General features: G+C 40.2%; 2 protein-coding genes across 3 annotated transcripts; one reads left to right on the top strand and one right to left on the bottom strand.

Annotated features, from left to right (window-relative positions):
• The first annotated feature begins 607 nt into the window (after positions 1-607).
• SMAP1 (small ArfGAP 1) lies at positions 608-86,042 on the top strand. The gene is made up of 11 exons (XM_030490442.1): positions 608-1,207; positions 27,678-27,811; positions 28,480-28,565; positions 32,424-32,499; positions 47,211-47,288; positions 48,740-48,820; positions 66,557-66,641; positions 78,184-78,311; positions 81,561-81,729; positions 82,352-82,680; positions 85,077-86,042. Exons 1-11 carry the CDS (start codon positions 1,090-1,092, stop codon positions 85,209-85,211), a joined length of 1,419 nt encoding a protein of 472 aa, XP_030346302.1. The 5' UTR covers positions 608-1,089; the 3' UTR covers positions 85,212-86,042.
• B3GAT2 (beta-1,3-glucuronyltransferase 2) lies at positions 85,614-106,734 on the bottom strand. Of its 2 annotated transcripts, none has more exons than XM_030490439.1 (4): positions 105,626-106,692; positions 93,969-94,113; positions 86,723-86,871; positions 85,614-86,643 (listed from the first exon to the last, which is right to left on the bottom strand). In XM_030490439.1, the coding sequence occupies exons 1-4, from the start codon at positions 106,328-106,330 to the stop codon at positions 86,557-86,559; spliced, it is 1,086 nt and encodes a 361-aa protein (XP_030346299.1). In that variant the 5' UTR covers positions 106,331-106,692; the 3' UTR covers positions 85,614-86,556. The 2 variants fall into 2 exon arrangements, with proteins under 2 accessions (XP_030346299.1, XP_030346300.1); XM_030490440.1 differs by having other exon boundaries at positions 85,783-86,643; positions 105,782-106,734.
• Between the last annotated feature and the right edge of the window lie 15,162 nt (positions 106,735-121,896).

The following is a 121,896-nucleotide window of genomic DNA, read 5'->3' as shown; positions in this document are numbered from 1 at the left end:
ACAGTGCCCATTCAATCAAGAGGCCGTGACAGCTTTTTTATTCCCCAGCACTAGCTTGGAGAAAGATGCCTGCCCCAAGGACTATGGACCACCACCGAACCTGGCAGATCACCGGGCTGGGTGTTTTGGGGTACTTACCATCCATGGGCTGCCACCTGGTGAGGCACAGACTACTGGATACCCCATAGGGCATCCAAAGCTAAAATAGCTGCTTTGAACTGCAGAAGGCGCAGATCCGCCTCCCCACAGGCGCAGCGCTGGGTCCAGGCAGACCACACGGTGTGCCACCGCCGCCATGTTCTGTGGGGCCTGACCCGGGCACGGCTTCCCGGCTGGGGTTCCCCAGCGGGGCGAGGCGGAGACGGGCGGGTTAGAGACCGGCAGGGCCCGAGAGCCCTCACGGCGAGCACCGGCGACACGAGAAGGGCCCGGGCGTCCGAGCCGCCGCGCAGCGCACAGGGGCAGAACAGCGCGGCCGCCGGGGGAGGCACCAGGGAGCACCAGGAGCCGGGCGCTGCCCTCAACGCGGGGCCGCTCCCGCGCGGCCGCCTCCCGGGGCAGCCCGGCAGCGGGGCGGGGCGGGGCGGGGCGGGCACCCCGCCCCTCCGGCAGCACCGCCCGTACAGGTGCGGCGGCTCGCGCTACCTGCGGGGCGGGGTCATCTGCCGGCGTAGGGATATCACCACCTGCTGCAGCGAGGTGACCCTTACTGCCCTGCCCGGCCGTGTCCCGCCGTGCCCCGCCGAAGCCGAGCTGGGGCGGAGCAGCGCCGCCACCGCCCATTGGGAAGCCCCACAGGGAACGGCGGCGTTACCGGCGCGGCATTTAGGACCCGGCGGACTATTTTTTCACACCATCCCCCGCTCCCCCTCCTTCCCTGCCGGCGCAGGGCTGCTGTGGGGGTGTGTGAGCGCGAAAGGAGAGGGGAAGCGGTCGGGGAGGGAGGCGGATGTGTCTGCAGCCGTAAGTAGTTCCGGTTGAGGAAGTCGTCGGTCGCGGCAGCCGGTGGCCGTGGCTGCGGCAGGGCCGGAGCGCCGCGTCCCAAGCGGTGCCGAGCCCGGCCCAGGTACAGCCCCGCCGCCCGCCGCCATGGCCACCCGCTCCTGCCGGGAGAAGGCGCAGAAGCAGAACGAGCAGCACCAGGCCATCCTGGCCAAGCTGCTGCGGGAGGAGGACAACAAGTACTGCGCGGACTGCGAGGCCAAGGGTACGGCGGCGCGGCCAGGGGAGGCGGGCGGGCGGGCGCGCCGGGGCAGGTGCGGCGGGCCCGGTGTGTGCCGGGGCGGGGCGGGGGACCGGCGGCCAGGCCCGGGGAGCGCCGCCGCCACCCCGCCCCGCTCCACGTCCGCAGGGGCGGCAGGGCCCCCTCCCGGCGCGGTGGGAGGCAGATAGCCTCCGGGGTCGTTGTGAAGTGGTTTTCGCCCCGCCGTCAGCTGGGCGGTGGCAGCTGCGTGACCCCAGGGCGAGGACCCCCGGCTGAGGCTGCAGGCAGCGGCTGGCCCAGCCCTTTCCTGAAGTTTCAGTGCCGCGTCCTCTGCGTGCGCCGGCAGGTATCGATCAGGAGCGGCTGTCCGTGCGCCTTCGGGACGTTGCTGGCCGAGGCTCGGGGTAGGTGCCAGATGAGCTGGATGTTGAGCGTCCAAAACCATGCCCTTGAATATCGACTCAGGTTCTTTGAGTCTGGATGTCTGTGTCTGGCTAAATACGGCACAGGTTTAGTTTTGGTGATGAATGAAAATTCTAAAGCTTATATTGCTGACAAATCTTTAGTCTAATACTTTTATTCTTCACCAAAGTAGATACATATTTACATTCGTATTTACCTTGGGTTCTGTGGCTTTGGAATGCAAGAATGTAGCACATCCCTCTCTCATCTGGAGTTGATTCATTAAGATGCTACCCTAAATAAGATGATTGCACAGTAAGTTATAGTTTTAAGTATAATACTTCCTGAATAACAGCCAGGTGTTTGAACTGCATGGTTAGCTCCAGGTCCTTTTCCACCTCAACTGAAGGTTAAATACAGCGAGGTAGTTTGAGCAACCAGAATTGGCACTATGTTTGCAATTTCTCTCTTTCCCCCCACTATTTTTCACCATGGATATAAGTCACACAGTGCCTTACACAATGCTGTTGTTTGATATATCAGAAATAAGACTTTATTTTTCTAGTACATAACCCAAAGTAGTATATAATATGGATTACACCAAAGATAATAGATCTTTATATTTTGCAAATAACTCTTCTTAATCATTTTATGGCACAGCTATTCTTGCCCGCAGACTGGTGGTTACCATGTAAAAGACTTGTCATCACTGGTGGTTTTCTGGAAGAATCGTGCTTGTATGTTTTGTGCATTATTGGCACTTGAGATTTCTATGCTGAGTGCTGCTCTGAGTGGCGTACTGGTGGAATTCCATATGTGTGTTGTTCCATACCATATGCCTCGGAGCTCTGGTTGCTCTGGGCTGTTCCAGAGCCTGGAATTCTCCAACTAATTTTTGTCACGTCTTCTGAGTTCCCTCTTTCTAACCATCACCTGGTCAAAGGATTGTTTGTAAGTCTCCATAATCTTTGGTATCTTTTGCTACTTCAGCAATGCTGACACTTCCACCTTCCTTCTTCTTGTATTTGTGTTAATGAGCGTGTTTATCCACTGTTCTGGTCTTTTTGATGCTCTCTCCTGTCACAAGAGCTTTCTTTCATAAGTTCGAGCTTTGGTGTGTCTTGAGTTTGGTTTTTGTCTGCTCAGGTTCTGGAGGGCGTCCCCATCTCATGACCAGGCTGCCTTTTGCTAGTATCCATAACTCGGTTTTCACCTTTCTACCTTTCTAAAATCTGACAGCACTTCTGAAAGCTTGTCTGTTTTCTCTTCTGCTCAACCCCACTTCAGTCTTGCTGTGTCTTTGTATGCCAGAGGCATGGTTTGCTTTCGCCCTGTCCCTCAGGAAAGCTGACATGAAAATACTGTGTGATGCAATGTAAGCTTACAATATTGAGGGAATTGCTTTTCTTATTATCTTTCTCCTGTCAAGTTTAATTTCCACTTGCCTTCTGGCAATTCTTATTTTAAGTCTTGTATCATATTAGCTTCATAGGGCCATCTGCCTTTGCCTGTGCTCCTGTAGTTAAGTGTATGGTTTTCTTACAGTTGGAGGGGAGAGTGTGGAATGATAAACCTATTTTAGCTTCAGCTGTTCTAAAGACACTTGACTTCGACTGAGAGATGATCTTATATGGACAATTCATGTAGATTTCTTTCCTTAAGTTTAGGAAGCTTCCTTGTAGGAATGAGAGTTGTGTCAACAATGTTGAGATGTCTCTGCTGTACCTTGAAGTCTTTCTTTATACTTCCGGAAGACATATGGTGCAGAAGAAAAAACATGATCAGTTGTTTAGCTGAAAATCAGGCTTGCCATGAACATGTAATGCCGCTGTTGAGCTATTCCTTGTTGAAACTTCTTCACTTTTCCTCTTCTTTTGGTCAACAAGGATGCCTCTTTCAGTTGCATCCCGCTGTTTTATCCTGATATGTTTCACGCTTAATCCGTGCTGGCTGAGTGCTCATGACTTGCTGGTGTCTGGCAAAGCTGTAGTTTTGCTAGTCCTGGTATGCACTGGTGTCTGAGGCAGCAATTTCTAACATGGCTCTATTAGCTAACCAGAGTGTGTCAGCTGTCTGCATGGCTCTCCCCAGACTGTGGCAGTCTCCTTCACCTCTTGCATCACTAACAGCATCCCTTTCATCTCTGGCCATGTTTGCTATTAGTCTGGAGTTCTCTGTTACCAGTTCCACTAGAGATTCTCTTTAGCCATGAGCATGAAACTGTTCATGACAAAATATCTAGGTCTCCTCTGGTGTCAGTCCGAGGCTGGAACATATGTTTTTCCTTTTGTTAATCTAGTTGGTTCTTTTTCCTTGAAATGCTGTCTGCTTCAGGTTTTGTTACTTTCCTTTCTTGTGTGAGCTTTGCTCCTTTGTCATTCTCTTTTCTGCTGCTCAGTAGGATCCCCCGTTTTCTCTTCTGATTTTTGGGTAACACTACCTTTGTGGTTAGCTCTGGTCATGTTAACTGGGTTGCAGTTGTATTATTCTGGCAATTCTTAAACCCCTTGTTTTCAGTGTGGTCATTCAGATAGGTGGCAGTTCAGCATTTGGGTGCTTAACCAGAGCTAAGAGGCTGTCATCTCTAATTCCTTCCTCTCGCTGTTATAGTCTCTGTTAAACCTTAGGTATTAAGTTTACCCTAAGCTTCTGTTCAGGTAGTCACATCCAAGAGATGCTGAAATTTTGCAGACTGTGCTGGTATATCTGTTTTAATTGCTATTTTTTGAGGCTTTAGGAATACTTAGGTAGCCAGATATCACTTAAAATCTTATAAATATCCTTTGGCCCTAAAAAATTTGATGTGTTTGCATCCTGTTTGCATGTTTATCATTCATTGCTGTATCTAATGTAATGCCACTGTCAAACTCTTCCTTCGTATCATTAAGGCTTCTCTATTGGCTTTTTACTTCTCACATCAAAAAGATCATCTGAATTTACTGCTGTCCTATTGTTGTTTCACTCCTGAATTAGTAAGTTAACTCTCCCTGCTCTTAGTATGTGACCACCACCGGCACTGAGTGTGAGGAAGTTTCAAGAATGCATCTTTCATGTATTATCACATGCTTGCTCTGTGTAAGCATTAAAAACAATTACCTCTTAGTCTTCCTCAGAATAATCTTGCTGTCGTTAATAATGTTCTTATATCAAGAACAAACCCATCCTTTGTTTTCTGGCCTACTTTTTTCAAATATGAGGTGTGCAAATACATTTGACAGCTTTGTTCTGCAAGTCTTGTCGAAGGTGGAGAATACAGCTGAGGACACATCTGCCAGAGTAAGCATTAAGCAATAATTAGGATTGCTGACTCTGTCAATGGTTTCTGGAAGTGCTTTTTATTCTGTATTTGCCTTTTTAACTGTTAAAATAGCTGCTATGGATCTGACTGTCCCTGCTAAAATTTGTTGGAAGCTACCTGCTGTAGGGCCATACTGTAGTCACCATATGTCACCTTCAAACTGTAAGTCTTACAGCTGCCAGAAAGACTAGATGACACCTCTGTGGGGAAAAAGCCTAAAAATTAAAGGTTCTGGAAGTGTCTTTGCAATCACTGAGATTTTTGGAAGAGTGAGGAGGTTGGGATGACATTTGACAAGGCAGTGCTTGTCTGTGTACTTACTGTTCTTTACATCCCTATCTGAAAGCAATCTACATAAAGCAGTAGATGTCTTCCCAGCGTTATACTAGTGGAAAGTAGTTATGCTACTGTTCCTAATATTTGTAGGAAATAGTAAGGCATGTTGGCAGTAACTTAAGTCATCCTCAATTTTTGAAACAGAGAAGCAACTGAAATTCTTTTTGTGCTCCTTTAGTGTGTGTATAACTAGGTAAAGCCAGCAGGAATTGGAAGGATCTAGGAGAAAGAAATAGCTATAGATCTGTGTGTGTGTAGCTTATGCTGAAAGCTGTTGTAAACAATGTGACTTTTTTTTCTTTTTTTCCCCTCTTTCACTGCAGAGAGAGATTAAATGCTTTTTTATTATTGTTGCAATTCTGATATTTGAATCTTTTAAGCAAGGGCACCTCTTAGAGATCTGTCAAATGGAGCCAAATGAAATACCTGTTAACTTCAATCGGCAACCCTTTACTCTAGGAGCTATAATTTGCTATTTCCATGTACTTAGTCCTTAGTTACAACATGCTAGAAGTCTCCTAGGCTTGTGTTACTGCTTGGCAGCAAGGCTGGTATTATTTGGGCCCTGACATTAAACAATGCTGAATCAAGTACTTGGAAGCTGAAGTGTGTGATGAAGCACAAAAGGAGATGCTTTTTCTTAGAAGGGGACAAGATATTCAAGTATCAAAGGATTAGCCATTTAAGCAAGTAGGTCAGTAAAGTAAACTGAAGGCAATCAGTCTTGGTCTGCTGTGACTGTCTCTGCAAATGTGGACCATAAGACTCCTATTACTGTTCCTAATGATGTTTGAACAAGAGAGTTATGTTTGAAACCAATACGTATGTTCTCTAGAGTACCTTTTCTTTGTATACTTGCATGTGGATGTTGGCTCATTATGAATGGATTGACTATTGAAGTCTGCTGGTAAATTAACCTCTGTCAAGAAGGTAATTACCTGAGATATCAACTGCTTTAGAATTTTAACTGTAACAAAGTTAAAATAACATAATTGGAAGCTTGCGGGTCTTTGTATAGGCAATTTCAGATGTCTTGAGCCTTCAGAAAAGGTCAGTAAATTTCTGTATCAGTGGAAGTGTTCTGGTTTTGCTTGTTTGCTTTAACGTTTACTTCCTGCCTGCTAGTGCTTGACGCCTGGTTAAATGGTCTCTTACCAGAATCATAGAATCATAGAATAGAATCATGCAATGGTTTGGGTTGGAAAGGACCTTAAGATCATCTAGTTCCAACCCCCCTACCGTGAGCAGGGACACCTCACACTAAATCATGTCACCCTAGACTCCATCCAGCCTGGCCTTGAACACCGCCAGGGATGGAGCATTCACAACCTCCCTGGGCAACCCATTCCAGTGTTTCACCACCCTCACTGTAAAGAACTTCTTCCTTATATCTAATCTGAACTTCCCCTGTTTAAGTTTGAACCCATTACCCCTCGTCCTACCACTACAGTCCCTAAGGAAGAGTCCTTCCCCAGCATCCTTATAGACCCCCTTCAGATACTGGAAGGCTGCTATGAGGTCACCACGCAGCCTTCTCTTCTCCAGGCTGAACAGCCCCAACTCTCTCAGCCTGTCCTCATACGGGAGGTGCTCCAGCCCTCTTATCATCCTTGTGGCCCTCCTCTGGACCCGCTCCAACAGCTCCATGTCCTTTTTATGTTGAGGACACCAGAACTGTACACAGTACTCCAAGTGAGGTCTCACGAGAGCAGAGTAGAGGGGCAGGATCACCTCCTTCGACCTGCTGGTCACGCTTCTTTTGATGCAGCCCAGGATTCGGTTGGCTTTCTGGGCTGCAAGCGCACACTGAAGCTGGCCCATGTTCAGTTTCTCAACAACCAACACCCCCAAGTCCTTCTCTGCAGGGCTGCTCTGAACCTCTTCTCCGCCCAACCTGTAGCAGTGCCTGGGATTGCCCTGACCCAGGTGTAGGACCTTACACTTGGTTTGGTTAAACTTCATAAGGTTGGCATCGGCCCACCTCAGGAATGTGTCCAGGTCCCTCTGGATGGCATCCCTTCCCTCCAGCGTATCAACCGAACCACACAGCTTGGTGTCGTTGGCAAACTTGCTGAGGGCGCATCAATCCCACTGTCCATGTCGCCGACAAAGATGTTGAACCGGATTGGTCCCAGCATCGACCCCTGAGGGACACCACTTGTTACTGATCTCCATTTGGACATTGAGCTGTTGACCACAACTCTCTGTGTGCGGCCATCCAGCCAGTTCTTTATCCACTGAGTGGTCCATCCATCAAATTGATGTCTCTCTGATTTAGAGACAAGGATGTCATGTGGGACAGTGTCAAATGCTTTGCACAAGTCCAGGTAGATGACGTCAACTGCTCTGCCCCTGTCCATCAGTTCCGTGGCTCCATCATAGAAGGCCACCAAATTGGTCAGGCAGGATTTGGCCTTAATGAAGCCATGTTGGCTGTCACCAACCACCTCATTGTTTTTCATGTGCCTTAGCATGTTTTCCAGGAGAATCTGCTCCTTGATCCTGCCAGGCACAGAGGTGAGACTGACTGGTCTGTAGTTCCCCGGGTCTTCCATTTTCCCCTTCTTCAAAATGGGGGTTATATTTCCCTTCTTCCAGTCATCAGGAACTTCACCTGACTGCCAGGATTTTTCAAATATGATGGACAGTGGCTTAGCAATTGCGTTCGTCAGCTCCTTCAGGACCCGCGAATGGATTTCATCAGGTCCCATGGACTTGTGCACGTTCAGGTTCCTAAGATGCTCTCAAACCTGATCCTCTCCTACAGTGGGCCTAAGGTCTTCATTTTCACAGTCCCTGCATCTGCTTTCCAAGGGCTTAGGTGCTGTGGTCGGAGCATTTGCCAGTGAAGACTGAGGCAAAGAAGTCATTAAGAACCTCAGCCTTCTCCAAATCCATGGTAGGCAGTTCTCCTGATCGCTTCCGGAGAGGGCCCACGTTGTCCCTAATTTATCTTTTATTTGCTACATACCTACAGAATCCTTTCCTGTTATCTTTCACATCCCTTGCCAGATTTAATTCTAGCTGGGCCTTAGCTTTCCTAACCTGGTCCCTAGCTTCCTGGACAATATCCCTGTATTCATCCCAGGCTGCCTGTCCTCGCTTCCACCTTTTATAAGCTTCTTTTTTCCCCTCTAAGTTTCCTCAGCAGCTCCTTATCCATCCATGGAGGTCTCCTGGCCCTCCTGCTGCATTTCCTTCTAATCCTAGTACAAAGAGTCACATTGACTGTTGCTTGTTCAACCAGTTAAAATTGGTTTACTTTGATTATAATGTTAATGAAAATAATTCAGTGTTTATAGTTGTACTGTACAATTGTTGAATATCTGTATATGACAAGTCTTGGTCTTTTCTGTCTGAAGAGTGGCAGGTGCAGGCTCTTAGGAGTGTGGGGTGAGACTGAACAGGGAAAATTGTGCTACTGAAATTTGCATGGCCAGAACCAGTTATTGCAGTTTTGGCTTCAGGTAAACCTAAATTAACTTCCCAAACAACTTGCCAATCGCAAATAAAAGTCTCTTAGCTGTGTGGGAGGAAAAAAAATAAATTTAACTTAAACTGAAATGGTCAAAGTAGCTATCAAAACAAATCTGGAATATTCCAGATATGTTTATTGCTCTTAAGACTTTTTTTTAGACAAGGTCTTGCATATGATCTCTTTTGTGCCTGGAAGATCAACCTGAATGTGTATAAACATCACTTCTGTGAAGCTAGTTTTGCTGTTTACTTGTTTTTATGGCTTCTGTTCTCACTCTGTTAATCTTGCCTGTATACTTCAGTGTACTTCATCAGGAATTAACCTAAAGTAAATGGATAACTGTTATAGCCCACTGCCTGTGCAAGGCTTTAGCTTTTCCCTCTGACTGTCAGTGTAAGAAAGCTTTGGGACAGCTCATTGACAGTATTGGCTTGCTCTAGGTTCAGGCACTGGCTGCTGTACCTCCTCAGGTGAAGATCTTCCCTGTCTTCCTCCTAAGGTGGAGAAGCTGTTCAAGTAGGACACCAGGGGAAAGGGAACACAGGTGGATTAGGCTGGAGGTCAGTTCCACACACTAGCTCAAATCCCAGCTTCTAGCTCTATACTGGTGTTCAGACACAGTAGCAACCAAACAGTACCTGATTACTGCTCTATGGATATCTTGTGCCAGTGAATATAATTGCAGATACCAGATGTGACTTCAGGTTACTTAGATCAAGAAATAGATAGTTCTTCTCTGTGTGGTGATACTGTTGCAAGGTTGATATTGCTGCTGTAAGATCAGATTGGTAAAGATCATACAAGCGTAACAGACTAAAATATGAATAGACAGATTCACAACTGGAAGCTTCTAGTTGTCCAGTGAGGCTTTGCAATATCCTTCCACAAGGAATAATGAAGTTAAAACTGCTTTGAGTCAAGGTGGGTCTCGCTTAATCTTAGCAACTGGAATAATGTATCTTGACCTTTAATAATAGTAAGGAACTGTATATCACTAGAAATCCTACTAATCATCTGGTACTTGCACTGTTGTTTTTCTTGCCTCTTTGCGAAAGATAATGCCTTCAAAGACTGTAAGGGGCTAGAAACTCTCTTCAGTCTCTCCTGACATTGTATCACTAGGGTTTGGGTGGCAGCTTTAGCTTGAAACTTGTGAGTTGGTGGGGTGTTGCAGTATTGGGTCACTCTAGTGATGTGTTTTCTGCCTGTAAGGAAGGGATTTATTTCCATCTCCTGACTCTTATACTGCAGAAAAATATTCTGAAATAAGTTATAGGAAATCTGTTTAGCTTGTAATAGAACAGGGTTGTTTGCAAATACAGGTTCCTGTTGTTGAAATTGTGTGCTCAACCTGAAGGCTTTTTAACAAAGCCTTTAAATTGATATTTGTGGGGGCAGTCTCCATTTTTCAGGACTTAACTGGACTTGATTGGATGAGACCCAAAGTGGCCTGATACAGCTTTGAAGATGGCATTGCTTTGACAGGAGGCTGGGCTAGATGACTTCTGGAGGTCCCTTTCAACCTACGTTTTTCTGTGACTACTAGTAAAAATATTTGTAGGCCTTAAGGGGGTTTTATGATATTTTAATTTTTTAGGTTGTCAGGTGGATTATACAGATGCAGAAATGCTTACATGCTTAGTTTGCTGTCCTACATTCAGAAGTATAGGCCTTGACAATCTAAGCTGTTTCCTTTCTGTGAACCATAAAGGTAGGACGGTTACTGAAAAGTGATTGTGAGTATTTCTGATACCATTTTCTTACCTTTTGAAGTGCAGCACACCCTAGTTCATCTGGTCGAGGGATACTGGTGTGTCTTCTAATGGTATCTAAACTGTGGTTCTGCCACTCCATAATGGTATGGAAAAGATGCCACTGCAGGATGCTGTTGATATAAGCTGTTGACTTTTGCTTTTTTTCCTAAATCTTTTATTTTGTGGAATTGAAACTGATGCTGTCTTGTGAATCTGCCCTCTTCAGTCTGAATGCTGTAAAGAAAGAGCAACTGTGCTGCAGCTTTAAGAAGTTCTTGTCAGCAGTACAGAGGAAACAATTAGATATGTATGTGATAATAGACTTTTAGGGAGGTACCTTTTCCTAGAGGGGTGACTCCCTCTTTAATCCATGCGTCCTACAGGAGTCAATTACTGGCCATTATTCAGGGAGTAGTTGGAAGTTAACTTAGCTCAGGTGTCACATTGTCCTAGAGTGGCTCACTAAGGTTAATTAGAGCATGATTCAGCTTTACCTTAGGAACTTAGATGCTTTGTATTCTCTTGTGGCCACAACTAAATTCACCAAGACTTAATGACTTTGCCTTGTGAACAGGTAAAGTTGTCCAGTGGTACCTTATTCTCATGTTAAATAAGACAAGAGCAACAGAGTTGAACCCATGACTAGTTGAAGCCACTTGCACTGTACTGTCAACAACAAATAGTTTTCAGATATGATGGAAGAGTAAACATGAGTTAAGACTCTAATGGGATGCATCCGTGAGTGCAGACACAGCTGGCCAATGTCGTTTTGAAGCCCCTCAGTAACTGTAGGTCATAGTGTGTAGGGGAGGGTCTTGAGGCCTGGAAGACAGCACATGTCATTCTGATCTCTGAAAATGGAAAAAAGGAACATCTAGAGAACCACAGGCGAGCCAGCATTGCCTCACTCCCTGGGCAGATGATGGAGCAAATAATCCTGAAAACATGAATTAAAAAATAATGGGGAATTGTCAGTGTAGTTTAATGAATGGGCTGTCATGCCTAACCAACTCATAGCCTTCTGCAGTGACCAAGCTAGATGACTGGCTTGGTGGATGAGGAGAACAATGGAATATTTCTAATTTTTAGTGAGGCTTTTGAAACTGTCATGTAACTTCCTCACTGACAACGTGAAGTGCAGTCTGGATGAAAAGACAGTGAGGTGGATTGAAAATGGCTGAAATGCCAGGCTCAGAGTTGTGATCAGCTTAAAACTGAGCTGGAGGCCAGTTACTATTGGCGTATGTCAGGGGTTGATACTGAGGCCAATGCTCATTAACATCTTCATTAATGAGCTGTGTGATAGGACAGACTGCACCCTTGGCAAGCTTGATGTGATGCAGAACTGGCAGGAGTGGTTGATGAGCTAGGTGCATGTGCTGCTGCTCAGAACAGAAAAATGGACAGACTGAAGAAATGGACCAGCAGGAACCGCATGGAAGTTCAACAAAGGGAAATGTGAAGCCCAACCCTTAGGGAAGGAGTGCTGGAGATGCAGAAGAGAGATGCTGGCGGTCCCGTGATTCACACATTTGTCATGAAGTAGTAATGCGCGCCCTTGCCACAAAGAAGGCCAGCAGCATCTTGGACTGAATTTCAGGGAGAGCATTGTCAGTGGCTGGAAGGAGGTAATCCTTCTCCTTTCCTCAGCACTGGTGAGACTACATCTGTAGTGCTGTGTGCAGTTCTGGGCTCCACGTTACAAAGAAACATGGACAGACTGGAGCAAGTCCAGCCAAGGGGTACAAAGATGAAGAGATTAGTGTCCTGACAGACAAGGAGAGGCTGAAAGAGCTGGGATTGTTTAGCCCGGAGGAGAGAAAGCTACTGGGGAGATCTTATCCGTGTGTGTGAAAATCTGGTGACAGAGAGCAAAGATGACAGAGACTTGTCTATAGTACCTGGTGATAGAACCAAGAGGTAGTGAACACAAATTGAAACAGAGGAATTTCCACTGAAACATAAGATTATTGGTGGTTTTTGTTTTGTTTTTGTTTTTTGGGTTTTTTTTTTGGTTTGGTTTTGTTTTGTTTTTGACTCTGAGAGCTTGAATATGGGAGTAGGTTACCCAGAGAAGCTGTGGAGTCTTCATCCTTGGAAATACTCAAAACCCAACTGGGAACAGCCCTAAGCAACCTGCTGTAGTTTGTTCTGCTCTGAGCGGGGGGTTGGACTAGATGGTATCCAGGGGACCCTTCCAATCTCAGCTACTTCAAACTCAATTCAGCTGTTGCATCACTTGTAAGCCTGTATGGAGACCTGCTGCTGATACCATGTAAGATTTTTCTTTTTTTTCTCTCCCCAGTGCAAGCATCTACCTACATAGATTGAAAGTAGATTCTTTGTTTAATGTTGAGGTCCTTTATGAGAAAGGAAAGTGATTGTACAGCAGTAAATACAGACTGTAGTACAGTCTTGACTTCCTGAAATAGCTGATACAGAAATCTTGCTGCAGTTTGTGCATGCAGAGGTAAAAAGGACCAAACCCAGCCATTTGGAGTAAGTGGGAGTTGGGAGTCTACACAGAAAGGCTGCTGATGTCTTGTATTTGAAATGCTGTTTAAGTCTTGCTAGGAGAGTGCCTACACAACTGCCTCCTAGAGCTGGTAGAAAGTTGCTCAGAACTCGAGTCTCTTGTGTCAGAAATCTCCCTGGATCTTAAAACTGCTGGTGGGAAGTCTGTATTATGACTAAAAGTGATGTCCTCTGGAAGCCTGGGGCAGAACAGAAACTACTGCAGATTCCTGTTCTTCCATTCTAGCTTCTTATCTGATTGTTTACTGAGAGCTTGAGCGATGTTACTGTCTTTACATTTTTCTCTTGAATGGCTTCACAAAAAGCCGTTCACATAAACCTGCTTTATTTTCTTTGTGAAGACTTGGCAAACTTAGATTTGAACGGATAGCTATTTCGTATTAATCTGTTTACAGCAGACTGATTATATGGTATAATGCTAACCCTTACCTAGCTTCCACTCCGTTGTCTTGATCACATGTTGCTTTCCAGTAAGTGATGAACTTGTATGTCTGAATACATACTGCCAAGGAGTTCCTGCTTTGTGTTATCAAACTTGACCCAGTCAAGAGAATCTGAGTTCTTGCTTTGTTTCCAGCTTATCCAAAATACTTCTGAGTAGATCTGTGTTCTAGGGTTGCTGTCTGAAAAGGAGAAAGAACTTGAAGGTTTGGAGAATACTCTGGTGCTGCAAGCCTGTGGTGGATGCGGATAGGGAGAGCACTAATTCTGTAGCTAACAGCGGTGGTGGCAAGTTTCATGGGGGAAGGGAAAACTGCACAGGTCAACCTGCTGCCTATTTCAGTAAACCTAGACTGTCAGTTGCCCCCTCTCTCTTGAGGGAAAGGTATTTACTTCCAGTAGACCATGGAGGGAGAGGAGGTAGAGACTAGCTCAGCCCCTGTCAGAGTGGAGCTGTGGACAGCCATGTGTTATACTTAGTTACTTGGCAACACTACCTCTAACTTTGCAGCTGTGGTTTGGTAAAAAAGCAGTTTTGTTTCTCAAAGCTATGCCTGGCTCTGATTTTGTGTAAGAAGATGCATATATTGATGAGGAGTAGGGAACTGTCCATCTTGTATGGATGAGAAAAGGAATGTGATACTCCATGTTTGGCTATCAATTGCAATACTCTTCTGTAGTATCTCCTTTTTAAGGGGGAGGGAACAAGAATCTTAGGTAAGTTTACTGAAGTGCTTCAGTGAAAATGGATAAAGCTTCATGGTACAGGACTTCATTAGTAGGATTAAAGGCAGTAGTAGTCCTACAGGAATTTCTGCAAAAGAAGATAGAAGAGATTCATTGTGTGTAACCTACTATTCTTGAATGCAACTGAACTTGCAAGTGTATTGAAAACACTGTACTAAGTGGCAACTGGGACTGAGTAATTATGTCAAATAAGCTCCTTGTAATGCGTGCTCAAGTCTTTTGGGTTTAAATTTGTCATTCATAATTTCTAGAAACAACCAGTGTATTGGTAAGTAATGATACTTTATAGGGACTGATTTTTCCTATTAGAGTATATACCCTTTTTTTCAGTTGCCTGTAGATGATTGCAAAAACATCCCTTCAAACATGGAAAATGCCACACTTACTGTTCACCTTTTACATCTTCAGCAGAAATGTGCATTTAAGCTCCCCTCGTCAGCAGTAGTTAAACCAAAGCGACATGCCAATAACATATGGAGTGTAGGCTCTTTGGTCTTTGTTCTCATTGCCAAGTGATACGTAGGTGGGTTATTCTCAACTTTAAATGTACTGAACTGCTGTATTGAGTCTGGCTGGGATGGTGTTAACTTTTCCTATAGCAGCCCTCATAGTGCTATGCTTTGTAACTAGAAGGGTGTTGATAACACACGAATGTTTGGGCTGTTGCTGAGCAGTGCTGGGGCAGCATCAAAGCTGTCTCTCCAACCTCCCCCCAGAGGCCACTAAGCGAGGGGTGAGCAAGAGGCTGGGAGGGAATGTAGCCAGGACAACTGGCCACAGGGATATTCCATACCATATGATGTTGTGCTTGGCAATACAAACTAAGAGACGAGGAGGGAGGAAGGAGGACATTAGTTGTTGACGTGTTTGTCTTCCTGAGCTATGCATACTGAGGCCCTGAGGAAGTGGGTGTTGCCTGCTGGTAGGAAGTTTAGAATAAATCTGTTTGGTTTTGCTTCTGTGCGTGGCTTCTGCTTTTCTTTGTTAAACTGCCTTTATCTTGACCCATGAGTTTCTTCATCTTATTTTCTCCCCCTTGGTGGGCATGTGGCAGCCAGCCAAGGCTAACCCACGTTACTTGTGTGTTCGAAGTAAAAAGGAACTATCATTCCCCTTACTAAAGATTGTGAGACCTTGGTTCACTCCTCTGGGTGTTCTGTAGCCCATAGCAAGCAGCCTCTGAAAGAAGTGATGCTAAATGCTCCTTCACACTTCTGTTCACTGCAATGTCCATGGAGTTTGGGTGTTCATGGAGTGCCTGCTTAAAAAGGTTACTCCAAAAATGTTATACAGCAAACAGATTATCAAGTGTTTGGACAGCTCGAGACTTTAAAAAATACAACAGATTCAAGATCACATGCTAGAGAATCCTCCAAAGTTTTGGGAGTATATTTTGAGAATTCATGCTTGTCAAGCAGCCTTAATTCCACTCTGAACACTTCCAATTCAAGATTTCAGACTAAATGCAGCTGAGTAATTTGGTATTATATTCAGTTTCTTTTACTGGCCTTTGATGAAAATGATACTTTGAGGGAAAGTATTTTACTCAAAAAGCCACATCTTTTCTTTTGACTACAGAAGGTAGCGATCACTCTGGAAAAATAACTTTGAGAAAAATGGAGAGCAAGGTTTGGTGTTTTGGTTGGTGGGTTTTTTTTGTGTGTAACACAAATCTAGCAAAAACACCTGTGAAGAACACTACTTAAATTTGTTTCTTCCTTTCTCATCATATGTAGTTGATGTTATGATGTCTGATGTCTGAGTGTTGATGATTTTCTGTCATGGTGGAATGCTTAACTGTGTTAATTTGAGTTCTGTTTAATTTAGTATTGTCTCTGAGGACACTGCCATAGTTTTAGGAAGCAAGAAGATGACTTTAGAAAAAATGCAAAGTGCATTTCACCATTGTCTGGCATGATACATTCTGGTTGAATGTAAGTGGCTTTTTGTTTTTTGTTTTGTTTGTTTGTTTTTTTTTTTTTAAATGATGAAGTGGTCAAATCCTGGACCAAGTTTTCTTCAGGAAGGTGGTGGAACGTACCTTAGAGGTGTTCCAGACAACAGAACAAAGCCCTGGTCTAATTAGATCTGATTGGAGCATCACCTTAGCATCACCTTAGCATCCCCCTACCTGGGGAAGTACATTCACACCTAACCAACAGCTTTTATTCACTGACTGAGGAAATACAGTAGCTGCATCTTTTAAAGAGCAGATGTTAAACATCTCACAGAGCTTGCATCTTGTGGATTGGCCCAAACCTGGCTATGAGGATGGGTCTGAGCCATTTGCTAAGACTTTAGGAGAGTATAGTATTGAGGTGTAGCTGGGTTGGCATGCAAGTTCTGGGGATTTGTGTCCATGCCACTCTTCTGGCTGTGTCCCCTCACAGCCTGCTTGCTGGCGGGCAGTTGGAGAAGCAGAAGAGTCCTTGATGTTGTGCAAGCACTGCCCAGCAATAGCTAGAACATTGGTGTGTTACCAGTACTGTCTTGGTCACAGATCCAAAACACAGTGCCATATGGGCTGCTGTGAAGGAAATAAACATCATCCCAGCACAAACCAGCACAGCAGGAGAAGACCGATACAGGAAGCTAACTGGCCAGTCTTTGCAGATGGCTTCAGTGTACTTGCACAGTCCAGAGCCTGAAATTGGGCACTTCTTGTCTAAAGACTTGGATCTCTGGTTTCTCTCTTCATCTTTTTCAAACATAGGTTCACGTGGGAGAGGTCATAGAGGTGTGTTTACAGGCTTTGTAATGCAGAATGTATAAGGGAGAGCATTTCCAGAGTCACTGAGGGCTGGACAGCAGTTGTATAATTTGATGGGTGTTTAGTTTGAGAAGTGTTTACTTAAGAGTCTCTTTAGTTATATTTGAGTAGAAATGGAAAAGGGAAGCTGATTAGTACAATTACCAGATAACTTCTCTGGTAGAGAAAGGTAATATTTCATTCCTTTTTTTTTTTTTGGTGAATAGGTTGTATTATAAGCCTATATTGTAAACAAATCTTATTTCTGAGTGTTTTTGTCATCATTAAAGGAAGAACTGAAATCGCTGGCTGAAGATTTTCTCCCCCCTCCTCCGCAGATGCTTACATAGCCTTTCCCCTGTGCCTGGCTGTGCAGAGGGGGCTCTTGCTACATCCCAACAGAGTAATGTAGATTTACATTTTTTTTTTCTTACCAGTGGTGCTTTTAGTTGGTGCTCAGCTATCAGATTATGAAAGCATTTTGTAAGAGCTCATTGTTCCCCAATTTTGCTTTTATTTCTGCATATAAAAGGACTATAAATGGTACACTTAAAGCAGTAGGCCTTTTAGCAGTTCCTTGCTGACAAGGGAAAAATTGCAGTCAAGACCAGCTCCAGAAGCTTCCTACTAATATTGTAATATGCTACGTAACCTTGTCTTTTTTTAGGACTGCTAACGGGAAATGACAGCTTACACACCACCTTCTTGAAGCTTGAACTTTGACACAAGCAGTCTTTCTCTTTACAAGTGAAGAGGCAGAATAAAATTAGAGCGCTACTCCTTAGCCAAATCGAGATTTGATTTCTGAAGATGTTGGCTTATTGAATGTGCCTGGTTGGCATCTCCGTTGTTTCTGATTCTTAGGGCAGTGACTTTACTTTCCAAAAGGTGTGCTGTAGCAAGCCAGTATCCCAAGGCTAGGTAGGAGTGCTGTGGCCATGTCCCATGTACTCTACATATGCAGTAACCAAGCATGAGCACAGCAGTCATGGTTGCCAGCCAAGAGTCAGGAGCTGCTCTCTGATGGTTCAGTAGCTGGTTATGATGGTGCTTGCCTAGGCAGTGTTAGGCTGGTTGGGGAAATCTGTGGTGTGAAATACTTCCAAGTCAGGAATACAAACTTTGGGAAATTGTTTTAAAGGAAGCCTCAGTACAAAACACTGAATTAAACTCATTTGCATTAATTTTTTTTGATACTTTTTTTTTAAATGAGGAAGATGTTCTGTTTAAATCCTGCCATCTTAGAAATAAAATGGAGGACGCCTTGGTGATGTTTTGGAGAACAAATTTCCAAAAGCCATGTGTGATCTCCTTTTTCTCTTAATATTACTTTATACAAAGTGATCAACTATGTATGTATATAATGTCACAGTAAACTCAAAATACTGTATTCTATTTGTTTAACAACTTAGCATTTGCATTGCCTTATCATCATGTAATGTTTGGTAAATTTATTTCTATTTTGAAAAATTTCTTCTCACAATCTTATTCAGTCAAAACTCACACTTTTAGTAACTGGTTATTTGTTAATAAGGCCAAAAAACTTCAGTTCTTTCACTTTGTCACCTTACAAGATTGATTGTGCCAAATGACTATTAGAAAGGAAAGAGGCTGTTCATCTCAAGAATAAACTGATGTTCCCTGTGTATCTCCAATAGCTGTAACTAACCTGTCCTCTGATTGAAAAACTATGCTTTTTTTTCATATTTCTAACTTAGCTTCCTGTATAAGGCTTTTTGTTTGAGATGTTATATGACTTAACTACTTAAATTCTGGAAAATATTTATCAAACCAGCCACTTAATTTTGTGGCTTAAACATAGAGCTGAAAGAATATTCACTTTGCTCTACTCCCTTTCTAGTTAAGGCTTTATGCAGCCTTTGAAATAGAGATGCTGTCTTTATTTTTTCTTTTTTTAAACACTTTTACAACTATTGATGCTATTGAAGCAAATGGATCCATGAGCTGAAGCAATAATTGAAACTGGTTGATAGGTATTTCTGTCTGACTTCTAGAGGTGGGCCAGGTTGTGAAGGGGAAGAGTTTCATTCAGAGTACTTCTACACAGCCTCTTCAGAGTTTATAGATAGGACTGAACTTAATGGATTAGTTGATGCATTTCATGAAAAGTGGTTACCCAGATAGAAAAGACAAACTTGAAGGCATTCTGTCCTTGTAAATCCATGCCACTTACCAGACACTGGCTAAAAATAACCAGCTGATGCTTTGAAGGCTTGTCTTCCCACTGTTCCTGCAATACACCTTGAATCACACTGTTACCAAGCCGGGCTCTGGAACAATGTGTTTGGTTGCTTGAATTGTCTGCCTGCAGTGCAACTTTAGGCTGTTGACTTTGTTTTAGTGGTTCTAAATAAAATCAGCCTCTCTTGTTTCATCCTCCCCCTCCCCCCCCCCCGCTTTTTTTTTAATGTGGCAGTTTTAATTTCTTTTGTTGACTATCAAAACACAGGCTTACTAAGCCTGCTGTAAGAGACTTCTAAAGACTAGAGCTATGTTTGAGCTACACCCTTTTATTGCTTTTGTTTATATAAAACGGTATTTTGCCATGTACTTAGACTTTGACATCTGAAAAACACATAAAGGCTGTGCTTACATGGTTTTCCTAATCTTTGGGTATGGAGGCAAAACAGGGAAGCCTCTTCTACTGTAAAGAAAAAGAAATCAAGCTTAATGTAGGGAAGAGATGTGACACAAGAACGTGCTTCATGCTATTTGTTCTGCTTAATCAGAAACTAATTCTGTGGATCAAATGATTGCTAAATAATCCCATATCTTTAGTCTCAAAAGACAAAAGTTGCAAGGACCTTGAAGAACATCTTATTTGAGAATAAAGATTCTCATACTATGGTTCTTGCACTGTTTCCTTAGCTTTCAACATCGTTATACAAGATCTTCTAATCTTTTGAAGATTTGTTCTTTAATTCACAAATCTTGATTCGGTGGACATGATTAACATTGCAGTTAAGCTTTTTGTGTGGTGGGCTCTGTGTGTTGTTGGCTTTTCCCCCTCTCTCTGCTCCCCCTCCCTCTTTTTTTTTTCTCCTCTGAGAGCCCGTGAGTCAAAAATGCTTGGAGGTGGTGAATGTGATTCTACCTTTTGGGGGGAGAACTAAGCAGCTTCCAATGATGTTAGTAAGAGATGGTCTTTGAAACAGCAGGTTTAAACTGAAAATGGATGATAGTAAATGTATTGGTTTTAAACATTTTAGGATCACCTTGACTTAATCCCTGTCTGTAGTATGTTATATTTTGAGGAGAGACATTCAAAAGAATCACTACAGTTCTACCTTTTTCCTTTGTTCTTCCCTGGGTAGCCACTGGAGGAGGAACTGTTTGTGTCACTTGGCTCTTCTTGTATTGGATGACACAAAATACAGTTGCTGCTTATTAGTTTTCCTTCTTTTCTCTATATCCGATATGTAAGAGTGCTTGTCTTCTGTTTGTGATCTTTATCTGTATCTCAGCTTGGAGAAATCACAGATTTTTCTGGAAAATATTCATTGTTAACGTGGTTGAAATCTTGAGTAGAACACCACTTGTGCACTTTGAATTGCGTGGGGGATTAGTGTAGAGAGAGCAAGCACTGCACGGGTATGCTTGTACTGATGCAAGCGGTGAGGCTTTCTGGTAAGTCTTCTGCCAAAAGTGACAGTTTTCAGGAGCTGGCTAGCAACCTTCAGGACGAGACTAGCTAGATATTCTTGCAGTTAATTCTCTATTCCACAAGATGGAGCCAGTTATTTGACAAAGTCTCTCAGCCAGCAGCAGAATTTGGAGAAACAGAAGAGAATTAAAGTAACTTCACTGTGCATTATGGTCAAAGGACAGACAGGGTGCAGTTGAGTGAAAGGAAGAATTGTAGTCTATAAGAAGCCTTTGAAGATGTTGGCCTAAGATAAGTTTGCTGCAGACCATTGAGATGCAAAGCGGTTAGTGGTGTTACATGCAATACTTGCCTGCCCGCCTTCCTTGTAGAATTGCTAATTGGTAACTGCAAGAATGTAGAGTGAAAACTAACTTTGTTTTTATATGCCTCTGTAATACACACCTTATTTAAACTTAGTCTTTGGCAAGTTGTCTTCATTTAAAACTTTGTCTCTGACTTTTTAGTCTCATGGCAAACTGGTCTTATGCACATAGTGTAAAGGGTTCAGAGTAGCCTTGACATGTAAAGCAGTCACCCTTATCTTTGACAGCACATATAAAATTGAAAGGCTGTGTGCTTGCTCTTTTTACCCCAATTCTGCTTAGTAGGAGTTGCAGCAGAAGTGTTTCAGTGTTAACCTGGAGTTTCAGTAAGCTGAAGAGATAGTAGTGGACTGATGGAGGGAAGGAAACTCTGAATATTGTGGTAAGGGAGGCAACCATCATCATTCTCCTGCCTTGTAGTCATATCTGCAGTAAGCTCACACTTGTTCCTTTGTGGACATTAGCCATGTCTGTCATATCCCAGAACTTTTGTTTCCTTTTGTGTGTTTTTAGTTCATTCTGGTACCCACTGCCTGTTTGTTTTTAAACTTGTTTGTGTGACAGGTAGTCCTACTCCTGCCCAGTTTTGTCAGGTAGGGTATAAGCTTTCTTACTAATTGCTTACTGCAGGTAGAATCTGAGTAGAGGATAGTGTTGACTGGGATGTTTAAAGCAGTTAAAAAAAAATTTATCCAAACTAATCAAAGAGCTAAAACAACGTTTCACACTGTATTGACTACTTGGTTTCATATACAGTTACAGAGGTTTATGAGGCTTCCATGTTTTTTGTAAGGCAGATAAAAGTACTTTTTCCTTAACATTTTAAATGAGCAGTATCATGTAAGCCTCGTTTTGTACCTGACACAGTATTATGCGTCAGCTGATGCAAAATGAAACTTGACCAGTTTGGAATAAAACTTAAGCCTTGGACTTCTAAAAACAAATGTGCTTTGTCTTGTCTTTTCTTTGGAAATGCACCAGCTTTGGTGTTACCATTCCTGTCATTATTCTTGACTAAAGATCCGTATCAGCTGTACCCACAGAATGTTGGTTGTATTGGCTATAATTACATTAGCAGCATGTGTCAGCAGTGCTGTGAATGTTGATTGCAGCTTCCTCGGTCAGCTTTATAATATAATAGAGTAGAACATATGGTCCTAAGTGGCTGAGTTACTGGAATAGTGAAGAAAGGGATATATAGGAGTATATTCACACATATTCAGCATGTGCAAGGTACTAGTCCAGTTTAAATAATACAGAGGGGAAATAATCTCATAAAATCTCATAAAAATTGGTATCCTGAAGATGAGAAGGTATGGAAAAATTTTTGAAATATGTTGGGAGAAAAGCTTTCACCGCCTGAAGAATACATAAAACCAATGACTTTTCCCCCAAATTCACACTTTAAAGTGCATTTTAGAATAAAAGAATGTCCTGTGAAGATGGATAACTTTTTCAGCTATTTAAAAAATGGCTTGAAATCGACTTATATGGAGACTTGTGTATAAAATTATGTAAATTACTTTCAAACTCCTTATTGCTTAAGATTTAAACAGCTGAAGCCAGTGTTTGAAATGTTCTCAGTTTTTTAGTAGCTGTAGATATTTCTGCAAGTCGTGAGGGTGTTGGTTCTGTACAACAACTATACTGGGCAGGGAAGTCTGCTGCAACTGGAAAAAACTCTCTTCGGTTGTTTGTTAAATTCACATGTTATTTAGCAATTCTAAAAACTTAAAGACATACCAGGAAATGTAGTCTTGTGGCTATATATGTCCTTCATTCTTAGAGTCTAGATGGTCTCTAATAAAGGACTCCTTAAATACTCTAAATATGTCACAAATTAGTGCTGTTTCTCTGCATCTAATAGAATTCTAGTTTCTGTTTGAAACTTGATATACAATTCCTGAACACAGACTAATGTAGTAGCTGGTGTGGGTTCTGTCAAGCAGCTGAACACTCACTCCACTTCTTATGTGCTCCCCCTCTCCTGTGGAATGGTGAAAAAGTAGAAGGAAGGAGGAAAGACTTATGGCTCGAGATCATGACAGCTTAAGGAAAGTAAAAGCTGCGCACTCAAGTGAAGCAAAAGGAGAATTTCAATCAGTACTTCCCATCAGCAGTCAGATGTCCAATTACATCCTGGAAAGCAGGGTCTCGGCATGTGTAATGGTCGTTTGGGAAGGCAAATGCCATAATCACAGATGTCCTCCTGCCTCCTACCTCCTCCTCCTTTCCCCCAGATTTTGTTCCTGAGCACCATGTCAAATGGTTTGGAATGTCCCTATGGTCAGTTGGGATCTGCTGTCCCTGACTGACGCCTCTTGCCCACCCCCTGCCTACTGGGTGGGGGTGGGAAGGAAAGCCTTGCTGCTGCGCAGGCATGGTCCAGCTGCAGCCAAAGCATTAGTGTTATCGACACTGTTTTAGTCACAAATTCAAAGCACAGCTCCATATGGGCTCCTAGGAAGCATGTTACCTCCATCCCAGCCAGGACCAGTACAGCAGGAAATGTTGCTTGGTATTCCCCATTTAACATGTAATAGCCAAGACTCTAAATTAATTTGTGTGAAGCCATATGACAGCTTAAATCTGTCTTTCTGTTTAGCTCTTACAGGAAGTTTGCACTTGTGCTCTGTTTAAATTTCATATCAAAACTTAATTGCTGCTTTTTATGAAGCTAACTGAATTACGGTTGCCAGTAAGGCTAAAAATGCACAATAAGCCTTGAGGGTCTGTCATGGTTTAACCCAGGACAGGGTCTTTATTTGGGATTAGTTATTTTAAGGATTACTTAAATTGTTAATGTCAGGCCGTCCTAAGGAAGGTTGTCAAGTCTTCACCAAAATGACCCAATGCATTCAAAATCTTGTCTTGGTAATTTCCCCGGAAAATAGCACATGCCTTCGCAGCTGACCTTACCTCACTGCCTATTAAAAGCTGAAAAGGAAATCTAAGTCTAATCAGTAGACAAATACAGAACATAAAGAAAAGTTTAGGTTGAGGGAAAATAAAAGAGATTCTCATCTTGAAAGCAGTAATCTGTTTAGGATTGCTGAAGTTTTTTAGTTGGTTCAGCCAGGCAGTATTTCAGGGACTTCACAGTATCTTAGCATATAGTCTAATGTAAACTGTAATTTTCAGTCTTATGGCTTTTTTCCTTAAGGATGAAAGATGCTGAAAATGTTTTTAAGCAGTTATCTATTTCTTAAATGACTGAAAAAATTAAACTTGAAATATATTTTTATATCCAAGGGGTGCACTGATTGTGGTGCAGCAAGCTGCTGATGTGCAGCTCAGCTCTCCTAGTAAAAACCTTGTATTCAAATGGCTTTCAAAAGAATAAAATTACAATTGTATTAAAACTGATGTCAAACAGTATTTCATGTTAATATTGGCTGATTGGAGTTGCATTGTATAATGCAGTTCTTGATAGGTAAGATGGCATCACTACTGACATGGAAAGATGTTCTAAATAGTATAAAATAGCTGTCATCAGGATTCTGGGTGTTCAGTCTTCTTTTCTGAAGCCAAATGTCAACTGGCTAGCAGAATACAGACAAACTAGTCTACTTCTGTAAATTTTGCTGAAGAAAACTAAATCTGTCTTTAAGGACATGAGGAGAAGAAACCTGTGAGTATTTCTATTAAGTGAAATATACTTCATGAAATGAATAAGGATCCTGACTTCATACAGAATTGAGATAACCGTAAATTGTTTATTGAATCAGTCTGAATTACTGTTAAACATTTTTCACTCGGAAAGGTTTACAGACTAAGCTTTAGTTGACTGTTTGGTTAAGTCAAGCCCAGCTGGTTTGATGCTGGCACAAAAATCATTATTTTGTAACTTCCTTTGCATGCTGCTTAACTGTGGATGTAATTGATTTGTAGTAATTAAAACATTTTTCATTTGAAGTGTTTAATTCTGCATATTGTCATTAGTATGAAATAAACTCAGAGATTACACGTGAACATTCTTGTCTGGCCTCAGGTTTGTCATTTCACTGCTAAATTTGCTACTTTATTGCTTAAATATATTTGATTTCCCTAATTTATTTCAGAAACAAGTACAAATTAATGAAATCTGAGCTTCTGGGAAAATACAAAATTGTTCTATTCCAGGAGAAAACTAGCTAATCCATGAGTTGTGTTATGATCTTTCTTTTTATTAACAAATTTTGAAGTTAAAATATTAAACTAAAAAGTTAATGATCTCCCTGTTCGTTTATTAAGATAGACTTCAGTCATGTCAAACCCTCATTCCGGTTTTGTCTCTACATTAATGTAGAACTTGCCAATCTGGGATATCATAGTTGAGGAAGAACCTGAAGAATAGGAAACTCATGTGATATGTAGTTGTACCACCTCTGTTGTGGTGAAAAGCTTTTAGTGTTAGAGCTCTTTACCCTATAGGATAAAAATACAGACATCGTATAGATATTACAGATGAACACCTCTTGTCCTTATAGTAACCTGATCAAAACTGCTTTCTCTCTTTAGAAGGCAGATCCCTGGGTTATAGTTCTGGGGAAAAACTGGATAAGCTGTTGAGCACACAAGACCTTGCCTTAGCTTTTTGTTTCTAAAATGTCATGGCTACATGAAGCACTTGCATAGGTTGAGGTACTTTGCTGGTGTACTACTGTAGCTGAAACTTGATTAAGATGTAGAGGCAAATGGCCTGCAAAACTCTATCCTGGAGCACTGAAGCATAAAGTAGTTTAAATTGTAAGTGGGATCTTCCTGTAATACAGATCTACAGTGTCTGTAAGGACAGGGTGAGTATTGTGTGTCTGTATTTTACAGGGAAAAATAAAAAGGCAGGTCAACAGGTTGCTAGTTGTTGAACTATAAAAGACACACATCGCAGACAGCTTGATTGTTCTTACTTGACAAATAGCAGTTTTGACATAGGAGTGCCATGTGGGAAATTGTGTTAGTTTCAGTGAGCAACTGTTAGATCTCTTGACCCCTGAAATCTAATTTTATGATGGTAGCACTTACTCTAAAAACTGCCGGTTATCTTAATCATTTGTTCTTGAAGGTCAAGCAGTGGACACTAGACACTAGAGGAGGGCTTCTTGCAACAAGTCTGTGGAGTTGTGAATGTGCCTCAGGATTTTTGAATACTAATTCAAAAGAATGAAGTCTAGCTGAAAGAAATTATCCCACTTCCTTGTTTTGGCTATTGCTGAACAGTGGTTGCACACTGAGGGCTTTTTTATGTTCTGCCCCCCACAGATGAGTACGCTGGGCAAGAACCTGGGAGGAGACATAGCTGGGACAGCTGCTGACTCTTATTGACCATTCTATACCATATGATGATGTGCTTAGTAACAAATGCTCAAGGAAAGGAGAAAAAAGAAAGGACATTCTTGGCTATGGTCTCCCAAAGCAAGTGTTACCTGTGCTGAGGCCCGGCTTTCTAGAAGGAGGCTGGGCACCTGTCTGCTGATGGAAAGTAGTAAAGAAATCCTTCCCTTTTTTTTTTTTTTTTTCCTTTTCTTTTCTTTTTTTCCATTTTTTCCCCCCTCCTTGTGTGCAGTATTTGCTTCCATCATTAAAACTGTTGCTGTCTTAGTCTGCAAGTCTTCTCACCTTCTTTCTCTTTTCTTCCTGTCCTGCAGGAGGGGAGAGTGAGTGAGCAGCTCTGTGGGTTTGGCAATACAGTCTTAAGCTAAAGATCAGGAGAGCTAGGCATGAAATTCTTTTCTATGCCTCAGGAAAGTGTTTGAATGATATATTGGAATGCAAATTGCTGCATTTGCATGAGTGGTCTATGTGTGCATCAGTTGTACAAAGGCAGAAAATACTTGCTTGAAATGTTGTCCAGCCTCTCAATGCATTTTCTTGTTTTTGATTGTTAATTATTTAATCTCTGAACTCCTTAGAGCTCAAAACTAGATGGACATTAAAGCAGTGCCTTTAATAGTGGTGGTGTACAGAGCTGGAATAAAATGATACACGTGTTTAGTTTGAGATTGTATAGTAAGTTCAAGTCAAACATCCCAAGTGTCACTGGGAGTTCAGGGAGCATACTGTAGGTCTGTCTCAGCATGCCAACACAGCTGAGAAACAGTGGTAAGGTTCTGTGAGAAAACTCTGTTGGGCTGTGAATGGCAACTCATACTATAGTTTAGGAATCAACTGGACGTATTCAGTTTTCCACCGTTCTTAGTCAGAGTATTTTCATCAGTTGGTTTTGCAAATCATTCCCTAACAGCTTGCATGCTACTGTTGTAAAGTCTGTGCTGTATGAGGTGTTAAAGGATTTGTTGTATTAATGTAAGACTGCCCTGCATTTAATTTCAAGTTAATTAAAGATGCATGTCTTGGGAAGCTTTTAATTGGAGAAAAAGGGGCAACTTCTACTGATTTCTGCTGATGTTTGCATCTGATTCATAGCTCTAAGCATTATTCAAGATGTTAGCAAAATCCTGTTGCTACTAGTAAGACAACTTTCTAAATTTTGTTTTTGTTTCAGGTTTTTTTTTGGGGGGTGGGGGAGGTGGGTTGTAATCTGAGTAACTCAAATGTTATGTGACATCACTTAGAAGCAGAAAGCCATAAATAAAATTGCTGACAGTGGAGATTGTTAGAAGTAATAGACATCCTAGAGAAACATCTGTGAGACTTTATTCAGATGTATTTATTCCTGTTGTCAGTATAGAATTATGTCACATAAAATCTTCACAGGATATGTGATTTTGAAAATAACTAATTTATTTCCCCATTCCCTTTAGGTCCAAGATGGGCGTCTTGGAACACCGGTGTTTTTATTTGCATCAGGTGTGCTGGAATACATCGAAATCTTGGGGTCCATATATCAAGGGTCAAGTCTGTCAACTTGGACCAATGGACACCAGAGCAAATACAGGTAAAATATCTTAAAATGCATTTTCAATTTGGATGGCATGCCAGGACTCCTTTGGAAAGGATTTGAGTTTATCATGATGTCCCAGCTTAAATATTTTACAAAGTAGTTCTTAATGTGTTATATTTCTACTGTAATGAGTTTAAGTTCTGAAAACTCACTTCAGAAACTGGTTGAGTTATCTCTTCTGGATCAGATGCTTCTTTGTTTTATCTGTAGAAAGTGTGTCGTAAGCCTTTTCCTTTTCAGGAGGGGACAATCAGGTAGCATTCACACATCTCTCTGATTCTTGAATTACATTCTTTTTGGTGTTTCAAGTACTGACTTTTCCAGGTATGTTGCAGTCTGAACCATCTTTCTGCTGCAAGACAATTTTTCTTACTCCTGTTCCTCCTGGTCTGAAGAGCATCCTGAGAGATGAAAGCTTATCTTTTACTGGATGGGTTAGTTTACGCTGTTAAACAGCATCTGTGTCGTTAGCTTTTGTCCAGCAAGTCTTGGCAGGCAGCCCTCCCGTGCGATGGGAGCATCTCCCAGGACGTTTGGCATCAGAGAGGTCTCCAAGTTAAAAACTTGCAGTGTTATTTAAGCACACCAATAGCATTCTGGCTATTTCAGGATTTAAAGTATTACTGGACCTGAACTAACCGTTTCCTCTCACTTTTCCTTAGTGCATGCAGGAAATGGGAAATACTAAAGCAAGATTACTCTATGAAGCTAATCTACCAGAGAACTTCCGAAGACCTCAAACAGATCAGTATCCTTTTTGTTTTAGCTTTCACATTGAAATGACTTTTAATGCGATTTAGGTGTTATAAGGAACTGCTACATTTGGTAACTCACCTTATTTATTTCATTGATATTGTTACATAAAAAATGACAGGGGAAGTTGGGAACAGTTCAGAAAAGGTTTAAATTACTTCAGTTATAGCAAATCTACTTTGTAATGAGATTTGGCAAGCCCCATTTATTTTTACTTTCAGAAGAGGTGACTTCATAAATTCCCTGTATGTAGGAAGTTAGAGTGATACTGGAGAGCTCTGGAATATTCTTTCTTTGTCTTGAGTAACTGCCAGCTGAAGTTAGAAGCATTTGAACAGGAAATAATGAGCTGAATGGTAAAATAAAATAAGCCATTGGATCTTACTCAAGTGAAGTATGGATTTCTTCATCTAGATGAAGTATTCTGTAATTTTTTGAAGTATATACAATTCTGTGAACTCTGTGAGCACAGATGAGAGTATCTAAATAAACCAAACCTCCCTAAGAGCCACCACTTGTGTTGGTATGTGGTTGTCACCATGTAACTGGAAGGGGAAGGTTGGATGAATAATTGTCAACCACTAATAAACAGCTTTCCTCGAAAAATACCTTTTTGAAATGTATTGAGTCATTAGAATAATGTATAATGGCATTAATTTAGATTTGTATTCACTTCTGATTTAGTGAAAGTTACTCAGCAGGTAGGATTTGCTTCATCAGATCTTCATGGAACTCCCTAATAAGATCCTAAACAGCTAACTGTTAAGTGAGCTGAATCTATCCCCAGTTCTCTTAGCCTGATGATGATACAGGCTATGGAAGCTGATAAATGCACTTAGTCATAACTGGATCTGAATTTCCTCTTTGAATATCCCAAACTGATTTTGATTCTCCCGTTTGTTAGATGCTATGTGTGATATTCTATGCGCAGAAGATTTTATTTTTTTTTTATGAGTTAAGTTCCTCATTATAAAATGCACTTGAGCAAAACAGATATGTATTTTCATATTCCAGTAGCTTTAAAATTAAACATACATATGCATAAGAAAAAAGTAACTGGAACCAGATATCACTAGTGTTCCAGCTCTAATACTCTAGAACTTTATTTCAGCTATAAGACTGAGATACTTTGACTAAAACTTACTCAGAAGTGGGTCTTGAAGATGTATGTTTTGTTCTTGCTGTCGCTAACTTGAATTCACTGGTGCTATTGCAGGAGAAGCAATAATGCTTTGCTCTATGCTTTTCTTGTCAGATCAGACCACAAGTCTCATGTTTAGACTCTCAAGATAATTCTTTTGTTGATACTATATACCTTAAAATAAATATCCTTTTGAAGAGTTGACAGTTTCTAAGTGGTGGACTTGGTCAACTGAATATGTTTCATTGTGTGTATTTTCTTTATTAAAAATACAAGGCCAGGAGAGAGGATGCCAATATTTTCTGTTCGATTTCTCAGCTTCCCCATAACTTTGTCAGCTATTTACCTACTTGGCGTTTGTGATAAGCTGGTTTTTTGCCTTTCCTCTGTGCCCTTTGTATCACTACAAAATCAGCATTGTGTCTCATCAGTATTCTGGTTATGAATATTCTCAATATTCTGAATAATCTTTTGGATGTATTATGGAAACTCTGCATGTAATGACCACTTTTGTATATGTTCTGCTATACTGCTATTTAACTGTAGCACTATAATATTCTTATTTCTATTTTTTAGGTAGTAGAATGGAGGCACAGGAGAAACATGTATGTGGGATCTGCCCAAAATCTCCCACTAAAGGTCCCCCATCGGTTCTGTTGCTTAGTCACAAGACTGACCTTTCTGGGCATTGTTTTTTTATGATTCCATTGTACTTGGCAGGGATGCTCTGGTATGGAAGCTAATTTTGAGAATCATTTTGATGGTTTTTTTTGTACAGCAGCTTTAGCTTCCTGTTTGAAAGTGTTTTTTTCCCAAGAGTAGAGTGAATCAATTTTTGTCTCTTCATTTTACTCACTTGTTAAAACAGTTGTGGCAACTGTTAATATTGCTTTAAATTCTTTTGTTAACAAGAGCACAGTAGGTTACTGATGTAAACAAACAGACATGGTCCAAAAATTCACACATATTGAAGTTCCAAAATACTCAACTTATTACCCCAGTTTAATAGCATCCCAAGAAATTAAACTCTATGAAATTTAAATGCTTATGATTCTCTGTGAAATAATTTTCAAATTAAAACTTCCTAAGGACTGAAATATCAGGTGCATTCTGGGAAACTGCTAAAAATAGGGAAATATTTATGCAAAAGAACTAAAATATCTAACACCAAAATCTGGGCAACCAGAACTTAGAACACGTAACATAAATGTGCCATCTGAAAATGTTAATTTCAGCAGATAACTAAGGCTTTATAGAAAGGATAGATTGTTCTAAGGTATTTTATAACGATGAAGTTTTGAATCTTTCCTGTTTACTTCTAAATTAGTTATAAATTAATACAGCTATCCAGTTACAAAAGCATGGGAAAAAATTAAATTGCCTTTCTCTCTCTCCTTCCCCCACTGAGATTATATAATGCAGTAATTTGTGCTACAAGTTGAAAAGGCGCTTTCTGGGGGAATCCTGTTTAGTCTTAGCTAAATTTGAAAGATTGTGGGAGTAGCATATTACACAACTTCCGTTCATCTGTAATTTAATAATATGCATGGATTTTTCTGGGGCGAAGTGACAGTCCTTTGGTACGTGTAAACAACTGCAATATTAGTGCGAAGATAGTTGTACATTCAAAGTGCTCCACATGCCCTTTAGAATGTAGATATATTTGGAAAGAGATAGAAAATAATGGTTTTGGGTTTTGCAATTTTTAGGAAGCATTGTTTTCAGGTGACACTTATGTACAATTTGCAACTCAATATGGTTGTTGACAGTACAGACTGAAGGAACAGAGTGCTCTGAGCTCAGTGTTAATCTTGAGATATACTATGGAGCTAAGGTATCTTTCCGTCGATTGAGGGAGAATTGCTATGGAGAGGCAGTGAATCGGCTTCCACAGTTGCAATTTTGATTTTTAAATGAATAATCAGATTGCCCAACAAATCAGTTAAAATTTATTCACAGATACCAGAGAATCAGTTTTACTAAAGTTAAAGTACCCACACTGCTTTGGATGAGCTGCTTTATGAAACTGAGTGAATAATTGAGGAAAACTACTATTTGTCCTTCTTGTGTTTGAGCTGTCATATCTGGTCTTCTGTATCAATCTGCTTGCTGCCATTTCCACCTTTGCTTCAATATATTTTTATCACTATGTTTTAGGGTTTTTTTCCCTTCCACAGAGATGCTTGTTGTAGTAGGAGACTCTTGTGGAGGATTTCGTGATCTCGGAGAACTGTTTATGACCAGCTTTTCATACATGATATAACTTATGCAAATCAGAGAACAGGTTTACATACATTTCACTGTTTACATGAAGACAAAGTGTTTTTTCCCAAGTTATGATAGTAAACTATACTTTGATTACTATATATGAGTACCTTTGTTCAAGTATTTGCAGTACTACAGCCCTGTAGCTTATAAACACTAAGTGAAAATGTCCTAACTGTGGAACACTGAGTTAATTCTAGTATATCTTTCTCATATTGCTTCATTAAGAGATTAAACTGATTTATTCTCTGTAGTAAAAGGAAGCTTTTTTTTGGATGCTGCAATAGCAATTATTGTGTAGAGCTATTTGCTCTGTTGTTTTAAAACTACAAAATGAGATGGAGCAAGAATCTGGTGCAATTCTTTAATTTGACTAACCCATCAGCTTTGTAGGTTAATGTTGCTCTTTATCGGGATGCGTATTTTCCTTAAACTAGCTACTTCCAGAGCTGTGGAATTTTTCATCAGGGATAAGTATGAAAAGAAGAAATATTATGATAAAAATGCAGTTAATGCCTTCAATGTAAGTAAACAGTTTCACCAAGAATTCCATCACTTCTGTTTTTTGAAAGCTACAGAAGAGAAATGTAGAAAACATTACATATGTTAAAATGTCTTCACAGTCAAAACCTTTTTGATTCAGTGCTAAATGTTTTCTTTTGTGTCTCTTGAGAGGTATTCCTAGCTTCTGTAAGTTCAACATATTATCTATTACATCTGTAACAGCAAATTGTTATGATCCAACAAATAGCTTGCTTCTGCCTCTTTATATTGTGTTTTTCTCTTTTGGTGATGAGTAGTTCTTCAATGGCATACTTTGAGTCCTTTCTGAGTATCTTTTTCATGTTACAGGGATAAGATAGGATTACTGTTTCTGGTGACTTTGTCTTCCCTCATTCTCTCTAATACCTTGATGAGAAATCCTATGGTGTTTTGGGTTCCTCTTCTGAGGATCTTGGTGCTCTGCTGAATTCCAGACTGTTGCATGCAGTGAAGTGCACTGAAATAGCAAACACGGGCAATATGGCAAACCAGGTGTTTAATCATGTAGCTGTCTGTTCACTACAGTAAGTTGGCGTGTGCTCTGCTGGCAAAGCAGTTTTGAGAATGTCCACCTTTACTGAAATTGTTCCTTGTATCCTTGTTTGTTTTTCTGGACATAGCTGTTTCTGGGCCATACAGTCTAGTTTTATCATAAATAAGTGCAACTATATAAATAAAAATATATAAACACACACTCCTCTATACCTACATTATTTAATTATGGCCTAACATGTAACTTACCACTGCATCTTACTAGTCAGTGAACTTCGACAGGGAAACCAGTGCAAGGGTGGGTGTAAAGAGTGAGATTTATGCTGCCTTTCCCACCTGAGAAAATGGATCTTTGAATGATAGTTTCATTCCAGGAGGAAAAAAATCACCTGGAAGCTAGAGAAGTATTTCATTAAGCATTGTTGAAGTAGAAGGAAAATTGCTTCACTTGTAAAATACAATGTAAAATACAATTGTGGTTCATTTGCACTGTCAGTTACCCTTCTTTACTTCTATTCTAAAGTAATAAATAGGAAGAGTTGCTTAAAATGACACTTCTTTAGGAAGTTCAAACGAGTCCCAAGATCCTTCTAAGCTGAAAACCTAGGTGCCTAATCTAGTAGTCCACTAATGCCTTAATATCTTTGAGGGAGTAACTGGATTTTGCTTTATTGTATTGCAGACCAATATGAATTGCTTACCTGTCATAGCAGCAAGGATAGAATCCAGACAAGCTGAAGAGACATACTGCTGACTAGGGAACACCGTTTCGTTTCTTCCTACTTTTCATGCACTGACTAATGTAAATGGCTTAATCTCTCCAAGATAGAAACATGAATCCAATTATGAAATAATTTGGCAATAGGTGACTCATGCATATTGACATTCATCAGCATTTCTTCAAGGCCACCAGACATGGTTTGAAGTAGGCAATCTGAAATCAGTTATGGCAAAATCCTAAAAGTACATGATATTAAATCAGTTGAACTAGTGTAGTGCCTGAAGTCCTAGTCTGCTGCTTGTATTGGCTCTGGCCTGAGCCCAGCTCACATGTGTGTGAAGTGCTGCAACTGGTATTCAGTGATCATCATTCACCTGGGACTGACAGGGAAGAGGAAGAAAAGGTGAAGCTGGGCCTCCATTCTGCACATCTGTTATGCTGCTTTTCTGCTCTTGGGTACTCTTGGCAGGGAGGAGGGAAAGTTACTTACTCTGTGCTTGGATTTGGTTTATGGTGGTTGGGTTTTTTTTTTGTTTTTTCTTTTTGTTTGTTTGTTTGTTTGTTTGTTTTTGTGGTTTTGTTTTGTTTGGTACAGTTAGGCCTAATTCTTGACCACAGTCATAGGCTTTAGCCTTGAGAAAAAAATCTTAACTGTAGGAGGAATGGTAACCCTATGTAGGGTAACCCCATGTAGCCTTGCCTACTCCAGGTAGGCAAACTACAGTGCTCTCGTAGTTTGCCTAAGGTTAGGAGATGTAGCTTGGGAATTTATCAAAGTGATCATGCTATGCCTGTTCCTTCTTATCGCAGATGTACTTTAACGTGTACTTGAGGTGAAACAAAGAGCAGGAGCTCCAATTCAGAATAAGCTGGGAGAGAAGCCTGGGAAAAAATATCAGCAGGAATGATGTAGTCATTATTTTTTACTAACACTGATAATGCAGTTAAAATCAGTCTGGTATTTTAAGAAATATGGATGTTGATGAATTTTATGTGTGCCTTTTTAAGATACTTTTTTAGATCTTACTTGGAACAGAAATCTTTTTCTAATCATTAGAAGATTTTTTTTTTAACAGTTACACGTTTGCTGCTTCCGTAATGTTGCAAGACAAGAAGGAAAAGGTTTAGAAAAATGTCTAATAATGCATTTGTAGAAATACTTTATTTCCATCGTAATGGAATATTGCCATCTAATTTTTTTTCCCACTTAGCTGCTGTTAAAGTAGCAGTTTTATTCTCAGCAATGTAAAGAAGAGAATTTTGAATAAATTAGCCTATACAGGGAGGCAAACTGATGTTTTTGTACCCCATGAAAGTATCTTCAGACACATCAGCTCTTTGAAAAACTCTTACACTTGAAATTATCTGTAAATGCTTAGATACAGTTGTAGGTTTGTGATATTATGACTAAAACCATGAAGGCAACTGTATGAGATTTCTGATATTTACATCAAAGTGTATTCAATTTAAGCAGTGTAGCCCATGACAGAAGTAGCATCTCTCAAGCCCCACTGCCTATCATAATTCTCTCCCAACATTAATAAGAGTCACACTGGTATAAAAGATCAACGCTTTCTTTCTCAGAAAGTAGTTCATAGTCCTACTGTGGTGAGGCCTCAATTCATAGAAATTTCTGAAGACAGACAGCTTAAGGAACCCATGTCTCTTGATCTGTCCAGCTGCTTTCCTGTTTGCTCTGGTATGATGTAATTTTGAAACATGCAGGACTTCATGGTTTGTTTACGCTATTTATGTATGCTTTAATTTAAAAAGAGTAATACAAGTAAAAGTACTTGAAGATGACAGGATGTTACTTGGGAATTTATATATATATTTGTTCTACAAATAACACTTATGATTTTGTATTGTTAATCGGTTTTTTGCTCTTTGAATAAAGAATTTAAGAGCAGCAGTAGGTGTCAGCAAGTCAGCTTATTGTAAATATCCTCAGCATTATACTGTTGGCCTAGACTTAATTTTCTGCTAAACCTCCTTCTCAATTTTTAGGCACACATAAGGTGAGAATGATGCGAAGTATAGTACAGAATTCAATAAAACAAACTTCACATCGTAGTGTAATGATTAGGCTATCTTTATAAATGGCACATCTCTGATACGGTAACATGAGCAATTTACTGTGCAATATGCTATGCTGTTTGACTTGATTTATCCCTGGAAGTTTGTACAACATAACTGAGACCTTGCATCACTTCTGTAGTTAACTACAGTTACCATAGGTCAAGCGGTGTGAGATAATTTTGTATGTTAAAACTCCCCTTCAGGTGGGTGCTGACATGAAACTGCTGAGGATTATCATTCCACTTCAGACCTGCACCTGATTATCACTTTCAAGCATAGGCAGATCCTTTATATTCACTGTAGGGTTTTTTTGTGCACAAGAATCCTAGAACTGAAAGGTAAAGCATGCAAAGCAATTTCTTCTCTAACAGTCTTAGTTGTGAAGACTTGCTTATTAAATCTTTTGTTTGCTTTGGGCTCTCATTAAACTCTTTATTCTCCTTTAGTTCACTGTTTCCTGGAGCACTCTTAGAAGAGCACAGCTTACAATTAGACAGACACCTTTCCCCAAGAGTTTAAACTTGTATGCTTAAATAAATGACGGACTTTTTCAGAAGTGTTGCAATAAGTACAAGTGGAGCAAATATGAGGCTTTTTGGAGAGACACTTTGGGATGTTTGTTTTTATGAAAATAATGTCTGAACAGACTATTCATTTTGACAGATGATCTCTTTATTGAGTCTCAAATGCTTGTAATCAAAGCTATGCAACTGGTAAGATGGAGGCATGATTGTTAATGAGGCTCGTGATCTTAGATGCAGTGGCAAGAGAAATAGCAGATGTTGCCTGTTTTAGGTTTTGGGGGGTTAGTAAGAATCTCCCAAAACTACTGGTTAGAGGAAGTAAGCTTTGAAGTAGATGATCACAGAGTTTTCCAATTAGCCAAGAGGAAATGTGTGTTTTTGTAGAACCTGTCTAAAATATGCTATTGAGTAACAGCTGCTGGGGTGATTCTTTGAGGCACAGGACTGTACTAATGAAAGGGTTTGTGGTACCCAGTCCAAATTGTTTGACTGTATCTACATGCTGATAAGTTAAGTGTCCTAAAGTTGTGCAGAGGTTCAGGAAGTCAACTTTGAAGCAATCATGTTTTCCAAATTTTTAAAGAAGTTGGTTCCTCCTCTTTGACTTAAAATAAAAATTGTAAAAAGACAGTCTTTATTAAAAACTAGTGTTTATTTTTATATCTAATATGGTGTCCCTTTCACCATACAACTGTTGGGTGTGGCTAAAGATTAGCTATGTACGTATTATCACAATCTCTGCAGCTTTTAACAAAAATAAGTATAGAGGAGAAGAAAGAGCACTACTTCTCAGAATGCATATGAAAATTACTTTATTCAGAGTGAATCAACTTAAGCAGATTCCAGAAACTTTCAGTTTCCAAAATTACAAACTGGCACAATCTATTCCACTGCATGAAGTAGGAATATATTATCACATCTTGATAATGTTTAGAGAATAGTAAACAAAGTTTCTATATTTAAGAAATGGTGTGAATTATGTATGGAGCAGAAGTTTCATATAACTTGTTAAGTTAACTGAAGGAAAAGAATGATGGGTCTACATTTGTCATGCTTTCTTAAGACATTGTTTATAATTTAAATATGAATTTAGGATAAAATGTGATGTAAATTTAGAGATTGTGATGGTACATTTTCCAGAAAATTATCTTAAAGGACATTAAATCCATGATACATTTGCCACACTTGGGCAGCTTAAGGTGGATAAATTGTGGGGTATGATAGGGTACGTGAGCAGTAAGTTTATAGTAGTTAGCATTCAGAAGCATTCAGTCATTGGCTTGGAGAGAGGTTACCAGTTATCCCTCCCAATACTTCAAGAACTATAGTGGGTTTTTTAGTCATCTATGAAGCATTTGTGAATCAAATTCTATGAAGTATTTTTGAAATATGCTAACCAAGTGTTGTGATAAGTATCAATAGGAAGCACTGAAATACAATAAAAGAATTATGACTTGAGGGCAGGAATAGTGAAAGTAGGATAAATTATTTTTCAAGATCATGCTGTTAGAATGAGTTGAATTACAGAATAACTCAGGCTGGAGGGAACCCTTGGAGATCATCCAATTCTCCCAGCTCAAAGAGGGGTCAACTAGAGGTTGCTTAGAGCTGTGTCCAGTTGGGTTTTGAATACCTCCAGGGATGGAGACTCCACAGCTTCCCTGGGTAACCTGTTCCAGTCTTCAGTGACTCCCACGATTACCAAAAAAAAAAAAAAAAAAAAAAAATATTTTATGCTTCAGTGGAATTTCCTGTATTTCAATTTGTGTTCAGTGCTGCTTGGTCCCGTTTCTGGATACCACAGGCAGCAGTCTGCCTCAGTCTTTGCTCCCTGCCACCGGGTATTTATACGCATCGATAAGATTTCTTCCCTGCCCCCCCACCCCCCATCCTTAGCTTTCTCTCCTGCACGCTAAACAATCTCAATTCACTAAGTCTCTCCTTGTCTGAAAGGTGCTCCAGTCCTTTAATCATCTTAGTGTCCCTTTGCTGGAGTTGCTCCAGTCTGCCCATATCTCTCTTGTGAGCCCAGAGCTAGCCACATTTCTAGCTCATATTCAGCTCCACCAGGACATCCAGGTCCTCTTCTGGACATCTGCTTTCCAGCCAGTTGTCCTCAGCCTTTACTGCTGCATGCGGTTATTCCTCCCCAGGTGCAGGACTTGGCACTTCCTTTTGAACTTCATGTGGCCCCTGTTGGCCCACCCTGTCAGCAGGGCTCTGAATGGCAGCACACTGATCAACGAGGAGAGGTATTGACCACTCTTCATTTTGTGTCATCTGCAGGCTTGCTGATGATACTCTATGTCCCAGTGCATGGGTCATTAATGAAGTTCAGTAGTGTTTGCTCCAGTATCAATGCCTGAGTGTACCACTAGTGACTGCACTTGAGCTGGACCTTGCTCAGCAGTAATTAAATGAATGAGTTAGAGAAGCCTGGGTGTGGATTTTCAGTATGCTGGCTGCATTCCCATGTGCAGGGTCTTGCTTTCCTCACTTCCGTAAGTTCTTTCATTTGAGGAGTAGTTCACACTGCCTAGCTACAAGTTACTATGTCTAAGTAAACAGAACTTCTGCCAAAGCTGAAATCTGTAGTGACTGCATTGCCAGTTTAGCATGGATCACAAAAATGTAAATGATCTGCGTGCAGCAAGGCAAACCACTTAGGACAAAAAAAAATGTGTTGTTCTGAAGTGTTGGGAAGCTCTCACTAAAGACAGTTTTCCCTAGAACAAATACAGAAAACATTGGTTAGGTTGGATGGGGGAATGGAGGGCACTCCAGTAAGAGATTAAAAGCATCCTTTTTGTTTATCCTGTGTCAGCCTTTAATAAAGCCATGGTGACTCTCCATAATGTTTCCAAGAGGCAGTTATCTAAAGGGGAACCTAAATCATCTAAATAATAAATCTGATGTGGGCAAGGACAGGTATGGTTGCTTTTGGTTAGAATTGGAAAAATGTTGCACTCAAGTCTAATACTGTTAAATATATCCATGTTTCCTGGAGCATCAAGCAATTTCATCTCTGCTTGATGCAAATTTTGTGAACGTCTGTAGTTCTGCACACATTCACAGCTACAGCTAGCTTGTGCACAAGCTTCACTGTACTCCTGTAACGAGATACGGGCATTCCGAAGGGATGGAGGAGTGGTGAGCATTTGCAGAATACTGACAGAAGAGCAGTACTGGCTTCTTTGAAAAGCCAGCTACTGCTGTGTTTTGTGAAACGTGGGACACTCACTGTTTTTTTTGTGGTGCCCAGAGGTTAGAGCAGTGAATAGAGAGGGCGTTTTAGTAGCTTTAGAAAAAGCCTTGCTAGTTAGCCTAAAGAATTTCCACAGAAATTCATAGACAAGTGTTATTAATATTACATTAGTATTCTTATACTCCTTTCAGTATTTATTTTGAGAATAGGCCTTTTTAAAAAATGGCAAGCTATTGGTTGTGTGTTTATATTATATGTAGCTAATAGTCTGTAATTGCTGCTGCTTCAAAATATTAATTTTGGTGTTGTCAACATTCGTTGGAGATGTATGGTAATAAAGTCAAAAGTCTGCTGAAATAAGAAAAGCATATGTAGTAGCTGAACTTAAAACATGTCAAATCACTGCAGAGTACTCCTCTTCATTTAGGTTATTTCCCTGTACATTGTGTGCACATAAAATGGCCACTCGAGGGCACCTTTGTATTTGGTTCAGCTGCTAATTTCCTGAATATATTGAGATGGTTTGATAACTCATCTTATAATCTCTTGAATCTTCTGAGTGATAGCACCCTAAATTTTGTATTTAAATGGAAGCTTAATACAGGTTTCTAAAGCTTTAACTTGAATCCTTTTTAATGAAAGGCTAAATTACAGTATGCAGTACATCAAGAACAGGAGTTTTTTTAAAACTACTGTTGTGGTTTGAGCCCAGCTGCTAACTCGGAACCACGCAGCCGCTCGCTCACCCCCCCTTTCTCCCTCCCCCCGCTCCCGGAGGGATGGGGAGGAGAATCGAAAGAATGTAACTCCCATGGGTTGAGGTAAGAGCAGTCCCGTAACTAAGGTATAATACAAAACCACTACTGCTACCACCAGTGATAATAACGATAAGGGAAGTAACAAGGGGAGAGGATACAATTGCTCACCACCCGCCGACCAATACCCAGCCCGACCCAAGCAGTGATCTGGGCCTTCCGGGTAACTCCCCCCAGTTTATATACTGGGCATGACGTGCTGTGGTATGGAATACCCCTTTGGCCAGTTTGGGTCAGGTGTCCTGTCTCTGCTTCCTCCCGGCTTCCCCTGCTCCCTGGCAGAGCATGAGACTGAGAAGGTCCTTGGTTGGAGTAAACATTACTTAGCAACAACTAAAAACATCGGTGTTATCAGCGTTGTTCCCAGGCTGAAAGTTAAAACCACAGCACTGCACCAGCTACTAAGAAGGAGAAAAATGACTGCTATAGCTGAACCCAGGACAAGTACAAATCAAAGCTGGTGGAAACTTATTTAGTACATTGACCTTAATGACCAACAGTGTTTGTGTGACTGTTATCTGCAAACTGAAGTAAAATCATTCTGAGATTTTGTATGTTATATTCTCTGATAGCTTCATTTAATGCTTCTTTTAAGCTTATGTTTTTCACTTGAAAGAGTAGTCTAGCCTGGTGCACAGACTACATCAAAGTCATTGGGCCAAATACTGGTTGTATTGATGCTTGTATGTGAACTATTAACATAGCACATGTTTGGATACTGCCACTACTGAGTAATAACTTAAATACTATAGAAGTATTTAATGGAGGAAATGGGGACAGGTGACACATCGCCATGCAAGAGGGACGGGGAACTGTAATACTGTGAATCTGCAGATTCTTTCTTTACCAGTCTCCCATTTTCTGTAAACCAGACAGTCTCTCACAGAGGTGAAAATGAAATCACAGTACTAGTGTGTTTGTATATATTTTCTTGCTCAGCATGGAATGTACATGGTGCTTTAAAGACAGTATTGATTTTCATTATGCAAAATGTTTGGGGTTTTTTTACTTTATTTGCTTTCTAAAAAGAAGTCCCAAAGCACAAACAATGGGAAAAGATTGCTAAAATTTAAATGACTACAAGTCTTTTGTTCTGAAATGCAGTTGAAATATTGTGGACATATGAATATACACAATATATGTATAAATGTAGAAACTTAAGAAATAGCTCCTTGCCTTCATTCCCTCCTTTAGGCAATTCTGAATTTGCTTAATCGAAAAGCCCAACTACTTACTTTTAAGTTGAAAACTAAAATGAAATACTCAGATGCTAGTTGTCAGTTTGCAGTATGTTCTTAATGCACACAAGCATGTCAACTTTATTCTTTTTCTAGCAGCATGTATTGCTGGTTGCAGGGGTTGCCATCGGTTTTGTCTGGTACTTTAAAGTGCCAATAATCAAGGACATCTTACTTGACAGCTTTCCAGAGCGTAGTGTTAACATACAGTATTAGAGTAGTGTGTGCTGCTTTACTTGAATTATGGAAGATGGCTGGTAATTGCTTTTCAGATTTTGTTGTAGAAATTTAGATGAATTTATTGTGTAACACATGTAGCCAAAAGTATAGAGGTTTTGGTCACTTGTCTTTAGTGGCTTTGATGGCAAATCTTACTTTTAGTACCTTCTTGCTGAAATGTCTTTTGCCATTGGATCTAAATTAAACAAAGATATTTTCTACCTTTCCTGCTGTCTGCAATTCAGACTTCATAATTGGTGTCCGTATTGGCCATATTTTCTAGAAACTGATTCTTTAGCTTTTTTTCCTCTTTGTTTCCACTGGAATATAGCAGTTGGATTAAAATGGACAAATTAGAAAAGTGATAACAGCAACTATTGCTGTGGAATAGTGTATTTTTGCAAACCGGATTCACACACACACACACACATTAAAGAAGGGATGTCTGCTTCTAAACGACAGTATTTTCAGATACTTGGACTTGGAGCCAACTATGGAGTAATATTCCTTTACTGATGCTTCTGATCTAGTTTATAGAAACAAATCACTCTTAATAAAGGCTGATAAATACTAAATAGAAACCTGTATGTTACTTTGATGTGGGATTACATAGTGCTGCTTTTCAGTGATCTCAGTCTCCTTAAAAACAGTTTTAAAGTCATTATTAAAACCTTGCTTGGCAACCCTGAGTGATGATAAGGGTTCTGCTATAAATATTTAAAGTGCATTTGTGGCTTTCAACTAATTAAAGGCAGTTCCACCAGGGCCGAGTGCAGCACTTACTCTTGGACAGTTGGATGCGTATACCTGTCATGGGTGAGTGGTTTGGTACTTGGGTTACCTCAGCACTCCCACTGCTGGCCACAAATGTAGAAATAGGTCAGTGAGCAGATGCTTTCTCATTTGCCATTTGTTGGCAAGCTAATGAATCTTTTGACTACAGACAGGAACAGCTCTATGAGCCACTTTATCATTGCAGTAGTTTTAACAACAAAGATTTACTGGAAATACAAGCCAGCAGCACACAAGTTCTTGTCAACCACTGTTCCTTATTGGTGTTTCATCTATTCAATGACTAACAACCCCCATAGCTAATGGTATGTCTGCACTGCAGACAGGACGTAGAAAGCATTAATGCGAACTTTGAATGGTCTAATCTGGGTTTTGGCAATGAAGTCAACAGAATAGCCTAGAGGTTGTTTAGGGTTGACTTATGCCAATGAGGGTTTTGCTATACAGTACATCTGTAAAGTGCGCTGTAGCTTGGAAATATGAACATACCACAACCTTTCAAAGTAAGAATTGGGGGACAGTACAAGGGCAAACAAAACCTCTGAAGTTCTGTTGACATCTCAGAGTATCAAGCAGGTTTGCTAAAATATGGGGTTAAGGTTTATAAATTAATGTTTTGTAATCTCCTGAAAATCAAGCATTTGATGGGTAAGGTATTTGGTTTCTCTTTGTGGTTGAAGAAGGTATTAGCACCCATAATAATGACTTGCATAGTACTGAAAATTCATTCTAACTGAAAAAGAATACCCTTACATTGCAGTGTCATTGGTGCTAGTTCTGGTGTATGGACATGACACAATATGACACCTGAGCACAGATGAGGAGGAGAATAGCTGGCACTGAAGGGACGCTGTTGTAGCTGGAGAGCACTGCCTCTCACTAAGGTTCCTGCACTCAGCATGGGCCATGCTGTGTTGCTCTGAGGTCGGGACGCAGCTGGTTCAGTGCCAGCTGGGAACCTGAACAGGGTTAACAGGTCAGTTGTCTCTTAAGCATCAGTTTGTCCTAATGGCAAGTATTTTTCTAGGCTTCCCTGGTACCCTGACCAGCTCTTGATACTGTTGGCTGCTTAACCACTCACCACGATGCATTGCACCAGCCTCTGTTTTAATCCTGTTTTATAGAATCATCTAGGTTGGAAAAGACCTTTAAGATAATCAAGTCCAACTGTTAACCTAACACTGCCAAATCCACCATTAAATCATCTACCTAAGAGCCACATCTGCATGTATTTTGAATACCTCCAGGGATGGTGACTCCACCACTTCCCTGGGCAGCCTGTTCCAAAGATTGACAACTCTCAGTGAAGAAATTTTTACTACTATCCAATCTAAACCTCTCCTGGTGCAACTTGAGGCCATTTCCTTTTGTCCTATCGCTTGTTACTTGGGAGAAGAGACCAAGACCCACCTCACTACAACGTCCTTTCAGGTAGTTGTAGAGAGTGAGAAGGTCTCTCTTCCTTGACTTCCTTTTCTCCAGGCTGAACAACCCCAGTTTCTTGAGCTGCTTCTCATAAGATGTGCTCTAGATCCTTCACCAGCTTCATTGCCCTTTTCTGGACTTGCTCCAGCACCTCAATGTCCCTCTTGTAGTGAGGGGCCTAAAACTGAACACGGGATTCAAGGTGCGGCCTCACCAGTGCCAAGTACAGGGGGGGATGATCGCTGCCCTGGCCCTGCTGGCCTCACTATTGCTGATACAGGCCACGATGCTGTTGGCCTTCTTGGCCGCCTGGGCACAAGCTGCTCATGTTTAGTGGCCATCAACCAACACTCCCAGGTCCTTTTCCACTGAGCAGCTTTCCAGCCGCTCTTCCCAAGCCTGTAGCGTTGCATGGGGTTGTTGTGGCCCAAATGCAGGACCTGGCACTGAGCTTTGTTGAACCTCATACCATTGGCCACAGCCCTTCGATCCAGCCTGTCCAGATCCCTCGGCAGAGCCTTCCTATCCTTCAGCAGATCAACACTTCCACCCCACTTGGTGTCTCCTGCAGACTCACTGAGAGTGCACTTGAGCCCCTCATCCAGATCACTGATAAAGATATTGAACAAGACTGGCCACAGTACTGAGCCCTGGGGAGCACCACTTGTTACTGGCTGCTGGCAGGATTTAACTCCATTCACAGCTCTTCGGGTCCGTCCATCCAGCTAGTTTTTTACCTAATGAACAGCACACCCATCCAAGCCACAAGCAGCCAGTTTCTCCGGGACAATGCTGTGGGAAATGGTGTCAAGGGCTTTATCAAAGTCCAGGCAGGCAACAACATCCGCATGTTTAGTTTTATCCAGCTGCACCTTTTGATTTGATTGGATTTTTTCATTCATGTTTCCTTATCTGGTGCAGCATGGTAGATAACAAATTTAACATGATGCAGTAGCGATAAAGCTGTTCAGCAGCCCAAACTCATGCTGTTGCTTTCCTATATAAACTTAATCAGTTCTTTATACATTGTAATGTGCCTTCTCTTAAATATTATCTTCAGTAATGTGCCTTTGTACTCTTACTTAGTTGAATATTTGCATATGTGAAGCATGCTTTCAAGTGCTGCTTTTAGCCTGAAGTGAATGTAGTGCTGCTGTTTGTCTTTAAACATTACACTTGGGCATTTCTCGACTTGTACATCCTGTTCCCTATCCCAGGCTAGACGGCAACTGCTTTTTACTCTGTCTCCTGCTTGAAGCCTGCATGACGCTTCTCCATAGATTCCATGGTTCTATGATTCCATTACTTGATTGGCAAAACTATAATAATTATTTTCAGGCCTTTATAGGATTACCTTATCCTAGGTTAGCTAATCCCTTAATTAATGAAGCTGATAGGCAGATTGAGAAGAACTATTGTGTGAGCATGAAACTGTGCTACAGACATCTATAGTGCCGATTTCTCCCCAATGCCCAAATGAAATTCCACTTACCTGGTACTGTGTGGTGAGTAGCTGTTACTTGCTGTTCACCTGTAAGAGCTATCAAGCTTGAATTTTCTTAAAATCTGAAGCATACAAAAGAACATAAACCCCAAACAAAAATTCCACTTTATCTTTAGAAGCTTGAAAGTAAACCTAAGATGTTCCATTATGACAATTTCACACATTTGCAGTTAATTGAAATCTTAGTAAGGAACATGCTGGTAGAGCTCATAGTTTAATATATGTAGTTACCTAATAATTTTTCTGACATCTTTATTTGGTTACAATGTTGTGTAATTGGAATAAACAGGATCCCTGTGTTCCTATAGCAACAGGATGCTACAGTTCAAGAAACTGCTTCATTGCAGCAGATGTATCCGTAACTCTTCTAATAACCTGAGGATTTTGAAACAGTAAATTTAAAAATGAGGATTCGGTTTCATATTTCTGCAGGTAAAATTTAGTTTAAAAATTAAACCTTATAAATATTTTTCCTAAAGCCCTCCACCACCTTCCAGTATAGGTATAGTTTCTGAGTTTGTAAAAATACTGAATATATATATTATATGAATATTCTACTTATATAAGCTATGGCACTAGTAGGATTTTCTGTAAGAAATACGGGGTATTTAGACATAGGTAAAGGGCTTTTTTCAGCTTTCAGTTTTTCCTTTCAGCACAAGCTGGTATTTTTTAACGAAGTAAAAGCATGTCATGTAAATTGGTTATTTTGATCCACCATAATGACCTGCTCTGTAATAGCTTCATTTATTTTTAAATTTTCCTTGTAGATAGTAGAGGTGATACAAGACAGTGTAGAAGTGTCAGCTTTATAGCTCTGAAGATCTTCTACATGTTTGGTAAATGTGATTCAGTTGCTTTTTTGTAATAAGGGGACTAGAAATACAATGTTTCCATTAAAGTAATCAACTATGCATAAAGTAACAGGATATGAAGATGTATAAAAATGCATTTGGAGAAATCCGATTGTCTTGAGCAGACCGCGTCTGTTGCATATGTAAGATACCTTTTAGATAATTGTAGAAGTCTAATACCAGTTTTACATACTGATTTCCAGAACAGAAGTATCACCTATCCGGAAGGTCTGGCATCCTCTTGCTAGGATGCAGCTTTATATTAACCCTAAGCTCTTTACTCATTTCGAATGCTCTTACAGAAGAGTTAATTAGAACTTTAATTAACGTATAACTCTCAGAGTTATTTTGTATTCCTCTTAATAAAAATACTCTTACAGTGAACAAGAACAAAGACACTCTCTTCTCTCCCCCTCCTCTGGGACAGTGTGCCTTCATGCTTCAGGACATTAATATTTCAATAGTCACACTGGATAAAACTGAACAATGGATGAAACCTAATTATTTTTCTTAGGCCTGTGATATGATCTTATCCAGGCTCATTTTCTTACATTCTATTCTAGTGAATTTCATTATAAGTCAGTCATTCCTACCTGACAGATTTGCTTTAAAAATCGTACTGATAAAAAAAAGGGGGGGGGAGGGGATGACAAAAAAAGGAAATATTTTGTCTCCTCTTTGTTTCTTCTGTGTTGTATTCCCCCTCACCCCAAAATTAGTGGGGAAAAAAAAAAGAAAATCCTGTCTCAGCTGATGCTGCTCCCTCCCTTCCTAGCTGTTCTTGCTTATTTTCTTTCTCATTTCTTTCCTCTGTTTTATACAGATATCCTCTTCTGATGCTGCTCAGCCTTTGGCATCCTCTCCTTCTCTGCAAGCTGCTGCTGAGAAGAGCAAAGCAGAGGTATATTGTTTTCAGGTGTAACTCTTGTCAGGTTGCTGCTTTGCATAAATGTTTTCTGTAGAGTAATTTCACTGAGCTAACTAGAGAACTGCTGGTAAAACTTCAGGCACATGAAAACTTCTCTCCTTGCTTCCTGCACTAGATAAATGAAAATGGCCAATACAGTGGAACAAAGCACATGCATGGTTGTTACCTCTTGGTTTCTATATGTCAAAGTTCAGGTTCTGCTCTCGTTTAGTGTCACAAAACTGTGAAAACACCGTTTCATTCCCAGCTAATGGGCATGAGTGACGTTGTGTTTCCTCAGGAATAATTTTCGGTAGCTTTTTTTTGGTTAGTTGCTTGTTTCAGAATCTAAATTATCAGTACTCTTCCAGCCATTTAGTTCAATCTCCTTGGAGATAAATATACAATTAATTTGGCGACACTCCCATTAACTCATCCTAGCTGGGATATGTGTGTATGTGCTGATGTTACCTTTACTGTTTAGAAGGGTCTTTGAAAAACTTAAGTAATAGATGAGGCATCATTTGTATGAACTTTCAGTAAATGTCACAATTTACAACAATAACAAAATACATGTTTTAGAATGCAAATACTCAATGCTAGGCTCTTTTGGATATTTCAGTCTAAATTGGGACCGCATACAGTATATGAAATAACTTATGATCTAAACATAAATCATGTTTTTTCTTCTAAATACATAAAATGTGGACAGATGTTATAAATTATTTTAGTTCAACTATATTTAAACATTAATTAAAATTTAAATGACAGCGTTATGGACAAGTCCACGTGCCTTGGTGAATTTGATGTGTTTTTCAAGTTGTACCAGGAATAGCAGCAACCATTTAGAATGAAACTTGCCTTTTCTTTCTTACGTGCCTCTCTTGATGAATTCAAATTTGAAAGTTCCTCTGTGTAACCAGTATGCCATGTTGTTAGAAATGAATCTTGGGGGGAGGAGGGGAAAAAACCAACAAAAAGTTTTTGCTTAGAATTTTAGACCAGTATAAAGCAAATTTCATTTCATTGTCTTCTTAGTGCTTTTTCACTGCTTTTGCAAGTAATGAAACACTTGAGTTGAAGATCTGGCATGAATACAGCATCTGAGAAATGTTTTTATTTAGTTTGAATTCATTTTTATCTAATGGAGCTGAAGCAGAAAGCTTGCATATTGAAATTGTGAAGTGTGAAGATGAAGGACTTAAGGGTTTTCAAGTCCACAATGAAATTGAAGTGAATGAAAATAAAGTCGCTGGGAATCAAGAGAGTTCCTGTAGGCTTTGTGAGGTGTGGAGGCAGAAACACTGGTGAACAGTTTAAGTCTTTATGTATTCACTATGAATGGGGAACTGAAGATCTCTTTGTATTGTATATGACTGTAGACATTCAATATTTGCAAATGCATTGTTATTGAGTACTAGCAAAATCTGGTTTTTTTTTTTCAGAAGGAAAAAGAAAAAAAGAAAGAAGAGAAAAAGAGAGAGAGAGAATCTGAAAAAACATCAAAACAATTAGCAGTTGAAAAGGTAAGAATAGTTCATTTTGTCCAGTTACTTAAAAAATAAACACAGTATTAGACATGTAAAAAGCTTTGTAAAACGTGCATTTGTGTATATGTGTGTGTATATATATGAGTGTATATGAATAGTAATCAGAATAATCCATGTGAATGGTTTACTTGTGCTGTTGCTTGTGTCCAGAGGTAGGTTGGCCATACAATGAGGAATATGTTTTGGGAAAGAGGGATCTGAGTTAAGCTTTGTTAAGATTTAAGCTCAGATTAAAAACCTAATTAAGGTTTTTAAGATGTACAATTGCAATTATTGCACAGAAAATTTTCAATTTTAGTCAGTGCCGTATGATCACCTAATTCTGTCTTTCATAAATGAATCCATTTTAAACATGAGTGCATAATTTACAGAATTTCATTAATAACTCTTTGAAAATATTCTACTAGTTCATGTCACAAAACATAACAGGCAAACCAGTTAAGGTGCTTCTGTATGCAGCTGTAATAAAGCATAATGAGTAGCCTCAGCAATATAAGTACAATTAAAATTTCATGTACAGCTCTGTATAAAGCTAAACAAAAATGGAATGGGTAATTTAAGTATTAAGTACAATAATTTCTTCTAAAACAGATGTCCTCTCTCAGATGATGTGAATCCATTAGTATGTTCTGATCTGCAGTACAGCCTGCAGAATGCATTGGAGTCTCCATCTGTCAGTTTATTCCCCAATAAACTGTGTTACAATTATGAAAAATGTTATGTATTCATACATAATGATTGCAGACTTATTTCTAGTTCAGCTTGCAAATAGAAGTTTTTTATTTTGCATAAATAACAAGATACAAAAATACGTGCACACCTGGAGGGGAAAAAAGCCCCTACCCAATACCAGTATATTTTTTTCTGAAATTAGAAAATTAGATTAGCACTTTCGAATTAAGTTAGCACAGAAGCAAACTTTGTTGTGACAAGTAGCTTCACTGAGCTTGTGGAAAAGGATATCCTCATTCATATTGTAGGAGGTTAAAGCGTATTTATGGATGACAAAAATATTAAAATTGTTGATTATTGAAGTTTTACAAGGGCATCCAGCCGAATTAAATGCTTTATTCTAGTCCTTAGAAAAATATACTTTAGTTATAAAGTCTAAAAACATTGCTGTGGTTTGGAAATCTTAACTTTCTAAAGCCAAAAGGTCTAGTTTTGATCTGGAGGAGAGAGGGTTTCCCTTTGTGAGGATGCCTGAACCGCGTCACGTGGCTCTGAATACTTGGCTAGGTGAGGAGAAAATATGACAGTGCATAGTTACAGCTGAGGGACTACCCTAACACTTGAAATAAAAACCGATTCAAATGCCACTGATTAGATTTACATTCATTTATCATTAGATTACCAGTTAATGATTAAGCAGGTAAAAAGAAGTATTTTGATTTGAAGTGCTTGTACTACAAAACGTGGAATTTGGTAAACGTATCTGCATTAGATAATAGTGCTGTTGTAACATATGCAAAATGTTTGAAGTACTTCAGCATATTTTATTTCATTATTAATGTGTCAGCACTGATTGCTCAGATGGAACTCATCTGTGGGTCATCTTTTTAATTTAAGAGATTCTTTAAGCTTGAGCTTTTCAAGGCATTTAAAGATGGTTCAAAATTAACTATTTTTAGATGCAGCCTGTAAACTTGACATATTTTAAAATCACAGTCACTTTCTAAAATCCAAAGGAAAGAGACCTGTATGAGATGCTTGTGCTTCCATTGGAAAGTACTGGTGAGATATAAGAGAACCAAGAAGTTTTATTTTTATATATGGAATTGCTGCTTTTGTGGTGTGATTCTGCTTCAGGGAGCTGATAAACATTAATATTCTTAGCTTGACTGATAATGATACACTTCCCATCCGGTTAGAGACTGTCTGTGGGATACTTTAAATACTTCATGTTGATGTATTCAAGGCCAGGTTGGATGGAGCTTTGAGCAATCTGGTCTAGTGGAAGGTGTCCCTGCCCATGGCAGGGGGCTGGAAGTAGATAACCTTTAAGGTCCCTTCCAACCCAAACCATTCTATGATTATAGTCCGTAATCTATGAATCAGTAGGGGAATGCTGGCATCTTGACCATAGTATCATGTTTTCAGCAACCACATCGTGCACTCCATCCATCTTGTACCTGTTTGCACTGAAAGGAAGCATAGAAGGGAAGGAGGTGGGATGCAGTCTGGTCATTTAGGCTGAGGGATCATGACTAGTGTGTGAACTGGGGAGATTGTGTGCCCCAAGGGTAAAGAAGAGGTGCAAAGAATGAGCTAAGAAGTGTTTGCAAACAATCAGTCTAAGGAATAATAACACTTCATTTCGTAAAGGCCCTTTACTAAACTGCACTTGATTGCACTTTTTAGAACAGAGAACTTGGACTGAGCTGTATGAATGACTCCTTGAATTTCAGAGCAACTAGGGCAATTCCGGTCTTTTTCAAGACATGCTTTTTTATGTCCATGTGCAGTACAAAGTCAGAAAAAAAAGGCATAACTAGTTATGACGTCCCGGGGCTTTGGAGTGTTCCCATAGTAAAGGGGGAGAAAATTCATATGCCTAAACTTTCAGATTTTTGTTGGGTTCAACCTTTTATATAGTCTAATTTTTAAATGAAGAAAACAAGGTGCATCAATGCTAGCAATCCAGAATTAAGCCAGAAGTGATTTGGAAAACTGTCTGTGGAAAACTTGGCAAGTGTTTCTGACTCTAAATTAGAAAGTTCAGCTGAGTCCATGGCACTGAACGGTTTGGAAGTGTTTGGTTTCAGCACTTAGTAGCTTTCTGTGGTGTTTATATTTTAGAGGTTCCACATCAGTTGAAAGCTTTCATGAAAATATTGTGATGGCTTCACTGTAAAATATTGCATATTGAGGGTCGTAGTTACCATGAAACCGTATCTAATTTATTGAAAGTAAGCCCTTTTAAGAGAAGATTGTGTTGTATTGGGATAGTAAAGTTAAATGGCTACGATGTAAAGAACAAACTATTTTTTTTTTCCAAAACCACTTGTGCTTTTGCAAACTAATATCGGCATTCAAAGTTAAGACTTTTTTAATTCTGCTGAATGTATTGGGATGATGAATATTTCTGAAGGATTGCAGCAGTTAAACTTGATTAACAGAAGTACTATTTGACACTGTGAATTTTGTTTTATTATATTGCATTTTGAGTTTAAAATTGGCTCTTGTTTGTGTATAGAGTTGATTTAAGTGACAGTTAGAGGTTATTTTTCAATGGTAGTATTCAAATGCTGTTTTTCTTCACCAAACTGGAGACTAAATTGCCAGCTTAAACTCAGCAATAACAGTGAGCTGCTACCTCTCAGCTGGTACCAACCAGCACCAGATGGCCCACATTATGGAGGCACTGACATAAGTTTATTAGCACTTAAAAAGTGCTAGAGAACCCCTCAAATAAAAGTGAGGAAAAATCATATAAGCAGCTTTTTCCCTTAATGTAGAAAGAACAATGTGTCAAATATTCATTTAAGCAAATAGGAAGAACTTAATGTAGCTTATTAGGGCGGTGTTTTCGTTCATTTGTTTTCCGCCAAAGACAGCTAAAACTTCCACAAACATCAACCTGTCAAGTTGCAAGTGAGACAAGAGGAACTATTCGTCCCCAGTTACTTCTTTGGGATGTTTTTTATTTCACCAAAGTATTCCAAATCATCATCCTAATAATTTTGTACAGGGAGAAATGAGTTGGAGCAAATAGTGCTCTAGTGTTCTTCACTTCTTTAAAACTGGGTAGCATTTATAAGAAGGCATGGAAGAATGAAAGCCTGCAACGTTTTTAGTGTCCACATAAACACCAGTTAGGTGATTACTTTTAAGTTGTAGGAATAAGTTGACTCACAAATATTGACCTGAATAATAATTTAAATACAGAATTACACTATAAATATTCTAAATGCTTTCTTTATTTTGACACCATATTGATGATATATTTGCTAAATCACTTGACTAAAAATGTTAATAGTGTTTCCCTAGACTTCTAAACATTATTTGCTTTTCTGAGTGATTTTATTTTTAAATGGTTTTTCTTTGTATTTTTATATAAAATGTAATATAAATTTAAATTGTAATACATAAGCAATCAAGTGTTTATCACAGGGACAGAAAAACAGAAACGTGTTTTGCCTTCTGTTTGAATACATAGTTATACTCTTAGTGTTTGCTTTCACAAATTCAGACTAAGTAGATAAAAGTTAATCAGGAGTATGTGATAAGACATAGGACAACCTGTTTCCCTGCCTCCTACCCCTCCAGAGGATGAAGGGTTTTAAGGCTTCTTATTCTCTCAGTCTGCATTTTCTGGACCTGTCCCAGCCTGGTTTTACATTTCTAATCAGACCTTTTCAGTTTTACGGAAGAGATCAGATTAATTTGGGTTCTTTGGTTGCTTCTAATGCTAATCTGCAGAAAGGCAAATAAAATTGGAATCTTCCCGAAACTGTGCAATTCATTCCTTTTGCAGGTAACAAAGGACTCTTTATGTTTGAGGATTGCCTTGAAAAATAGTCTTAGTTAATGAAATTAATCTGTCATGGCTCTTATTACATATTGGGAGTTGTAGACAAAGAAATTAAGAAATCGATATTGCAGGTAGAAGCAATTGAAAGAAAACCCTTTCTTTGTCAGATGGGAAGAAGGGTATTTGTCTTTTTAGTATTGGAAAAGGAGTCAGCCCACAGGAAAAGTATTACGGGTTTTTTTTTTTCCTCAGCCCAGTGTGTGTTCTCTGTATCAACTTGATAGTCTCGACTCTGGTCTACAGCAGAACAGTATTTTAATGTTTGTTATTTATTTATTTATTGATTAGTTCTATAGAAATGGAATCTTAAAACTCTGAGAACAAGCTTGGGTTTTGGCTGCTTTGGTTAAAGTGGCCTTTCTTTTACTTGCCAAACTATTTTTAACAAAAAGGTTTTGTTAACTGGGCTTACTTTTAATTGATCTTCAGTTATATTTTGCTCCATGCAGGGTCAAAACCTAGAATTGCCCTGGGTTTTCAGTTGGTAATACTTATTAACAAATGGCATTTTCAGGTTTTTCCTGCTTCCTTGTGATAAGCTTCACAGTTTTTTCTGGTGACTTTGAGACAATTACAAAGGCAGCATCTACATATACTTATGTGTATATTGAACAACAAAAAGAAAATGGGTGCATTTAAATAAGCATGAACTAAATCAGCCTTACTCATGGATGGATGCCAAGTTTAGATTAAAATACCTATATGACCAAGACTTACTTATTCTGAGACATTTGAAACCACAGGAGCATATATGATTCAAAATGCAAATATACAATCTCATCTAAAATTTAAAAAAAATTATAGTACTAGTTAGGAGATTGTGTACCATCCACCAAATGTGCAAGAACAAAAAGCAGGACATTTTTACAGAAGTGGTACTGATACACAGAACTGAATGTAAAGACGGGTAAGGATTGGATGAGATGAAGTTGATAACAGGAAAAAGACATTTGATTTAAATAATGTCACTCAAAATAATGACCTTGTTTCGAATAATAGGCTGTCTTTGTTTTCCTAAAATAATGCAAGAATTGGAGCATGAGCAAGGCAATCAAGTGTCTTTGTGTGTTCTGTTTCATTTTAATGTGCTTAAGCTAGAATGTGCTTAAACTCCTCAGGGGAGAGATCTTGCTGCAGTGTGTGACCATGACGATAGGGCAGTGGGGTAGTGGGAGGCACTGTCAGATGTGCAAATCTTAATAAAGGTAGTAACTCTGTTTTCCATAAAAAAATATTTTTAGATGCCACTGGAAATGCTAAAAGCCCCAACACTAGCTTAAGCTTTAAATTATTTAAAAAAGAAAATAGTAAAATGCTGTAAGAGGTTTCACCAAAGGTTCCAAACACTGTTCTGCAACTTTCAGTGTCTTCCAGTTTAAATTCAGACCTGACGTAGGTATTGATTGTGTGGCTTTTTACTAAAAGGAATAAGAGTATTTACTCAGACTGTTGAATTTATTATGTTTTGATAGTTGCTCAGGGCACTAGAACAGTTGCACTGAAAACTTTATGGCTCTTGCTTTCATCCTGTTACATAATTAATGTCTGCACAGAATTAACTCAGAGGTATTTGGAAGGTAGCACTGTAGCTGGGGAAGAAATAAAAGCAAGATAAGGTGTAACAAGAATCTTTTAACATGATTTGAAGGAAATGGACAAGTTTCTCACTGCAGGTAATTTTGTGAGATGAGAAGTATGGTACAAAATGAAGTCACCAGTTACCTAGCTGTTCAAATAACTAGCATTGCTAAAATGCTAAATTTCTTATATATTAATCAGCACTGCTAACCCACCTGCGAGCAGTTGCGTCCCGTCTTTGTTGAAAAAAGGGTTGCAGCTGGATGAGCTTGTCTTCCAGCTTTATTTGAAATTTTTGCTTTATAAAATTGGAGCCTGCAGTTCCGAGGTTGGTCCTCATGCATGTCAATGTGCTGTTGAAAAGTAAATCTGTCCACCTCTCTGCTCAGCAAGTTTGGGCTCTCTCAACTTGAGGATATTGTACTTAATGTCAGAGTAAGGTACTGCAGGTTTGTTTGCTAGGCAGATAGTGTATTTTACACTGCGTAGCAACATGGGTAATTTCTGCTCAAGATAACCTACAGGTATTTTTGTCTTTTATACTTCATCCTCAGTTTACACCGTGAGTAGATATCAATATATATTTTTCCTTTGTTTAAAGACAGACTATTTTAGTCGTGTAAAAGAAATTGGTTTGGTTGAATCTCAGCATAAATGTTGAAATGGGTGCCTGAACAAGCAGGTCAGAGCCTTTGTAATATCACTTTGAAACGCAGTTGTAAAACTTCAGAATCTTTGAAGCTGTGAATCTAAAAAGCTCTAGCAATCCTTACATTTTATAAGGATGATTTAAATATTCATTTTCAGAATAGCCAGAAATTTCATGTAGATTCATATTATTTAAACTGGAGAATAAAAGCAGAAAGATGTAGACTGCTAGATTGGACTGTGGCTAGAATGCTTCTTGATAGTTGGTGTTAAAGATTATGATGATACGGAGGGTGAAGACACAGAAAATGGAGTTTACTCAAGTGAAGGGAAATCCACTTTGATATCGCATGTGATGGGTTGAAATTAATTAGCTTCTAAAGTAATCATTTCAAAGTGATAGCTTTGAAATGAGAAGAAAACTGAGGAGAAAAAAACATGACTAGCAGAAGAAAATAATACAGCTAATGGTCATACACATGAACTAATGATGCGTGTTTATTAAACACTCTCCCTGTAAGTTCTGCATTTGTGAAACAGAATTGTGTACTTGTGTATGATAAAATTCTCATATGCAATTCCTAACCTATAGCAGCAAAAGAAAAGCAACAAGCTGATATAGAAGTATGAAAAATTAACATCTGGAGTTAATTCTGGTTATTTCAGTCTGATTATCTGCATTGACAGGATTGAGTTTCCATGGAGGTAATTGAGAGGCTTTTTTTAAATGCATCTCTTTAGACGTAGTATGCCTAGACTTCATAAAGTGTTTGTATTGTACTGCTTGCCAAAATAATAGAACAGATTGCCAGTACGGAGTATCGGTCCAACACTCTAAGAAGCAGAACTCTATTAGAAAAAGTCCTAATTTAGAGGTGATTTGCGTGAAACAATGTTCAGTGTGATGCTGTAAGGACTATGTGACTAAAACACAAAGACTGCAAGTATCAGAGGGACAGTGATAGGGAGGAGAACTGGAACAATCTAATGAGTGAAAACATAGCACAGAGATCTGCTTCTCCTAGGTCCATCAAAGAAGAGCAGTGAGGTGGGTCAGGGAGAGAGATTCTCTCCCAAGAACCCCCGGCAAGTAAGGGTTGATTGCATACTAGGCTATAGCACTTGTTATGGGATTCAGAGAGAAAAGAATTTGGGGATGGGGCAGAGAATATTAGATGAAACTTATTATGGGATGTGTAGGTGACAGACCAAAAGAAGGGAAATGGAGGAATCAAGGTGGATTGGGGCATAACAAGCATGAGGAAGCAGAGGGAAGGGGATAAAAAGGGGCAGTCACATACATGCAGGTTACTGTGCAGTATGCTTGTCTGAGCCCTGAACTTGATCACTGTGGGCAATTCTATATTCTTACCAAATTCTGTTTGCAACCATGTTGTGTGTGAGTGTGTTGGACTATCAGACAAGTACGACTTGAAAGATTGTTGTTGGCCACTGGAAAGAGACTGTAGGTTTGGGGAACTTGAAGGTCAGTAATTGCAAAGACCAGCATCTAGAAGCCAACTGTGGGAAAGGCAGTGTTTCTAAAAACAGCTACTGGAGATAGCCATATTGTGCTCACACACGTGTGTCTAACAGCTAGCAAATCTGACTCTGGACTAGCCAGTGAGTAGGATGTCAGCATTTGGAAAGATCCCTGGTCTGAGCTGGTGACTGGCTAAGGGTGTAGGGTCTTGATCCTGGGTGAACTTAAGTTTCATGCAAAAAGCATGTTTCCAGCAAAAAAAGCATTTTTGTTATACTTAAGGAAAAGATGGCAAAGTATACCTTCATGACTAGAGGTGGAAAGCAATGCTTGGTTTGGATTGTTTTTTCACTATGAGCTCAATCGGTTGCTGTGTCTGAAACAGCTCATTCTCGTCTGGAGATGTATGAAGAAGGAATTAGAAACACACACCCCTTAGTTCTGATGTATACAATGATATTGTATTATGTATGACTTGGAAGGGTTTTAGAAGGAAAGTTATAAAAGAAAACCGTTTGAATGAGGAACTGGAACTAATATAGCTCCATTATTGTAATCTTGCCCAGACTAATGAGCTCAATAGAAATGGAGGAAAAATATGTAAGCTGAGTTCATATAACCATAATATATGGTGCTAAAACTGAAGATGTATTTAAAACAGCTTATGAAAGTACAAACCATGTGTATTGCATTTCACAGCTTGCAAACTGAGACACATTAAAACACTTTGACCTTAATCTGATGTGTAGATGTTGTAATGGGACGCTGGATCAGCTACAGCTTTAAGATGGATCTGTCTAGATTTTCTACTTCATAATGATTTCTTTTAAAAGATTTAAACCCCAGGTTTTATTGGATTAAAAGTAGCATGCTTGAGTTTTATCTAAATCAAATTCCATGACAACACAAAATAGGAGAAGGGTTGATAAACAGTTTTTCCCTCTGCTTTTGTGTCCTTGTAAACAGGTCCTTGCTTCTGGGGTGATCATTTCAAAGATTTAGAGCTGCAGCAAACTCTGCTCAAATTCTTGCCCCCCAGAATCCCTAGAAAAATTTGATAACTCTGCACTCAGACTATGTGCCTGTCCTTCTCTGCAATTTTGCCATCTCTAACTCGGCTTCAGGTTCCTACTTCTTCTTGTGACTGTTACCTAGCAATCATCTCACAATCATCTGATGCTTTTCTTCAAGTACCAAACTTAGGAGAAGGAGCTTGCCTTCTTTTTTCAGACCCTACTCTGAACTTGTCAGCTTTAAGAACATAACGTATTTGAAAATGAATTCATACAACTAGTATTTCAAATATGGTTGTTATTATATAAATTTAATACATGAATATAAGGCTTTAAAGAGAAAGATTTAATCTTTGATATTTTGTCATAGTCTCAGCAGTAAGTATAAAGACAACTTTTTTAAGAAATTGGACTTCTACAGTTGCATACCTTATTTTGAGCAAAGTAAAAGGGCCTTTGAGATTGATGCATTAGAAAGAAGCCCTAAACTGCTTCAGCTATGTACGAGACACGAAAGGTTTTAAGCCTTCTTGGAATACATTGGCTAAAGTAAATGAGATCTGAGCTAATGTTTTAAATTTGGTTAAAGTAAAATGGTAGTACAGGGTGGTCAATAACTAGTAACAAAGGAATAGTCCTAATCCATTTTCCACAGAAATTATTAGCAAGTTATAGCCTAGACCCAGATAAAACCATATTAATGGAATAAGATTATGGTGCAGCTGTCTGTTAGTTCTACTATGAAGTTTTTAATTCACATGACTAGAGATACAACACATTTTACATAATCTTATACAAGTATCCTGTCCTAACTGCAAAAATACAATGAAATCCATATACCCAGGGTTTTAAAGTGGAAATATAGATCAGGAACACTTAAAAATGTTTTCTTTCGGATGTGTGTTTCATCTAAATTACCTTCATGTGTACAGAATCCTTTTTAACAACAACAAAAAAATAAATAAAAAATAAGGCAGTTCAGGTTTGTTGGTTTGCTTGGTATAAATGCTTTAAATTAGCTTGCCTACATCAGCATGAGCAGTTCAGTTTCTGAGAGCGATTCATTGGAATAATTGCCATAGACTTTAATAATAAACTTTTCCCCTTGGGTTAGCTGTTTGTTTGAGGTAATTCTAGTCTTATAAATAAGTGGTAATTCTATATTATAACTATTTCATAACTAAGTGGCAGTTTTGGGGGTTTTTTATTTGGCTGACATGCATTTTTTCCTGGATTAGGGATGCATCAGAATTTGTTTGCAGAGTTGCTGTAGTCTGTACAACTTCATGATACCACTGTAGTATATCTTCTAATTCAATGTAGTATACTTGTTGTCTGGCTTTTTTGCTAGTTAGGCAAAATAAAAGTTCATTGCTCGGTAAAAGTATCCTAAGTTTTGAAGAGTTAGTTTGATTCCAGAGTTTCTTCAAAAAAATGCTGGTATCTTATAGGAGGGTAAACAGAATATCACGTTTCATCTTTACTGTGTTTTAAATTCAATATTATGAAAAGATTAGTTTTTATTAATTTTTTTACTTATTTACATGTCAGATACAAAAGCTGTAAAAACATTTGTTTAAAACTTTAGGATACCCACGTGGACAATGCTTTAAATAGATACAGATTAAACTAACTTGTGTAGTAGAAGTATATGAGCTGTCAGGAAAAATCATATCTACAAACCTATTGTAATCTTATTGTAAATTACTAACATTATTTTCTCATATGGGAATTCTCAAATGTTTATGCTGTCTTGCAAGTTTTATTGCAAGCAGGTAATGAAGAGGGAAGGAATCCAATTACTTTATGCACAAGCCATACAATTCCTACCTAATAAGAGCAAAGGAAGACTTTTGTTCAGTAACCATAGAAGCATCTATAAGCTTTAGTGAGTAAACTGGAAATTGCTTTAAGTTGGAAGTGCTTTTTACTAAATTATTTGGCAGATCTTCAGCTTTCATATAGCTTCTTGTAGTTAAGATTGGGTACAGAAATAAGGAATGCATGGGTAGTCAGCTGTGTCTGAAACAGACTGAATTCTAGATTCATATGAATTTTTCACTGAAGTGGAAGAAAATGGAGGAAAATGTGCAGAAAAGTATTTTTTTTTTGTGTAATATTAAAGTATGAAAGAAAACAGGAGCAGATAACTGGACTGGACAGCTGATAAATCAGATTTTTGACAGTGGCTGATATCTTGCTTCAGAGTAGGAGAGATGTTTACTGTAAACTTATGACTACCCTGACTGGAGAGTTTTTCTCCTTCAGAGCTGTTAGTCCTGTGGCTTACATCTTGCACCATGTATGCTATCTCTTGTAATGCTCTTGAGTAATGTGAATGAGAATAATGTCAACATTAACCCTAAATGCTGGTGATGAAACCTTGTAAATTGTTTATATTAATATCTTGTACTAGTGCATTCAGCAAAAGTTCCACTTGTTTTTAAAGTCTTGGGGGTGTGTGTAACATTTCTATTGGGTGTCATATCTCTTTTAGAACTGTTAAACCCTTAAAGTTTGTACACCTGAAGATAATTGGCAGAAAGTTGCAGAAGCAGAAAATAGAAACTTCACTTACCTAATGTTATTCTTTTTTCCCTGAAGTCACTCATTACAATGAAAAATAACCACAGTATTTTCACTGTGTGGTGGCACTTTTGAACTAGGCCTTACCAAGCAAGTTTGTTTCACTGTTGCCAATTGCAGTGCGAAATGCCTTCAGCTGCCTCTGTCAGAGGAGAGTCATCTGGTAAATAGACATGTGCAGAAGAGTAGCTCACAAATGCAGAATTTAGACTGCCCATATGCTCTGGAGTGTATGGTCATATTAAAAAATGTTCTTAAAGGATTGTAGTGTCCATAATCATTTCACAAACTTAGATTGTTTTCCTATTTTGCTATAATAATAATTAAAAAAAGAGCAGTGTAGTTGCTGCTAGACACTGCTGCTGAATATTTTTTTCTCCTTCAAACTCTAACACTTATGAGACCTCATGTTGTTGTCTATTCTGTCAACCAAGCAAGCTGGTGTAAAGCTTTCCACTTCCCTCTTGTCTTCCCCTCCCCACCCTCCTAACATCAGTAGGAGTAGGCAGACATGCATATGAGCATGGTGCCAAGATTTGAGAAAGGACAAGCTGTTGTTTCACAGAAAGAGACCGTTGGTAACACTAGCAACAGACCTCATAGCATTCTGTTATGTATATGAATTTAATAGGTGTGTGACTGTCAGTCATAATGGTAGTGACCCTCCTTTTTGTCTTCCTCATGAGATAACCATATCCCTTGTAGACAACATTGCATATGCTGTACTGGAATTATTGTACAGAGGAAGAAGGAGGGTTGACTTAGCAATGCTTTCATTATTTTTCTTTTCTCTGAGGCAGAATGAATTACTCATTTAATGGTTATCCATAAAAATAGCTGGCTGATCAAAATGCCTGACTGAGACACTGGACTTCCTACAGTATGCGACTTATGCTTCAGGGGTTACTTAATGTTCGTTACTATCCCATCTGCTGCAGACTTGCTGTCTAAGTCTTTGTGAGAAAACATAGCTGCCCATTCCAGGGAGTGGAAGTTTACCTTTGGATGAGTCAACTGCAAAACTGTAATACTCAGATTCAGGGCTTTGAGACTTGTGTATGCTAAGCTTCAATGGGAAAACAGAACATGGGAATTCACTGTGGTTTGTAGGGTGAGTTCCATATATAGGTTGATTCACTTGACTAATGTCCTCCTCCTATCTGCTTGGCAAAGTCTATAGAACACTAGAGAAAGGGAAGAGGTGGTGGTTATGAAGAAAATAGACCAACAGTGGTGGAAGTATTGCTGGCTGTATGTGTATATGTGTGCGTGTGCATATATAGTCCTTGAATTTATTAAACGAGGTACTTAGAGATTGACCTGCTTTAATTAGCAAAAAAGAAATACGGTTGTGCAAAACTTACAAAACTAAAATGATACAGTTATCAAAAGTATTACATCAGTATGGCATCTGTTGATGGGGCAAAGTTCAGAGGGCACAGCATCATATGGTATCGAACATCCCTTTGGTCAGTTCAGGTCAGCTGCCCTGGTTGTGTCTCCTCCCAACTTCTTACTTGCCTCCAGCCTAACTGCTGTAAAGGCAGAGCAGGGAAACCAAAAAAGCCTTGATGCTGTGCAAGCACTACTCAGCAATAGCCTAAACACTGGTGTGTTACCTTTCATGATGGAATGGAAGACTTTCTCATTTTATGTAAACTGGGAAGTTTTCTACAATAATGTTCTTTTGATCTTTAAGGATGTAGTCAGAATTTGAGCAAAATAAAACTCAGAACATCAGTAAAATTTATTTTTTTTCCTAACTTTTCTTCCAAAACCTGATGAACTAGAAATTTAAAATCTTAGAAATTAAATGGTAGGAAAATGAACAAGATGATTAAATCATAGCTAGTATCTCTATGAATTGCAAGCAGACTGGTGGTACAGCTCTCACAAATGAAGGCATCAGCTCAATGTGAGCCTAAGAAACTTACATTATATAAAAATATTAAAGCAGGCTTATGCACTGGCTTGCTTTAAAATTGCAGTAAGTTACAGGTGGCCTGATCTTCTCCACAGTTGTCTGCTTTTGAATTGTGTTTGTGATGGTGGATATGTGTGCAAATTAAGTGAAGAACCAAATATTCATTTCTGTATCTCCATTTTATTTAGATAGGAAAGAGATGCTGCTTCTTACCTGTAGACATAATTTCTCAACTATTAATTTTGTTAGAGGCAAAGTCACGGGAAGTACCTCACTGTTTTAAAATATTTGCTCTTCAGATACTCAAAGATGTTTAATCTTGTTACCTAAGGACTACTTATGGATAAGGTATTAGAACCATGCTGTCACTTATGTTTTTACTGTATTATAGATGTACAGCGTGAAGGATTTAGATGTAATCATCTGCCTGATAGCAGAAATTTATGGTGCCCATACTGGATCTGAATAATGAGTGTGTCCCTGCTCCTCTACTTAAGAGATGTACTTCATCAGTGAAAATATTTGTAAAAGGCTGCAAGGTTAATATTTTATTTGCTTCCTTAAGTTGGCAGAAGTACCTAATACCTGCTGAACAAGGAATAACTTAAATAGGTTATCGTGGCTTTTCTCAAAATAGGGGCTCAGTTTTACTTAAGGCAGAAAATTCCAAGTCATGCTACATAATAAGCTGATCATGTGGAGGATGCAAAAGAATCGAATCCCTGGAAGCTTATTCTGGCTTCAGTCTCTTTCAGTGATATTTGCAAAGAAACTGTTTTTCAGTAATCTCAGAATAATTTAAGGCAGAGGACATTGCTTGCTTTCACTAGATATTCCAACATGAGAACAACCTTGAAGAACAGTGTAGTGAACATTAGTGTGAAAAATGGAAATGTAAGGCCTGCATATCAAAGACATTTTGATGCTCTGCTGCTTGCGAGGACAGTGTCTCAGAAGTATGTAGTAGTACCATAATGATGATTTTGAATGAGAAGCTCTTAATATATGACCCAAAGTAAATATATCTAGGAATTGCTATAACTGTGTACTTCACTTAATAAAACCACATATGTTGCTGAGTCAACCTTGAATGTTGTAAAAAAATAGTAGCCCCAAGTAACCTTGAAGGCTCCACTTAAAAATAATTGCACCAAATTGTGTACCTGTTCCCTCCTACTTATTTTTTTCATAGCAGATTTTTAGTGCTATTTTCACGTTATTTAATGCTGCTTAGTCTCCTATTTTTATGCAGCCTTTTTCCAAAGGACTTGACAAAGAATAGTTTATCTAGTACTGGTGTCAGTACTTAAAAATAATTGCTGTGGGAGTCAAGCAGACTAGTAATAGAAACTGAGATGAATCTTAGTGCTGCAGAATTCCCAAGCATTTGTCATGCTGTATTGCACCTCTACAAAATGTGGTAATTTTTAGATAAAGCTCAACACTAAATTAAACATTAAATTTAAGAAATGTCACTGCCTTGTTATGTGGGGTTTTTTTCCTGTTGCACGCTTCTGTGCTCATTCTGCGCAATATTTAGCTTTAACATCTCAAAAGACCACTCTACAGAAAGCTTAGTCATGTGTGAGTCCTGCTGGAGTAAAGCTACCAGAAAAGAAATTAAACATCACATTTCTCTTTATGATTTGAAATAAAATTTTCCAGTGGCTCCAGGGTGACTTCCCTCTCTGTTCTTTTCGGAAAGTTTCAACACCTTGTTTATGCCAAAATTATATAGGCTGGAAGGGACCTCTGGAGGTCATCTGCTCCAGACCCAGAAAGATGGTATGATCTCTGCTACAGAATGCTCTATTTAGTAAGGCATTGGTTTCCTTATACGTTCTTCAGCTGGACCATTTCCTACAGTAATAAATACTAAATAAAAGAGAGTGCTGTTTGAACTCTCTGTTTACTTACTAATGTATGCAGAAGTGTTTTGGTTGCTATGAAAAGTTTGCATTATAAACCAACCCTGTCAAACTTTAATTTATTTCAAGCTTGTACTTTTAGGTAATTATCATAAATCTAATCTGGAGTAATGAAAATTTGCACATTTAGTATAGTTCCAGCAGTTTTGCTTTTCAGTTTAAAGAAGTTGTTCAATATTCAGAATGGTTAAGCTGTTTAAGCAAAAATGTCAGTTTCATGAAATCAAGAAACACGTCAGAAATGCCTCTTTTTACAGCTTCTGCGTCCCGGGGTGTTCCTTACAGAGTTGGAGAAGAACCCAATGTGCAAATTCTTATGATAAATTCTGTTCTGAAATACTCACTGTTAATTCTGATGTTAATGATAATTTAAGTTTTATGGCATATTTACTGAGGTATGGTAAGTTGTAGAAAACTTCATTTTGAATGGTCACTTTAAAAAAAATTCTTGATATGCAAACATCTACTTTCAAAAACCGTACTTTTTGTCTCATACCAAATAGGAGGGTTTTTTCTCTGCAATATTGGGCAGCATTTAGAATTAGTGTGCTATCGTTCAGAGCACATACTCTAAGATGAAAGTTGTAATACAACATAGAATCAGGGAATCTGTGAAATAGTTTTTCAGCAGGCAGCTTCCCAAACAATTTTGGTCTTGTACAAGGTATGTAAAGTCAACATAATGATTTTTGGCAAGAGGAAGCAAGTATTTCTTTGAGAGATTAGCAAGGATCAGTTTGAGTGTGAAAATACCTGTTCCCTAGAGAAATGGAGTGCAGTTCATTACAGCTCTTTCTTTGAGGTTTTCAGTGAGGTTTGCTCACGTAAGAGGAGTGTCAGTACTATGACAGGCTTCTGTTCACTTGGGCCATCTTTGAATACTCTTGAGTTTCCTGACTGCTCTTTACAAACACCAAGCTCATTACTCGTTAACCCCAGTTTGCAAGAGACGAAAGTAAAGGGTTACCTAAATAAGAACTACTTTATACCCATGTGTTGAGCTATAAAGTTCTCCTAGTACTAAATACTAAGATTTAATGACTTCAGCAACCTCAGGAGCCTCGGTGACTGTCAAAGCCACGTTATGGGGGTGAAGCAGGTTGGTGTCAGGCTAGCACCCAGCCCGAAAACGCTCTACTGCCGTTATTCAGTAATTGGTTCTAGTTAAAGGCTGTACTCATTGATCAACCAATCCACCTCATGCTTTTGTGATAATTATAGAGTAAATGCATATTAAATGCATGCAAAAGAATGCATTTGTCATGTCACTACTATAAACCAGTTTCTATTAATTTTAAAAATTGATATTTTGATGGGTATGGGTGATCAGCTTGATATTGGTATGAGAACAACTATAAACAGATTTATGAAGTCATTTTCATAATCAAATTTCACATCAATGCCGTCTTATATGTTGAAGTCTCTAGGCAAGAAACGACTATGAGTTCCCTTTTCCAGAGGAGAAGAATGCGGTTACTTGCCTTGAGGTTTACAAAGGAAGAGATCATGAACACAGATTGTGTCCATTGGTGCTTAGCATCTATAAAGTCTGCATGTTCTGCAGGCGCTCTTTTCAGGAAGGCTAAATAATGTCATTAGTCTGCTTCTGATTTTTGAATTTAAGATTTTTCTCTTCAGCACTGCAGAATTGTGTAATTTGGATGCTGAAATTAGTCAATAAATCAAATTATAGACAGCTTTTTGCCTAGTGCATGATATGCAGTGGTTCAGTTTAAGATTTCAGCTTATTTTTAACCTATCCTGGAACTTAGATTTATTTTAAAATTGATTACATACTAGTGAAGGTATAAGGTTAATTTTTTTACAGTGATGTGCCATGTCCCATATGACCATAACTGCAACTTAATTACAAATCAAATTCATTATGATAAACAAATGTGTAAAGAGATTTTACTTCTGATTCTGATACTGATAAAGGAGCAGCATCTTTAATGAGAATTTTTTAAGCCCTCTCTTTTTCAGAAAGGTTACTTGTGTTTGTTTTATTTCTTTTAAAGCCACAGAAGAAAGAGGAACAGCAATCAGAAGCTAAAGCAAGTCCAAAAAAGTCATCAGAACCCACTATTGACCTTTTAGGACTTGGTAAGCAATACATAATTATCTGTTTTTAAATCAAACACAGATAAGTTGTTTTATATTTTAATAGATATACTTTTATTTTATCTGTGCTTACTGATAGTTAGATGAATTTGAAAACTGTAAGATTGAGTCTGTAAATTTGAAACTATAAAGGAAATGCCATAGGGATCTGAGTATATCAATAGCTGTGTTTTGCCAAGGAGAGTAATGAGCTCCTGTGGGAAGGGGAAGTTACCAAAGTGATCTTCAAAAGGCTTATGGGTTGTGGTATTTCAATATTTATGGTACAAGTATACTTTTTAATGAAAATGCTGAGGTCATCTGAATTGTGTATCTGTAAAATACCTTATATCATAAAATTCCTGTATTAGTTAAAAGAACAGTAAACTGACTGCAGCTGACTAGTGCCTTGTAAAACTTAGTGCACTGGGCATTTCAGTGTTGTGTTCAGACTGTGACCATCTCATTTTTATCCAGTATACCTTTTTGTTTTCTGGCTGGCAGGTAACTGTCTATTTGCCTTGTAAATGAACTTGTTTGGACCTCAATCGTTTAATTTGCACTATCTAGCTGTACTTTTGGGGTTTTATGCCTTTTCTTTGCTTGTTGAAGGCCATATTCATAAACTCTACCTTTCATTTATCTAGTGTTACTGTAAGTGTGGGGTTTTTTCCCATTCAATAGAATCTTAAAATAGAACTGGAAGAATGAAATATTACAGTATTTTTATTTCCTTTTGTTCAGTGTTAGGAAAATTTTTTAAGAGTTGTGAGTGGATATTAGAGAGTATTCAATTTATAGCAGTATAATGTTAGGGATTTTTTTTAATTTCTGCATAATTTCTACTTGATGTTGGAGCAGGCTGATAAGTCTTTTAAATGTATTTATTTTAAAAACTTGACTTTGTAAAAAAAATGGCTTTTCTAAGTTTTGGTTCTAAGGTATGAATAATGTTGCAAGAAAATAGTAGTTGTCTTCTCTGTTTTAGAATTCACACTATCATTCAAAATGCACGTTGTTTTCCTGGAGTAGTAACCACTAGTAAAATACTGGTTTTGTACCAGTTATGTATGTGTTGTGGTCTGTATCTCATTCCAAGTAATCTGCTACCACAGGCAAGCAAATCTTAATTAATGCAAGTACAAGTACAAGTTAGATTATGGATGTAGAATGAAACTATTATAAAAAAAGGTAATTTAGACTTGATGAAAAGCTGATTCTCCTTTATTTTCCTTTAGCAGACCAGCAAACTAATTAAGCACTGAAATTTAATCAATATGTGGGTTTGAGATTGCTAGGCTTCTGTACCCTTGTAGTCACGATTTGAAAAGAATCTTGGTAACAATTTTATGATATGATAATGAATATTATGTAGGCTAAGTTGAGATGTAATATGCAATAGAAAGAGTTTTATAATTAGTGTTCAACAGCTGTGCTTCTTCAGTGAGATATACAAAGGGCAAAGTTTATAATTTGTATGTTAAAACCCCATAATTTCAGAGGAGGGAGTGTTTAAAGATCTTTTAAATAACAAATTGAAAGGCAGCGTAATAAGTTAGTAGCACTTGGAATTCACTGAGCTGCAAATGAGAAATGTGTTTAATGAAAGCAGACCTGCGTATTTCATTTGGAGAATTGTCTTTTAATTAATGTCTGCAGTAGACTGCTTCAGATAGTATTACACGAAAGATCATTTCCACCCAATATATCATAGAACCATAGAGTAGCCCAGGTTGGAAGGGACCTCGAAAGACCATCTAGCCCAATATATGAGGAAGGGAGTGTGTTTGCATGAGAATATCTAGCATCCTGTCCAGTTGCATCTTGGAAACCTCCAGTGATGGAAACTCTACCACATCCATGGGGTAATTGATCTGGCCGTAAATCTATTTTTTTTTTTATGTCAAGATGAAACTTCTTCTGGGGCAACTTGTACCTGTTGGCCCTTGTCTTCTCCATGTGGCTCCTTGTGAAGAGAGTCTCTGTCCTCTTTGTAGCTGCCCTTCATAGTGTATTGCTGGCATACCAGAATGATACCCGCCCCGAGCCTTCTCTTCTCCAGGGAGAAAAGACCTAATTTCTTCAGTCTGTTCTCATTGGGCAAGTTCTCCGCCCCTTTGACTGTCTTCACAGCCTTCCTTTGGACCCTCTCCACTCTGTCTATCTATCTATCAGTCTAGAAATCTATCTAGATTTCTATTAAGAAATCTATCTTTCTTAAATTGTGGGGACCAGAACTGCACACGGACTCCACGCCTGTGCCTGGCAAGTGCTGAGGAGAGTGGGATGATCACATCTGATCTCAGGTAGTAATGCCTCTGCTGATGGCAGCCCAGAATCCCTTTTGCCTTTGTTGCTGCAGCAGCGCACTGCCAATTAAGATGTTTGATATGTCATATCAAACAATATTAAAATGGATATGATTGCATAGGTCATTCTTCTTACTGAGCTGACATGTTTCTAATGAGGATTCATTCTCCTACAACTTCATTTCTGCAAATGAAGAACAGCAGTAGCTTTTACTAGGGCAGGTCAGGATTGCTTGTGATGGCAGACTAAGTAATTTTAATGGATCACAATTCATGCTAGAATAATTTTGGCTTTCAAAACAGCCCAGCTTCTTGCAAAGTATTTTCTTGAGTAAGCCTCAGTGCTGGCTTTAGGTATGGGGTTAACCTTTGGATCACTGCTTATTATGTCTCAGTTGGGTTTGTAATAGTAACCTCAGCAGAAGGTAAACATCCTGTGAGATAGGAGTAGTTAGACAATATAAATAGTTTTTCTTTTTCTTTACAAATTTCAAATTTTTCAAGATAGTATGCCTAGTCAAATTGTATCTTTAAATCTTGTAACAGCAGAAGAGGCGTAATATCCTCAGTGACTGTACTATTATGTTTGTGTTTCATCTGAGATTTTTTATATAGATTCATGTGGTTCCTTGGAGTTCCTGTTCAGTGGGTTTATTATTGAGATGTTGTTTGAATGTTCACTTTCTCATGACCCAACAACATTCATGGCTTTTGGCCTTTTGATTCAAAGCAGATTTTAGTTCAGTACTCCAGACACAGAAAGGTGGGGAAATGGACATGTACAAGCTAAATATTCTTACACAAGCACTAGTGTTTGTGTTCTTGCTGCGCAACCCCAAATTCCTTCTGTCTCTTCTCACACTGTGAGAAATCAGAGTCTATTTCTGTAGGCTAAAACTGAAGCTGCTTTTTGAGTACCTCTACAATTATTTGGTTCTTGTCCACAGTGAAATTGTGCTCAACTGAAAATGTGGGGACTTAAAATAGATTCTTAAATCAATAATATGGGATTTTATAACATTAATTTTTAATACAAGAATTATAGGAAACATTTTTCAGTTTGAAAGTCACAGTGTGTAAACCATGGTTCTTCAAGCACTTAAGTCATTGCCAGTGCTGTATTTTAATCTCTCTGGTGTTAACCTTGTGCTCTCTCCTCCTTTTTGTCTTTCAAGGTAGCTGTCTCCACTTATTCCAGGTAGATGTAAATAGATTTTTTAAATACTTGTAAAAAATTGTATGATAGTAATGTGTGATAGTGGGAATCTTTTCTTGAAATACTACACAAGCAATTTTGGATCATTCTGTTTGTCAAGGTACGTCACTTAGAAATTATTTTAATGTACAGAAAAAAATGAAAAATTAGTATTTTTAAACTCTTACCTTACAGAATTATCAGAAAGAAAGAATGTACGTTTTACATACTCTACATCTTTTACCATGTCCCTCGACAATAGGGACAGATGTGCCCTTCATAAAATAGACAATTTTACGTTCTGGAATAACCATTGTTAGTAAGTTACAGTGAATGAGCAGAAGATAAGAAATTTACTAGGCTGTTACTGTTAACTGAATGTGATGTGTAGGGCATTCATCCAGCGTTGTTGGAGGGGAAGTATGATATGCTAAAAGCTGCTTGTCTGCTTGTGTGTGGGAAATATTCTCTGAAGGAATCCTGTGAGATTTTGAGAGCTTAATTGTGATACGAAATGCAGCTGGATGTTGCATAACTGAGAAACATACTTTTGTTGGTATTATTTGGTAAGTGCCAAAGCAGCATGGTTCGTCATAAGTTGGAAAGCTACATTTAAGAAATTATAAAGATTTATTTAGAAGTACATAAATATCATATATGCATCTATAGATCATAGACTCATAAAATCAAAGAATAGTTTGGGTTGGAAGAGACCTTGAAAGGTCATCTAGTCCAACCCTGCTGCAGTAAGCAGGGATATCTTCAACTAGACCAAGTTGCTCAGAGTCCCGTCCAACCTGACCTGACCTTGAATGTTTCTAGGGATGGGCCATCCACAACTTCTTTGGGCAACGTGTTCCAGTACCTCACAACCTTCAATGCGAAAAATTTCTTCTTTCTATCTAGTCTGAATCTACCCTCTTTTAGTTTAAAACCATTATGCTTTGTTCTTTTGTTACAGGTCCTGCTAAAAAGTTTGTCCTCATATTTCTTATAATACTTCTATATAATACTTCTATATAATACTTCTTAAAATAGACTGTGGAAAGCCAGAAAGCTAACAGTGCTGCATGCCTCAAGTGGTTGTAAAGGTTTTCATTTTGGGTAGATACATTGCTTACCTACGCATAATCTTAACACAGCAGCAATACTATAAACGTTAACATGTTTAGAAGCTCAAGAAATGATTCCATGCAAACCTCGTGAGTTTCAACAAGGAAAAGTGTAAGGTCCTGCAGTGGGCCAGAGCAGCCCTAGGTATCTGGAAGGCTGCTCTAAGGTCTCCCCAAGCCTTCTCTTCTCCAGGCTGAGCAAGCCCAACTGTCTCAGCCTGTCTTCATAGGAGAGGTGCTTCAGCCCTCTCATAATCTTCATGGCCCTCCTCTGGACTTGCTCCAACAGGTCCAAATCCATCTGATGCTGGTGGACCCAGAGCTGGGCACAGTACTCCAGCCAGGGTCTCACCAGAGCAGAGTAGAGGTGAGAATCACCTCCCTTGACCTTCTGGTCACGCTCTTTTTGATGCATCATGTCCAGCTTTACATCTGCCAGTACCCTGAGTCCTTCTCTGCAGGGCTGCTTTCAGTCCCTTCATCCCCAGCTGGTACTGATACTTAGGGCTGCTCTGGCCCACTCCAGGACCTTACACTTTTCCTTGTTGAAACTCACGAGGTTTGCATGGAATCATTTCTTGAGCTTCTAAACATGTTAACGTTTATAGTATTGCTGCTGTGTTAAGATTATGCTTAAGAAAGCAATGTATCTACCCAAAATGAAAACCTTTACAACCACTTGAGGCATGCAGCATTGTTAGCTTTCTGGCTTTCCACATTCTATTTTAAGAAGTATTGTATAGAAATGGCCTCCCTATGAATGCTTTTTCACTTCTGCAAAGGTTTTAGCAGTAAAGAAAATTTTATTAATGCAGTAAATAGCTCTACAATAATTTCAGACAGGCAAACATTGTTTGTATCTTTGCCCTAGATTTTATTTAAAGTATTGACCTATTTCTCTCAGTTCCGTCTTTCTAGTAATTTGGTATAATAAATAATCATATGCATATGCTTCCTCTATTGCAAGTCTTGGTATAGCTCTCATAAATGGTTGTATATATAAAAATACATGGCAGCTTAGTAACAAACTTCTTGTAAATAGTTTGCCCTATAGAAAATGAGTTTCAGAAACACCATGCAAAGCTTAACAGCAGACCTTCTTTCTTGTGTTCCCTTCTCTTGCTGTCCCTTTGAAGCTCTTCCGCTGGTCATTCTCACTGTTAGTACAGATAAATATGTGTATATGAAAGGTTTCATAACAAAAGCCAGCGCTGAGTTGGAAATTGTCATGTCAGGCATTAATAAAATATGTACAGAAAAGCACTGTAAAGGTAAACTTCACTGGAACCCTTCACTTACTAAATATATCCCATTAAATAGCTTCTGTTTCTGCTATCAAAATTAAACAATACTTCCTAATATGAATTCAGAGGCAGCATCTGCTTTTGCACAGTATGGCAGACAGCAGTTGGATGTTTTCTGTCATATTGTCATAAATTGTAAGAAGAGATGTTTTGGGACCACAGCTAGGAGTTTGAAGTGAAGGACAGCATCTATTGGCTTTCCACGTTACCTTCTCTGACTGAGTGTGGAAGCTCTGCCTTGCCTACGCTCTCATTGCAATGGCTTCTACCACATCTAATACTTAATTCCTAGCTACAGATGTATTTTCCAGAAAAGCGATGGAAGTACTGTAGATAAAAAGTTAGTTGATTCAAAGCAATTCTGTGATGGTTGAAACTATAAGCTTCTCAAAATATTCATACAGGCCTATATAACTTAATCTGATTTTTACCTGTTCCCTGGAAAGACTACAGCCGTGTCTCCTTCTGTCAAATACATGCCACCTCTTCTAATCAGTTTTTAATGGTAGGCAGCACAAGTTGAATGAAAAGTAATTTACTTAGAATGATTTAGAACTCAGAACTCTGCTGGAGTATCTTTCTTATGCTATGGAAATACTTTAAAATGAGAAGGGAAAGGAGGAAGTTCTTACTAATCCATGACCTGGTGCATTGAAATTGCAAATACTGGTAATTTCTGTATAAGAAGTGTGAACTATTATGTCGACATACAAGCCTGTGAATGCCTGCATGCATATGTATATTTAAAGAAAGATACTAATATTGATACAGGTAATAAACTGAAGTGAAAACACTCTTAGGTTTGTTCTGTATTCTGAAATTTAGTTCTTTATGGAATCTTTTTGTTTCATGGGGGGAGGGAATGTTTTCAGAGTTGTTTTTTAATAGGTATAAATATTCTTACTAATACATTTTTGAGAAATCAGTAAGACAGGATCATCTGTTAATACTGTTCATTCAGCCTTAAAATTGTGTTGTAAACAGTAATTCAAAATGTCTGTTTTGTGCACTGATACAGACTGTGTATTTATTTTGTAGTGTAAAATTCAGTAAGAGATAAAAGGTATGTACATTATCGAATAACACTCTTACAGAAGCAATCTAGCAGAACCCTGGGTTTTTATAGTTTTAATTTATCAGTAGCATTTTAAATACTTGAAAAATACTATGTTCTTGCAAATATGTTCTCTTGTGAATGTTCTAAATACATGAAATGCTTGGTTTAGTAAATGATTACATTTAAATTTTCAGTTAAACTTTTTCATGTTCAGTGAAAATGAACCACTTTGGAATATGACAAGAGAGACTTTTTTTTAATACATGTGCCTTACTGAGAAAATTAGAATATTAAATTATTAATTCCAGACAATCCTTTTGCATGAATGCTATGCACAGTTCATTCCTGAATTTATCTGAAACAGTGAGGTTTTCGGGAGATTTTTGGAACTGCCTGTCTGCAGAATGACCTCAAAAGAAGCTTGTTACTTAAATTGCCAGTACATTTACACACATCTGAAATCACTGGTGTGAATGAAATGGTGGAGCAGATTATACGTATGGTCATTTTGCTGTCCACTAACTTCCATTCATCAGAACAGAAATAAGGGAAGGAGGAGACCTTTGCGCTAAGACGTAAGTAGCTTTGTCATAATCATAGATGAGGTGGTTTTGCAGAATTGTTGGAGGGGCAATCCTCCCAGCAAAGTCAAATTATGACAGGGTAATAAAATGGGCTTAGGTGGCTACTTCACCCCATGGTCATTGTTCAAGCCACTCACTGTTTACTCAACACAGAAGATCTAATATTGCCAAGGTATTCCCATGGCTATTTTGCCTTTGTGGAGTTGTTTGGTCTTTCTTAGTTCTTGCAGACAGTTATCCTCATGAGCTTGGCACAAGTTTGGGTAATAAATACACTTGCTAAGGTTTAGTTTCTTGTGAATGCCACTCACTTTGTGCTTCTAATATCCCTGCCTTCAGTGTATTTTGGTCCTTGTTATTGGGTCTGCTTGCCATTGCTAGCATGCACAATTTGGTTTAAATTTCTCATTGACATGAAGTGGATTTGAGAATTAGCAAATACCAAGCTATTAATGTTCATGTTTGATACTAAATTAGACTATAAAATAATTTGTGTCTGAAGTAGTCACAAAAGCAAGCATATAGCTCCAAAGGAATTGCAAACCAGCACCCTTACACTTGGTTGTTTCATAATTCCCTGCACGAAAAAGGTGGAGTAAGTGTTTAAAAAATATGCTAGGGATTTTACATACACTGAGGTCAGTTCAAACTTGTGGCTTCTGTAGCAGCTGTAGCTGTGCCACATTTCCTATACGTACATAGTAAAGCACAAGTTCAGTATCTCTACAGTAAGACCTGAATACAGGGTGGTGGTAGCTCCTGACATGTTTCACATTGTCAGATTTTGATATTCATGACTTCTGTGTCAAGTTTTCAAACATATGGCAGTCACAGTCTTTACTGTTAAAATAAACAAACACTGTCATGCAAGGCAGCTAAAGGGTGGCCAACTTCCACTGGAGCTGGAAAGCAGACAGAAATGAGAAGGCATCCCTGGGTGTGATCTTCTGAACAGATTGACTCAGAATGCAGTGCCATCCCATATGAGTTAACAGCCAAAAACCTTGTTGGTCTTCTGTGATAGTTTCCCAGTCAAGTGATTTCTAGGCTAGTGAAGTGACTGGTGCTTCCTACTGTTTCTGCTCTGTTGTTCCAACTTGTGAGTATCCCAGGCTAGTGGGGAGGGTAGTCTTCAACTGCAGTGTGCAGAACAAGGTAAGGAAAAATTACAATATTTGACGTGCAGGGAGAAAAATCTTGCTATAGCCTGCCAGTTATTTGTGTTTTTAAATAAAAAAAAAAAACAGAGGAGAGCAAAGAGAAACCCTCTTTCTAAGTAATAAACTTACTCTATTGTTCTATTCTGTCTTTTTTTTTTTTTATTTAGAAAAAATGAGAAAGAATGTTGTGATTGCACGAGAGATGGCATTGTATTATTTTAAACAAGTGTTGGAAGCTTCCTATGATAAAATTTTAATTAAATACTGCATCTTAACCATGCTCTTTACTCATCAGACTCCGCAGTAGAGTTCTAGAAACATTAAACTGCCTAAGCCTCACATCTGCCTTCAGCCTTACATGTTTCTCTGGTGTAGTAAGACATATGTTTCATATGTTATCATTAAACTGTTAATGCTGATATTCCAGTGAATATCAGCTCTTGCAATTGACCTTTTCACTCAGGTAGGTAACTGTTGTGGGTGTAAGACACTGGAAAATAACTTCTTACGGTTTAGTAAAAGGATATAGTGACTTTTCCTGAAATACATAGCAACTATTTTTTAACATTCTCAATGCTTTTTAAAGGGTGGCGATCTGTATTCTGTTGTGTTGAAAATTTGGAATATATTGCCAGGTTAGTTTGTCAATGTATGTCTTAAGTATCTGATGGATATATTTTAAATTAGCTACCTATGTGTAATAGTGTGACTTTAAAAACAAACAAAACAACCCAAATCCTTTAATTAGCATGCTAGGTAAGTTAAAATTTGCTTTACAGAAACTTACTCTAAATAATGAGAACACTGGATAATACAACACAAGCAGCTGAAAGAAAGGGTATTCTTTAAGCATCTTTAGCATCAGGTAGAAATAATTTTATGATGTTAGTAGTCATTTTTTCAGTGTACGGTAAGCTCAAGATACTAGAATACTGATCCTCCCGTGAGATGGATATACGTGTGCGTATATATATATAAACAGCCATGTAAATTGTCATGACGGTGTTTCATTTAGAGAGGAAGTTTTGACTTAATTCAGCTAGTTTGTTTGCCAGACTTCTGCAGTGCGTAGTGGATACTTTGAGACTTAATTTGCTTAAAAAAGCTTTCTTAAATTTGTTATTAACACTATGCAGTCATCATAGTATTCAGCAGAATCTAGACTCACCTTTGTAGTTGTTGAGCTCTGTGTAACAGCAGCCCATTTGTGATATGCTTCAGTATAAAATTCATTAGACAATTCTTTTCACTTGTTCTTGGACAGCTTAAGGTCAAATGAGAAATAGTTGCTCTATTCCTTGAAAACATTTTGTTATATTTTTGTCCCTGTATCTTTTAAAGTTTGTTTTGTTTTTTTTTTTTTACTTCTCCTTAAAGCATACTACTTCAGTACTTTTTTTTGTCCGGTACGTATCCACTTTCACCTAGATCACAAATGTATTTGTGTGTTAAAGTGATTACAAGCACCATGGCTGTAGAAAGTTAACTTTGTACAGACCAAGAGCCATAGGTTCTTACAGATAATGAGCCCAGTGTGCCTGGCAGGGGTGTTCCTGTGGAACTGTGGGATTAAGTCAGTGCAAAGTACTTTTGAAAAAGGAGGAAGGATGGACTTTTTTCCTAATGCAAAGTTTAATTATGTACCCTTGAGTAAATTAGCATATCAAGAAGAACTTTATGGAACTGTGGAAGAAGACCTGGGGGTCCTGGTCAACAATGAGCTCTATATGAGTGAACAATATGCTGCTGCAGCAAAGAAAACCAACAGGATGCTGGATTGCATCAACAAGGGCATCACAAGCAGAGATAAGGATGTCATTATCCCACTTCTCTCAGCCCTGGTCAGGCCACACCTGGAATACTGTGTTAAGTTTTGGTCCCTGCTCTACAGAAAAGATGTGGACAGGCTGAGGAGGGCCCAGAGAAGGGCCACAAAGATGATCAGAGGATGGGGAAGTCTGCCACATGGGGAAAGCTGAGAGAACTGGGTTTGTTCAGCCTTGAAAAGGCGGCTCAGCGGAGACCTTAACACCATGTTCCAATATCTAAAGGGTGGCTACAAAGAAGATGGAGACTCCCTTTTTTCAAGGAGTCACATGGGAAAGATATGGGGTAATGGGCACAAGTTACTCCTGGGGAGATTCTGATTGAACACAAGAGGAAATTTTTACACAATGAGAACAATCAGCCACTGCAATAATCTCCTCAGGGAAGTAGTGGATTCCCCAATGTTGGACACTCTTAAGGCTTGGCTGGACAGGGTGCTGGGACATTTAGTCTAGGTCATAGTCTGCCTAGAAAGGTTGGACCAGATGATCCTTGAGGTCCCTCCCAAGCTGGTATCCTGTGATTCTAAAACACAAATTTTAATTCAAGAACACAGATCAGTGTATTTTGTCTGGTACATGGCTACCAATTTTGGGACTTAACTCGGCAAGGCATCTGTTTAAATTCTCACTAAAATGTTGGTGTGCTTAAAAAAGACACTTGAAAAATGAATAAGATGTACTGTGTTGGCGTGGCTGCCCTTAGGAAAGTCTTTAAGTGTTTTGGTTCATTATTGGTTGTTTTTTTCTTGTCGTTTTTGGGTTTGGGGGGTTTTTTGTTTGGGTGGGTTTTTTTTTCTGAAGCACATGTTTACCATCTTTTTAGGTAAAGAAGTCCTTACAAAATCTGAACAATGTCAGTCTGAAAAATATCTTATCTCAGAAGTTGAATATATCTTTGATGGGTACAGGATAGAAGGGAATGAGCAGCTTTAATTATTCTCATGCTTTTAAAATAACCATTTTCACTTTAAATGTGATTCTCTTGTCTGTTTAAGATGGTCCAGCTGAAGCATCTGTTACAAATGGAGGCACTGCTGCTGTCACAACGCTGAATGATGACCTGGATATCTTTGGTCCAATGATCTCTAATCCTTTACCAGCAGCTGCTGCACCTCCTGCTCAGGTAAAATTTATTTAGTTACATGTGTGCGTAAATTTGTGCACGCGTGTGTGTGTATTTTCCTTCAGGGAATTGTTCATTCACACAGAAGGAATTCATACTTCTCACACTTATGGCTGGAAACTCTTTAAGCAGTAATGGCTACATTTTTTTCAACCCTTCAAACTTCCGTACTGCTTGGTTATATTATAGAATTAGGAGGTAGTGTGGTCTTCCCTTTTCATTTATATTCTTTTGTTCTTTTTTAATAGGTATTGCTGAATATACTTTATGTTCTCAGGTTACTGGGCTCTAAGTCATACTTTTCAAGACCTCTTATTGCTTCGTGGTGCTGATATTTAGGAGAGGCTGCAGCAGATGCTTCTGTCTTAGAGCTGCTAAAGATTTGGGGTCTCAAGCTTCATACTGAAAATCAAGAATGGATATCAAGAACAACTAATACTGCTACTTCTGCTGATCTGTCTTTGTTCTCATCTTGGAACTTATATGCCTTTTTTTCCTCAAGGAAGGGTAGCATAACCCCTGCACCTGGCCTGCTCCCTCTCTTATAGCCATGACAGTTTGGAAGCAACCCCATTGCCATGCCTGTGGTAGCTGAGAAAGGCAGCTTTGGGACACAAAGAAACTCCTTAAAGCTGCAGCTGTCTTAAAGTACCTGTCAGCCTCAAAGAATGTTGGTGTTGAACAGGACTGGTACAGATTAGAATGCGCATGTGCAGGCTTCCTTACCCAGAGTGGCTTCTGAGAGGGAGGCTTTGGAAGAGTACTCAGCTCATCTCCCCATCTGTGGGACTCTTTTAAGGTAATTTAGAAGCTTATTTTTGCAGAAGGCTTTCTGTTTCATTCTGCTGAACTGGAAAGAACTGTTTGTATTCTTGAATTCATGGTTTGGGACCTGTGATCTGTACTTGTTTATTCAGTAGTTTTCATAATATATGAAATGGAAGGGATGATCATGGAAAGGAATTCTGATTGAACTGGCATATTGTAATTTCATTTCCAAATGTTCTGTTTGATCATGCTGATCAAAGCATATCAATATTGTTCAGCAGACTTGATGGTAATTTTTATTCCTTATCCTTTACTCTCCCTTCCCCTACTTGTTGCTGAGGGCTGACTTTGCGCAACATGCTAGGTAGGGTTTTAGAGACTGAAATCACATTTCTTTTTAATCATGAACGTATGGATAGAGCAAGCTTCCCACCATGCCTTAAGCTACCCGGGTGGCTTAGCCACCTGGGGACTTCTGCAGTTGAGCACCCCAACAGTGAGTTCCTATCTTTGGAACTGGAAAATTTAGAGCAGATATCTATGGCAAATTCTTAAGTTGAGATGAGTAGCACTTGTTTTAATATCTATTAACAGAATGCATTAAAATAGAAGAAGGGACCACATGTGGAGTAGTGTGGCTTGCTTTCTCACTCAAGAGGTATTTACCATGGTGTTCTGCAGAGTAGGTGCTTCTGAGATGCCACAGTGGGATTTCTGATCATCGAAAAAGCAGAGAATTTAATGGTGTTCCTCAAACTGATTTGTAGAAGCAATGTATGACTTGATTTTTCACAGGATTGCTTTTCTTTTCCAGCTTAACCTGAAAGGCAGCATTTAGTGCTAAATGCACATGGTTTTATGGCACTTCGGAGCACAGAAATGTCTGTTTGAATGTTTTATTATGAGACTGAAACAATGTGATGTCTGCAAACCTGAGGATTTATAACCACTGACATAGCCAAGACATGATTTTCAAATGAAAACAGACCCATTTGTTTTTCCTTTTTCAAATGTCACTTGAGCATTCAGGATTGTATGCACTTTGACTCTGCTGTCAGATATGTGTCTTTATTACAGGTTTCAAAACCACTTAGAATATTTCTTCCTGCTATTCTGTATAGCTGGATGCTAGTAAAAACTGTTGAATTTATAAAGGACTGGTAAAGAACATCATGTGAAGGAGTAACTTTTTTCCTACAATTTTGCCTATTAGTAAACTCAAGGGTGTTTAAAAAGAGTTGACTTAACCAGCTCCTACTATAAAACTAGATGAAAGGCATATGCTATAGATTTATCTGCTATGCAGCATTCATGGAGAGAAATGCTATGGATTTATCCACTATGCAGTATTCTTGGACAGAAAAAGGAAGACAGAAATTTGGTATGTTTAGTGATGTGTATGTTGTATGTATGATGTATGTTTAGTATGTAAAGCGAGCATAGCTAAATTATAGCTCATACAGCAGGGTTTTTGTTGCCAAACATCGTATAGGAACTGAGCGAAGGTCTGTCATTCTTAGCTCTAGGATGGCGCATCTACCATCTCTCTGGGCAACCTGTTCCAGTGTCTCACCACTCTCAGTAAAGCATTTCTTCCTCACGTCCAGCCTGAATCTGCCCTCTTTTAAAACCACTACCCCTCATCCTATTGCAGCAGGCCCTGCTAAAAAGTCTTTTCCCATCTTTCTTATAGGCCCCTGTTAAGAACTGAAAGGCTGTTCTAAGGTCTTCCCAGAGCCTTCTCTTCTCCAGGCTGAACAACCCGAACTCCCTCAGCCTTTCCTCATAGGAAAGGTGCTCCAGCCCTTCAGTCATTTTTGTGGCCCTCCTCTGGACCCTCTCCAACAGGTCCATGTCTTTCCTCTACTGAGGACTCTAGATAATTAGGCTTTCTTAATAAATGCAATGTGCTTAAGGAACTTTAAGCCAATTATAAACTATGTATTTTAGAAATTTTATTACTTTTAAGTAAATCAATCAAAACTTCTACTTTTGCCCTTTCTGCAAAAATACTGTTTTTCTTTGTTATAATAGTATATTTCAAACCACTTCATCTTTTGTTTTAGCTCTTCTTTAATCTGTTCTGCCTACATGAGGATTAATGAGATGTGAATTGCAATCACCTTGTGATTTCCTAATTATTTTTCATAATCTTAACTACAGCTCATGATTTATGCTTCTCACTGATGAAAAACATAGGAGCAATAGCAATGAATAATCTGTATGTGTACACACTGGAGCTGGTTGGGGATTTAGTTTTCTTTGTAACTTCCATTCGGTCTGGTGGTCCTTCTGTATCATATGTATTGCATTTTCTTCTTTGGTCGTACCACACCCTTTTAAATCCTTATTTACTTAAAGTTAACTTCCGTAGATGAACTGGGATTAACCTGGTTCAGGAGTGAGGCTGTGCAGTAAATATTTCATGTCACATCTTTAGCAGGTTTCATTCAGTAGTCTGTCTTGACCTTTATTTCCCAGAGCACTTCCACTAAACCAGCAGCTGCCACCTTGTCTGCGGCATCCGGGGATCTTGATCTGTTCACTGAGCAAACAACAAAATCCGAAGAGTCAGCCAAGAAGCAGCTCTCCAAAGACTCCATCTTGTCACTGTATGGCACAGGAACTATGCAGCAGCAAAATGCTCCAGGTAAATAATTTTGCAAAGCTTTTCACGCGGTCCTATTGTAAGCTTTACCTAGAATAGTTATCTCCTACAAGTATGAAACTACAGTTGTCTACCTGCTACCTATATTAAAATGGAGATTTTTATCAGTTATAAAAATGAGAAAGGTACTGGAATGTAATGCAAAAGCTAAAGAAAAAAAAAACAGTATGTAATTTTATTTATAGCTGTTCAAATTATCAAGTATACGATTTACTGAAAGATTTGTGAATTCAGCTTCTGCTCTCTAATTCAGTACTTGAGGTGTGAGTCTGCACTGTCTGAAGAGGAGGCTGCCAGGGTCAGGACAGAGGTCCTGTCTTGATTTCAGCTCTCTTGGTGGGAAAGCAAAGACCTCCAATACAGCCATTAAAAGATTCTGGTTCACCACAGGATTTGCCAGACTCTTTTTGGTAGTTAACCTCTGGTGGCGAGTCCCTGTGAGAGTTTTTAAGCAATTTTTTTTACCAGAAACTAAATAAACAGCACTGATGTGTAACTTGACAAAGTTGACAACTTTAAAATTAGTGTGGTGCACTTCTGACTTAGGTGATGGGGGAGAACATCACAAAATGCTTTTGCTGAAATCTTCCCTTCTCTGCTGCAGGTATGTTCATGGGGTCGTCTTCTATGCCATTTACCACGCAACCACCAACTCATTTTCAAGGCTTTCCAGCCATGGGAGTCCCTGTGCCTGCAGCAACTGGGATGATGGCAAACATGATGGGACAATCGGTGCCAGTCATGGGACAGAGCACAGGCGTGATGGTAGGAATGGGAATGCCCAATGGATTTACTGGTACTACACAAACTGGTGTGATGGGACTTCCTCAAAATGTCCTTGGACCTCAAGGTGGAATGGTGGGACAGATGGCCACGCCACAAAATAAGTATGGATTGCAACAAAGCCAGCAAGCTCAATGGAACCTCTCTCAGGTAAAGACTTGCTATTCCCAGACAAGAGTGCTTTAGAGAAGATGCTGCTTTGCAGATACACAGTGTGGGCTGTAGGAGGAAGGTAGCAGTGTGGCCAAGTTATAGACTGCTGGACTAGGAACTGCTCAGAGGACCATGTTAAAAAATCAGCAGATAATTCAATTGAAGATAACTGATACTTAAGCAGAGAATAAATGTTGCCAAAGTAGAGCAAAGTCAGTCCTCTGCTTCTGTAGCTGCTCTCACTCTGGCATCTGAACTAGCGAGGTACAAAGCTAGCTTAGCTGGAGTTACAAAATACTGAAATGTAATCACTGCCTTATAAATAAAAGCAGAATGTAATTGCTTGAAGACAGCCATTAACAATCAATACTTTCTTTTACAGACTTCAAGATAAATTTCAGGGGAATGTGGAGTGCTGGGCACTCTAACCTTCTCCTGTAAATAATTTGCTTAGGCTAATCTATTATTTATTTGTAGTATTTCTGTGCTATGTTTTTAAATTTCTTAAACATGTTTAAAAGGTTCTCTAAAAGTGTTAGTGTATACTTAACCCATATGCTAGTGTGTGTTAGTGTACTATATTTGTACATTATCCAATGAAACATCTTGAAACCAGGTATTTGAGAGTTTATTGAGGGGGAGAGGAACAAACCTAAATGATTCCTTCAGAGCTCAGTGTGGACGATAAGTATTTTTTTCATACTATCGTTTGAATTATGAGAACAATATAATAATTTCATGCTGCTTACTCTAGTAATTCAGGAAGTGAACCTTAGTGACTTACTCAGATTGGATTGTGTTAATTTTTACTGTCCTGCTCAGTCCCGTGGTGCGAACATTTATGAAGGTGAGCAGGATTTCTTACATGGATAAACCAGGCTGTCATTCTGCTTTGAAAAATAGTTTGTAAAAGGTGAGAATTTCAAAATGTCAAACTGAAAAAAAGCTGTGGATTTACTGCTAAGTCTTTTTCAAAGTATCTAGCTTTAAAAAGACCCATATCAGCTTTGAAATTAAAATCATGCTTCTTATTAAATACATATTAAAGGTTGGCTCAGAGAACAAGCTCTGGCATGTTTCTGTACTCCTGGCGCATCAGGTGTTACCAGCATGCTGACATCCCCCAGTCTGTAGGGGAACTGTGAACAGTTGAAAGGGGGAGAGCTTGCTTTGCCAATCAGCATAGCATGCTTTATAGAGCCTGTTTCCTAAGAATTCTGCTCAAGAAGAGATTAACAACTAGCTAAAGCATGCTTTCATCTGCTTTTTTTAAATGTCCATGTTCAGTGATGGGTTGTTTTTGCAGGTACACATGTAGAACCACACAGGGCTGACTTTTACCCTGAAATACTAGTTTGCAATTTACTTAATTTTTCCCACCAGTTTCAGTTTCATTTTGCAACCGAGTATTGTTTGCTTATGTTTACATGAACTCCGGTTTTTACCTAATGCTGTCTCTAACTTGAATCTAATGTTGCTTATCCAACACCCTCGTTCATCGGCTCTGGTTATTAGTTGCTCCAAATGCCTTTTTGCTGAACATCTCTCTTCTGTCTGTACAGCTGGGTTCTGGTTTGTCCGTAGGCGTTCCTTTTTCAGAAGGCAAGGGAGATGAACCTGAAGAATACTTTTACATTAAGCACTGAAAACTATAGTGACTAGATAATATTTGTAGAGTACAAATACTTTTGCACCATTCCTGGAGTGGGCCGAATTTTGAACTCTTTCCCACCTTTAACTAGGTGTTGTCTTTAATTTCATGTGAATGATTTCACTTGTTTTGAAGAAATGATAGTATCTTGAGTAGATTCTTTAGCAAGAATGGTTAGATTTAGGTAATACTCAAATTTATTAATCCACCTCAGTCTTTGTTGGTTACCACCTAAATGGACAATTTCTATAAAAACTTGTACAGTCAAGATTATGAGGTCTCCAAAGAAATATTGCTGGAACAAAAAACATCTGGAGTTGCAGACGTAGACAAGGCTGTATTACTTGCTTTGGTGTTTCTTTATCACAGTTTTGTTGGTTAGCTTTGAGAATTGGAAAGCAAGCTCTTTTCAACTGGGACACATCGAACTCCTTCCTGTGTCACACACTCTGTAAATTCACTAGTGGAGTGTTTATTCAGACTCAATGTCAGACATCAAGTGCTACAGCCGGTCAGATGATGTGTAATGGTGACTGAGAAAAAGCTGCTATATGGAAAAATGCTTAGAAACTTACATTGAGTCAATGTTTTTATGTAATGAGAAATACGAATTTTAGGAAAACATACTTTAGCAGGGTTGCTAGTTGGAGGCATGACTGACTGCTTTGTGGCTCTCAGCGTGTTGTGTTTCAGCACCAGCACTAACTGGGCTTGTGTGTGTGTGTGTCTGTGTGCTTCCCAGATGAATCAGCAAATGGCTGGAATGAACCTCAGCACTTCCAGCAATGTGATGGGCTTTGGCCAACCCCCCAGCACAGCGGCAGGATGGACTGGAAGCTCCTCTGGTCAGACTCTCAGCACACAACTGTGGAAATGAAAGTTGCGACAGAAGTCTCACCCAGAACAGCCACCTAACATTCCTTGTTCAAATGCGTTTACTTTTGCTGTTCCTTCCATGTACATACTCTTTTTCTTTTTCCCCCAGCTATTCAGATTAAGAATATAACTGACTGACCGTGTTGTGGTCTATATTGATTTAAATTTGATGTAGTGAAAAGCAGATCAAGAATACATTTATACATCATTGGCAGCATTTTCATACAATGCATATGATTTCATAGACCATGTATTTAAGAAGCTGCTTAACCACATACTGATTCTTTTTCCCTCAAAATTCTAGATCAAATGTTTGCATATAAGGAACGTAGCTATCATGTTAGTAATATCAAAAAATATGAACCCTGACCCCCCCCAAATTACCCAGTAATCCTGTAGAAGGTACTGTATGAACAAATGTTTAATCATATATAAATAGAATGTAAATGTATCACTGAGCAATGTTTTCTAGTGTATCAAACAAATTTTGTTTCATCATACATTTCACTGTGATGTTCCTATGGTGTGCATAACAGGGAATACAGTTATGGAAAGGAAGATAAACCTGGATGTTACTGTAGTTCTACAAATTAATAGTTTATTCTTTTAAAAACAGCTGTGACAAAGTCTCCAATCCGGCTCACGAGGCACATACACAGTATTAATGCAGAGAACTGACAGCACAGTATGTACCCAAGGTACCTCGGCGTGAGCACACATATTTTTCCTTGCAGAGATATCCAGGTTTATGACAGTGATTTGTGTTTACATTTTATGGTGCCTCGTAATGATAAAATGTTATTTCCCAATATTAAAAGGATAAATCCATAAATGGTTGTGGGTTTTTATTTCATTGTCGTATCAACTATTTGACCACTATTTCTTCAAGAAGTCTAGTTTTAATTAAGGAAAACGTGTTCAGTTTGGAGGAGGATCCATTTATGCAGATATTTAGATCAGCAGTTTGTGAGTTAAAATCAGTTTATAATTACGCCATTAAGTTGGATAAATACAAAAAGTATATACATAAATGGTGATTTTGAAAATACTCCAGTGCAGCCAGATTTCTCTTAGATTCTTTTTACTATGTGGAAACAGCCTTAAAACAAAGGTAAGTGTCAGTTTATTAAGACGAGAGTTCAGAAATGCATGCAAACAAGTTAGAACGAAGCACACCCACTTGATTTGCTTATTAGAGTATCTGACAGCTTCCTTTTGCTTCCACAGGAGTCCATCAGATGCCTGTTAAAAGGTTTCACACAGAAGCAGACTGTTTTAACTGGCTGAATTCAAACACCTTCTGACACATCCACTGTACTGTACTTCTGTGTAACTGTATCTCCGCATCATACCTCAATGGTGACTGTGTCCAGGTGGTATTTTGGCTCATTAGCTAGATTTACTTTTTCTGTTCGCGTGTGCCATACAAGAACCTGTAAAATAACATTTGTGTTAGTACAGGCATCTACAGAGATGATCCAAAATCTCTTTACCAAGTGTGGGAATCAGTACCTTTGTGCAGTTGTTTGCTTTTGGCTCCAGTTCTTCCACTGTCGTTATCTGTTTCAGGAAATCAGATTCTTGCATTCCCGGCTGAGAACCGCGCCGCTTGAATACGGCTTTTGGATGCGACAGAATCACTTGAAGACTCACAGCAAATCCTTGGAGGGGAAAAAGGATAAGAAAAACATTTAGACTTTGCATTTTTGTGCAAGTTACGCTTCAGCCTAGAAATCTCCCACATCCTTTTTTAACATTACTAAATTTGATTATCTGGATAGACAGTATTCGGTAGGTTTTGTACATCCTACATTGTTTTGTTTTGCCCTGAAGGTGCAATCAGATTTTTTTAATTGCACCATATTTTCAACATGTTTAATCAATGTCCTGTCATGCAGAGAATATATGCTTTTCTGCTTGAAAAGTCTGGTACTGCTAAGATCTTGGACTATCCTTCCTTTCTACTTCCGAATAAGAAATAAACCTAAATTTTAAGTAAAATAAAATGTATGAAATTTATACTGTAAAAACCCTTCTGCATTTGAAGCTGAGAATCAGAAAAAAAGGATAAAATGTTACTTATAACGACTGTAGCCTTTAGGGAATTTTAGTCTTTAGAGAGTTCTAATATTATCACTGATGAAAGACAAACCATATTAACATTGTGCTTTGCACACTGTGTAGTTACTGTAGACTTGTGAATCATTTTCATCAGTGGTGGTCTGCAAGACAATCTGCAGCTGATGTGTGCACTGCACAGCACGACTGGAAGGACTTCATCAGCACGCATGCCTTTCTGCCGTGCATTCCACTGGTAACATACATTAGGGCCCTTTGGGGGGACATTACAAACTGGGAAATGACTAGTTTGAGCAAACTTGCCCCCTTTGAGGCAGCTCTCGTCAATCTCTGGTTTGCCATTATTTATAGAACTCTCCAGTTTTCATTCAGCAGTGCTCAGTCACATGGACACTTCTTCAAGTATGACTCAAAACTTGACTGATACACTTGTAAAGAAAAATTATATTTGGAAATAACTCCTTACGTCTAATTGTCAAGCCTACCAAAGAAATCCTTTTTGAGTCAGTTCAGTGTGGTTCCAGCTGTCCCTTTATGACAAAAGTACTAACAATTTTGACATCTGTTCTGGAAAAGTGCAAGAACATTCAATTCTAAAGCCAGTATTAAAATCTTCTCAATTTAAACATGAGCATAACTTTCTCTAATGGAATATAAATCTGTCCCCTTTTTTACTAGAATTATCTTGTTACTGTATTTTCTGTGGCTTTTATGGGAACCTTTTAAAGAGGAAAATATAAGGAAGTACTTACTACATCACATGTAAAGGCGGCACAGGGAAACCACTTTTATCATGTGCTTGCTTGTAGCAAAGCACAGGAAGACACCAGAAAGTGGTTTTTTATTTTTTAAAGATCTGGAGACTTCAGACTAGGAGACTGTTGGATGTAAACCGACGTCCCAATTCACTGACAGACACAGTTGCAAAAAACATATTTAACCTTAGGCAGGATATAATGTATAAGATAAGAGCAGGTGTCTAGATGGAAAGGGCTTATCCACAGCTCATGGAGTCCTCTGGTGAAAAGACTTGCAGAAGGTATGAGGCTTGGCTGCAGCCTGTCCTTGCCCTGTGTGGTTAAGCTCTGCAGACTGCCCCACCTGCCAGCAGCAGTGCTGGGATCCAGCTGTTCTCTGCTGCAGCTGCTGGGTTGAGGTAAGCAGTGCCAGGCAGAAGAACAGCACTTTGGACTTTGCTTCCCAGGTAAGGGTTTCTCCCCAGCAGGCTGCAGGCCTTTCTTGCCTCCCGCAACATGTAACCTGGCTATGAGGGAGCACAGGGTGGGCTCTGTCCCAGTGCTCTTTGTAGCCAAGTGTCGTCGTGTGTGAAGAGCTGAGGTTGAGAGTTTAAACTCCCTCAGCAAGAGACAGGTGCAGTGCACAAAGCCAGCTGTCTACACCTGGAGAGGTGACCACAGGCTTATTACTGATGAACACATTGGCCTGGTTCAGTTCAGTATTTTTGGTTATGGTTTGGGTTTGTTTTTTCCCTCAATTATAACAAGTTACAAATTTTGCAACTGGGCTTTAGTGTGGTTGATATTTTGTGCACAAAAAGTATTTTTGCTTTGGAAGGGAAGGCATTGTTGGAGCCCAGATCAGTTGTGTGAGCTGCTGTTTCTTTTTTAAAATATTTAAGGTTTAATTTAAGATTTAAGATGGTCATCCATCAAGAAGAAAATGAAATAAGCACCAAAATTAATATAGAATCCTAGTTTTTAGAGTGGCGAAGGAATCCCGGTCTAAGCAGAAAAGACACGCGTTTTCTGCTGTTTAGCTTTGCTGTCTCAGCGTGGCTCTCTGGCCCCTATAGCCCATACCTAATCATACATTAATTTATCCTAGATTCACTTCTTGCAAAGCTTGTGCCTCTGTTGCTGGGCTCCGTTCAAAAAGCGTGGATTTCTGCTATGCAGAGATCTTCAGCTGCGCCATGCTCCCTGCATGTAATACATGCCCTTGCTACCATGCTATTGCAAACCACCATTTTAGGGTGCTATCAAAAGTCCCCCATGTTTTCAGGCATCAAATAGAAGTCAAATTATTAAACCGAGTGTTGTATGTGGCAAGGACATGGACTACTGTGCACTGGCTGGACTGTGGCCTGAGGTTTGGTTCCTTGATCAATGGTCATGCAGTCTTTGTTTCTTAAAAGAATCTAACAAAGCAACAACCTGGAGAGATAAAATAATTCAAGGAAACTCATCAGCTCTCTAGTTCTTCAGCTCTGCTTTAATTTCACATGTATGACATTTTTTATTTGTATTGATAGACTTCAGATGGACTTCAGGGAAAACCATTTTCCAGGTTTGGTGACTTTTTATCACAGATAATTTTAGCATCAATAAAAGAGGAGATGGCTCAGGTTTTGACAGCCTGGCACTAATTTCTCTCAGTAGATAATGATCCTGTGGCAACAGATGAAAAGACACTTATTTTGAATTCTATCCCCAAACGGCTTAATCTGGGATTACTGTCTCCAGTGTAGCATAACTGAGCAGTGTTTCACATATACAATTCTTTCACTTGAGCATTATCCCTACAAGGTCATATTGGGCTTAAGTTCACACAAAATGCCATAGGAAAATTTCATAGCTGGAGTGCGAGGAAGTGTTTTGGGTTTTCTGTGTTTTATGCGAGGCTGTAAATTAAATCTAATTGGCTGAAGAGCCACCTAGATAAGAATTAATTTGTTGGAGGACAAGATACCTGGGAGACATGGCAAAGATTACACTGTGCTGCTTTCTACAGAAGCTCTTTCTGTTAATTCACACCTTGACTTGTGTTAGATCAATGGCTTCTGTTAAAAGTCAGAACCATTTTTCTTTAGCCGGTTAGACTGAGCTGGTCTTTAAAGATTTTGTTGCTGTGATTAATGTCTTTGCTTCCCGAATGCTCTAGATAGGATAGTCACTGAAGGCAAGCTAGAAACAGAGTGTGTTTATCATTTCCAGAGTGTATAAATGCTAATGCTTAGTGGTGATGTTGAAACGGATATACTGGTGTCCACCCAGTTCAAACTACTACTCTTGGTGTGCTGAACACGCCATGGGTTGGGGTCTGCTGCTTTCAAGTTACGTGCTCCCTGTGACATACTTTTTGGGTTGCAATAAAGAGGCTCAACCAGAGCAAAGGCGTGTGCTGGCAGTTCGTTCACCATGAAAGAGGCTCTGGATTTTAAACTCAACATTTCAAATAGTTGTTACCCTTTGACGGAGCAGTGACTGGGAGGGGGGTTTTTAGTGTGGTGTCTGCCATAGCCACTCAAATTTGTTTGTACTTGTGACCTTCAGCAGTGGCTTTTTTAGATTCAGACAAAATATGCCATGCTTTACAGTGTCATTAACAGACCAGCTTTTTTCTCAGGGAGCTGTTAAGAAAGATGAGAGGTACTAAAGATCTCATAAGTATAGCAAAATCCTCCCCAAAAGGTGGATGTTCAGGCCCTAGCAGAGGAATTTAGGGCACAGGGGATGGGCTCTGGACCACAAGTCCACAATCTGCTTGCCCAGTGATTCACAGGCATGGGTTAATCTCTATGACTGAAGTAGCTCCTGAATGCTAATGCAAAGCATCCATCTGTTTTCCTTGAACAATCTTGGCATTAGGAGAATCACAATCTAACTTGTTCTCACGAGTGGCCAAAAACTCTGGCGCTGGGAACAAGCCAAAAGTAAATCACTAACAGTATCATTTAATATGGAAGATTTAAAATCAGGTCCATAATAAACAACAGCCTACCTCAGAATCAATGTTACTGTTTGCTTCCAACACTCAATTCTCTCTCACTTTTCTTCCCTGAGGGTAAGGAAGGCTGTGTCAAACTTCAGAACCTACCTACAGTTAAAACTGAGGCAGAACTTAAAAAAACACCTGAGCTAATTCATCTGGTGTGTCGGCTGCCAGACAAGAAGCTACACGGGAAACAACTAGGCTGCTTTCAGAATACAGTTCAGCATTGGGGAACAGCAGTGTCAACGTTCAGTGTTTACTGAACCGATCTACTGTGATTGCCCTGTGTGAGTATATTTCAAAGAATCATCTAGGGAAGTCGGCCAGCTAAACTCTTTCAGCTGGTCCCAATGAAATCAGCAGGACCTGGCTCCACTTGCAGTAGAGTTGAATTTGGCTATTTTGAAGTCTAGAATGAGAAGTTTATGTGCTTAAAAGCAAGGGTGCACTTCCTCTGAACAGCCACAAGGTAAACCAGTGCTTCCAAAGCTGCTACGCAGTCGTTCTTTTCACACCCAGCCCAATGATCAAATCCCTGTGAAAATCACTATGAAAAGATAGTTCTGTAAACCAAAGGGAGCCTCCTTACCAGTGCCTTGGGCATCAGAACATTAATGACAGACAGCTGTAGACAGCTCAGCAGTTTCATATATGCACCTATTTTGTTGTGGTTTTTTTTTCCATGGTAGTATTTTCAAAACTGATCCTTGATCTCCCTTGTGTGCAGTATATGGCATAACCTAAAAAACCTTGCTTGTCTGTTTGGTACCAGCAGATGAAGGAATGTCAGTGATGTATTACAGCACAGACTCATGTTTGTTAGCAAGTCAAGTCCTTCAAGTCACCAGGAGTATGCTGGGGAGTCAGGAAGGGAGGGGCAAGGGTGGAAAACAGTGTTAACATGCAGCCTGGACACTGCACCTTTTTGGACACCGATGCAGTTCTGGACTTACAGTTCTGTCTGTCTTCTGCCATATTCCTGAGGGGGAACAAAGGTGTGAACTTAACATACTTTTTTGCCAGCCTACACAGCATCTCCTCCTTTCCTTGCTGAAATTAAAAATGTCATTTAATTTCTTCAATTATTTTTCTGAAGACTAATAAAGGTTCCCTCACAAAGCAGTAACTCCTTGTTTGTGGATCTGCAACACTTTCTTATACTCTCAAGGCTGTATCCTTGTCTCCATAACCCTCCCTTCTGTGAGTTGCGTAAAAGTACGAGCAGACAATTCTCCTAACGGAGTTGTGTTTCCCTCGTGCCAGTGTTTCAGCCAGCAACTGCACACTGTAAACAACAACTTAAGAACTTCCCATGTATCTCTCCGTGTCTGGTTTAGAGTCCCTTGGCCAATGTTGTGTAATGGGTTTTTGCCTGCTGCTAATGAATTATGAACCATGCTATCATCTTTATAATGCCCATAAGTAACCACTTGTACAGCATAGTATCAATATATACATAAATCCACCCACAGAGACTGTTCAAATATACAGCTGCAGTCCTCGACAGGCTGCACAGGTTTGGGGACTGACATATCTACTCCCCTGAGGAATGCCTCTGCCTGAACACTCAAATACTTATTTTCATGCCAGGTGATACTATTAACTTGAAATGTTTCTACAGTGCAGAAAAAATCCCCTGTTGATGTTTCTGTCTTTGAAGCATTAACAGCTATTAGTTCTCCTTTACTCTTTTTAACCAATTGTACTGTAAATACTGTATGTATTTTTCGTCAAACATTTCAATCCATATATTCTGTTGGGATGATCAAGCACTGTCCTTTTCCCTCTCCCAAAACGTAACAGGATCAGAAAACAAGAAAGTGGCTATTTCTACCCCACTCTTGCCCTTGTATTCCTACTTTTTCCCCCTTCCCTCTCCATCCTGAATACAGAAGATGCCTACATGCAAATATTGTATCATTTGCTGGGAAACCAGCTGCTGCTACATCAGGAATCAGACTTCTGCACAGTGGTGATTCATGCGGCAGATGGGAATATATGCAAAAGATTGTGTAAGCATGGACAGACGGCCAGATAGCTATGTAGTGCACTAACTTTGCAACAGAAGATTGATTAGATCCATTTTGAAGCTTTTCCACCTTCATCTACTAGGCTGTAGCTGTAGTGATGTTTTTCCCCTAAGCGCAGTGTTTCAAACTCTATCTATCTACAGTAACCACTGTCATTCCAAATAACCAATAAAAACCAAATAATTTCATTATAAAGTAGCATTTTACAACATGCGGTCCAAGAAGGGTCTGCATTCATACTGCCTGGTGTTGACTGATGACACAATGAAAGGGCAGGGGCTCCTTGCACAAGTTAATTGGATAAATTAATTTACAATTAACTTTAAGACAAAAATTTTAGACAACATAAAAGCCAACTTGCTGCATAAAATTAAAACCAAGTGAAAGTTCAGCTATTACCAAACAGCAACTTAATTAGATGAGGTGTGCAAGCTGAGACTTCCAAGATCTGTAGCGCTGAAGGGCTACATACAGCAACCGCGCTTCAGAAGTTTTAAAAGCTGCTTACACTGAGAAATCAGTTTCCACCCCGCTCATGAAAAACGTAAGAGAAACTTACATTTATTGTATGCAATATATTGTACATCAGATTTTGCACACAGAATCACAGAACGGTTTGGGTTGGAAGGGACCTTAAAGCTCATCTAGTTCCAACCCCCCTGCCATAGGCAGGGACACCTTCCACTAGAGCAAGTTGCTCAAAGCCCCGTCCAACCTGGCCTTGAACACTGCGAGGGATGGGGCAGCCACAGCTTCTCTGGGCAACCTCTTCCAGTGTCTCACCATCCTCACAGTGAAGAACTTCTTCCTAATGTCTAATCTAAATCTCACCTCTTTCAGTTTAAAGCCATTCCCCCTTGTAAATCAGTCCTCCTCCAGATTTCCTGTAGGCCCCCTTTATGCACTGAAAGACTCACCTGCCATGTCAATAGCAAAGGGCCTGTCAGCTCTCCAGCCTGTGTACCAGCCGACCACTTTGCCGTTCTCCACCACCGGGCGCTCGTACCGTCGTCCTCCTACCAGTCCCACGGGCCACACCGACACCTTGCGGGTCGTACGCATCTGCAAGAGGCAGGCACAGAGTCACTGTGGGCACCGTTTCCTAGCAGGCCTTTTCTGTCAGTGTGGGTGGAAAGACTACACACAAATCATCAAGACTAGGTATTTAAAAGCAAATCTAGCTTGCAGATTTCAGCCCAGGAGAGTAAGTACTTGAAAGCAGCATGTGCCCACTCATTTTCTCTGCAATCTCCAGCTCTCTAGCCCACAGGCACTTCAGTTCTACTGAAATTATCCTATTCTTACTATTTTTACACCAACGATTTTAAAAGCCATGAAAAAAACCCAGCATTTTTTTCTTGTTTATTTGGGTTTTCAAAGGTGTAGCACATCTTTTTTATCTGCAAGACTACAGCATTCTGGCAGTAAGCTTACTTCTACAGATTGTTGGGCTACTGTACAAGCCCAGCAAGACAGAATAATATAATAATGATTAACAAATACACACTTCATTACAACAAGTACAATTAGTTTGAGACTAGTAAAAAAAACACTGAGTACAGGAAACCGTGACACACAGAGTTCTTCCTCTACCTGCAACGTACCAGATTTGTACAACAGATGTAGCTCAGATCTCTTTAAGGCTCACAAAAAAAGATTTGGTTTGGGCAAAGCCTTTTAAACTACATTTTCTCTTGAAAAGCTCTGCTAAGTTTCCAGGAGGGACAGCAAGCTGGTCAGGCAGGATGCTTCTGCTAATTTGCTATCAGTAATGATATGTTCTGAAACAATCTTTAACTCCAGATTGAGTATCTTTTTGAAAGTTATGATCTTCTTAAAGCAGATGTTGTGAGCCTGAAGGGCAGAAATTTCCAGGTTATGTTCTTAGGTCTGTGCAAAGGGTTACATGGCAAGGTTGAAATGGTTCTTTCTCACCTTAAAATCTATAAAAAATCAATTTCCACACACACAAATGCTGTAGAGACAGTGCCTTCAGGGTACCACATGGCTGTACAGCAAACGCCATAGTCAGCACATGAAGGCAACAGGCAGAGCAGATTTGGATCTTAGTAATGCATTACTCACTGCTAGTGAAACTATATTAAGAGTGTGAAAGACATTCCTTTCATCTTCACCCAGGAAAATGTCTTGACTGAACTTCTTTAGCTTAACTTTCTCCTGGGTTCCAGTTTGTGACCATGGCTGGTTTGAAACTTGGATTTTACTCTTCAGTGGTAACAATGAGCTGGGTCTTACAGAAACACAAAGATGTCCTAAGCAAAGGCCCTAAGACAAATGAGATGTTTTTTTATTCTGAATTCTTCTTCTATTCTTTTTATTTTTATTTAATTATTATTATTTTAGTTATTAATGAGTTTTTATTCATTATCCCTATTCCTACTGGGATAAATGTAACTAAATGCAATTCTGGAAACATGATCCTCATCTAACCTAGAGAAATCTGTAGCTACTAAAAAATTACTCCAGCAAAAAGCATGCATGACTGGGAACCAGTGAATTCACTTCACTGGTTAGTAGACCATTCTCATCAGCAAACAGGAGGTAACATGACAGGACCCCTGACATGCTGCTCCCCATGGGAAATATCACTGACAGTCTGGCATGAGAACTTGAGAAAACAAGTGCACGGACACAGCAACTCGCACAATTTACCCACACTGATTCAAAAGCCACCGTTTTAACTGCTGTGCTTAAGTATGATCCTATTTAAGCAAGTATTAATCTATTTCAGTGTAACCTGGGCTGATTTTGATCGATTTTTAAAACAGTCTTTTTGTCTTCTGTTGCAGTTGAGGCCTATTCCTTTGGGAAAAGTTATGCCTTTCTCTTTCCAAGCGCTCCTCTTAGCAAAAACAAACACAGTTTTACATATTTGTAACTGCAGTCCCCTATCGACAGATGCTGAAGTAAAAGACAACCTTGGTTAACTATTAAACACTTCCCTCTTTCTGCCAAGGTGAAAGATTTATCACGTGTATCATCTAGACTCCCAGGAGATGCACCAGAAAAAACAAAGACATTGCATCACTCTGGTTCACATTTCTAAGCTAGAAACATCAGCAGATTCCAGGGAGAACTTCCACATAGAGGAGGTATAAAATAAGTATGTAAAAATCCACAAATATGTACGTACACACAGCAGAGAGGCACGTGCCTCCTCTCCCTCCAGTTCCTTGTGTATATGAGAAAATAGCAGAATTTTCTCACTTCCACCCTATAAAACTGTTGCAGCAAGCGAAAACATCTCACTCAGCAGCCCTAGTCCATACTGCATAAGAACAGGGTATGTGTACAATTGGCAATACAGGGATTTCTTGTGATAAGGATTCTATCAAAACCACTGACTATTTAATTGCCATGAGAGACTGCCCAGAATCTCTCTACAAGTTATTGTTAAATATGTTTGTCTGTAGCCGATCTCCCTGCTTATTTTTCCAATCTCTCCCATTTAGGAAATGCAGAGTTAGTGATTAACTATTTGGATGTGGAAATCAGTCAAATCTTCTCATGAAAATCTGTTAGCTCTGGTTTTAATGATACATCCATTTCACAAGTTTTTCTAACAACAGTGTATTTATATTAACATCCAAACACATCAGACATGGACACAGGGTATTATCCTGTTCGGCTTGTCTACACATGCAAGTTTCCAACAGGTTTCCAAGGGCACGATCAAGCCACATAGACCCAACCATGCTACACCAGTATTAACCACAGGATGAACACAGATGCCCACTAACCTTTTTGTGTTGCCATTAATACCTCTAGAAGGTGTGGATACCTGAACAAATCACTAGTGTACTGGTTTACAGCATTTAGCTACCCTGTGCCAACTGCCTGTAGCCATGGTAAACATAAAATGCCACAAGACAAGGGCACAGCTCTAACTACAGGAGAGAGGCTGATGCATGGTAAGCTCATGCCCTGCCTTTTTTTCTCTCACAGTAAGTGTTCGGTCAGCTGCACTGCAGAATGAGCCAGATCACACGAGACTCCTGAATTGGGTCAACAGCAGCCACAGCATTTATGCTTAGCAGAACCAGGCTGATTTACATTAATACTTTACCACACACAAAGTAGAGGAAAATCGCATCACTGAAAAGTGTCTCATTAACCTCATGAAACCAGTATGAAATGACCCAAGAAGTTTTAATTACAACAGTCTTGTGTCTATCTCAGTGTCTATGAGTTAAGTCAGTAAAGCCTCTACACATCAGAAAGAAGTAATCAACCCTTTACAGAGCTCCTTATTTTGTCCTTGGGTTACTTTTTTATTCTCACAGGTGACACTTTTAGAGAATGAAATAAACAGTTGTCAAGAATACAGCAATCCCTTAAAGTAAAAACTGATAGAGCACAGCTAGACCCATATTTATGCTAATTCTGAAATACCTTACAGTCTCAGGATATGCTAGGCAGATGAAAGTAGGAACGTTCCTTTTAATCTTCTGAAAATAGCATTACTGCAGTTAACGTACTGACGTGTTAACGCTGTATTTATGTATGATGGGGAGAAAGCTATTCTTTGGATTAAAAGGCCAGCTTGTGTCTGGAATTTGATGCTGCTAATCACTGGGACACAAAAAGGTGTTTCAAAACCATGTTAATTCTGAATAGCTTTACTGCTGTGGGTTAAACAACTACCAAAATCCTATAACTTATAAACAGCTTTCTGAACTACTCTTCTATCTGTCACTTTAATGTGCAGTAGCACGTGCTGTCTTAATACTCAGCGTTTGAAGTCCTGGTAGCTTACATGAACGGTATTCCTCTTACACTTAACTCTCTAAGTCAGGCATCTGGTCTATCCTAGCTAGACTTCTATAGTTAACAACGAGAGACAGGAACCTACCTGACACGATAGATCCTGCCTGGCCTAGACAGCTATCTTAAGGCAGGATGAATCTTCCTCTGGACATGTTTTTGTCCTCTATTTACTTTTGGATTATGTGAAAGGGGGTCTTAGGCATAGGAGGAGAGTGACGTACCAGGTGGAAGAAGATGAGAAAAGGACTCCGTAAAATGGTAGAACCAACCTGAATGAAGAGGGGGAGCAAGGGGGGCCAAACATCACACCCCCACATGTGTGAAGGAGCGGGCAAGGAAACGACAGGAGAGAGGAGTAACAACTGACCAAGGAAATCCCAGTGTGGTGATGGCCATGTAACAGCAAATACAGTAGCAATAGAGGAACCACTAAAGAATAAGAAATGAAAATGCAAAATAAGTAGCTGAGCAATAAAAGGCAGTGATAAAAGCATTGCCAAAAATAGCATCTCATTAGTCAATCAAGAAAAGTTGCTTAATGAGATGTACCAGACTGATGGATAGGGAAGATACCAAGCCAGTCACAAAATATAAAAGCCCAAGGGGAATGAAGGCAAATGACAGAGGGAAACATGGCTGTACTCCTACAGTGAAAAGGCTTCTAGACTGGAATAACCATCCTAGTGTTTCTGCAGCATGATGTTAGTGGCTTTCTATTTGGGATTCAAAGCTCTCAGCAAATGCAAACCTGGCTGCTACACACAGTAAGGTTTTTTCTTCCCCCTCTATCATTTCAACCGCTGTGTAATTTGTGATCTATACTGGTCAGGCTACAGGTTACCACTGAAGCTTGCCCAAGAGCAACTCAAGCAGATTTCTATTCAAAATTCTGATTTATTATTACCAAAGATGGGATCTTAAGCTCCTTCACTACAACTCTCTTGCAGGGGAATACGATACGGGTTAAAGCAGAAACAAAGCCAGGTTTCCTATCAGTTCTCACACAGGCATCCTGCATTACTCGCAGGTCATTTAAAGCCAAATTCTGCTTCAACAAAACTCATGCACTTGCACAAGTCAGAGCAGCTCAGCTGCAGCGATGCTACTCAGGCATTAAATGGAGCTTCTGCTCCTACTTACCATCGCTTCAAAGGAAGCACCGACTCATAGAAAATCTGCACCAGTGGTTTTTGTGGTTCAGGGACTGTGATGCTTAGGGGATAGTGACTTCAAAAAGCAAGTTTGTTGTCGGTCAACCTGACTGTAAAGGGTATGTCCTCGCGGGAAAACTTGTAGAAAGGGTCTACAACTCAAAAAAAAAGAAGTCAATCATTGATGTAGCCTGCTCCACAACCCTCCTGGGTCATCTGGTTTAGTGCTTCACCATCCCACTATTAGAAAGCTTTTTTCCAAACATCTGCCTTAAACCTCCTCTGCTGATTTGAACTCAATCTACACTGCAGAGGGAAGACAGATTAATTTCCCCATCTCTCAAGCAACATTTTACATATCGAATACAATGATTAATGCTTTTAAATTATACCAGCACCATGTTTCTAAATTGTATCAGCATCCTTGGACACAAGCGTCAATATTGTTTTACTACAGGAGAAAACTGTACTAAATATAGCTAAAGCAGTTTGCAGCAAATTTTCTTGGATTGGGAAGACTTCCAAAACATTTGCTATTCATGTTTCCTTTGACCCTTCTACTTATTCTTTTTTGCATCCCCCTTTCTGTTATTCTACTAGGTTGTGTTCACTGTACCTCTGAAGAGCTGCTAACCATTCACAATTCATTTCATGTATCAGTTTCACAGGTAAGAAAAAGAGTGCTGCCAAAGCGCAAAAACTGGCAGTGCTTGGTACTTTGCCACCCACAGCCCCTCACTTGGGTAAATCTGTTTCAAATAGCTTATTTTGTCACTGTTTCCTCTCATTTTTAAGCTAGTTCATTTTTTACCAGTCTTTTGTACTCCAGACTCTTTAGCATAGGTATTACATGTCTACGTGCAAGGAGAATGTCAGTGCCCATTTAAAATCTGTCATGTCTCCTTAAATCATTTATATGCTAGAAAGGTATTTAAAGCACTGCTAACTCATATTCAGAGCCTTTATTATGAAGAAAATAACTAATGACTGCCAGGTAATATTGAATTCTGTCTAGACTACTGAATGTTATTTTAAAACTATAGCAAAAATCTGATTTTCCCAACCAGCTCCAAGAGATATAAAAGATCTCCATGTTTTCAAAGAGAAGCAGATTCACTTATACTGCTTTTAAATCCTTTGCATAAATATACCCATTAAAAATACAGAGAATTTAGCTTAACACAGTGTATAAAGATTAGGACAGTTATGTAAAAGTTACTGAAGGAGCTCTAATCCTTCCCCAGTCAAAGCTGGAATAAACAGTAAATATTCACCTCTTCTGTAGCGTCTTTTGTGAGTTTGTCTCAAAATGTTTTATGAAGGTGATCGTGGGAGAACCAAACCCTGTGAGACATGCAATGCCTGCAAGTATTTCTGTTCTATTTTTATTTACAAGGATTTATCTTTTCAGGCTACAAACTGTTAAGAGCCTTTAGAATATCTGCTACCTCCATACATATCTTTTGAGAGAGTGAAGGGCAGCGGCATAAGAAAATGTTTTCAGTCTGAATCACTCACACAAATTGCTCTCTGCTCTATGGGGCCACCATGAAAACTACCAGACAGCCCCAGCCTCCACTGAGAAGGTCACGTCCATTAGCTGAGACAAATTGTTTCCCATTTTCCCTCTGTTCTTCCTGAATCTTTGTTCCCATCTGCCTCATTTGAGGTTGATCCTACCTGGGCAATTTAAGCCACTACATAAGCAACAGCATATATTCAAAATAGTAGGGAATTTTGTTTAATTTGATGTTTAAGTTACTACTGCAAAAAGCAATCCAGCTGACTGTCCTCTTCCTTGATTAAATTATCATCCTCTCCGTGGCTCCATGAATCCCGAGTTACCTCTAAAGACTACCTCAACTTCAGGAGAAGGGGTTGAGCTTGCTCCTCCTACCTCCTTTCCAGCTTCAACTCTACAGTTATAGTCAGGGTACTCTTGTGCAGACAACAGCTACAGCATATTGAATTCTGGTGTTCAATTCAGAGGGCAACAAGGCTACCTGCTAAGCTATTAAACAGAAGTTTGCTGGGTTTCGGTTTGGGCTTTTTTGGGCTTTTTTTTCCCCTCTTAGAAATGACAGTTAATGCTGTGATTTACTTTTAACTCCATGCTGCCAGGCTATATTCAGATCATACTTTATAGCGTGGGTTCCTCTAAGGAGACGCAGTCTGCAAATCCTCAGCTTGCACTCAGACGAGACAGCGGTATGCGCCATACCTGCCTGCTCCAGGCACCTAGCACATCTGGCTATGAGATTTTAGACACCAGCGACCAAAGGGCTGGGTGACCGTGAGGCAGATCATAGTTTTAGGCATGAGCATTTCAATTTCACATACATCTCAGTTTAGGTGTCTGAGCAAATTACAAGCAAACGTTACAGATGTAACCTAGGCAGGAATCTCTAAACATCACTGCGTTTCTGAATGTGGTAAGCTCACTTTCTCACATATGCTGAAGGCCTTTACTCCTATTCTTTGTACTCCTTAACTCCTCATCCTCAAAAGTTTCAGGGGAGTCTGCACAATCAACAGCAGAGTGACCTCCACCACTGATTCCTCCAGCTTGCATACAGATCCATACATGGATCAAGGAAGTGGCAGCCTTTGGCCAACTACCTGAAATACAGAACATGGAAAGGGCAGAGAAAATGTCCGAGATGCAGAAACACATGAATGATGTCAAGAGTTAAGGGAAGTGGAACTTAGCCAATTCTATCTTCGGCTTCCAGTGCTTAGGCTAACCTTGTTTTTAAAATCTCTCTATGAAGGTGGAATACCAGCTTTATCTAAAGTTTTCTTTCTGGAAGTTTAAAAATATAAAATTGGCAGTTGCTAGGCATTAATCACAACATTACAATAACTTGCACTCAGGAAAAAGATGATGCACAAACGCAATAGAAACTATAACAGAGTCACCCCAAAAAGAACAGCCTATAGTAAAAAACAAAGGGAAGTTATGATGATTCACGTAGAAACATCTGTAAAGTATATCAAATACAGCAGTTTGGATTTCAGGCCTCTCAGTGGCTTTGTTATGAACACAGGCTGACATTTCAACTGATAAAAAATACTTTCAGAAAGCAGACTGTTGGTTTTGATGAAGAGATGCAGATGGACACATCCAGGTGAACAGGTCATGCCTGAACAGGAAAAACGGAAATTATTCTGGAGGTCTGGATCCCAAAACAGTAAATGACAAAACATATCATGCCAGAAACACCTGCATGAAAGTAAAAGCAAGATTTTTCCACCTGACCACCACTACGCTCTCAAGCAACAAGAGTTGGGAATAACTTAAAGGCCACACCGCCATTCCTCGAAATATTTCTTCATCATTGCTGCAGCCCCACTCAGTATGCTAAAGAATTCCACAACACTGAACAAACTGGTCCTTTCCCTAAAGCCTTTCCAGAGAAGCTGAGGCTTTCCTAACAAATTGGATCTGTTCAGCAGATCCAATGCTGAATACAAAGACAAACCAGACTCTCCACCCTATTCTAGAAAGGACAACTAAATCTGCTCAGACCCCGCCCATCTGACTTTGAGGATACAGTTTTGCCAGTCAAAAGCTAAGCTATACACCCATATGCCATATAACATCTTAGTAAAAAAGACAATTTTAAACAGCACCAGAGGGTTCCAGATTTACTACAGATGGTGACATTTTCCAGCAAAACACTACTGTAAACTGTTGGTTTGGGTTTTGTTTGTGTGGGTTTTGTTTTTTTTCCCCCGATTTCCATGAAACACATTTTGTCCAGGTCTATTTGGCCCAGTTTACTCCATATCAAATATATGGTAACTACTACTATAAGTGCCAGCCAGAAGTACTTTGGACGGACATTAGAATTCTCTCATCAAAAGCTCTAAGAAGTATCCTATTGCATTTCACGTCAAAGCATGCTCCTTTTTGATCATGCCCTTATGGTTTATACACCTCCACTGTCAGTAAAGCCTTTGCTGATTTTACTTTGTTTAAAAGGCTCTGTCTTCTGCCAGGGCACCAGGGAAACCCACAGCAAAGGAGCTGCCTTAAACGTGATCCTTCACTGACATGCAGTTCTGAGCAAAACACACTGCTAACACCAATGTTTCTCTCACGTTGGTTCTACAGTCCTAACGAACTTTGGTTCCCACTCCCCCAAGCTGACTGCTGTTACTGAAACCAGCTTTGATTCAGAAGAAAGCCATTACACAGAAGACAGAACTACTATTTTGTAAGCCAGCAAATGTTTATAACTGCTTGCAGGCAGATGCTAGCAGACATTGCTGCTGGCAGTTTGGGACCCACATGTCCCAAGGCCTGCGCCAGTGACATGCTGAAGGTCACGCACCAGCACAGGATGGTGGTAGGGCCAGAATTCAGAGTTCCTGTCTCATCCCACTCCATTTACACTACCCTCCCCAGTAGGCAGACTACAGTTTATCAGACCTCCTTTGGGATTACCTGGCTGCAGGTCTGGAAATCGTTCCTGCCAGGGCAGCGCACTGAAAAAACTCCCTCTCAGGTACCATTTACCACCACTTCCACGACAGGAATTACTACCAGATTTCATCTGCACACAATGCAGTCTGAAGCTGTTCTCTTCATGCTTGGAGAAGACAAGCACAGTTTACCCTCATTAATCAATCAATTCCTGAAGGAGAGATTGCGATTTACTAGAGATCTGTCAAGCCAGAATCCATAAAGACAGAGGAGTTTTTTTTAACAAGAAAAACATAAACCCCCCCCCACCCTCAAGCAGTGATTCGACTGAAAACAAGAGTACTGGCTCTCTCCAAACAGAGTCTCCTACTTGTGAAGACACATTCCATTGGCAAAGCCTGCCAAGAGACTTCCGTTCACTTTGCCAGGTCGACGCAGCATTCCCCGTGTTACTACCAGCGTGTCCCAGAGACGCTGCACACAGCCCATTACTGACCCCAGAAAACGGTCATGGGAACTTGCAGTGGTCACTGAAGCAAAAGCTCCTTCCCTGCTCCTGTAACAGAGCTTTCCAACCACCACCTTTCACGGGGAAAACTCACTCATGTGAGTGCTTGCCTGCGAACGCAGGGCTCAGAATAGACTCCTCTTCCACAGCAGCTGAACCCTGCCTGGTGAAAGAGAAGCCTTAGGACTGTGGAGCTGGAGGTCTCCATTCTTTTTAGTAAAAGGAAACAGACGGCCTGTTGTGCTTGCAATTTTCAAGGTTAACCTTTCAGGCAGATTTATGCCCCCGCTTTTCTGCATTGCCTAGCTGATCAGAGAGGTGATTTGTACCTTTTTTTTTCATCATTCACAGCAATTAGAACAATAGTATAAAAGGGTAAAAGAATAAACCTGGCTGGACCCCCTTTCAGTAACTGTGGGTCACTCAAGTGATACATCTGCCCAATACTGTTTATTTAGCTTGCCCCTAAGGTTGGCACAAACAACAAAAAATAAAAAAGCCAAACAAAGAAAAAAGTAGAGATTCATCTCAAAATCTCTTTCATCCTACACTACCCCTTGTGGCAAAGTGTATTTTCCGTATCAATTTACAAACTCTTTAAGATTGAGCCAGGTTAGTGTTATATCCCCAACAGAGGTGGGCACTCCCATCATGAATTACTCTGCATTATAATGCACTAAGCGCAGCCGCAAGGCTTTAAGAAAATCAATTACAACAAAGGTTTAGCCTCCAGGCAAAGGTCTGCAAATTAGCAGCTTCAACGCTGAATGCCAAATGAGCAAAGCAAGTAGAGCATCCCTGCTGAAAGGGGACCCTGCACCTGCCCACATGCTGGAAATGGACAGGGATGCATCACGGACCTAAACACAAATGAAACTTAAGTGTTGCTACAATGATTAGGGAATTTCACATGCTTCACTTTTCTGTGTATCGCGATCATTTTAACCCACTGCCTGTGAAGCATGTGAGGAAGCACAATGCTTCCCAACTGCAGAAGATGGGTAATACAGTACCATCCATCAGCAAATGACGACCAGAACCACACTTTGTCTGAAGTCCTGTACGTTCCCCACCTGCTGCCAATCTACTTTTCCGTTTCCCTTCCTCATTCCCCCACCAAGGTTACTCTTCTAGCTGCCACAGAAGATGTACACGATCTTTCTTCTGCTGTTTTATGCCCGCTTACTAAACACCTCCTTCCTGCCACGGGGAACTCCGAAAGAAAGCTGGATACCCTCTCCCTCGAGAACTTGCCAATTCCCACTGAAGAGGAAACAAAGCCCTTCACCAAGGAGCCGCAATAAAGACAGAAACAGGTCCCTTCACAAAAGAGGCTCCTGAAAGGGTGTTTGGCCACTACACAAACAGATGATTTGCTCCTTTGAAGCGCGATACGCTTCAAAAGGGCAACCCCACGTGAAGGAGCCGACTCTGGACTGATTCATTCGCACCAAGACAAAGCTGCAAAGGATGGCGAGTGCGGGTTTGCGCTACAGGGAGAGAAACGCAGCCTGAAGACAATAAACGTCAGAGAGCTCTTTTCATGGCAGCTTTAACAAAAACACAGGGTTCCTTGTATAAACCCTAAACTTGCCTCGCTCGGCAGAAAAGCGAACAAACGGCAGTAAAAAGTTTTAAGGAGCGTGGAGGAGAGGGACAAGCAACTTAAAGTCAGGGTGGGGAGGGGCGGTCACACACCGGCAGCGCTGCCGAACCCGGGAGCAAGCGGGCTCCGCTCTTCCGTGCCTGGGTTTCGGGCACCGGGCGGGGCGACGAGGGGCGGGAACGGCGGGTGCCCGAGGGGAGGCCGGCGCTGTACGGTGGCCCGCGCCCCCCGCCCGGCCCCGCACGCACCTCCTGGAACAGCTCCAGACTGTAGGTGTTGTCGTCGTCGGCGAAGAAGAGCACCCCGGGCTGGGGGGGCGGCAGGTGCTGGTGCCGTTGCCGCAGCCAGGCCAGGCCGGCGTTGCGCTGCTCGGTGGCGCGGGGCAGCCCCGGCCGCTTATAGCGGCGCGGCGTGGGGACGTGCAGGTGCGTGCAAGGCAGCCCGGCGCCCGCCACGAACCGGGTCACCAGCTCGCTGCGCGCTGCCGCGTCCTCCACCAGGATCCAGTGCAGCCGCGCCACCTGCCGGAAGGTGTTGGCCAGGCGGGTGAGCTCGGCCTTCTGCACCGGGCGGCTATAGGTGGGCGTGATGGCATAGATGGTGGGGAGCGCCGCCTCGGGGCGCCGCTGCGGCGGGGGCCGCGCCGCCGCCGAACGGGGCTCCCCGCTCCCGGCCCCGCCGCCGCGGGGGGCCCGGGCGGGCAGCGGGGCCCGGCTACTGTCGATGTCCAGCACGATGATGACGATGAGCACCCAGGGCAGCAGCAGGAGGAAGCGGCTGAAGAGCAGGGACTTCATCCTGCCCCCCGCGCCGCGCCGAGCCGAGCCGTCCCTCAGCGCCGCCCCATGGACGGGCGCGGCGGCGCTCAGCGCATTGCCGCGGCGGGCGGCGGGGCTGCCCCTCGGCTCGACCGCGCTCCTCCGCGGGCCGGGCGGCGCTCCCTCCTGCGGGTCGGGACGCCCCGCGGTGCCCTGCGGCAGCCCGGCGGGGCAGGTGCCCGGCCCCGCTCCCGCCGCGCCTCTATTCCGCGAGCGGCCGTCCTTGCTCCGCCGCGTCCTCCGCCCTCAGCATGGCCGGGCCGGGGGCGCCGCACCGTCGCGGCCGGGGCTCGGCGGGGGCTCTAGGGAGACGCTCCTTCGCCGCCGCTTCCCCGGGCGGCTCTGGCGATGCGCGGAGGCGGGGAGGGGAGGGCGGGAGGGAGGGAGGGTTCCCGCGGGCGGGGGCCGGGGGGGCTCCAGCCCCGCCCCGCTCCGGCTGCTGCCCCAGGCGCCGCGGGGCGGGGGGAGCGGCGGCCTGCGGGGCTCCGTGGTCGGTGCCTTCGGGGGGCGGCGGCGGGGCCCGACGTGGGGCTGCGCGGGCTCCTTCCTCCCGCGGCGGGCGCCAACTTTGCCGGAGGCCGGGACACCTCCTGTCCCCCGACAGGCAGGGCCGGGCTGGGGGCGGAAGGGTACGTGCCCGAGTACTTGCGTGCCCCTCGCAGCCGCGAGCACCTGCTCGCCTCGGTTTTGTTTCGGGTTTTTTAATGGAGAAGTGTTTTTGAGCTCCGCAGAAGTTGTACATAAGCGGCCGCTTCGTGCGGTTCCCTTCGCTTTTCCGCCGTGTCCGTCAGTCAGGGCCGCCCGCCCGTCCGCTGTCCCCGACAGAGGCACGGGGGCTCCCAGCCAGGGCTCTGCGCGTCCGCGCTGGTCTGAACCGTGTCCCCACCTTTTCCTATCGTGCTGCTTCACTGTAAGTCAGGTGGGCTTGAGAGCACCTTCTTAAAAAGTACTGGAATATCAGAATTTAATAACAATAATCCACCAGTCTTTATTTTGAGAAAAAGGCATTAATCAGGTGCTGCAACACACGTGAAATGCAGAGTCTACAACCTCTGACGAATCTTTCCCTACCGGAGAAGTTTCCGATGGATTTTTCAACACTCCCTGCTGTCATAACTAAACACATCCTTACAGCTTAAATACGCTTTTAAAACTTCACGTTGCATAAAAACACAGAGGCACAGCATCAGTCTTTACATATTACCAAATTCTCCGTAATCCTTTGATTAAAACGTTTACCCTTGAAATCAAATCAAATCATGATCTCATAGACTTGTGAACTATTTGAGATAAGAAACAGTGATTCATGGCCGATGCATTGATTTATCAGTAGGAATAGCGTGGGGTAGAGAAACGGGTCACGTCTCCACACCAGCCTTCTTGGCTTATAACTACCGCTTTTGTTTCTGGTTTATACACATCCTTCATGTTTGCATGTATATAACGAATGCAGATAATGTGGACACCGTGTATATTTATCATCCATATCTATCTGCAATCAATTTGTTATTCAAAAGGACGTGTTAACCCAGAGGGCTCGCACACAGAGAGGACACTGAAGTGATGCAATGTGAGCTGAAATCCATGTCAAAGTGAGGGTGGCACTGGACCAGGCACTGAACATCCAAATGAAGGAGCATCTGTGTGGCAGGGAGCTAATTAGAGTTAGCATGTTTCTTGGAGGAGTGGAAGGGTTGTTACATGATTAATGAAATAATACAGAGGAATGCAGCAGGCATAAATAGTTCGATATATCCAAATCAGAAACATCTCAGACATGAAATTGCAGTTGCCTGGTTTGTGCTGATGCAGTTTATCTAGAGGACAATCATCTCACCACCGTCTCTCTCTAATGACTGAATTTACCATTGTTTTCTCATTTACACTACAATCCTATTTACAGAGATAATTTGTTTAAATAATGCGAACATATGTATTAAAGCAACATACCACAAAGCTATTGCTCACTCTTGTTTGAAAGTCAGTAGTCATTTGGAAAAGTCAGTTCAAAGCTAGTCACTTCCAAATATTCTAGGATACTGTGTCAGGACCCTAAAAACCTTTTTGGGCAGAAGCTAGAAACTAAGGGTTACAAATGGATGTGTTTAATTGACATTCTTTATAGCCAGAAATACTATAACATTAAAAAATAATGTTTTTTTTAGCTTTTGTTATTTTTCATCCAAAATTATTATCTCTTATGGACTCGCATGTTGTATTCAGAGCTTAGCCCAGGGAGAATACTTAATAGTTTATGACTATAAGACCTTAATGAAGGCAGCAAGAGGCACAGCTGACGGTCATTGCAGCAGTTTAGGAAGGAGCGCAAACGCTAACTCAGCAGCAGGGAGGTGTCTCAATGAACTATTTGGTGTCCTTCCATCTCTTTGTGTTCCTGAAAGCTGGTAACTACATGTTTCTGCACACTTGCTAACATAGTAGTTACTGCTTCTAACTGTACACGAGACCTGTAATGTAACAATAGCAGACACTCGACAGTTTGATCGTAGAATCACAGAATGGTTTGGGTTGGAAGGGACCTTAAAGATTATCTAGTTGCAACCCCCCTGCCACGGGCAAGGACACCTTCACTAGAGCATGTTGCTCAAAGACCCATCCAACCTGGTCTTGAACAATGTCCAGGGATGGGGCAGCCACAGCTTCCCTTGAAAACCTGTTCCAGTGGCTCACCACCCTTACAATGAAGAATTTCTTCCTAATATCTAACCTAAATCTCCTCTCTTTCAGTTTAAAGCCATTCCCCCTTGTCCTATCACTACATGCCTTTGTAAAAAGTCCTTCTCTAGATTTCCTTTAGGCCCCCTTTAGGTACTTGAAGGCTGCTCTAAGGTCTCTCCACACAGCCTTCTCTTCTCCAGGCTGAACAATGACAACAAATTTGATGGCAAATCACAATAACTGTATTTTTGTCCCAGAGCCACTGTATCATGTTTTCATGTGCCACAGAGCAGGCTCAGGGTTTGTACATCAGGTCTGATACCAAATAATGCAGAGGCATTTTCTGTCAGCTTTAGGTATAGATGATCTCAGATGGAAAGGTGAAAGATAATGAAGGCAATACATGCAAGCCAAATGCTATTTATTGAACTGTTGCTTCTTGATAAGCAAAGCAAAATGTTCTTCCTTTGGAAATTGGAGTAACCCAGTCAAATAATGACTCCACTTGTGGGGACATACTGTCTACAGAGAGAGTTTTTTCTGCCAAACACCTTAGCCCTGGTTATTATAAAAATTGTCACATTTGATTTGAGGCCTCAGGTGCAACTCTGAAACAAAGGACGAGTTTCTAACTTGTGATGGATGGTACCAGTCATTGTGTGACTCAGGCTGTTCCTATGGTTTCACACGCAGTATGCAGTACAGTGCATATTCTGGGTTGTATCAGAGCATGTGGGCAGGCATTACTCTTCAGGATCTGGTCCAGAATTGTTTTTTTGCAGTAGTTTATGGCTTGGCTCATCCATTATGGTATTGCTGATTGCTGCCTCTGTTCTCCAAAGATGTTTGTCAGAGATGTGTGAGGACTTGGCACCCAATTTTTCATTTGTTTTACAAAAAACAAAACAAACCACCTCTACTTCAGTTTCTTGTGCTTCTTACCAGCGAAGGATGCCTGGCTCTGACAGAAGAATGCTTGACAAGAATGCTAGAAGCAGCGTGTGTGTGCCACTGTGCATGTGCATGTACATACAAAAGAAATCTCATCCCTGGGAACATTCTCCACGGGCCCATGGAGGGTTTTTTCAAATTGGAGCACACTGCAGACTCTTAGTCATCTGGCTGGACAAAGTCATAAGGGAGTGTAACGCTAATCAGCAGTTGCGTCCCTCAGTTTCTTTCTTCTTCATTGGTTTCAGTCTTTCCAACATCTGTAGAAGGGGATAGGCATCGTGGGAGAGTTGCTATAGCTGTGCCATAGATGTGCTGTTCTGCTTCCCTGAAAACAGCTCAGTTCTTTTTGCTGTTTCTCCCCTCACTACTCAGGTCACCCACCAGGCAGCTCCATCTAGACCCTGCTGCTGCCACCTTGCCTACCTACCCAGCCTCGCCACTGGCCATGCGAGGGGGGAGAATGGGAGGCAAACTGGCCAAGCCTTTTTGCTTGCTCTATTTGAATTTCTTCTCAGTTTCTGAGCACCAGGATTTGCTCAAGCTAGGTGCAACATTACAGACTGTTCTTTTTTAGATATTGGGAAGACAGTCCAAGTTATAGACAGCATTTGAAATAAAGCTATGAAAATTTATTGGTTTGTAGTTTCTGCAGCTGATAGAACTATAACAGTCCTGCGGGAAGCAGAAGCAAAACCAGTTGGATAAACATATAAAAATGTGCAATTATTTTTAAGTAGTGGATAAAACACTGAAGAGAAATAGTTCCTATTTCATATGGCTGTAACTGAATAGATTAAACCCAAGGAAGGTTCATTTCTTTGGGCTGTTTAGTGGTTTTCTTTCAACAGCAGAGGCTGGTGGTAACTGAAGGTGGGTAATCAGCTCTGGCATGCAAAGGTGCCTAATTCTGTGGTGGGTAAAACCAGATACAGGTGACTCAAATCATAGCAGGCAAAAGACTAGCCTGCCTGTCTGAATTAAATATATCAGTGTAGTTTCTAGTGTTTGAATTTACACCTTTTGGCATCACTTAGCCAATCAAAATGTGTGATTAGCCCCCCAGAAAAGAGCATTGGGACTGCACCTCAAAGGAGGGTCAAAGAGCATCCACTGTCTACTCTACACTCAAGGGCACAAGCCTGTTCTCAGTGGAGTCACTGTGTATCTAGGGATTTGAATGAGAACAGGTTTATTATACGTTAGTGAAGGCCCAAAAGACCAATGCTTAAGCCAGGTGTCCTATGGAGAGAGTAATGTCCTGCCATCTGACAGGCACAGATTGCTACCCTCAGTGTCTGCATAGAGGTATACTGGCATCAGCAAGGGGCAAAGAAAGGGAAAATAAAAGGAAGCCGCAGCACAGAATGCAGCAAAAGCGTTATTTCTTCTGTCCTCTTCTGCTCTCTCAGACTTATTTCAGCCTCATTAGACCACCTAACGCTTTTTCTAAGAGAACACGTTTTCCTACACTGTCCAGTTGTGGAAGCCCCCAAGAAATTTAATCGTCCGACTCGGAAGTGAAGGCCCTGCGCCTCACATTCACAGACAGGACACTGTGTGTCAGAAAAGACTGGCAGCGGAGACTGGGCTAGGCTTACTAAAATCATGTACATGGGCTCTGTGCTGTTCCATCAATGAGCAACCAGCTGCCCGAGCTGACAAAGAAGAACAAGATTGCATGTTTATGTATGCATATAGGCCATTTTGAAATAATTTTCTCTAGTGCTTTAGTGCTTTGTTCCTTTTCCTAATAAGCCAACTTGTTTATCACTATAGCAACCAGCGGCAGATTCCTGGAAAGAAGAGCTTCAAATGCCCATTTGGACCTCTATGGTCACGGGCAGTTGGTAGGAATAAGGTGTCGTACCTGCCTCCCACAGCTCTGAAATGCCGTGCAGGGACAGAGGCAGGCATGACATGGTTTGACCTGGTGCGAGGGGGACATGCAGAGTGAACAGGGCTATACATGGCTTGGTGGAAACCATCACAGAAATAAACATTGGTTTAATTGAAAATAAATGCATTATACTTAAGGCAAAGTAAGTTTGAAATGCAGAGCTGAATCCTGAACACTGAAAAGATTCAATTATCCCTCTGTGCCATGGGCTTTGATGATGAAGGTGGGAAACGGATGTGCAAAGCACCTGCTCAGGGGATGGAAATCAATGCTCTCACCAAACATCTGCTGCCAGCAAACACCTCTGAAACCTGTGCCAGTGAGCATCCCACTGGTGCCAAGCCACATTCCAAGTGACGTCTCACAGATACAGTGCTTGCTCAAGTGGCAAAGGTTGGTGGGGCAGGGTAAAAGACTTGATCTCCAGATATAATATTCAGGGATAATATAGTTACACAGAAGGGAAAATGTTTATTTGCTTTTCAGCCTAGAAAACCACATGCATAAAGCTCCTGTGTTACAAGAATATCAGCAGTAAAGCAGGCTCAGGCAGGCAAGGATTGGCAGCAATCAATTAAGATTGCCTGTTGAACCTTGAAGTGGTCTTTTTGAGTACTTGCCTTATGATTCGTCCTTTGCACCTTAATCTTCTTTTAAATTTACCATTTCAGATAATATGAAGAAGATCATCTTCATGATGCTTGGCTACCCCTCCCTTGTATTCATATAACCCGGACCAGAAACCTCTGAGCAATCCCTGAGTCCTGGTACCTGGTCAATTTGCTTATATTTTGAGCAGGCCCTGGGTATGAAAAAATGAGAGTTAAAAGTCGTATGGTTGTAAAAGGCTACTTGACCCTTGGTCCTGATACAAGGAGGGTTGAATGTTTTATTCCGTGTTTTGTTTGTAATGTAATGTTATATTAATGAGGTAATGTTGTTGTAGCACCAGTGTCCTAGCATATGTCAGGGAAGCTTGTAAGGAGATGTATCTTCTAGTAAAAAACTAAATCATACAGTAATAAAAGAACCCCAAGCAGACAAGTGTTCAGGCATACAAGCTTTTCTTCGGGTCTGAAACACCAGTTTACTGAAATGCTCCCATAAGAGAAACAGCCCTGGGTTACTCCCTGGAGCTATTCCTCTAAAAAAAAAGAATGTTTTCTTTCACCATGTTGTGATTTTTTGTAAGAGCCTCAAGTTGATGATTTTTTTTTTTTGTCCTTGAGGGTCTAGTCCAGTTTCTCTTAAAATCATAAAGGAACCTCCCACACCTCTGTGTTTCAGACCTACATAAGGCCTTGTTAGGGAATAAGTTGTTTTAGCATAACCAGGTATAGATTTAAACCAGCATTACCGAACTTCTCATCAAGCACACTTTGCCCTTCCTGAAGACTAAATCAGCCCTGCGTGAGTCTATTATCTTCTTACTGTTCAAAACCCCACCTGGGCTGGCAGCAATGACACTGAGACAGATGTCAATCACCATGGTAAGTGGCATCATATGAAAAGGCTTGCGGACTGTCTTGCAAGGCAACTGGATGACATCTCACATTGTGAACCAGCAGATTGGTCTTGGTCTAGGCTGGGGGCTTGGCTTCACAATATAACATTTAATTCTGGGTTATTTTCTCTGCCATATGGAAATAACCAATACTGCTTTGGTTTTTATAAAGGTGTACTCTGAAAACTGGTGTTCAGAGTGCATCGCTGAGGTGATAAGTGGGTTATGGCAGTTCTGAGATGATGACTGTTTATGGCACTGTACTGTCTGAGCAGCTGGAGACTGGCAGTTCACTTCAAAGACCTAGACCTGCATCCCCAAACCGCCAGGGAGTTTGGGGACCTAGCTGGAACTGGGGGTTTTTCCTTCCCATATACTATCATATGTGTTGCATACACTAATTGTATGAGATTTTTGGAGACATTAGGCAGGCAATGTGAAAAGGCACGTATGAAGGTGTGGTCTTACTGCCCTAGAACAGCTGAGGATTTATCGTGGCTAGGGGAGAGCAGGCACCTTTTCAAACCATCTTCTCCCTAAGCTCACATTTTATTTGTTGAGACAGACTTGCCTGTACAGATCCAATAGCGAAAAGAAAGAGGAGTTTGCTGCATCCTGGTGCAGGCTGTGAATGGTGGTACTTCCAAAGCGGCCAAGATGACATCTTTATTATGGATAAGACAGGCAGTGGAAAAAAGGTCACACTATATCAACACCAACCAGAAACTCATGTGCTGGGACTGTTACTCTAAACTCTGCCTCTTTTCTTTCTCTCAAATAGTCTAGATCAGAGAGAGGGACAGCTGGGCTTGGTCAGCACCCAGTTGGCCTGTGTGCCTCATCGTCTGCAGATTACTGCTGCCTTTCCATCTGTTCACAGTGTCTCCTCCCACACCGAATTTCTCAATAAACGCTAGCAGTGGTCATGATACCATAAATATACGTTACACAGTACCCTTGTGCTGAGCTTGCAAACTCAGCCCGTGATAGTTGGTATCAATGACACTGAGGAACTGGCTCTACGCTGGTGGTATTTGTAACACTGCCACTGAGCTGCTGAGCTGATATATTCCTGCTTCCCTCTTCACTCACCTTACCAGTATTTCTTCTCTGTGTTGTTCCAGCAGGATGTCCCTGGAGCCTTCCAGCTTGTCAAGCAGAGCACACTGCTCTGTGCTTGAAAGCATATGGCCAACAAAACAAAGAGCTTGCAGCTGGAATTTGAATGTGGCACGAATTGAATTGCTTTAAAAACCAAGGTGTGTGCTGGGAAGAAACAAGTTGTAGAAATGCCAGGCACTAAAGGTCATGTAGTTCAACCACTGATCTCCAGCCAGGAGACATATGTCTAAACTTCCCATGGTGATAATCCAGCCATCTCCTGCTGTAGTACCTAACTGTCCTGACAGAAAGTTCTCCTGATATTTAACATAAGCCTTACATTTACTGTATGTTCACAGCTTACTCAGTGCAAATGGAGAGCAGCTGACCGCTTTCCCATTTATAGCAACCTTTTACACAGCTAGCACCGATATCACTCCTTCATCTCTGCTTTTCTACAAAAAGCATTTTTTTTCCCTAGAAGTTATTTTTTGAATTCATAATAAATAGAAGTCTTCTCATTACATCTGTATGTTTCTTAAAATGTGGACTCCAATACAAGAAATATTGCTCTGATCAAGATCTTAGCAGTGCCATGTGAAGGACAGTATTTACCACTCATGCCTTCCATTTGCTACTTGGAACAATTAGATTAATTTTGTTATCTGTTGTAGGTCCATTTCTATGGTACTGTTCCTTAGCCAGGAATTCTGTACATAATCCTATTCCCTCCTTTCCAAAGGTGATAATATGATTGTTCTCAGTATTGTTCTTGTTCTTCATGATTTTCCCCATTCACCGCAAACTCACAAAGTTCTCAGTGATTTCTGAGATTTTGTCACAGGAATGATTATTTGAGTAATTCCAGCTCATCCAAATATTCCTTAAAAGATTCTTTTCCCATTCTAGCCTGTTCTCTTGCTATTAATTTTAAAGATTGTTAGGCAATAGATCATAGTTCATCTTTTTAGGAAAGATTAAGTCATGAGAAAAGACACTGCACCTTTCAGTCTTTTTTAGGCTGTTCCTTTTGACAATCTGTCCTTAATATTCATGTTAGTTTAACGGAATTAGAGAACCCCTTTTTCATTACCTGAAAACAATGGACAGCAAGTAACCATCTTTCTCCTCCTCAATAAGTTCTGATTTTGCAAACTTTTAAGCTGACTGTCACCCTGAAATACGATCAAGAAAATGCCCCGCAGGATCATTACTGAGGGTGTGGGGGAACAAAAAGCACATTTTCCCAGAAAAAGCTGGGATAAAATACAGCAGCAGAGACACTTCTCTTAGAACACTGGTAGACTCATACACTCACTTCTCTGGCAATTTGATTTGCCTTTGTGCTTCTAGTCGATGCATGAGTGCAGGAGAAGGTGGGAGTAAGACTTTGGGCAGGATGAAGGAATGTTTGCTGGACGAAACAGAAGACCAGGGCTGGGAGAGGAACTGTAGCCTCCTGGATCTGAGATACCCTGGATATAAAGCAGGAGGAAACTGCTGCATCATAGATCCCCCAAAATGAGCTACTGAAGGCCTGTGACAGATTAGTGGCGTAGACCCTGGTTCTCCAAAGACAAGGGGGCATGTCTAAGCAGCTGTGGGCAAGCATGTGGGTCAGGTAGATGTTTAAGAGGCTCAGGCTAGCATCATACCTTAGAGAGGGGAGGGAATGGCAGGAAAAGTCTCTTCTTCATCATAAGGCAGAGGATGAAGACACGCTATTATTCCCAGGAGTTATTTTTCAAGGACAGTTTGCCCTCAGGCACTGTTGTTTTGTTAATAAGGATGTGGCCAAGCTAAGCAATTTTCTCTAAGTCATTGTGTGCATTTCTTTCTCAAACCATGTCCACGGCAAATTACGTATAATTGGGCTGTGAGGCTCTCTGTGTCCTCCTTAATCTGCTGTTTACTGATATGCTCTTTATCAGCACTGACAATTTTTTCCGAGATGATTTTGTCACCTCTAACAGAATGTAAACAGTGATTATGTAAACAGCTTACACTCCTATTCACCATGCTCAAACACTTTGATTTCTTATCTTTTTAAGGGTGGGGGATGGATGCAGAGACATGGTAGCATGTATCACGATTTAATCATTAGGGCTGGATGAAAGCACCACCCGGCATTAGGGATGGGCCACCCCTGCTGTGCTCTGCTGAGGCTTGCATTTAGGACTGTAACTTCAGATAGTGCTTGGGCATATTGTCAGCTGGATCAGCCCCCTCCTTCAGAGAATGGGGCTGTGCCAGGTGTTTGTATGCTAGGGGACTTCTCTGATAAGCACAAGTAGCAGGTACTAAGTAAAAACATGCCCACATCCAACCCTATGTGCCAGTGTTCCGGTGTTTCTTTTGTGGAAAAACAAGGCAAGTAGTTGTACCTGTCACAACCTTCCTCTGAAATTACACTGTTTGTAATTCATAATTCTTAGGTAATCCAGTTTAACATAGTTTAGCTATTTGCCAGAAGTTTTCACTAAAGATGAAATATTGTAGAATTCCTAAATGGCACAGTTTAACACACCAGCTCTTCCAAATCTGCATTGTCATTCTATTATGTACAGCATAAAGAGAAAAGCCTCATGAACTTGCTCTATCGGTAGTGGATACTGAAACTAGACCATTTTTTATCTATTATTTGTTATTCCATTTTTAGTCCTGCTGTTGTTCCAAAAAGGAGTATAATTATTCCACTACATCACAAAAATCTCTGCAGTGTAAGTTTGAAAATGACCTCAAGAAGTAATTTCATCTAATGATTTCCACACATTTTCAACCAGCGGATCAGTGCCAAAGTTCAGAATATTTCCCAGGCTACCATCCAAATTTATTGACAAATCTCTTATGGGAAATAACTGCATCATGATTCTGTAAGCCCATTATGGACCACCTAACCCCAAGCTCATGGACCACTAGGTGTCCCAGGATCTCGGTATTGTTATCTTGAGACCAGGAACAGCTGCTCAGTCATCTTCTGTTGCAGATTCAGGCATATTGCCACCCTTGTACTTCAGACAACCTATACTTGACTCCTCCATTTTCAAGGTAATCCTTAGACTTGAGCAGAGAATGAGCTCTCAGCAGACAAATGGCACTGGCAACTTCTCCCAACCACCAACCTCTCTGAATGGTGCTGGTCCTTCGCTGCTTGGGGAAGCTGACATGCATTCACCATATGAGAGATCTTTCTGTGCAACTGTGAGCTGGCCATAGGGTGCCACCCCCAAACAGCTCAGCTGGGTCATGCTGGTTCCTGGCTGGCAGCAGGCTAGGCAAATTGCCCAAGCAACCTACAGATGGTCAGCAGAACAAGCAGCCCTGATTTAGTCTATCCCCATCCTTGAGATAAAATGGAGCAGACTTACACCATCCTCAGCTGCTTTCGAAAATGTTCAGTGTAGAGGATGCTGGTAGTCTCTGCAGTAGCCAATGTTCAGTTGCCCTTTCAATTAAAAGGAAAATGTCTAATTTAAATTGCTTTTCCTCTCAACAACTGATATTACTTTTTTCCTGCTGATTTTGAAGGAAGAGTACATATTTTGTGCATGTGAAAATTCACATGGTCTTTGTCTTCTTCCCAGAAAAGACAGGTTCAATTCTTTCAGCCATTCCCAAGAAGTCACATTTCTTACCATTCGTGTTGCTCATCTCTGAGCTGCATGATCATAGAGCTACATTCTTCTAAAAGTACCTAGCCCAAAAATGGACAGTTTTCCAGCTGAGGTCACTAGTGTCAAGCTGAGTAAAAGAACCACTTCCTATATTTGATACCTGTTAATGCATCCCAGAAGGGCATTTGACTGTCTTGCAACAGCACTATATTTTGACCTTTCAATTGCAACCCACTGTCATCTTCTGGATGCTTTTCTGCAGCAGAATAAAACCAAACAGATGAGGACAAACTTCTGCAGGGCCCCACTTCTTGTCTCATGACATCTAAGAAACCCACTGAATGATAGACTCAAACAGTAGTTTGCAATTAGTTGTACATCCACCTCATAATTTTATCTGGCCATTTTCCTTCAGCTTGCTTATGAGAACACTGTGTGGGTTTGCCAAAAGCTGTGATGTGGTCAGCATAAATTCTGTCTGTGGCTCCTCATATTTTTTCCAGGTTTCTAACAATGTTAAGAAATTGTTAGAATGGTGTCATGTGATTTGCTCTTAACAAAAATTTATATTGCCTGTTTTGTTGCTTGTTAAGTGACTGTTCAGTGACTTCAAGTACTGAAGTTAAACTCATCAATCATCGTACATCCCATAGATTTCTTCCTAGTCTTGCTCTAAAGATAGACTTTGTTCGCCTTTTTGCAGTCCTCTGGGACTCCCTGTCCACCTGCAATTTTCAGAAATAATCATCAACAGTCCAGAGTTGCTCAGGATAAGTCCTAAAATACTCTTGGAGAAATTTCCTCTGTGCCAGCTGCCAGGAGCACAGCTAGCCTGTCTAGATAGTCTGTCCTCTGCTCCTGTGCTCTTGTTGAAATTAATTGCATGAAATAGCTGGTCAAAGTTAACTTTTTTTGTGATTAATAAAGGAAAAAGGGAACTTCAGGGAAGGTCTGTCATGCATATCGCTTTTAAAATGCTATGCATGTTTGGGTAGACTTTTCAGAAAACCTCACCTACAAGGCAATATACAGGCCCCCAAGGACCAAGTGATTTCAAATTCCACCCTGAGCCCCATATGATAAATATATTAACTTTGCTATTACAAGAGTTGCTGGCTAGATTAAAATGCAGAGATGGAGTCACAGTCACCAAAGTCATTCTATGAGAAGACCAATCCTTTCTAGATCACTATTTACTGTGAAGCCTGAATCATTTCTCCTTCTCAGTATCCCTTAAAGTATTAAGTGTTAAATTATACATCATTTTAAGAGCTGGGTTTGCTAGTCCTTCCTCTCCTCATAATTCATTGCCTTCACCTCTACCTGTATTTATAGCAATGCATGAATGAAGTTTGTCCAGGCCGAACATAAGATAAGAATGCTTTTGAAAGCTAGTTAATATTTGTACTTGGGTGCATCACGTAGCAATGATCATCCTTATTTTCTCAGATTCCTCTTGTTCTTCCAGCTTTCTGTGACTGATGCCAAATTTATACTTCTATGTATTTTTTATGCAGAGACTTTTGTTAAACATTGCTCCTCCTTCTTATGCCAGAGTGCTTTTCTATTATAGGTGCAAAACATCATTTGAGATCCTAGGTGTGCTGCTTTTACTCATGCAGAGACCCTCCATACAGGTCAAATGTTAACAATTGTTAGAATTTCTAAGTGAAATTTTTGCTGTTTGGTTGCTTGGTGGTAGATTTGCCACTGATTTTAAGAGAGTCAGAGCATCAGCCACTGTTTATCCAAAGCTCTCAGTAGAATATTCCTATTGTGTAATTCATATGACTACAGGCTGAATAAAGGCATTTGGCCTTGTTTGTGCACTACCTCTTTGCAGGGATAATCACACAGAATGCACCAGGAGAAAGGTCTCACAGAACTGTTTGCACATGAAGAAACTCCAGTCACAAAGAATTCACAGTCCGATTTCAAACAGATACCGTAAGTGACTATAGCACAGAGGTAGAAAACTAAAGGAAGCATGAGAAGTTTTTTAATTCTTACAGAAAACTAAGATACTTCCTTCAATGATAAACAGGCTTTTTTTTTGGTGATAAACAGACCTTTTCTCCTCAATAGGGAGCTATTTATACCTTCTAGATATTGCTGCTCTAGGAAGCAATGCAATAAACCAGGGATTTTCATTATTAAAACCTTTTCTTCAACTGCTTATAGCTTTCTGGAAATAAAACTTGCTTGCCTGATTTCTTAACATTGCAACTGGGAGAAAACAACAACAAAAAAAGGAGCAGACACTAAAGTGGTATAAAGAACATGTAAAATATTAAAGAAGAACAAACAACAAATAAAGGTGGTCCAGTGTCCTAGATTTAAAAAAATAAAGTTTAGGTAGAGTAAGTGTGGGAGGGTGGGGTGGGGGGGGTGTGATCTTGCTTTTCTGACAAGAGCTGTTTGACGAAGTTTGCATGGAATTATATTACCCAAGTGGTGGTCCTGAATAATCTAAACAGCACTGGCTCAAGGTCCAGCCCAGAAACCCAGGAGACCCAATTGCTTTATCTGCGCTCCCTCAATGAGCAACGATTCTCCAGTCACACACAACGCTTTGCAGAGCTTTGCCTGTATCTCACCGCATTTCGGTGAGCTCTGGCCAAAGATGGGCTCTTCAGACATGTCTGTAGCACTTCAGACACATCTGTAGCACTGGGTCCAGCTGTGTTGCCTCTTGCTTCATCGCTGGTGGTGACCCCGAGGTGATGCCTGGGTTCAGAGCACTCAGGCAGACACACAGCCCTGCCTGAGGGACACCATCCCAAGGAGAAGCTTATTCCTTTGTAATTTCCCATCCTTGTTTGCCCGAGGTCTCATTATCAAACCTATTCAAAACTGAGTTGTACTCAGTACTCTTGTTTAATACAGAGCACAAAGGGACAATAGAATTTTATTAACTTTTAAAATGTATCTGCACCTTATCAGGAGCAGTCCTACTAGTCTTATAATAAAAGGCAAATGGGTCCTGGGCAAGCCCAATTTCTCCTCCTCCAACTCCAGCAAAGGCTGGCAAAGAACACCCTCCTCTGCAGGACTTCTGCCCCCTGCTGCTCCTCATAGCTCCGCTCTTTCCTCCTACAACCAAGCACCCTCAGAGATAACTGTCAGGCTCCCCACACCAACTTGCACAGGGCTTCACCTTACATAGATTCATTAATCTGGCAATGCAGATAAACTTCTACACCTGCACAAGGTTCATTGCAAGGCTAGGGCTGAAATAATTCACAGCTCCACTATGTGCCACAGTCAGTCTCAGTTACTCATCCCAGCCTCACAGCAGAGCAATGTATAGGGGTGAGGTGAAACCAGGAAGAAGAAAATAAAATTACACATCCAGGACAATAAAGTTTTCTCACATATTTTCTCCATCAAATGAAATGTCTCTATTTTCTCCAAACCACTTTTGTCAAGTGCCGTGTCTGACTGGTGCTACAGGATTGTTTGGCATGAGCATGGTCTGTAAAAACAAACTTCACCCCCTGGAGAATTTTGCTGGGAATAATAGAGCTGCATGAAGGTCTAAATCAATACAAGTCTTTCTGAATGCATTTCCAGGAAACCTGGACATATCATCAGTGACTTTGACTAAAATACAAGGTGCCACCACTGTTTGGAAAGCAATTTCTAGTTAAGTAATTTAAATTTCATAGTGAAGAAGGCCATATAGTGAGAACCTCATCCACTGCAGGAGAGGGAAGCTGGGGGCATTCAGGGACTGAAAAATGCTTGCACAATTTCAAGAAGAGGTTGGAGGATTTTTTTTTTGTAAGTATGATTT

The sequence above is a fragment of the Strigops habroptila genome, chromosome 6 (assembly GCF_004027225.2).
Source record: "Strigops habroptila isolate Jane chromosome 6, bStrHab1.2.pri, whole genome shotgun sequence".
Classification (NCBI taxonomy): domain Eukaryota; kingdom Metazoa; phylum Chordata; class Aves; order Psittaciformes; family Psittacidae; genus Strigops; species Strigops habroptila.
Note: the sequence above shows the minus strand (reverse complement) of the source record. Positions and strands in the feature narration are given on the sequence as shown.

Coding starts and splice junctions, on each gene's coding strand:
- B3GAT2 (XM_030490439.1), bottom strand. CDS start 106,330: ATGAAGTCCCTGCTCTTCAGCCGCTTCCTCCTGCTGCTGCCCTGGGTG. Junction 94,114..105,625: donor CGGGTTCGGCAGCGCTGCCG/GTGTGTGACCGC, acceptor TGCCTCTTGCAG/ATGCGTACGACCCGCAAGGT. Junction 86,872..93,968: donor CTTTGCTATTGACATGGCAG/GTGAGTCTTTCA, acceptor TTCCCCTCCAAG/GATTTGCTGTGAGTCTTCAA.
- SMAP1 (XM_030490442.1), top strand. CDS start 1,090: ATGGCCACCCGCTCCTGCCGGGAGAAGGCGCAGAAGCAGAACGAGCAG. Junction 27,812..28,479: donor GGACACCAGAGCAAATACAG/GTAAAATATCTT, acceptor ACTTTTCCTTAG/TGCATGCAGGAAATGGGAAA. Junction 28,566..32,423: donor CGAAGACCTCAAACAGATCA/GTATCCTTTTTG, acceptor AGCTACTTCCAG/AGCTGTGGAATTTTTCATCA.